The sequence below is a fragment of the Myripristis murdjan genome, chromosome 9 (assembly GCF_902150065.1).
Source record: "Myripristis murdjan chromosome 9, fMyrMur1.1, whole genome shotgun sequence".
Taxonomy (NCBI): domain Eukaryota; kingdom Metazoa; phylum Chordata; class Actinopteri; order Holocentriformes; family Holocentridae; genus Myripristis; species Myripristis murdjan.
The window spans coordinates 1,204,242-1,348,420 of record NC_043988.1 but is presented as its reverse complement, the minus strand read 5'-3'; the positions used below and the strand labels follow the sequence as shown (position 1 = coordinate 1,348,420).

At 40.1% G+C, this 144,179-nt stretch overlaps 4 protein-coding genes, 1 long non-coding RNA gene and 1 pseudogene across 11 annotated transcripts; 4 read left to right on the top strand and 2 right to left on the bottom strand.

Moving 5' to 3' along the window:
• The first annotated feature begins 31,981 nt into the window (after nucleotides 1-31,981).
• On the top strand, nucleotides 31,982-40,889 carry fgf17 (fibroblast growth factor 17). Its single transcript, XM_030060405.1, has 5 exons — nucleotides 31,982-32,013; nucleotides 32,146-32,182; nucleotides 33,282-33,459; nucleotides 36,850-36,956; nucleotides 40,599-40,889. The coding sequence occupies exons 1-5, from the start codon at nucleotides 31,982-31,984 to the stop codon at nucleotides 40,887-40,889; spliced, it is 645 nt and encodes a 214-aa protein (XP_029916265.1).
• A 9,919-nt stretch (nucleotides 40,890-50,808) lies between these two features.
• Nucleotides 50,809-63,119, top strand: dph7 (diphthamide biosynthesis 7). Of its 2 annotated transcripts, none has more exons than XM_030059382.1 (10): nucleotides 50,809-50,887; nucleotides 51,159-51,340; nucleotides 52,756-52,889; nucleotides 54,268-54,355; nucleotides 55,394-55,488; nucleotides 57,006-57,160; nucleotides 58,136-58,208; nucleotides 58,305-58,370; nucleotides 59,844-60,016; nucleotides 61,086-63,119. In XM_030059382.1, exons 2-10 carry the CDS (start codon nucleotides 51,200-51,202, stop codon nucleotides 61,523-61,525), a joined length of 1,365 nt encoding a protein of 454 aa, XP_029915242.1. In that variant the 5' UTR covers nucleotides 50,809-50,887; nucleotides 51,159-51,199; the 3' UTR covers nucleotides 61,526-63,119. The 2 variants fall into 2 exon arrangements, with proteins under 2 accessions (XP_029915242.1, XP_029915241.1); XM_030059381.1 differs by having other exon boundaries at nucleotides 57,003-57,160.
• Nucleotides 63,120-63,712: 593 nt separating this feature from the next.
• Nucleotides 63,713-66,574, top strand: LOC115365876 (sodium/potassium-transporting ATPase subunit alpha-2 pseudogene; annotated as a pseudogene).
• Nucleotides 66,575-68,501: 1,927 nt separating this feature from the next.
• Nucleotides 68,502-70,402, bottom strand: mrpl41 (mitochondrial ribosomal protein L41). The gene is made up of 2 exons (XM_030059383.1): nucleotides 70,248-70,402; nucleotides 68,502-69,153 (listed from the first exon to the last, which is right to left on the bottom strand). Exon 2 carries the CDS (start codon nucleotides 69,113-69,115, stop codon nucleotides 68,708-68,710), a length of 408 nt encoding a protein of 135 aa, XP_029915243.1. The 5' UTR covers nucleotides 69,116-69,153; nucleotides 70,248-70,402; the 3' UTR covers nucleotides 68,502-68,707.
• A 19-nt stretch (nucleotides 70,403-70,421) lies between these two features.
• pnpla7b (patatin-like phospholipase domain containing 7b) lies at nucleotides 70,422-119,739 on the top strand. Of its 5 annotated transcripts, none has more exons than XM_030059377.1 (35): nucleotides 70,422-70,499; nucleotides 73,455-73,539; nucleotides 74,775-74,849; nucleotides 75,363-75,450; nucleotides 77,324-77,403; nucleotides 79,831-79,925; nucleotides 80,060-80,200; nucleotides 81,254-81,413; nucleotides 81,634-81,714; nucleotides 82,036-82,164; nucleotides 82,964-83,044; nucleotides 86,972-87,092; nucleotides 88,188-88,271; nucleotides 88,764-88,849; nucleotides 91,355-91,507; nucleotides 92,232-92,309; nucleotides 93,305-93,510; nucleotides 94,373-94,504; nucleotides 95,609-95,732; nucleotides 99,054-99,243; nucleotides 100,760-100,909; nucleotides 101,599-101,662; nucleotides 102,112-102,280; nucleotides 105,956-106,138; nucleotides 107,624-107,742; nucleotides 112,044-112,200; nucleotides 112,961-113,077; nucleotides 113,593-113,662; nucleotides 114,566-114,682; nucleotides 115,293-115,441; nucleotides 115,981-116,133; nucleotides 116,225-116,341; nucleotides 118,334-118,418; nucleotides 119,319-119,440; nucleotides 119,609-119,739. In XM_030059377.1, the coding sequence occupies exons 2-35, from the start codon at nucleotides 73,498-73,500 to the stop codon at nucleotides 119,657-119,659; spliced, it is 3,969 nt and encodes a 1,322-aa protein (XP_029915237.1). In that variant the 5' UTR covers nucleotides 70,422-70,499; nucleotides 73,455-73,497; the 3' UTR covers nucleotides 119,660-119,739. The 5 variants fall into 5 exon arrangements, with proteins under 5 accessions (XP_029915237.1, XP_029915236.1, XP_029915235.1 ...); XM_030059376.1 differs by lacking the exon at nucleotides 70,422-70,499 and adding an exon at nucleotides 71,253-71,352; XM_030059375.1 differs by lacking the exon at nucleotides 70,422-70,499 and adding an exon at nucleotides 71,900-72,097.
• On the bottom strand, nucleotides 107,725-119,723 carry LOC115364791 (uncharacterized). Of its 2 annotated transcripts, none has more exons than XR_003928712.1 (3): nucleotides 119,596-119,723; nucleotides 108,108-108,253; nucleotides 107,725-108,010 (listed from the first exon to the last, which is right to left on the bottom strand). It is a non-coding gene; the product is annotated as an uncharacterized LOC115364791 (long non-coding RNA). The 2 variants fall into 2 exon arrangements; XR_003928711.1 differs by lacking the exon at nucleotides 119,596-119,723 and adding an exon at nucleotides 109,811-110,134.
• Nucleotides 119,740-144,179: the final 24,440 nt, after the last annotated feature.

The window sequence follows — 144,179 nt, the reverse complement described above, 5'->3', positions numbered from 1 at the left end:
AACACAGCAACTGGTTGATTTTTACAACATTTTCAAATAAGCCAGTCAAGCTAGTTAGCAAGGGAGCCATCAAAAGGAAGTGTGGCACAAAAAAAGTTCAACCAACTGTTTAATTCCACATTCCAGAATAAGGTCGATACTGCAATAATGTGGTAATAATAATATCTATAAATAATAACCACCTAATAACCTGATATTATAAGTTATCAATGTATATATGTATGCATTTATTTATTTATGACACGTTTCTGTGGTCCGCTCAATCAAGTAGACATCCACTTTTGGACCATGGCCCACCATTTGAGACCACTGCAGTAAGGGCATGTCTCTCCATGTTTTGTCCCACAGTGTGTGTGTGTGTGTGTGTGTGTGTGGGTATGTGTGTGTATGTGAGTGTCACATAAGGAAAGACTGAGTTTGCACCGAACTGTAGATGACACTGCAGCTTGAAGTTGGTGGGGTGGGGGGTCACTGTGCTTGGCTATGTGTGGAGGAGTTTGATTGCCCCAACAGAACTGGGGGGGCGACACAAATGGCAGCAAGGTGAAGAGGTCGACAACATAATTCCAAAATGCACAGATAAATGAGAAGTGTCCGGGCCCAGCAGTCCAACCAGCCACCTGATGTTTCTTTTCCAAACAACCCCCCCTCCCCTCCCAAGAGCTGCTGCACTGTAAAAATATCACCTCAGCAGAGGAACTTTTTTTTTCTCTGACTAAACCAAGTGCTAAAACCTGCCCAGGGCTTAAAGAATTTCATTAAACCAAGCAGCAATAGGTTGAAATGAGGTGGATGGTTGAACTTGTTTCAAAGCTATATGTCTCTTCAGGAAAATTCTTGAAACAACCTGGAATCAAGATCAAAATAAATAATCAAATATAAATGATCAAATATAAATTTTAGGATGAAACACCAGCCTTATAATATTTTGCATGAACAATGGAGCTGATGATTGACTATGTAAAGGAAATATTTCCCCAGGGACTATTTTCCAGCAAAGAGACGTTTCACTTTGCCAAATTTCATGTCATCAGAACACAACAGTGCTGCTGCTTTTAAGAAAACTGATGTGGACGACTTCATTATGGTGATGGAACACTGGTGTGAAGAAAGTCTGGTGAAAGTTCATTTTCACATTGTAGTGGAATGAATCGAAACAAATGGCTGGATACAATGTTTTCAGCTGAGTACATTCTGAAGATGTTCTGCTAAACATGAAGAATCACTGGTATGGTGCTTTAATAAAATTATTTCAGAGCTTATTGCGTGAACCTTATCAACGGGTGTAGCTGTCCAAATATTGTTTTTGAGATGTTTTTGTTGTCTTTCAAATAAAAGTTGCAGAGATGGAGGAAGTTTTGAATAATTGTAATCAGTTTCTCATCCATTTTGTACTTGTCAAGCAGAGCTGTTGTTTATGAAACTGCATAACCGAACACGGAATCTGATTGGCCATTTCAATCCAGAGGACATTTATTGGAGTATAGATCATGTAGACCAAAATCTGACCCTGGTGAATGTAATGTAAGTGAGATATTATGACTCAGTCACTTGTCAGAAAAGCCATTTTTTGCAGTGTAGAGCAGGCTGCTAAGGACTTCCACAGGCTGCTTTTGCCTGGTGGAGACATAGGGCACCCAGAGGGCATTCACACCTTGTTAAGTTTTACAACTGGTGCATTTGTCGGTCCCGGGCCTGTATTGCCCCTGTGACTCAGCCCCTGCTTTGAAGTGACCTTCTCTGTCGTCTGAAGTGATGGACAAATTTGGGGTGAAAAATTTCTCTGATGAATGTGAATACAGCGCACCTCGCAACGCATGTGGCCTGTCAGTAAACACCAAGTGTAAAGCTGGATGAAATTCCTCTTCCGCAATACTATCATATCATGACTTAATATCATGATAATATTGTATCGCCTCTGGTGATTCCCACCACTAATTTCTGGTGATCTTTTCTCAAAATCACATTTTAGAACTCCTTTATCATTTTTTATCCCTTTTACAGGCCACTGTTTCCATTTTTTTCCACTATGATATGAAAATGAACGTTGAGAGAACTTTTTTCACACCAGTATTCCATCACCGCGATAAAGTTGTCTGCATTAGACTCAACTCAACTCAACTCATCTTTATTTATATAGCACTTTAAAAACAACCACAGCTGAAACAAAGTGCTGTACATAAATGATAATAAAACAACAAAACAGTAAGAACGGTAGAAAGAATAAAAACAATCAAACAAATTAAAACAGAGCAACGTCTCATGCTGGAATTGAAAGTCAATGTACATAAATGATCATAAAACAACAAAACAGTAAGAGCAATTCAACAGTAAAAAGGATAGAAACAATCAAACAAATAAAACAGAGCGACGTCTCATGCTGGGTTAAAAGCCAATGAGTAAAAATGGGTTTTAAGACTGGTTTTAAAAATGGACGCTAAAAGCAGCAGTACGGTTGTACTTTAATGGCTTAAAATGACTTTTGCTGTACACGGTCAATGACCAGTTTCATGGTTTATGAACGGCAACGACATTGTTAGCAACCGAAGCAGAACATTATAATTTGGGTGTTTAAACCAAAAATTCTAATTTCAAAATGATGCATTTTGTTTAAATGCTGTGAATCTTTAGAACCCCCACATAATTTGCACAATGGTTTGCTGCAATGTAAAATACCAGTAAATTGTAGTAAATGGGACAAACATTCAAAATCACCGGTATGGTCCTTTAATTCAGTTCCAAGCGACTGATCGGCTTAGTGATTTGTAATGAGCCTGCACTTGGACTGTGAATTAATCTGAAATGCAGTAGGCGGCGCAGCTGCAGGTATTGTATGTCAAACTTCCAGAGCGGTGAACCAGTTCATGTCTTCGGTCTAATCCATCTGTTTCAGTGAAGTTTTCTTCCCTTGCATGTTCACAAGCTCTGAGGACGTGTCTGTAGTTGCGGCTTGCACGGATTGCTTCACTTTTGTTTGGAAAGAATTCTTTCCCTTTTACCTGTACACGACAGCCTGCTGTAAACTGCATGAAGGAATGCCAAGTGAGGTGATTAAAGGAGCAGAGAGCAGGTGATATTTAAGAGTAGGGGGGTATTTGGTATGTGAAGACGGACTTCTTGAAATGGAGAGAGGGGGAAAAGAGTGAAATCCCAGCCGTGTTAGGAGGTGAAAGTATGAGGCTCAAACCACCGTGGATGAGGCTCCTCTAATCCTGCAGCACAGTGCCATCCTTTTACCTAGCCTGCTGTTATTTGTGTCAGCCACTCATCACTCACACATACTGCAGTCAGGAATGGTATCCTGGTCAATTTGGCCTCAGTAAAAAGCAAGCCCTTTGAGAGGAGCGCCACTGAAGGATTCAGAGGTGATCCTGACAAGGATCAGGTTCCCTGTCTGCCTTGTTCTGGAAATGGAAGACAGAAAATTCCTGACGGGTAAAGGAAGAAAAAACTCTTAATATACTATAATTGTGGTAATTGTTTTTTCTTTTTTTTTTTTGGAGGAAAGAGGGGGAAAGGTGGCAAGAACAGGAGGTAGATGGGAGGCACCTGAAACAGTGTTGTACCCACCTTTTCAATGTGAATGACTTTTCTTGTCAGGTCTGAATGTGGGATTAAATCTTTTGAGCACACCCACTTTGTAGAAGCTGAATGAGAAATAAAAGCAGCTATTGTGTGGGCCCCCCCAAACCCCGGGGCCCTCACAGCTCTCTGGCCTTCCAACTACCTCACACACTCTCTCAACCCTGAACCGGCAATTAGACGGTCAAATCAAACCCCGGCACTCAGGACTAATTGTTTCTAAGAGCTCTTTGTAAAGGGCCATGTTGTGTCCCATTCAGGACAGTGCCCTGCCTCCTTGTGTGTCAGACAGGGAAGGGCATCATTCCAGCCGAGAGATAAGCCACAGGCTTTTTTATTGCCCCAAAGTAAACTTAATTTTCACCTTCCTTTCACGGTTCAGGTGCACTTGTGTATTGAGGTGGTCAGAATTTGCCATGGGTGGGTTGGCCTAGCGGATACAGTACCTCACAGGATGTCATTCATCGGCAGCTTCCTCCTTTGTTGGAATGTGTTCAAAAGGGTGTGTGTGTGTGTGTGTGTGTGTGTGTATTTCAGCACTGTCCTGCATTTTTCTTCCTCACTTTTTTTTGGGCTCACACATGACTTTTCTAAAGGATACATGTATGTCAGAAGTGTGTAATGATAGACCGGCAAACTTAACTGTGTTTTTTGTTGCATACTTTCATGTATTCTTCTGGTGAGACCAATATTGGTTTGGCAGTACAGTGGTCCCTCGTATATCGCGGGAGTTACGTTCTAAAAATAACCCGCAATAGGCGAAATCCGCGAAGTAGTCAGCTTTATTTTTTACAATTATTCTAGATGTTTTAAGGCTGTAAAACCCCTCACTACACACTTTATACACTTTTCTCAGACAGGCATTAACATTTTCTCACTTTTCTCTCTTGTTTAAACTCTCAAAGTTCAAACCTTCACAGAAAAAAAAAGTAAAAAAAAAAAAAAAAGCATGCAAAATTGCACTACAAAAAATCCACGAAACTGCGAGGCCGCGAAAGGTGAACCGCGTTATAGCGAGGGACAACTGTATATAATTTTAATTGGCCAACTGGAAAGAGTTAGTTGTCTTTAAAAACAATAGTTATTAATGCTTAGTCTCTGTTTAAATTGAGAGTTTTAGTGTCCCACGATGGTCTAAATGCCGTTTCAGAGGCAGTTCCACCCTGACAGGAGTACATTTTGGAAAATCCATATCAACTAAACCTTATTTTGTTAGCCAGCTGTTGAGAAAATACCTTGCTTGTTGGAAGTAGCGCTGCAACAATGTGATTGCAAACCTTTTCATAACTAACATTACAGTAGTGCTCACTTGCTAAAAATGCACATTTGAGAGTGTCCACACCTGACACCATTGACTACGTTTACATGCACACCATATTCCGGTTCGGGTCAATATTCCGGTTCGGGTAACTGCGCTGGCAAGATTGTTTTTTCCTAATGGCTTTTGATTTATGGAAAAAATAAGGTCCTCTGTTAACAAGGACCAATGTATCATTGGAATCAGAATGTAACGTTGTTGTAGCAGGAATATCTAAATCTTACCCGGATACAGCAATGCTGTTCGGTAGCTATATTCGTTTTATTTGATTAACTTCTGATTCCTCTAACTGTTCCACTGTTATAAAAAATAGCGGCGCAGCTCGGTGGGCGTTATCCTGGTAATTTCTCTGCTTAAGAAATACAAGGTGTGGCGTGTGGGCGTGTGAACGGTTTGAAATGCGTGTGTCTCACGCTCTCAATACGTGAGACTTGAGAGCTTTCTGTTAACAAATAACAATTTGATGTTTTGTTCTACAACATAAATGACACCTTTTAACATCTCAGCACAATTCCAGAATTTCCCTGGTTGGGATCAATAAAGTATATCTATCTATCTATCTAAATGTACACTTTTAAACTAATATGTGTTTTTAAAAACTAAGTTGCTAACAAGTTACAATACTGAAACTACAGTGGCTGTGGGAATAATTACACGTCATTACAGCAAGCAGGTTATGTCACATTCTGCTCTGCTCTGGAGCTGGATCTCTTGTTCCCTCACCGTCTATCAAACGTTTACCAGGACTGTCCATTGGTGTGACGGCCCATTATTCCAAAACCCCAGTAGTCTGAAAAATGTTCCATATTAACAAGATTTTTTTTTTTTTGGCATTTCTGCTTTATTTGTCAGTCACAGTGGAGATAGGCAGGAAAGGCAGGAGAGAGAGAGAGAGAGGGAATGACATGCAGCAAAAGACCTGAGGTCGGATTCAAACCCTGGTTGCTGCGATCGGGACTAAGCCCTGGTTCCTGGTACGTGGTACGTGCTCTTAACCGGTGAGCCACTGGGGTGCCCCTGTGTTCCATATTAACAAAAAGCCCATTAATCCATGACCTGTTACCCCGAAAATAAATGCCTGTTTTTCCGAAACCCCAATAATCCAGAAAATGTCCAAGCAGTTTAGTTAGGGGCTTCCTCGGGAAAACACTGGTGGATGCATTCCTCTGCAGGGATGCAATGTGTTGCGGTGGCCGTTTGTTTGTCTGTATACTTTCCTAAAATTTAACCTTATAAAGCCTGAACTATGAAAGAATTGGCAGAAAAGTCTTTATTTTTTGTTAATTGAACCCTTTATTTAGTCCTATAACAAAATATATATAAAAAAATCTTTTTTAAAAAAATATGTTATTACACAACCTTTCTGGTGTATGATATATGATATGTACTTGAAGTGTCAATGGTATGGTCCAGGGTGAACAGGGGAAGTGTTCAAAGGTATACAACAGTATTTTGGTCAAGTATTGAATAAACTGAAAACGAAAAACCGAATTGAAAATGTGTATCATATATGATACAAATGGCTTTATAGGGTTAAATACCCCAGGCCAGCTAGATTTGGTACATCACAAACATCAGAGCCAATCTCGTCAACTGATGGGGTGCTGCTTTCAATATCCTTAGCACATGCCCTGCTGGTCGCTTGGATGTTTCATTTTCAAAAAAAACAATAAGATTCACTTTCAAATGGCTGCTTCACATGAACAGTATTTGTGTAACTGAGAGATTTGCTGAAAAAAAAAATAACTTTTTACATGGATAGATTATCAAATACGATTCAAATTACAAGCAAGTAGCTGGGGGTCGGGCAGGAACTATTTCATAGATATAGATTATGGATTATAGATTCATAGATTTGTGAACACTTTATGAGTGTAATATGTAGAGTTACATCTATGCCTTCTTGAGACATGAAAGGATGCTTGGCATATTTTGAAAATTGCATAGCATTGGCAGAGTACGCACTCTACTGAGGGACATCTTTCTAGTTGTTTAGTCTTTGATTATTACCAGGATAAAAGCTACTGACCTATTTTGGAACATAACTCTCCCACCAACCCCAAACAACCATGCTGAACTGGATTTCTCGTGCATTTTCTTCTTCTTTTTTGGGATGGTGTGTGTGTGTGTGTGTGTGTGTGTGTGTGTGTGGAGGGAGAGACTGATGGAGGGTAGAATTGTGTAAAGACAATGTCAGTGATTCCTCGTATCTCCAAGCTGCTGTCTGCAGCCAGCCAGGGAGCAGAACGCCCCTCTGAGCTGCTTCTGTTTTAATTGGAGTGTGACCGGCCTCTACTGGGAGCTATGGGGGTGGGGGTGGTGGAGGGAGGGGGGCAGTGATGGACAGGCAGAGATCAGCTTCCCCCGCTCTGGACCCCTGTGTCTGCCACTCAGCCTGTCAGCCTGCGACAGAGAGGCAGGGGAAAGGCTTGGAGTGCTGAAGTGAGGTAGGCAGACATTTTCTCAGGAATGCTGGGAGCTCTCAGCCATATCTCTGTCACATCGCAGGCTTTATCTGTCGACTGCTCCTTCTGCTGAGACCTGCCTCCTGAACCCCAGTGCCTCACCACATACTTTCATCTCAGTATCGTGTTATTAACAAGAAATCATCCCAGTCCCATAATGCTTTTGGAATGAGTTGAAAAATGATTATTGTTGTTATGGTTATCAGGTTCAATGTAGACCTCAGAGCTACAGAGTACCATTTCCCAACAAAAAATTAAAAAAAAAAATCTTTTATCTATCTATCTATCTATCTATCTATCTATCTATCTACATATAGATAGAAATATAGGCACAGTGCCCACTTTATCAGGTCCACCTGTACAATCCAGTGCAGTTCAGGTCAACAGCTCTGCCATAAATTCTACCTTTTAAGACATTTTATAATGTTCAGTTTTTGTTGAAATTGTGGAAAATGTGTAAATTTACTTATATGTTTATTACTGAGGTTGTAGTTTGCAGAGGTCTTGTACTGGACTACATTATATTGAGAGGTGGGTTTTTTTTGTGATTTTTTTTGTCCTCCCTATTTAAATACATGAGGAGGACAGATTATGGGAAAAAGCTGTCAGTAAAATGCAGTCCACCTCTGTTACTGTGACAACAAGAAAAGCTGAGCATTACAGGCAGCAGGAAAGGAAACTTCATGGCACAACAGTTGGACTGGATTGGATTAGATTGTACAGGTAAAGTATATCTATCTATCTATCTATCTATCTATCTATCTATCTATATTATTTATATATTGTTTATTTATTAATTTATTTATTTATTTTACAAATTCAACCAGCACACACGTGGTCCCACCGGTTGAGCCTGTAAGCTACTCTCTTAGCCCAGCAGGTGACACCTTTATCATCAAAATCACCTTAACTCAATTACAGCGTAATTAAAAAGCACTGATCAAATTTGCCTTATAATGGTGTGTTAATGCCTCTTTGAAGCAGCCTGTTACTTTACACACTTGCAGCTCAACAGAAAGGGACAACAGCCTCACTCCTAATGCATTTTAGCCGTTACTGCTGTTTGCTTTCCACTTAAGCAAACAGGATCAAACACATCTCTCAGAGCACCCAGCCGGGCAGGTCGCTTGGCTGCTGGGATGTCACGCACTAATGCCCTATGAAGGGTGCAACTCACAAAAATCAAATGATAAAATTAAAGCTGATAAACAATGGAAAGAAGTGCAATTTAAATTATAATTTCTTTTACAAATCATATGCTGATTAGATGAAAACAGTGAGTGATTTGATTAAAAAAAAAAAAAAAACCCTGCTGTCTATCAAATTGAGCGGTCATTGTGCTTTTATCAAATCACGTGTTTTTTTCATGAAATCACTCAGAAATTGTGAGTGAAAAAAGTGTAATTGCTTTGATAAAATTATTCTTAAATCATAAGTTGTTTTGATAAAAAATAGACGTGATTTGATGAAAATCCATTTGATTTAACTGGATCAAAAGCAGTGCTTGTTCTGCTTTTTTCAAATCAAGCATGCATTCACCCAATCAGAGCTGTCAAAACCACTAGGCAAATAAGGCACCGTGCCTGGAGCCCTAGCTTCATCAATATGGGGTCCAGACAATCAGATTCTTTCAATTTCTTCCTAAATGACATATTTAACATATAGAAGAAGATATTCACTGAATTAACAGATTTCAAATTTCAGCGATCTTTCTCCAGAATCACTGACTCTGTTAAATGTCAGATCAGTGACGCTGTATCGACCTCAGATTTCTTGTGTTTAAAAGGCTGTTCCCACCTGGTATTAAAAACCGTCCTGAGAAGTCCGATCACAAGTGGACAGCTGTCAGTCCATCTGTACACACCTGGCATTAACATGAGGATGCACTGCTGCTGTTTACACCTGTACTTAGAGGTGTCAGCTTGTGTTCAGATTTCTCAGGAAGGATGTTAATACCAGGTGGGAACAGCCTCATTAACTTGATACCTTTCAAAATTGTAAAAAGAAAAAAAAAAATTAGCAAAGAAATAACCTGAAATGTGGCCAAAAATTAGTAAAAAGTTACAAGAAAATTAAATGAAAATTGAAATGAAAAATGAAAAAAAAAGAAAGGCAAAAAAGAGATCCTAAAAATTTGCAAAAATACCAGTAGAAAATTAGTAGACTATCAGAAAAAAATACCTGGAAATTATCAAAACTAATTAAGAATGCCATAAAACTATATTAATAATTATTATAATTATATATTCAAAATGGGTGGCATGGTGGTGCAGTGGTTAGCACCAGGCCCGGACTGTACATCGGGAGAACCGGGAGAATTCCGGAAGCGCCGGCCTGTCACTAGCCTGGTGGCCTGGTCACCGGCCAGGCCAATCAGCTGTCCGGTCCGGTCCGGTCCGGCTGGCCTCGCCAGTCTGACCTTTTATTTTTTTTTTTTAAGTCAGAGAGACAGGCCAGGCCAATCAGAGGCCAGCTGTGAAGAGATCAAAACATGATTGGTTTGTTTTGATTAACACCTGCCCCAACAGTCCGAGTCTGTTGTAAACACAGGCAGCCCCCCTCCCACCCCTCCACCACGACCTTTATGAGGATTAAGCGGTTTGGAAAATGAATGAATGGATGAATATATGTAAATTTATATTCTAAGAAAAAAAATGCCATAAAAGTACCATCATAAAATGTTTTGCCATAAAATGACAAAAAAAAAAGTTTTAAATAAGTAAATTAAATTAAAATAAATTATATCAAATTCAGTTCAATTCAATTCAATTAAATATAGGCATATCACCAAAAAGTTCCCCGCAAAAAAATGAAAAATAAAAAGAACAGAAGTTCATTTTGTTCACGGGGTGAAATAAAATCTCCAAGGTTGTTCATCTTTCAGTCCTGTATTGGTAAAGATCTTGGGCCCCCTCAAAAGATTTGCCCAGAGCCCTCTAATGTCTAAGGATGGCACTGCATCTAATCACTCCTTATATGAGTTCCACCGATCATCAGTAGTGTCCTGTTAGGCCTAACAGAGATAATTCAGTGATGATACGGGAAAGCCATGCTGTGTTCAGAGTCCTGTAGTGACTTGCTTCAGGTGAGCAGAAACAGGGCACGCTCTTGTCTTTTCTTTCTTTTCTTCTTTTTTAAGGAGTTGAAGTGCTGTCTTTGAAAGTCTCCTGTTACACTGCTCCCTCCATGACCATCTCAACAACCCCCACCCCCACCACACACACACACACATGCACACACACACACACACACACACACACACACACACACACTCACCTTGTCTTCTTCTCCCTCCCTCAGCGTAGCCACTTGGTCCCATTACTTTGTTCAGCATCATCCACAGGCTTGCTCTGTTCTCTGTTTCTGTTTATGCAATTCTGTGACACTGACTTTTGAAAACTAAATGCGGCTGTCATATGATTTATGTCTGTCATCAATGTGCGAGTACGATGCCTGCTTTGCAATAATAATGCTGTAAGATGTTAAACCATGGCACAGAGAAAAAAAATTCAACATTGTTGTGGCATTATGTTTAAAAATTCCAGGTGTCTAATAGGACTGATAATTTTACAGTGGAAACACCACACACAAACACACACATACACACATGCATACATACACTAGAGTGTGGATACGTCATGACTCACTGAGACCTGATGGGTCAGGTTTAATCAAGTTGGCATTATTTTAGTGAAACTCCAGTATATAATAAAAATGATGGACCTACTGTCTGTTCTGGATAACGTCCTGTATAATGCTGGAGTTAATGTGATGACGCTGAAGGCAACACGTAGGCTGTTTCAGGCGGTAAATGTAACCTAGTGGTGGAGGACAAAAAAAATCTCAGACTCGGGTCGGGTTCAGACACAAAAAAAGAATGCCTGTCAGGTTTGGGTCGAGCTCGGTTGCTTTGCTCCTGTTTCGGGTCAGGTTCAGACAAGAATATGCAGCCCAATCCGCACTCTCACACAAACACAGCCTCAGACCTCATAATGTGAAACAGTGACAGTCACAAACAGCGATTAATTCCCTGCCGTTAAAGCCATGATAAACTAAACTAAATTAACTAACTAAACTAGTGTTTTATTGTCACCAAAGGGCATAGAAATCATCATGAAACTGCTGTAGAAAATGCAGGCTTTAAAAAGTCTATTTTATCATCGTTAATGGTCTGAACTCTCACAATGAAGGTGGATGAAGGAGATGCTACTCAAGAATAATACTAAATAAATGTCCCTCTCTAGGCCAGTGCTTCCATTTCATTTAAATTCAGCAGAGCCTCTCCAACACCAGGACCCTGGCTCTGTTAGACCTAAATGGAAAAGAAGCTTTATTAATGTTAGAAGCAGTACTCGAGTTGAGGGGGGATGAGGGTGGGTGAGGGTGGATGGCATCCCCCCTGAAATAAAAATGGTCAAAATCATCCCCCCTGTAAAACTGCCATCCTCACTTTTCATCAACTGAAAAAAATTGACCATCCCCCATGAATTTTTTTTACAACTCGACTACTGGTTAGAAGTAATACCTGTGTTTATCTGCTATTTTATGTCAAAATGTCTGCTGTTAAAAGGGTCTATTGTCAAAAAGTGGCTTTTATGTCTGACAAAAGAAAAGCAAGACTTGTCGGAAGTAAATGTTCCTTGAATGATCCTTAAGAGAGAGATGATCATCAGTGCATGAGTCCCTGCCTTACTTCCAAGGGGTTCTCAGCAAAATAACAAGAAGCGAAAAGGTACACTATGCAAAATTATCAAGAGTGGGTCAGAAAGAGATACCCTATGACTCGCCTAACAAAAATGTGGAATTTGCTCCAAATTTGATGATTGAGTTTATATGGTTCTCAACACTGACCTGATTTAATCATATATTATGTGTATATTATGTCAGATGAATCTAATGGGTCCTCGCTTCAATCTACTCTTGGTTTTAAAAAATACACATTTAACATTTGACAGTAACTTAATTCACAGTTTAATACCGTACACAAATCAAAATATCTTTTTAGATCAAGATCCGTAAGGCAACCCTAAGTTCATTCATTCATTTTCCAAACTGCTTATCCATATGGGTCGCAGGGGGCTGCAGCCTATACCAGCACACACTGGGAGGAAGGCAGGGGAAAACCCTGGACAGGTTGCCAGTCAATCACAGGGCAGACAGACAAACAAGCACATTCACACCTAGGGCCAATTTAGTGTCTAAAATTCACCTTTCTTGCATGTCTTTGGACTGTGGGAAACCAGAGCTCCTGGCAGAAACCCACACAGACACAAGGAGAACATGTAAATTCTACAAAGAAAGGACCCTGGCTGGCTGGCCGGCAATCAAACCCAGGACCTTTTTGCTGTGAGACAACAGTGCACCACTGTGCTGCCCAAGTATATGTAGGAATTCATAGCCTTAATATACTTGCCCTGTGGTTGCCCTGCCCACTTGTTAAGGCTTGTTAAGGCTACTGCTGATTGTAGTGGCCTGGGTTTGAATCTGACCTCAGGCCATTTGCATGTCATCCCCTCTCATTCACTTGCCTATATATATAAGACTGCCCACTGGGCAGTCTTGTGTCTCCTTCAAGCTCAGGTCCTTTACCAGAGGCCTGGGAGCCTGAGGGCTCTGCACAGTATCTTAGCTGTTCCGAGGCCTGCACTCTTCTGGACAGAGATCTCAGATGTTGTTCCTGGAATCTGTTGGAGCCACTCACCAAGTTTGGGTTTCACAGCCCCAAGACCTCTGATTACCACCCCTTATGGAAAGAAAATATATTTACCAATATACTAAAAGAAATATATGATAATATATTAGAATGTATTACGTTTAATATATGGAATTACAATATATTAAAAAAAATTATATTTGAAAATGTCTTAGTAATACATGGAATAATATATTGGTGAAACATATATTAATGCAATATATTTATATATTGCATCAATAATTGTAATATATTTCAATGTATGGAATAATACATAAGTAACTGCATGTTTCGGAAATTGCAATATATTGCATATTAATAAATATATGTGTTTACCTCCCGTAATATATGTCATTTTATATTTATAAATATCATCCATAATATATTTAGATTTATATGTGATGAATACTGCGTACATATATTTAAACATACATGATCTATGACTTTCCAACTATATGGGAACATGTATTGGAAATATATGTACAGATATATGCCATGCATGGTCCATTCATATGTCATGGTTGTTTATTGGAAAATATGCAATGTTAAAAAACAGCCCAATTTATTTTTATATATGTTGCGATATATATACATGGTATATGCATATATTGCAGTATATTTGAACATATAAAGACAAACTATTACATGTAAAAATATAGTGCCATTTTTGGTCTGCAATTTTTTATATATATCAATATATAGACATGTATGGTCTATGCATATATTTCAATATATTGCAAAATATAAAGACTAGTTCCCATATATGGAAATAGATATGAAGAATAGAATAGATCACATGATATTTTCCAATATACTGCAATATATTTTGTTTCGTAACGGACCAGCGCCACTGTTGCCTTCACTCCCCACATCTTCTCTAGCTCCTCTCTCAGCCCTTGGTATTTTTCGAGCTTCTCTGTGTTGCTGTTGCTCGGGATAGCTACATCTACACTATATTACCAAAAGTATTCGCTCACCCATTCAAATGATCAGAATCAGGTGTCCTAATCACTTGGCCTGACCACAGGTGTATAAAATCAAGCACTCAGGCATGCAGACTGTGAAACAAGACATTTGTGAAAGAATGGGCCGCTCTCAGGAGCTCAGTGAATTCCAGCGTGGAACTGTCATAGGATGCCACCTGTGCAACAAATCCAGTCGTGAAATTTCCTCGCTCCTAAATATTCCACAGTCAACTGTCAGCTCTATTATAACAAAATGGAAGCGTTTGGGAACAACAGCAACTCAGCCACGAAGTGGTAGGCCACGTAAAGTGACGGAGAGGGGTCAGCGGATGCTGAAGCGCATAGTGCAAAGAGGTCGCCGACTTTCTGCACAGTCGATTGCTACAGAGCTACAAACTTCATGTGACCTTCAGATTAGCCCGAGTACAGTACGCAGAGAGCTTCATGGAATGGGTTTCCATGGCCGAGCAGCTGCAGCCAAGCCACACATCACCAAGTGCAATGCAAAGCGTCGGATGCAATGGTGTAAAGCACGCCGCCACTGGCCTCTAGAGCAGTGGAGACGCGTTCTCTGGAGTGATGAATCACGCTTTTCCATCTGGCAATCTGATGGACGAGTCTGGGTTTGGAGGTTGCCAGGAGAACGGTACATTTCAGACTGTATTGTGCCGACTGTGAAATTTGGTGGAGGAGGAATTATGGTGTGGGGTTGTTTTTCAGGAGCTGGGCTTGGCCCCTTAGTTCCAGTGAAAGGAACTTTGAATGCTTCAGGATACCAAAACATTTTGGACAATTCCATGCTCCCAACCTTGTGGGAACAGTTTGGAGCGGGCCCCTTCCTCTTCCAACATGACTGTGCACCAGTGCACAAAGCAAGGTCCATAAAGACATGGATGACAGAGTCTGGTGTGGATGAACTTGACTGGCCTGCACAGAGTCCTGACCTGAACCCGATAGAACACCTTTGGGATGAATTAGAGCGGAGACTGAGAGCCAGGCCTTCTCGACCAACATCAGTGTGTGACCTCACCAATGCGCTTTTGGAAGAATGGTCAAAAATTCCTATAAACACTCTCCTCAACCTTGTGGACAGTCTTCTCAGAAGAGTTGAAGCTGTAATAGCTGCAAAAGGTGGACCGACATCATATTGAACTCTATGGGTTAGGAATGGGATGGCACTTCAGTTCATAGTATGAGTAAAGGCAGGTGAGCGAATACTTTTGGTAATATAGTGTATCACTACTGCCTTCTTCTGCTATTTGTTGACCACCACGATGGTGGTGGTTGATACCATCAGTTCATCAGTCTGGAACTGGAAGTCCCACAGGATCTCAACCACCTTTGGAGGTGGCTTCCATTTTGACCCTGGTATTTCCAGCCCCAATTCAGTCCAGATGTTCCTGTACACTATGACTATACTTTGGTTATGGTTATGACGCTTTATGTATGCCATACCTTCCAGCATCTTGCACCCTGTTGTGATGTGCTGTACTGTTTCAGGGGCATCTTTGCACAGCACCTGGGGCCCTGCACTGTATGGTAGACCCTGGGTCTTGTCCTTAGTGCCTGTTCTTGTGCAGTCAGTGCCTCTGTGCTGTCTTTCACTCCAGGTATGTTTTCACGATATCAGCCACTTCTGCTATCTGTCAGGGGCATCTATCTGTCAACCAGTGGCTGGTGTTTGGCCCAGTAGGCACATGAGTAGGAATGTAGGCACATAGACATGTGGCACATAGGGAATGCCTGCTCATGTGCCTATTCTGGGAATGTACCTGCTCGTGTGCTTACTCGTCTTAGCTATTATGACGCTACGCTATGCCACGGTGCCTGGTTTTAGGCCAGATTGTTTTGCAGCCTTTGCTAGTTAGCGTCTTTAGCCCCATATCTGCTACTGGTTACTGGTTCTTGTTCTGGGAGATTGCTGTCTGCTCATATGCTTTTCTAGTATTGCAGTATTCAGTATCCAGTGGAGAACATCCTGTTTATTCACCTTCTACATCTTTCGTGTACCTTTTCAGGGTAGCCAGGGTGGCCAGCTGTGCCTTCATTTGGCAGCCTTTTTTCCTTATTCCTTTATTCACCACTACACCATTAGTTCTGCATATTAGGCATAGTAAGCATAGTTAGTATATCTTGCCCTTGGATCATTCCCTAGGGATATTTAGTGGTACTTTGTCTCTTAGCCTTGGCCTGGTACCCAGCCAAGACTAAGGCCTCCCCTTAGCCTCTCCTTGACCTCCTCTTCCCATTGCCGAAGCATATTTGTACCTTTGATGATGTACACTGTACCTCATCAATTTCAGGTTGTGATAGTTGCATCTGTTTGCAGATATTGGAACACTGAGCCATTAGTTGTTTCTTGGTGAGCCTAGATGTTGGGTTTCAAAGAATCCATGTATCCCCTCTCACTAGAATTGCTTGTATAGTAACATTACAGCAGTTTTATGTTCTCTAGTCCATGCATGTCTTGTTCCAGAACCCACTGGTTGATGACTTTATTAAGGTGATGGGATACTAGGGAAAAGAAAGTTTTATTTTTAATATCATAGTGGAATGAATAGAAACCAAAGTCTGGATAAAAGGTAGGAAAAATAATGGCAGAGTTCTAAAATACGATTAAAAGATTCACAGAACTATATAGATTTTGTAGATATCACTCTACACATGCAAAGTGTAGCAACTGGTATGTTCATTTAAATTATTGTTAAGTACTAATTTTTTATTAATATCACTGTGTTAAAATCACAAAATGTGCATGATCATATCATAATGTCAAAATGGACACGGTCAATGTTCTTGACCATGGCAGCACAAATTTCATTTTATGAGTATGCAACGGACCTCATTGTGTTTTCTCTGTCCATGTTTGTTCTGGTCCAACCAACCCACTTCTGAGCTGTCTCGCGGATACGCGGATACAAGGATACAAGGAAGTTTATTGGTCATTATACAACAGGTTGTATAATGAAATTAAAATGTGGTTCCCTCTTGGTTGATTAATTGATTGTATAAAAAATTAAATGATTAAACATGGAGGAGTGCCGATGGTGCATTTATGCCCCTTTTCCACTAGTACCTACTTGGCTCGTCTCGGCTCGACTCTACTCGCCTCGACACGGTTTCGGTGGTTTTCCATTACAACCGAGTCCCACCTCACCGTGGGTGGAGTCGTCATAGCAAGGCGGTGCACCGTCCAGCTCCCTCTGGATTCTTTGGGCCGCCACCAAGCTCAGAAAAGTCTCCACCTCTTCATTTGACCATGGTACCGGTTTGCTTGTCCATTTCCGACTTTGCCAACTTCAGCAATGATCAATGCGCATGGCCGCTGTTGCCATTTTTTTTTTTTTTTTTAAATGCCGGGTTTGGTTTTCGTGCAGGAGTCGCTCTCATGTGCCATCGCTCCCCGTCCAATCAGTGGCCTGCATGGCATTTATGTCACATTTCGGCTCAACTCAGCTTGACTCAGCTCGCTTGGAACCCCGGCTGAGTAGGTCCTAAAATAGTATCTGCTACCAGGTACTACCACCTAATGGAAAAGCTCTCAAACCGAGTAGAGTCGAGCCGAGTCGAGCCGAGTAGGTACTAGTGGAAAAGGGCCATTAGTAGTCTCACAGCCTGAGGGAAGAAGCTGCTCTGTAGTCTGGTGGTACGGCAGCAGATACTTCTGTATCTTTTGCCTGATGGCAGCAGGGTGAACAGGCTGTGGCTGGGGTGGGTGTTGTCTTTTAGGATCCTTTTGGCTCTGCACAGGCACCTCACCTCCCCGATATCACTTTGGCTTGGTAGATGGATACCAATGATGCCTCTGCATCCTGTGGCAGCCAGAAACACACTTGAGGTGCATTTGTAAATTCACAGCAGTGGTGGAAACTCAGAATGCACCGCAGCTTGGTTTCCATCCAAAAGCACAAAAACTCAATAAAATAACATGCAAATTAATGTAGATTTTCAGAACCTATGTTATGTGAATTGTCATGCTGATTGCCCCCTGTCACAGAACGCCTCCCACTTCAAGCTCAGGTTTATTTAGAGCCCTGAATCACTCCCTCCCTCACTGCTGCACAGTGCATACAGTCAAATAATATTAGTAAAGATCAGTGGTCCATATTACCAGAGCAATTACTGTGGCTCTTTGGCTAGTGCTTACTGATGGAAGGCAGGTGTTCTCTGTCATGTGATGCATGACACCACACCTGCTCACAGCAGTTCACTGCTTAATATTTCACAGAGCAGTGTTGTGTCTCCTCAGCCTAACAGAGGAGGAAGAGCTCCCCGGCTCTCTGCTACATCACCGTTATATGAATAAAGTGTTTCAGTCTCCCATATAGCACATTAACTCTTTTCTGAAAGAGGCAAAACCGCCTCAGAGCTCCAGCTGAAGGGACAGTTTGTCCGAGCATCACAATATTCCCTTTTGCAACATTTGCATGACAGGTGACAAGCATACCAAACACTCAAAGTTTCCCATCAAGTGTCGCTTGAAGCCACTGACTATGTATGACTATGTACTAAGTATGACTATGTGTGTATACAGCATGTGCACACTACATGACCATTAACTGCAATAGTTAAAATGTATGTTTCGAAAACAGGTTCATCTTAGTGTGGGGAAGAAGTCTGACAGCAAGAATCAGTTTTTCTTCCATTCTCAGCAGTGGGTAATGGAACTTTGGAGAGAGAGCGGAGCAGAGGATGAACAACACAACTGACTAGCTGATGTTTGTCCATGTCGTTGTCCATGTCGTTTAGGTGCCAAAAAAAGTTGAAGCCAGCTCAGCTTTCCTTTTGTAGCTCATCATGCAGTAAATCCACAGTGTCAGATGTGCGTTTGTAGCTTCATGTCACAAGCTTCCAAAATGACTGGTCACCTGATGTTCTGTTGCCTATTGTGTGAATGTAACTTTACAACAGAGTAGGAAAGTATGTCTTTATTGCACTGCCTTGTAGCACCTCTGTCCTTTGGACCAGAACCAGAGCTTTATGGTACTTGATGTCATTGTTCTCTCCTGATTAGATGGATGGACTTTGGATAAAAGCATCTGCCAAATGTGACATGTAACCGTACTTCAATGTAGTAAGCACTTAGAAGGAATTGAAAATTTTTTACATAGTCATAATTCCATTTAGTGTGTGTGTTATGGAGGAGGACCACATGATGTTTGGGCCCAGGGGCGGACTGGGACAAAAAAAAAATTGGCCCGGGCATTTTGGAGCAGACCGGCCCACCACATTCGATAACACACACCTTTCCAGTCTTTTTGCTCTCTTAAATGTGTATACCAACTGTGCAACTCTTTAAAACCATAATGCCATGCAATTAGTTAATGGGAATCAGTGAGAGTGGACACATTAAATACTTCCAAAAAAGTTATTTATTAAGACTACAAAACACTACAAAAAATACTCCACCACTCCATCACAGTTTTGAATCTTAAAGCAGCATCCTATTGGGTGTGCCTATGTGTTTCAGGAAGGAAGAAAAGAGAAAGAATAGCAATGAGAAATGATGGACTAGATACTAACTCTGACTCTGAGAGTAGTAGTGGTGGCTTACTGCCTATTTACAAATACCCCAAGAATTATTGGACTCTCTTGTAAAGAGGCGTACAGTTGCATTTGCTGATACTGACTTAGCCTACTGTTATTGCTGGTGTGGTGAATGGTGGGGAAAAGGTGTTATCACATTCAAGACTATTTAGTTCAGGATGAAGACATAAGTAGGCAAATAAGTTACCAAGACACATTTTCTCATCCAATCAGTGTAGCCCAGCTAGTCCACACAATCAATGTCTTATAAATAGCCGCTAGTGGTAGCTCCAGTCGGCCATAGAACATAATCCAAAAATATTTTATTGACGTTTTATTATTTTATATGATTTACCGAAGTTGGGTTGCCTTAGTTAGCCTACTCAAATTATATAGCCGAGACGAGTGTTCTGAAAGCAGTCCAGCTTACCGCAGGTTCTACATGTTCCTGGACACTGCTAGAACTGCTGCTGGCACCACTGTCATCAGCCACGGGAAATGATGATGGCCCTGCCGTGGCAAACATGTCTGTAATTTTTGCACATTTGGCAGCATTTGCTTGAAGAGCAAGTTTCTTTTTTTCTCGCAGTTTCTCTGCGCCACCTTTGCGTTTTCTCTCCATCTCAGTAGATCCTATGAGATAACGTTCGTTGCACCAGCGCGCCGAGCCAAAGGCTCGTGATATGATTGGGCCAGCCCTGTGTCAGTGAAGAAAAATAACCAATGGGCCGCAGAGCAGCGTGTCTCGAGGGCCGGCCCGGTGGTTAGTAAACAAACTCTTGCAATGACTTTATTTGCCAAAATCATTATGCAGGCAGGACCAAACTACACAAAAGGGGTTGTTTAGCAATGTGATTGGGCCAGCCCAGTGTCAATCGGGCTGCTGATCTACTGGTTGTATGGGCAGGCCAGCTATTTAAATAATAATAAAAAATAGTGTTAGGTGGACTGGCCATCGGCCCCGGTGGGCCGATGGCCAGTCCACCCCTGTTTGGGCCCCATGGCCCTGTAATGCAGCCCTGCACTTTGTGCTGTAAAGCTATCCCGCAGACCATATCCATATCCAGGGCTATATCCATCCCAGTGGAACTTGATGTAAAAATCAATGCATAGGCAAGTAGTTATCATATTAATGTCTTATTATAGTTGTGATTCATTGATGTTGAAGTGTTGCACATATCAGGCAGCCTCCCACTGGTGTCTCCCCACTCATCATTTTCACCAGATGCAGTATCTGAAACAATGAGTCCATCATCCAGCTGAACATGGGCAGGCTCTGCCACCCTTCACCTCCTCCCTCCACAGTGACACAGTCCCAGGAGCCAGACTGAAATACCAGGCGTGTTGTTGTGTCACCGCTGGTTTGGGTGTTGGCGTCGCCGGGCCAGCCACCAAGTTGTAGGGCAGGCAGCACTTGTCTTTTTGCCGCTGGTGGGAGGGGGTGAAGGGTGTGGGCAGCGCTGCAAGGGCCCGAGGGTGACAGAAAATAGAAAATGGAAAATTCCTGTGTGAAGTGCAGTCGTTGGTGATCAGGTGTGAACTGCAGAGCGGAGATCAGAGCGGGGGCGGGGGGCGGAGCAGACAGCTGCTGTAGCCCCACATCCAGCCCTCCAGGTCTAGCACACCAGCTGGGACTGAGGGCTGAGGCCCAGCACTCACTCCTCACCCTGGCCCAGGCAGCTGATTGGTGGGGGGTGGACTGTGTGTGTGTGTGTGTGTGTGTTTGTCTGTGTGTGTGTGGTGGGAGGTAGTAAAGCGAGCAGCCACACATCGCATTCACTGCCTCTTGCAAGCATCTATGGTGTTTTAGCTTTTTCTTTTTGGAGTCCCTTTTAATGTAATCCAAAGTAACTTGTAGTTTGTGCATTTTTTTTTCCCTATTGTACGTCTGCACTGCTACACGGCGAAAAATACTGCTTCTAAAATGGCTCTTTAAAAGACTGGCTCCATGAAGAGCCATCATCAAACCACGACTAAAGAACCACTTTATTTAATGGATGGTTTCCTACCAACCAACCAACAAACAACCAACCAATCAATACATAAATGAATGAATGAATGAATGAATGAATAAATAAATAAACAAATAAACAGAATTAGAATTACAGTCACAATTTTAGTCAGAATTAGAATTAGAATAAAATTTAAAAAGTGTTTATCGTGGAACCAATTGGGTCCACGAAGAATTACTTTGAAAAAGGGTCTTTAGAGAACTTTTTTGGTAAACCATTTCTATTTCCTCAAAGAACTTTTTTTAGTCTTTGAAGCACATTTGGGAATGTTATACATACATACATATCAAAGAACCGTTTAAAAATGTGGTCTGAAAGGTTCTTTGTGAAACCAGAAAAGGTTCTCCTAGCACCATATATAGAACTATCATGGTTGCAGCCAACACCAGGGGTGCGAGGGCACTGTCCCTCTTCCAACTCTAACTGTGAAGTACATACTTTACTTAAAAAATTGGTTTTCTAAATTTCATTTGTTACTCTCACATAAATCATACATTATTACAGAAAAGTGCAATGCCTAATAAAAAAGCTTTGCTTACAATCTTTTTCTGTGTGCCAATGGGCAAACGTTTTTTGGCCCCTGGTTGGTTGACACTGCAGGCTGGGTGATTGGGCAAGATATACCCCTTTTCCTAATGCTGCAGCCACTGCATTGTATGAGTGTGCAGTTTGATGTGTGTTGAAGTGATGAAGCTGCCGTGACAATGTAATTTCCTGCAACGGATTAATAAAGTATCATTCATTCATTCATTCATGATGGTTATTGTGATTCTGAGCGAGTGTCTCGCGCACCCACATCATCACGTTTTCCGAAGACGTCATGACGTGGCTCTGACTTGGCTCCACTTGGCTCTTGGCCGGTGGAAAAGCAAACCGGTTCTTCATTGGCACCAGTTAAGCACCGAACTAGCACCAGGTTCTTTCTGGTGGAAAAGGGGCAATAGAGAGAGAGGGGGGATAGAGAGAGAGAGACAGAGAGAGTTTAACTAAAGTTTGGTTTGATTTAATTTATTTGTAATATATTTGTAAATATATATGGCATAGACAGGATGTGGTCATATATTTTCCAGTATATTACCAGATATTTTTCTTGTGTAAAGGATTATAAAAAGCCCTGTAAAACATTATGGACAATGGGAGAATGTGAGATAGCATTTTTACAACCGTTGAATTGGATGTGAAATCAAAATTCCAAAGAGGCTTTGCAGTCTGTTGCACCTGAAAACTAACCAGTCCTGTGGTCTAGTAGAATTATTGCTGGAAACGTAGCCAGTTAGTTTGTGTTTGCAGTTTAGCACCATCTGATCTGGCTTAACTCCAACATTTTGTATGCAGCTGTGACAAGTTGACTGACAGTCTGGTGAATCTGCATCCAGCCGTGGAGCATTCAGCACTCTGCCTCATGTCTGGCTGGATGGAAGAAAGCAACCAGCTCAACAACAGGCATGTGGAAAACAGAAGAGGAATACATTTTCTGTTTTATCATGTTCATACTTCATAACAACTGCACATTTTGACTTTTATTGTCACTTTGCTCAACATGAGCACAGTTTCTGGTCTCTGTTCAGCTCAGAGCAGTCTATAGGCTATAGAGCTGACACACAGCTACATTTCTGGTCAACTAAAGTATTTGGTTATTTCTCAATAAGCGGGCTAATTTAGCTACTTGCTTGTTATATATTGCTTATATATGTTTGTTATATATTGTAGTAAAATGCACATATGTTTATATATTTCTTATTTTCCTTATAATTTCACTTGCACTTACAAGTTTTGTTGTTGTTGTTGTTTTTCCCTAGAGTGTGAGCAACTGTAACTTGACTCAGTTTCCACTTGGGGATCAATCAAGAATTTCTGATTCTCATGAATCTTGGAAACCTTTTAAATTGTAATTTCTTTGCTTTTACTAGTGACATTGGTATGGGGGCCGCTCTACAAGCTAATAAGTGGGATCCCGTCTGAAGCAGCCTGATATTGAAAAATAATGAAATCCACTATAGTTATTCAAAATAGGATCTGGTCCAGTCAGCGTCTTCCACCTGTGATATGACGTTTATAATTAATTCCATTATATATTGTAGAATTGACCACAAAAGACCACACTGGCTGTCTATGGGAAACCCCTATTCTGCATTAATTCAAAGGCAACATTTTGGTCAGGTTCCACACGAACATATTTATGGAGATGATCACTGGTATTTATTTTATTAGATTTTGATAGATTATTTATTTGATTGGATTTTAGCCAAGTAGATTCATTAGAGGTCTGAAATTGTAGTTATCTTTTATCCATGCATAATAGGAAAGGAGAACAGAAAGAAACATTCTCCTCATTTCCACTTCTTTTATTGGATGTTTTTGCCGTCTTGACAAACTGAGGTGGCACTGACGTTTAGGTCCCCATTTTTTTTTTTTTTTTTTTTTTTATGTAATATTCTTTTCTCAAGGTGGTTAGATTTATAAAATTTAAATATATGTTAACATGACGTTAAATGTAAAAATAATAAATAAGAATCAACTCGTGTTAGACAAACTCTCTATATACTTTATTTCTATACTTCAAGATAGGGTGAAGAATATCCCTGTTCCCTTTTCCTGCCTTCAGCTACACTGCAGCGTGATTATCTGATGCTGATGCTGCTGACTAGTGCCAGTCACTTCTTCAAAAGTGGGGAGAGAATGCTGTTTTCCCAGCTCCAGTCACAGAGCTACTTTTCTATTTTTAAAGGATTTCTCTGAAGAATTCCTCAGGGTCTGAGCATATTTTGACTGCGAGGCCCAGTGACATCAGTAACATATGTCTGTGGTCTTGCCGTCAACTGATGATAGAATAAATCTTGAAAATGGCTATCAATGAGTCCTTGAAATCCCAAACCAGTCAAACATAATGGCCTGATGTGTCCTCTGGGAGCAAGAGGTCACATGTTTTTGGATCCATAACTAATTTCTAATAAATGGCCATTTTCCCAATGCCAGTGTCCAGAGGTCAAATTGTTTGCATGCTTTTTTCTCCTGCAGCACACTCTCCCAAGACGATTTCTGGCTCCTGTGAGGACGCTGAGTAAATAAATTGCAGTCAATGTATTGTAATCAACAATGAAAAAGACATGTTGAATGAGACTTGAGGTTGTATACACTTCAGTCTTTTACCTCACGCCACAAGGTGGCTTCCCTGCTTATAAGTTGCAGCGTGAGAGCATGAAAGCAAGTAGGCAACCCTGAAAAACATCTGGAAGATCGCCTTCAGCAATTCTTTGTTATCATTTCCATAAGATGACAGGCCATGGCCATAGCTAGCATGCTAGCTGAGGCTATGCTAAAGCACACAAGGTTTCGTTTATATGGACAGAGCTGGAGGTTCAGCTCCTCCTAAAAGTCACAAATGAAACAACATGATCTCTCAGATGTACGTGAACATACTTTCTTAACAGTGCATTACATGGTGGTGCCAGAGAAGGGGTTCAAATTACGTGCCTGCCCCACGGAATTGATGCCAGTGCAAAGTCAATCAGAAAAAATGACATGCCACCAACATGGTTTAAAATGATGTGCCACCACCACACTAAAGTATGTACATATGCACAAATGCTAACATTCGTTTTATGCAGGAATTTGGTCAGGTTTAGGCTCCAAAACTATGTGGTTAAAGCTAAGGAAAGGTCATGGTTGAATTCAGCAAGGTAATGTTGGCAATCTAAAACAAGAAACCTACACTAGTCTTGCCTCAAACTGGATTTGAACTGAGGTTGACTGAGTGAAAGTTGCGTTGATTGACCCATCCACCGTCCCAATCTCCCTCCTTTTGCAGGCTTTTGCACTCTTTAGGCTATACTTTATTTATTCATTAATTCTTGTGTCCAGCACAATTAAGGACCCTAATTGACTTTGCATTGTTTCCATGGTGCCAGCACATAATTTCGACTTGCCACATAATGTGTTGTTGAGAAAGTCATGGTCATTTTTTCAAGTATTTCTGTGAGACCAGCCTGAAATGAAAAAAAAAAGTTGCTGAAACTGCATGATCAAAGTGCCTGTCAGCATATGCAAAGAAGCAAAGTTGCGCTTGTGACAGGGATTTCAAAATGTTTCATTTCCACAAACCCTCCAGCAAAAGGAAAATGGCATTTTCAGAAAGACAAAACAAAGAAAAAGTTGTGTCCTCAAAAAAAATTCTATGACATAGTGACTATGGTGAGGAGCAACAGACATTGCATTAAATGACTGTTGAGTGAATCTGTGAAGTGGATCAATTTATTGGTGGGAAAGCATGTTCACAGAGAGCAGTTCACGTGGGACCAAGAGCCTGAACACATTCCAGCAGGATCAACTAAATGATAATAAAACATTTCTTATGAACCTCCATGTGGCCCTCCAAGCATTTGAAAGTGTGTGTCGCCCACATTTACAACAGCGTCCCTCCTCTGAAAGCGATCCGGCTCGGGCGTGACCTTGCATCTAACCCTGTTACACATGTGCTGTGAGCATGTTCATTGCTTGGTGACATTTTGCTCCTTAAAAATAACACAGATGCTCGGTCCTGTCTGTCTCTCTAGCCTCGGTGTAGCTGGACAGTGGCCGACTATTTTCACTACCGCCCCCGCCCCCCTCCCCTTTCTCTCTGTCTCTGTCTCTGAGAATGGCTGTTGTGTGACTCACTTTATTAGTTTTGAAGTCTGACATGTTCCCTGCTTCTTGGCCCCTGGATGAAGCAGTCAGAGTCTGTCTGTGAAACCCGTGGGTGTTAATCGCGGATCAGCAACTCTGCTTTCACCTGTTGGACATCCCAGTGCTCAGGGACTCGGGGATTTGCACAGTCTGACAATGCTGTCTGTCACCTATTAACTCTAATATAGCTTCCTGAGATCTTCACCCACATCGCTCCCACCTAGGATATTACATTTCCAGACAACAGTTACATGTTTTCCCACTTAACATTACGTCAGATTTTGTTGATTGCATGTATCATCGCATCATGCAGCTATATCTAGTGATTATCACATTCAGTTTGTTCTTGTGTGTGTGTGTGTGGATGTGTGTCTGTGTCTGTGTGTGGGCATGTGTGTTCAAAGCGTTGCAGGCCAGTGCTCATTATGGATAAAGGGGGTGGGGAAACTAGTTCAAATTTATTGCCTGTGTCAGCTGTGTCAAATTTGGCAAGCTCAAATGGTTGGCTTGCAAATGGCAGGGCGATACCTAAGGGTCAGCAGCCTTTGTAATAAGTACAGATTTGTCCATTTTGACCACTCAAGCTGTAACAGGGAATCTTCATGAAAGAGTGCTCAGCAGCATTCAGCGATGACTGTCACATTCACATTTTGAGCACAACATTCCCAGGCTGTTGAATCAGTCAACTGATGGAGAGCGGTGCTGAGTGACCTAATTGGGGGTCGGGTGGCACGGAGGACGGCAGTAGTCCCACTGCTGCTGATGATGAGCAGGGTGCTTGTCCAAGCGAATCCTCTTGAACAATCCCAGCATTTTTTTTTTTCTTTTTGATCATTCATAAAGGGGACCACCCACTTTCTGAACCCTTGCCTCTATTTTTGCAGGGTCAGAAAAGAGTGGCCAGTTGCTCTTTATGGCAGAGATTTTTACGATGTGGTCAGAGCTGTTCGGAGACCACCAGTTCTCCTTTCACTTCACTGGAGGTACAGTAGCCCCAAGGAAGGCTGCAGATGTATGGGAAATGAATTTGATGGTTTTCTGCTCTCAGAACGTTTGGCAACTGCTCAAGACGTCTGTAAAAGTGGGTGGGAAACCGGTGCTCTGTCCCCATGTACACAGGATTACACAGTTTATGTCGTTGTAGGCCCTTTCTCATATTGCCAGAGCTGTTGTAAAGAATAATGTGCAAATATAGAGTACCATTGCTGACATACTATTGGCATGCAGCATAATAGGTGATGTAATGATAAATCAAAAGGAGGGTAAACTATGTGTCCTCTAGTCAGTTATCACAAGGCAACTAACCACCAAAATAAACAAAAAATGAATCACATTTCAACAGATTTATGTTTTTTGTCCTTTTAAAGATTCTCATTATACTTCACTTTCATATATATCAGTTTGCTACTTAATATGATGATACTATAAATTTCTTAAATCTTAAAGGAGCACTATGAATAATTGAGGACTGATTGATGCAAGAACGATTCAGATTCAGCTGACAAGAAAAAAACGTTTATTTCCAAGCACATAGTTCATCAGTCAGACATGTCGATACAACAATTATATGTTGCACTTATTCCATGTGTTTTTGTCAGATGAGTCTCAAGGGTTCTCAGTGTTGATTCAGTGATGAGAACCATGTAGATTCATTGTTGGCTGGAGAATGAAACCTGTCAGTTTTGGTGACTGCATGATCTTCCCTGCAGCACCACTAGCAGGTCAGATTGTCAGTATTGCAGTGGAATGTCTCCAAATTGATTTGGCAAATCGCAATGGAATTTAGTGACAAAATTCATGGTGCCTGGAGAATGAAATCTGTCAAATTTGGTCACCCCAAGAGTTTTCATCTAGCACCACCAGCAAAAAATATATATATTTTGAATCTTGCACACTAATGCCTCAAAAACGACTTAATATTGCCATGGAATTTGTTTACCACGATCATGTGGCCTTGAGCAGTGATTTTCAAACACAGGTCCCGACACACGGGTGGGTCCTGACACACGGCTGGGTCCCAGCGTGGAGATAGGTGGGTTGTGTGAAGGCTGCATCAATGCATTATTTTCTCATTAGTATTGAACATTACCACAAATGACTGGTTATGATGAATTATGTCCATAGGTCCCTCAATTAATTAAATAATTAATTGTTTTTTATATTTAACTTTTTTGCACTGTTTGCACCGTGGATAAGGTCAGAGTGAAATGTTTTTTCGATTCTCTGTATGTCTGGCACATAACTGCAGAACTGACAATAAAGCATCTTGAATCTTAAATCTTAAGTGTCATTTATTTACAAAACCAGATAAATGCCATTCCTGAAAAAAGAACTTACTGCTGTCTGTAAAGCTTCTCATTCTTTCTGAATCCAAAATCCAAAACTTTGTTGTAAAAGCCAATATTTACCATGCATTAGCCTGCTAGTATGATTTTTTGATTTATATTATACAAAAAATACTGAAGCATCATTAAGATTCAGCCTGATGATGGATATAAGTGCACTAAAAGCTTCATTTTTTTGACAACTCAAAATATTTGCTTCATAAATTATTTGGTGCATCTGAGGACACATAGGACCTCCACCTGTGGGTCCTAGCATGAAAAACTTTCGTAATCCCCAGTCAAGAGGACGATACCTGTCAACTTGGGTGACCTCATGACCTTTCCTGGTATCCTGGTAGGTAAAAATGTTGTAACCGTGGCAGCGTTGTAGTGATGGTTGTAAGAGTTGAAATTTTGTGACAACGTTCGTGTTGGCTAGAGGACGAAACCTGCCAATTTGAGTCACTCCACGACCTTCCTTCTAGCGCCACCAGCAGGTCAGTCCTCACTTTGGTGAAATTTTATGTAATGCATAAAGATGAGTTTGAAAAAGTAGGTAAACTGTGTTCATGTGTGTTTGCCCACCAATATATTTCTGATCATGATGACCATGATCCTTTCTGAAGCCTTGAAAAGTATGGAACTATCAAATGGAAATCAAACATAAGTAGGAAAATGTGTAGGAAGCCCATAAGAGATAAAAAATTCTTCAGTGGAGTCGAATGGTCATTGCTCTGTTTGCTGGTGTCACTTGGCTGGTACAGGATAAAATGGCGATTATCAGCTCAGTACCATGGCAGTTTGTGATATAGTCACAAAAATTGAATCTATAGATTCATGTTATCAGGGATAATCACAACTTTCACTCAGGTGACCCAGGATCAAGTCTGAGGCAAGACCAGTGTTCATCTGCAACGACCGAGACAGTGTCCAGTGTCCAGGTTTGTTGCATAACCATAACCTCACATTTCCCTAACTTTAACCACGTGGTTTTGTTGCCTAAACCTAGCCTTTACCTTAGCCCTTCTGGAAGTGGTTTTAGCCACTTTCCACCAGTAAAGGAAAAAGTGTGTTCATGTACACAAATTAAATTTTTGTTCATATAGATGAAAAGGCAAATTTGTATTCAGTCTCACAAATTTAATTTGTGTCCATATACATGAAAAAAAAACAACAACCTGACAGTTCGTGTCCATGGACGCAAATCTGTAGAATAAATTGTGTCTCTCACTCAGCCTGAGAGCAGAAATTACTTAAAGAATTCTGTTTGTCTTGCTGTGTAACCCGAGGTTAGTATAGCATTAGCAAGATTGTGCCACTCATATTAGCTTCTCTAATCAGAGTCTGCACACTTAGCAAACCGAGCTGGTCTTCAAACATTCAAACACTTTCTTCAAAGCAGATGTTTTACTGAATATAACCTCTGAAATGCTGCAAACTGTAGTGCAGACAACAAGTGCTTGTTAGCTTTAAACAGCGAACAGATACAGGTGGAAAGGATAGATGTCCTGTTACCATGGTAACAGTCCACATAAAGTTGGCTGCTGCTCTGGCCATCATGTCATGTTAACTTCAGTGGGAAAGATTGTACTACTACATTTCACTTCTGTGGATTTGCCAATTAGTTAATTTGCCTTCCAGAAATATTTATACTTTGGCTCCGCCCACTGATTTTTAATTCAACCAATGACATTATTCCTGCCTCCCAGGCAGCACAAGAAGTGTAGAAGTATAAAACTAAAACTCCAGCCTGCACAAATATGTATTACAATTGGAAAAGATGCTGCGCTCAAGTGGGAGGACTTTCTGTGGTGTCTCAGGCAAAAAGCTCTCAGAACATATTTTAACTGTTCAGGCAGACGACAGTGAAATCAGCAGGCTTAACACATTCTTTTGGTAGAAAATAGGTTTTCCAGGTGATATGGAGTCTCAAAACAGCATGTACAGAGATGGGGCTATTTTAATCCTGCTATGTGGACATTTCCCAGACTTATGCAAATAAACACACACACACACACACACACACACACACACACACACACACAAAGTGCTGGACTGTGTGTCATGCTATAAAATCATCAGCTGACTGTCTCCATACACATCAGTCTTATTCTTTGTTTTGGCTCCTCACTAAAACAATAATGTTTGTTGTCAGATTATGTCAGAGCATCACTAATTGATGGATGGATGGACTGACGATGTTACAAGAAGTGACATTAACAAGTGGAATCAGCCACTGCTATGTGTGCTGTGACAGTTGCTACAAGCTCTTGTCACTCAGTCAAAAGCAGGTCAACATGTCAGAGATGCTTAACTGCTGGGTTTTACAACTTTACTGCCCCTCCACAGGGGTGGGAGGGGGTGGGGGGGCAAGAGAATGTGATTGGGGCAAGATGGGGCACTTGAGGCTTCACGTTACACTGTTGTGCATGGATGCAAACTATATGCTTCATCTGCTTTCTGCAGCTATCAGAATGCAGATAAATTACCATATTGTTGGCCATGTCCATTCTATGCTATTCTATTCTATTCTTATAATCAAGTATTTTCAAACCAAATCCAATTAAAGCCTGGAAATGACTGGCTTTCAAATACTAAGCCGTTCATCTTGGGATGCTGATTGTTTATTATCTAAAGATGAAACGAGCCTTTTGTCTAAATGATTTGTTTTGAGGTGCATTACATGAAGTGGAAGTGTGACCTGTTATCTTCTAAAAGGTGGGGAGGGGTGGGGTGTCAATGGTGTCTTTAACACCTAATTGCCATACACATAAGGTGCCATTAGGCTACTCACTTTTAAATACAATGCTGCAATAATGGTTTAAATACATTAGAGAGAGAGGTGAGGACAGTGTAGATCACACAGGCCGGTCTCTCCTGAAGCTTCATTTGGACATTTGGACATTAACTTTTGTTCCTGCATTTTGCAGATTGTTAGTTAATTTACCTTCATTTCTGCCTCGCCCTATTAAATCATCGTAGGGGTCCTGTTGCTCTGCCCACCCACAATACAAAAATTTCAGGGAGGGTCTTTGCCTTTCAACATTTAACCAGTGAGCGGCCTCATCCTGGTGAGACAGAGGGCTTTTCAAAACCTGGAATTAACCCAGCAGACGTGCATTGACCCGGGATCCCTCACATTTTACGCAAATGATGTAGAATGATGAAGAAATAGAATGGAAGTCGGCGGCTCTCCCTGTAATAAACGACACGGAGTTTTTCAAAAGGGCTTCCCAACAGCTGGTCAGCTGGATCAGATTTTTGTTCAGTGTGAGGGCGAAAAAGTGTGAGAGGAGCTTGGATCAGAGACTTTGGTGTGGATGGACAGGTCAAGTGTGCATATGAAAAACCCTGGGAGCTACGGTGGATTTGCCGCATCTTTCTGGGATTTATCTGCCTCATGAAACCATTTCTTGATCGGAAATAAGGAGAATGTATGGAATAAATCAGCGCTGTATTTACATGTAAGACGACTGAGGTAGTGGGGGGAGACGTTGCTACAAGACTGATTTTTTTTTTTTTTTTTACAGATAAGATAGATAATGATTATGGAATGCCACATAATAATAATAATCCTTTCTTTGTTACTTCTGCAGATCATTTAATTTTTTCGTGCTGTGGTGTCATGCTCAGGTAAGACCACTGGAAAGTTATTTACTCGATTTTCTGCTGATTTTTTTTTTTTTTTTTTTTTTTTTAGTTAATACCTTTTGTATAAATGTTTATATTGGTTGAAAAGTATTAGCCAATAAAAGCATCCGATGCCGTAATTCATTTTAGAGGGATATTTCAAACGTCCCTGCAAAATACAGGCTATGATTCGTCAAAAGAATATCTTAGAAATTTATAGGCTAGTGATGTCATAACAGATAATAATAATATGAAGATGGATAAAATCACTTTAGAGTCATTATTGAGTTTCTAGAAGTTGCTAAAGGAATAATGTAGTGATACAGTAGAGGTAATGACAAAACACACACACACACACACACACACACACACACACACACACACACACTGAGTGTTATGGTTAGGCTATAATAAACAGTTTAGTTCTACAGACACGCAAAAAGCGGCTATCTGTAGACATATTACAGGAATATTACGAGCGAGTGATATAATAGGAGATAAAAAATAGTATGCAGTGTGATAAAGTCACTATCGAGGTCAACAGAACCTCCCAAGTTTCTAAAGGAATATTATCGCTTTATTGGGCTATAGTGTTACCATGAGAATTTAAAAAAATATATAGATATCGTAGAGAGTGAACGGTTATTATAAACCATTTAGTTGCACAGGTTTGCAAAAAGTAAGGACTTCTCGAGATATTATAGAAATATTATTGAAACACTATAATGCTGGGCACTATAAAGTTCAGTGTTGAGAACTGCTGATAGACCGTGGGAATAATTTAAAGTTTACTATATTCCTGTATACGGATAGGCTGTAGTAAACCATAGCAGATGAAAAAATTCGTAAATTAAGATAAGGTCAACATGAAATCACTACAGACAAATAGCCTACATAAAGAACAAGGATCTATAGGAATTTTATTTATTTATTTGCATGTTTGTTTGTTTGTTTGTTTCCCCATACGGTAGGCATACGCTTCTTATCAAGACCAGATGTAGGCTACTTCCTGTTGGCTATTTGGTTTATAGCCTACATTATCTTTTTATCCCAGGTTAGATGGAAAAGATATGTGATTTTATTTTTCCCTTTGCATAAAAAGGGGGAGAATCACCCGTCTCCTAATTTTAACCAGTATGTGAGGACGCAGGGCGCAGTGACGGACCAGCTCAGCCGCAGGCAGGTCAGGGTTTACCAGCTCTACAGCCGCACCAGCGGGAAACACGTCCAGATTCAGGGCAAAAGGGTCACTGCCACAGCTGAGGATGGAAATATTTACGGTAAGAGCTGACCTGGTGCCTGCTTTTAAATGAACCTTGTACAACAATTTGCTTCAATCAGTTCGTGATTCCGCATGCCAGCGGAGTTCTGCAGGGAGCCTACAGGGGTCTCCTGCAGCTGAGGAATATGTGTGAACAGCTGATTTGTTTGGAGGTTTCACTGCATCCTTTCCCCCTAAACTCAAACATGGTCCTAGGATTTTTCATTTTATTTAATTTTATTTAATTTTATTTTATTGGTATCCTGCAACTCCAACATGATTAAGTGTCCCTTGATAGGTGAGGGCTCTCAGCATTTACACGAATAAAATTATGGGAGATCCTTGTTTAAAATTCAATTAGCACAAAATTTTAAATGAATGAATGAATGAATAAAAACAAGAAAAAAATGAAATAAACAGCTAAACATTACAATAAAACAAAAATTTGAACAGAACCAGACCCATGACCAGAACACTATATTTATAATTATTATCGATGCATATTGAAATGAAATGACAGGAAAATTACCATAGCATTACAATAAAATACCCCCAAAATTTGAAAAAAAAAAAAAAAAAAAAAAAAAAAGAATTACAAGTAGAGTGAAATTGGAAAAATAAAAAATACAACAAATTAAAAAAAAAAACAGGAAATTCTCCAAAATGAGAAAAAAAATGCAAGAAAATTAGCAGAAGAAATTTGTTTATGTATATGTGCGCGCACTCATACACAAACACACACACACACATACGTACATATATATATATATATATATATATATATATATATGTGTGTGTGTGTGTGTGTGTGTGTGTGTGTACAGTGGTGGAAAAAAGTTTTCGGACACCCTTAAAATTTTACACAATCTGACAGTCTCAAATATTATCATGAAATGTTTGTGGAAAAATCTTTTTTGTGTTTCAAAAGGTGTGGCTGCATTAGACAGATACAAACAAATACAAATTATATTTTTTGTTTATTGTTTACAAGAAAAACTAACCAAACTAAATTCTTGACAGTGTAATCTTTATCTTCAGGTGTTAGGGCGTTAGGTTCCTTGTTTTAGCCATTTTTGTGTCTGAAGAACTTTCAGATGTGCTGCTTTATATAGACATGAAGCTTGGCAACAAAAAATGTGTCTTTTAATAAAAAGAACGACCTTCATCACTGGGACCAAAATGACCCAATACTCAAAATTTCTTATGTATTTTTATGGAACCAATCAATTTAAAGTTTTTAATGGCTTTTTAAGGATTTGTTTAGTATTTTGGCTGTGACTGTACTAAAAGAAATTGCACTTGAAGACCTAAGAGTGATTTGTTAATGCAAAAAAACTTTTTTCCACCACTGTATCAATATCTATATCTATATCTATAGATAGATAGATAGATAGATAGATAGATAGATATAGTTTCTGAGGAATTCAAGATTCAGAGGGGGGTTGCTGCTCCATCTGGGGATCCCTTCCAAGAATACATTTTGTGATGCTGCTTCAGGGGCCCTACTGGGGGCTGTTAGGGTCCAAGCAGGAGTCTCACCCTCTGTTCCACCCTCTGTGAGGTGTTTTTAGGCCTATATGTTAATTCAGCCTCCCCGCTGTATCCAAACTGTTGTCTGGCAAATTAGCGGCTGATTAGGCCAAGGCTTTTGTTTCCATGGCCCAATACACATTGCTGTTGTAATGCCCAATGGCCATAATTAACTGAGATGGCAATCAGGACAAATTCACTGGAGATTGTGTATTCCAAGGCTGTTAAAGCTCTTCAATGCTGCATGATAACATTTAGTTATTCAAAGCAATGGTTGTGGTGCATTTCAGGAGCCCCACCTGAAACCAGGAGAAGTTCCTCATGTCCACTCCCAGTAGAAACCGTCAGTATGTAATTTGACTTCACCCAAGATAGCCTTTTAAATGAACCTTGTAGAACAATTTGCTCCAATCAGTGTGAGCTTCTGTGCACAAGCGGAGTTCTGCAGGGAGTCTAGAGGGGTCCTCTGCAGCAGTTTGACAAAAGAATATGTGTAAATATGGTTGATTGGTTTTGAGGTTTGACTGCATCCTTTCCTCCTAAACACTGATTTGATCCTGGCTTTTTTTTTTTTTGTATTTATTTTATTTCATTTTATTTTGTTTGGTATCCTCCAACTCCGATATGATAAAGTGTTACTTGAAAGGTATAAAGGACTTTCTGCTTTTACAGGAAGTAAAAGGTATGTAGTATGACCATTTGAAAATTATGCAGATGTAGTTTCACTTCATACAGCCACCCTTGAAAAACATTTATTACCTCATAACATGGTTAGTACTACAAATTTACACCAAATTGTGATACTTTTAACCCTTTCAGTCCAAGGTAGCCCATGGACGGGCCCTCATTTTGAAAGGTTTTATTTCACCTCCTTTCACCTTAAAAACACTCTTTTTATTTATTTATTAGCAATTTCTTGTAATATTTCATACTTTTTCCTAATTTTATTATATTTTTTGCCTTTTTGATGTAGTTTTAGAGTAATTTTACAATAAATTGCAACATTTTAATGTATTTTTTATCCTATTTTTGTTTGTTTTGAATGGTAAGTTCCTTGCATTGTTTAAAACAAAAGTACTTGTTAATTTTGTGATAATTTTATAGTAATGTTCTTTTGATATTTTACACAATTCTTACATAGTTCTACAGTTTTGATCATTTTATTGTCCTCATACTGTTGTATTTTTTCAAAGATGTGGGTTATTTTATGGCAATTTTCTGAAAATTTTATTGTAATATTTTTCACATTTTTGGTCAAGGGTTAAAAATAAGTAACACAAAACAACTTTACAGACAGGAGATACTGTTGCCTGAGGAGATAGAAAGATGAGCTTAAGTTAATCTGATTAGCCAGAAACTCACCCACTCCCTCACAGTGCATACTTTACTGATAATTTCCAGTCTCTAAATGGACTCATGACATGGTAGCCAATTTCTGGGATGCTATGTGTTTTAGAGAGTTTGTGCATTTTGTCAGTGAGGCAATAAAAATACTGTAGTTATTCTCATTTATGCATCAGCATCACTGGAAAGAGGCAAAAATGTGACCACAGCCAGTAATATCCCTGCTGCAGCTTGTGTCTGCTTTGGAGTAGATTTGAATCAAAGCTGATGCACACTTTGAGCTATATTTACTTATGATTGGTCTTTTATATATTATTTATAAAAGACCAAAAGTGCAGACTACAGCTGGTGTCACTGTCTACATGTTTGTCTTTACTGTCTTGTTCTGTAACTGCAGGGTGTTTTGTGGTTATTTTTGGTTATTTTGCAGCTCTTAAACTTCTTTCTTCTCTCTCTCTCTCTCTCTCTCTCTCTCTCTCTCTCTCTCTCTCTCTCTCTCTCTCTCTCTCGCTCTCTCTGTCTCTCTTTTTAACAGCTCGTCTCTTTGTAGAAACGGATACGTTTGGCAGTCGAGTGAGGATAAGAGGAGCAGAAAGTGGCCGTTACCTCTGCATGAACCGGAAGGGGAAGCTTGTCGGAAAAGTATGTCATAAATCAAAGCAAACTAATGCATATTTGGTACAATCAAATGCAATTTGATTTACACATAAACAGAAGAGAACATTAAAGAGAGAAAGAAGAAGAAAAAAGCAACAACCTCTACAACCTAACTACAATCTATCAAGAACAGTGATTGTATTTAAGCATAGGAACAACCATCTACAATAATCCTCATACCTACACAGCTCCTCTATAGTACAGTATAGACATGATAGTGCCTTCAAGTGCTCATCAGTAACATACGACAGTGTATTAGGGCCATTGTGTGCGTGGATGAGGTGATGTTCTGAGAGAAAAAAACTCATACGCTGTAAATTTATGAGAAAAAACTTGCATATTCATGAGAAAAAAAACCTTGAAAATTCTGAGATTATAAAGTCACAAATTTACAAGAAAAAAAAGTACAACTTTAATCTCAGAGTTTCTGATTTGTTCTTGTAAATTTAAGACTTTAATCTTGAGAATTCTGAATTTTCTTCTTGGAATATTACTCCTCTTTCACATCCATGATTTTTTCCCCCCATCCAATGGCCCTAATATGCTATCATAGGAACATTATATTCACAGTATTTATGAGTTTACAAGCACATGAACGCCACTTCAAACTTGTAACTACCATTACTGGGTGAGTTTGCAAGTCATGATTTGTTAAGGTGTGTAATGGCTTCCATTTTGTCAGGTTGCTATGGTTACCCAATATTTCTGACCAAAAAACTAGAACACCGGTCATGGTGTACGCATGAGTGCCAACGTCCAAAATGCAAGCTTCTGACACTGCACTGGAAGAGAGGGGCAAAATTTTAGAAATAAATGAAAGAAAAAGGCTAAAATGAAAATAAACAAAAACAATAATGAAATTAGATTAAATTAAAGGAGCACTATGCAAAATTGCACCAAAGTGAGGACCCTCTAGATTTAACTGACAAAAAATTTGGAGTCAGGACATAACATTCAGTTCAGTAAACTTTATCATCCCAGATGGGAAAGGTGGTGGTTGAGCCTATATCTCACCATCAGCCTGAAAAAAATAAATAAATAATGTCCTTATTCCATGTGTTTTGTCAGTTGAGTCTTAAGGTTCTCACTGTAACCAACATGCAATTTTGTATAATGCAGCTTTAAATAATAAAAAGAAGCACTGTGGAAAAGCTATGTTGAACGGGAATGTCTCTGGATTCTTGGATTTGGCTCTATGACTAGATAAACAACCTCAATACACTTCAACACAATCAGCACTTAGCACTGGAAACTTTGCTGTGTACAAACTCAAATCCAGTTAAGTGCAGCCAGTTTCCACTGGTGCTCCTTCAGTAGGCTTGCAGTCTTTGCCTGGGCTTCACCTTTTGAGATCTCACATCCGCCAAAATAGGCAGCTCATACTCAAGCTTCAGTCAGGCTCCATTGTCATTGTAGTCTCATGGCTTGTCATTCATCCCGGGGCATGATGTGCTGGAAAAAAGGAATCCTCTCAGGAGTCGGTGATAGATGCCCACTCTTCCCTGTGAGAGTGGCCCACAGCTGACCGCCCCCCCCCCCCCTCCCTCCACTTCCTTCATGGAAATGGAAAAGATGTATTCACATGGTTGGCTGTTATGAGAGGCCATTAATCCATTTTCACAATCTTTTAGAAGTAGTGAAGTGAGACCTTGGTAACATCTGCTGATAATGAGCTGATCATGGCTTATATAAACTTCAGACACATGAGCCAAGAGGATCAAGCTATACTTTTTGTCATACACACAATGTCTACTTTATGAGTTCCACCTGTACAGTCTAATGCAGTCCAATGCAACAGCTCTGCAATACATTTTACCTTTTAAGAAAAATTAAAACGTTCAGTTTTTGTTGAAATTATGGAAAATGTGTAAATTTACTTATATGTTTATTATTGAGGTTGTAGTTTGCGGAGGTCTTGTACTGGACTGCATTATATTAAGAGGTGTTTCAATTTTTTTTTGTCCTCCCTATTTATATACATGAGGGGGGACAGAATATTGGAAACAGCTCTCAATAAAAAGCAGTCCCGTCCAACAGCAGCACTAAATATGAGCTCAATGCCAAACATAGAAGTGACTGTGACAAGAAAACAACCTGAACATTGAAGGCATCAGAAAAGGAAACTTTATGGCAAAGCAGTTGTATTGGATTGCATTAGACTGTTCATGTTGACCATTGAGTGTATATTGTCTTGAGAAGTGTTCTGAGATGTGATGAAAGTAACATTCTCTTGAAGAGGATATTTTGGTTATTATCCCGTTTAAGCATAGGGGAGTGGGTGTCGTTATCACTTTCCCTTTGTAAACATTTTATTTTGATATTTTACATGTTAATGACATGCCAAGGAAGGAAATTAGGGTTCAACCAGTCTACAAAGAACATATTCCATATACAAAAATATATGGTTCTACCTCCAGGGAGCAACACAGAGCGCTAAAACTGGGCTAAACGGAGTTAAATGAGCAGTGGTCAATGGGATTTTTCAATAAAATCTGCTTTGACTGAAAACCTTTTTTACTGTGAGTTGGTGAAAATGAGCAGACGCAGGTTAAGAAGATTTCTGTGTGCTTAGATGAACGAAATTTCGAACAATGTAGGAGTGATGCTGACTGGTTGCTTTTATGCAACCAGTCAACATCACATAGCCTCAATGCCAGTAGAAATCTTCTGCCATCATTTTACAGCCATCAATTTCACATCAGCTTATTATATGTTTATTGGATACATATATTTATTAGTCCAGTTACCGCCAAATATTTGGTATCTAGTGATCATTTTATAGCATCTAGCGCCATTGACCTCCATATATTCTACTCTGTTAAGCAAGTGCTCAGCACTGCCCCCAATGGACACAAGACTGTACTGCACTCTTTTGTCTGTCTCACAGCAGTCTCGAGCACCTCTGTATGTTGGCTTTGGTTGTACCGTGGCAGTTGGCTGCCACAACTGTAAATACATTCTAGATCCATATGACTTAACTGAAAGAAGGAAATGTGGCCACAAATGTGTCGTCATGGCACTAAACCTCTAAGTTATATGGCTCTGAAACTTAAAAGGCCTTCAACTGGTAAGAGCTAAGATATTTCAGACACCTATGTGCATCATTCATCCTCTGCTTTTTGAGTTTGTGTGACTTAGCTGTAGGACATAGATGTGGTTTGTGACCCAGATGTGATAAAACACCACTAGCCTGAAAATTCCAATTGCTATTGGTATTTGATTCCTGAGTACCATCATCTGACCGTTTGACATTTTGTTAAATGTGTATATACTAAAACTCATCATCTCATCTCATCGTCAGTGTTAACGTCTGAAAAAATTCTGCTAGTAGGATGAGTCCCATTTGCTCCAATGCAAATCAACTATTTTCCTGAATTTTCTTGAATCAGGTGTCATCCTCTTGATTCTACTGGGCTTACTCTGCCTTGTTTCAATATGAAGCTGCATTGCCACAAATGGGATCATCTCATCTCACTGACATTTTCTTTAAACCTTGTTTTAAGAAAAATCAATTTAAAAAAAAAAATGAATATGATGCTAAATGACTGGTGAAGATGGAGATTTTGTGCAGTGTACCTGTCTTTTGCTGTGAGTTAGCTCTAACTCAAGGCACCTTTTCTGTTCCAGCCCAATGGCCGGAGCCGGGATTGTATCTTCACAGAGATTGTGCTGGAGAACAATTACACTGCCTTCCAGAATGCCAAGTATGAGGGCTGGTATGTGGCTTTCACCAGGAAAGGGAGGCCCATTAAAGCCTCCAGGACAAGGGAGAACCAGAGAGAGGTTCATTTCATAAAGAGGCTGCACAAAGGCCCGCCCCCCTTCCCCAACACGGACCAAACCAAACACTTTGAGTTCATCCGATTTACGGCCACCCGTCGAGCAAAGCGGAACAGGAAATCACAAGCCTCTTCCTAATGAAAAAAGGACTTACGTTACTGTGAAACAGGAAGAAACAGATGTGATTTTATTTTTGTATATTTTTGATAGGTAAAAACATGGTTAAAATGCCAAAAATTTAAAGTAATATTTTGTAAAATGATCATATGTACATACTGAAACAAAGTAAAGCAGATGGATTATATTTAATAGTCCTGTGTTGTGTGTATGTGTTGACCGTTGGGGAAGGATGGCAATAAAGATGTTGTGCTTGGTTAGTGCTGTGTTTTACCTTCAGATCCTGGCTCAGTGTAAGAAGCAGGGCCGGGTCGTAGGAGCATGGAGCCATGGGACACAGACTTCATGGGCTCTCCCCTCCACCACTCTCACACTGAAAGAAATGTTGAATATGTATTCAAACAAAATGAGGCAGGCTCTGTACATTTGTCAATGACTCACAAAACTTCCTGCAAAGAAATGAAAATTTCTGACCTCTACCTACCAAGCATGGAAATAGAACTAGCAACTAGCAACTTGTAATGGAGTTTTACTTGGTTAAAAGCATAAATTTCCTCCTAACTGGTTACTATATTTCCTTTATGCAAATATTTGATATTGTTTAGGGGATAAATGAGTCCTCTCTTGTTGGGAGCATGGGCCCTTGGTGAACCTTTTCATGCAGTTTCCAAATGCCTAAAACTTCAACATCAATCCAGCTTGCACTGATCTGACTTTTAAATATATAATTTCAGTTATTATAATATAGTTATAGTTCACATTTTTTTACCAATGTTCCAGTAAGTTTTTTGCTATTTTTCTCTTTTTTTTTTTTTTTTTTTTTTTTTTTTTTGATATTTTGGGGAGAAAATATATAAAAATGTGTGAACATTAGTACAAAAAATGACAAGAAAATGACATGAAAATTTGCATACACACATACACACGCACAAACATACACACACACGTCAAAAAGACAAGAAAACAAATAGAAAATCAGCAAAAATCTGTAAGAAATTACAAGAAAATTATTATCAGAGTAGCCAAAAAATTACTCGAAAATTACCAGCCTATTAGCAAAAAATCCAATGAATGATTAGAATGATTAAAACTAATAAAACACATAAAAACTATATTCATAATTAATTTTAGTTTTATATTTAAAATTATATCACAGGAAAAGTGCCAACGTGAATTTCGTTCAGAGAGTGAAATAAAACCTTTCAGGTTGTTCATCTTTTGGACCTATTCCTATTCTTTTGGATCTATTCATAGTAAAATGTAGCGGTCCCCAAATGATATTTACCAAAGGCCCCTGAATGTCCAGGAACGGCACTGGATAGGATGCTCACACTACGAAGTGTATATCGTCATCTGCTGGGGAAAAAATGTACTGCAACTTACATGACAAGCATGTTTCATGAGGTTATTTGTGAGACTTAATAGGCCTGTGGGTTATATGGACTGTTGAATTTTATTTGTGAGCTGCATTACAGTCCTATGTGTTAGGGTATCTTCATTTTTGATTTTAAAGAGAGATTGACTAAAATTTAACAATACGGGTAGAATAAACAGTATGAGGCAGGAAAAAAATCAAGTTTGGTAAAGTGGAGTAAGCTCCTCCATGGAGGCGTCTTTCCTCAGGTGGGCAGCTTCTTTCTCCAGATGATTAAGTGAGAAGCTGCGTTACCAAACTTCAAACATATTGAAACAAAACAGCAAGAATAATGATGATAGAATTATACTGGGAGTAAGTTTACATTAACAGCATTCTTCCGTACAGTATTTGTAATTTGACAGAAAACAGGCATAGCTCTTAAGGGGGACATTTTATAGCTGGCTTTCCTTCTTAGCAGCTGAAATGGAACCTCAAAAAGTTAGACACTAGGCAAACACAGACACTCAGAATGCCTTTAAACTACCACCAGTGTCAGAAGAAATGGGAGAAATGTCACTAAGAATTAGGAGAGTTAGTTCACACCCTGTAAAAGTCATCCTAAAAGATTGCTGAGAACATAAGGAATGAAGCTGATTGGTTAGGAGAGGGCAAATGAACAAGCAGACAAGGGGCAGGGCTGATGAGGCTACAGCAGGGCAGGTGTGCAGGGGAAAAACAAGTGTGGCTTCCAGGAGCACAGGAGGGACACGCAGAACCAAACCAAAAACAAAGGGAAGCAAAAGCCAAACATGATGCACAGGACTGCGACACAATCAACTAGAGTTCCATAAAGAAAAGTGCAGCAAACTACAGTGAATAGGAAGTTTCCTTTATTTCCTTCAAAAAAGAAAAAAAAATTGCGACTTTTATCACTGAAGGTACAATTTTTGTTTGTCAGAAACCATAGACTCTTATTTGTCTAAAAATGGGCATAAGCTTTCCAATGCTGCATAAATTTCTTTTTTATGATATATTTATGGGGCGACATGGCTCAGGAGGTAGAGCAGTTGTCCGGTAACTGGAGGGTTCCTGGTTCAATACCCAGCTCCTCCAGAGTGTGTCGAAGTATCCTTGAGCAAGACACTGAACCCCTCACCGCCCCTGATGGACAGCCAGGCGCCTTGCATGGCAGCCTCTGCCATCAGTGTGTGAATGTGAGGCAAATATTGTAAAGCGCTTTGAGTGGTCAGTAGACTAGAAAAGCACTATAAAAATGCAGTCCATTTATATATTTCATAGTTTAAGGTAACTCTTTAATTTTCTAGTTTTATTTTTTATTTTTTCTATTTTTAATTTTCTTATCTAGTTTTTTAGGATTATTATTACTTCATGTATACTTCTTCTAACTTTTGTGCTGTAGAAGAGTAATTTTAATTTTTTTTATAATTTGACTGATCATGGCTTTGAGAAAATGAATTACGCAGTGCAGAGTTGATCAGTTCTGACAAGATAGGTGTGTCTTCATTTTTTACAGCTTTAACTCATTGTATAGGTTGCAAAACAGAGGATTAAAACCCATGTAGGTGTGGACAGGGATGGAAATGTAAACACACTAGCTCCGCAATCACTGAAGAGCACTGGTGAGCTCAGAGGTGTTAAACAGCACAATAAACATGCACATTATTACTCATTAAAAAGCATAACTGGTAGATGTGATGTATGTGGTGAGAAAGAAACAAGTATATAATGTGACTAATAATTAAAGTGAATATCATCAGAAAAGACATGTTGAGGATGAGCCTGCAGAAAATAGGAGAACTTGATATTAAGAACATTTTGAAGATGATAAATGTATCAAATATTTACTGCAGAATGTAAGATCACATGGCACAAAAACAGAATGAGAGTTTGGTTTTGTTTTTCTAATGCATGCCAGACTACTGGCATGCCTTAGAAATTCATACTCTAGATTGTTGGCAGGTTGGTGGCAGTAACGCACCCTTTTCTTGTTTGCACATCACCGTTACACAACAAGACAGAAGATGAAGAAGTAGAAGTTGAAGTAGAAGGTGAAGTAGAGGTAAAAGTAGAAGTTGTTATAGAAATAGCTTCATTGGAGCAGAAATTCTGAATTGGTGGTTTTGGGCATAATCTGGATTGTGACTGGATCAGAATGGAAATTAGCAGTGGTGGATTTTCAGGGGATGAGGATATGGAACTTGAATGGTCAAGAGTTGTGGGTAATATGAAAGGAGGAGGGAAGAAAAGAAAGAACAATAACACACTAAGGCTGTCAGGTGAGGAAAGACGCAGTATATGTAAACAACTAATGATGGAAGAGTTTAAGATCATTCTTAATGTTAAAGCAGGACATGAAATGCAGTCTGTAAGCTTGATTATATTAAATGGATTGAGGAAAGCTCTATGAGAAACTGAAAAGGCTAAGGTCTTGAGAGATGGCAGTCTGCTAGTGAAGTGCAGGAATGCTGAACAGAAAAACAAGGCGCTTAAACTTTAAGCAGTATGCAAGAAAGAAAGAGCAGAAAGAGGAGCAGTTGGTGAGAGAAAGAGAATTAGGAGAGTGAGATTGAGAATTCCCCTGGGAGAAAATGTGGGAGAACTGAAAGAAATGTTCAAAGGAGGAGGAGTGACAGCAGGCATCAGAAGGCTGCATGCATTCAGGAATGGTGAAAAAGTTGACAGCTCATCAGTGTTGCTAGAATTCAGTGATGAAGTTGGTCCTGATAAAGGGGAGGAGAGCGTGCCTATGGGGAATGAGGGAGCAACAGTCCAGTGAAATGTTGCAACTGTGGTGGAAATCACACAGCAGCATATTGAAGTTCAACAAGTAAGAATGGAACAGAGAGTAACTTATGCAGAGGCAGTTAGGATTGTGGGTAATGGAAAAAGAAATGGAAACATGACTCAAAGTAAGGAAGTAAATACAGGCATGGCATTATACAAGGATAGAAGGATACAAGGAAGTTTATTGGTCATTATACAACAGGTTGTATAATGAAATTAAAGTGTGGTTCCCTCTTGATTGATCAACTGATTGTATAAAAAATAAAATTATTAAACATGGAGGAGTGTAGATGGTGCATTTAGTAGTCTCACAGCCTGAGGGAAGAAGCTGCTCTGTAGTCTGGTGGTACGGCAGCGGATACTTCTGTATCTTTTGCCTGACGGCAGCAGGGTGAACAGGCTGTGGCTGGGGTGGGTGTTGTCTTTTAGGATCCTTTTGGCTCTGCGCAGGCACCTCACCTCCCCGATGTCACTGAGGCTTGGTAGATGGGTGCCAATGATGTTTTGGGCAGTTTTAATCACTCGTTGCAGAGTCTTCCTGTCCTGGGCCGTGCACATCCCATGCCAGTTTGTGATGTTTCCAGTCAAGATGCTTTCAATCGCTCCTTTGTAGAAGCTGACAAGAACTTGGCGTGGGAATTTTGCTTTCTTAAGTTTCCTTAAGAAATACAGCCGTTTCTGGGCTTTTTTAACCAGGGCAGAGATATGTGAAGTCCATGACAGGTTCTCTGTTATGTTGATTCCCATGAACATGAAACTGCTCACTTGCTCCACCTCAGCTCCATTGATGTAGACAGGGTTGTGTGTCTTTGCCTCCTTTTTTCTAAAATCAACTATCAGCTCTTTGGTTTTGCTGACGTTGAGCAGAAGGTTGTTTTCTGTGCACCATTCTGCAAGATGGTTGATTTCCTTCCGATATGAAAACTCATCATTGTTGGAAATCCGGCCGATGATGGCGGTGTCATCTGCGAACTTCACAATAGAGTTCTCTCCATGTTGGGGGTTGCAGTCGTGGGTGTACAGCGTGAACAGGAGGGGGCTGAGCACACAGCCCTGGGGCGCTCCGGTGTTGAGCACTAGAGAGGAAGAGGAGAGACTGCCAATCCAAACTGACTGGGGTCTGTTTGTGAGGAAGTCCAGTATCCAGTTGCAGAGGGTGGTACTGATGCCCAGAGTGTTCAGTTTTCCAATCAGCTTCATGGGGGAGATTGTGTTGAAAGCTGAGCTGAAATCAACAAACAGCATTCTGGTGTAGGTGCTGCTTTTCTCCAGGTGAGTGAAGACTGAGTGGAGAGCAGTGGATATGGCATCCTCTGTGGATCTGTTGGTTCTGAATGCAAACTGCTGAGGGTCCAGACTGGCAGGGATGTTGTTCTTTATGTGCTGGAGAACCAGTTTCTCAAAGCACTTCATCAGGATGGGGGTGAGTGCCACAGGGTGGTAGTCATTTAGATCAGACACTGCAGACTTTTTAGGCACAGGGATGGTAGGGAGACTGGGGTAAGTTGAGCCAAAGGGTAAGTTGAGCCACCCCCTGTTGCTAGGAAACGGTAAAAAATATTGATCGTGTGACCAAATATTTAGGAGGAAGGCATCATTTCATGGAGTCTGTGAAGGTAAGAACCACATGGGTAAAGTGGTTGGACATTTATTTCCAAAAAAACATTTTTTACTCTTGAAAGTGAATTTAGTCTATCATCAGTTTCATGAGAATTGTGTTAAGACCAAAATAGATCATTTTAAATTTGTTTTATACATCAGTTGTGGTATCTATGAGCTACAACATGAGGTCATAAACCTAGCATAAAAGTGCACCGTTTTAGCTGTGGGGACTAAAAAAGTCAAAATGGTAGCTCTGGGGTAAGTTGAGTCATTTGGCCAGGGGTAAGTTGAGCCGAAGCCCCATACACTTAATAAGTGTATTTTGGCTGTAGCCTAAATGTGTTAAATATTAAGTAAATATGAAATATTAGATAGATAGATAGATAGATAGATAGATAGATAGATAGATAGATAGATAAATAGATAGATAGATAAATATTAATTGCTTATTAAGTGTATGGGGTAAGTGTATTTTGGTTCAATGTTCAAATGTGTTACGTTCATATGTTCATAACTGACCTTACTGTCAGCAAGGACACCAAGAAACTAGTGTTCTAGTGTTTTCTTTCCAAAAACACAGCTGTTAATGTTCTCTTCCAAAGCGCACTTTAAGGCATGTTAAAACAGCTGTTTATTGTACCTGTTGAATTGTGTTTAATACATAAAAATACACATGAATGTAAAGAAGTGACTGTTATTTAGGGAGGGAGAAGGTGAGGGAGGGGTGGGATGGAGGTGGGGAGGAAGGTGGGGGGCGAGTAGGGATACGGCTCAACTTACCCCGCTCCTATGCTCAACTTACCCCATACACGGGGTAAGTTGTGCCACGAGACCACTTTTTTTGGACATGCTATATTATAGAAACAGTTATGTTTACACTCATTCTGTTTGTTTGAAGAGATGCACAACATCCTGAAATATCTGCAGATATATTAGTTAGTGACAAAACTATGATTGCCTTGATGTAGTGATCCTAAATATGAAAAATGGCTCATCTTACCCCAGTCTCCCCTATCACATAACTGTCATTCAGGAATCACAATGGACAGATTAGTCCTGGTTCTAGTATATGTTATCAACTGCTCAGAACAAGCAAAGACTAAAAGAGAAAATATCAAAATTATAGTGAAGGCAGCAACAAAGTTCTTGAACAGGAAATACCTGTCATGGGAAAAGCATATGCAGATTTTAGTAAAGGAGAAGGGACTTCAGAGGCAAGTTGTCAAATCACATCATAATGTTTATACTTCAGTGGAACGCTAGAAGTTTGATAGCAAACAAGCAAGAGTTTAAATGGTACATCAGCACATTCAAAAATTATCCAGATGTTATATGCATCTAGATTTTATTATTCAGTGGTATTCTAGTATACACAAGGACAGAATACGTGGATTATTGAAGTATGGCCCAATGAAATAAGTATGAAAATAATAAATTCCCATAATCCATGTAAGAAATTAGATATTTAGAGTCAGTTCTAGAGCAGTGGAGAGGAAAGGCAATCTGCTATGGAAATGTCAATGCACATAGTACAATATGGAGGAGCCAAGATGATTCTACTGGAGAAATTACAGAAGAGATAATGGATGAAAAGGAGCTGGTGTGTTTAAGTGATGGTTCAGGCACAAGAGGGAATTTGGTGAGGGGCACAGCATCAGCAGCTGATCTCACTTTGGCATCACATTCCTCGGCAGGGTTAAGTAGATGGAAGGTTTTGAGTGGAAGTATGATAGGTAGCATCCACTATCCAATGAACATAGGAATAGAAAGTGATGGAGAACAGGATGGACAAGAGGGGAGAGGGAAATTTGGGGAAGCAGACCAGAACAAGTTCAGAGTTTTGAGTGAGGAGAAACTGAAAGATGTAAATATAAATCAGCCAGGGAATGAAAGGATTGAATACTGAAATTAGTAGAATGATATTAGGAGCAGCAAGGGAAGCTATCCCAAAAAGAAGCGGTAATAATAGGAAAAGGTTAGTCCCATGGTGGACACAAGAGTGCACTAAAGCAATACAAAATCGAAGTAAAGCTTTCAAAAAAAATTTTTTTTTAAGTTGTGTTTTCAAAATTTGATTGAATACAAAAGAAAACATGCAATAGTGAGGAATGTAATAAAGAGAGCTAAAAGGAAAGGAAATAATCAGAGTCTATAAATAGGAAAACACCATTAGAGAGAATATGGGTTGCAATCAAAAGAATGTCTGGGAATAGGAAGGAATATGGATATCCAATAATGAAAGATGATGGTAATGTAATAACAGATAATAAGAACAAGGCAGAATTGCTGGCATTGACCTTTAATAAAGTACACAGTATAGAAAACTTGGATTATGGAATTACAATTAATATGATGTTTCCATTGGCAGAGTGGAATAATGTGTTGAGGAAAGCTGGAAAGACAACTCCAGGGAAAGACCAAATAACCCACTGTATGTCAAATAATCTTAGTAAAAGGGGTAAAGAAGTGCTATTAAAATTGTATAATAAAATATGGGAAACGGGATTATTGGCCAGTCAGTGGAAAGAATCTGTAATAGCACCTATATGTAAACCAGCTAAAGATTCAGGCTTGGCAGAACGTTCTAGACCCATAGCTCTTACATGTAATATAGAGAAAACTATGGAAAAAAGGATAAATTAAAGTTTTCTTTATTATTTAGAAATAATAGGAGAAAGGAATAAGGAGCACCATAGATCCTGCTCTGTGTTTAGAACATGAAATTAGGAAAGCACAAGTAAATAAAGAGAATGGAGTGACTGTATTTTTGGTTTTAGACTGTCTGTTTCAAAGACAAAAGTTTTTTTTACGACAAAGAAACTCAAAGAAAGCTCACTTCCAAAAAGTTAGTTTTTGAATATGGTTGCATAATAAGACATTATTTAAAAAGTTCTGAGACTGTGCTGTGGGGCGATAAAGACTACGCCAGTTGCAGCTTTGCAGGTAGAAATGGCTGAAGCACCTTTGAAAATAAGAAGAACACAACTAGCATTAACTTACTGGGCATAATGAGAACCATCTGGCTCAATTTATTAAAATCATGTCAAGAGAAAGAAAAAGAGACAAATAAATAAAGAGTTTTGGCTGGACAATAGTTAACAAAATAGGAATAGCAGACAAAATGTTTTGCCCAGCTGTGCCATTCTCTGTTATCCCTCTGTGGACTCCAGAAGAAGCAAGGGTCTGTTAAACCTGTTACAGAAAGGAAAGGGGGAACATGCAAGCAAAATGAAGTCAGTAAGTATATTGAAAGAAATTACTCAGAATATGTTAAAATTCATAAGATACATCTAAAACACTGGGCAGTACACAAGTAGGGATACCATTTCTAATAACAGAGTTAAGCATAATGCTAAATGAAAGGGCTTGTGCTAACTTGGCAGTGTATACTGGGGAATTGCTAGCTATCCTGATTGCTCTAAGCTGGATAGAGTCAAAGTGCTAACAGGTTCTGATTCCAGTTATGCACTAACAAGTATTAAATATATGCAGTCAAATACAAGACACAATATAATATTGGATGTAGCTCATACAATATTTAGAATAAAGAAGGCAGGGATAGAAATAAAATTTGTGTGGATTCTAGCACACATTGGTAGGGAAGATATTAAACACGATAGATAAAGCAAAGTAGTATTTAAGTAGTATTTACTGTAGTATTTAAAGGAAAGTAGGAGAGTTGCGAGGATACCATAGAAATCAAAAGGAGGACATTATATCAAGGATGAGCTTTGACCATAGAGGCTTGAATAGTACATCAGGAATAAAGAATCAACATGCTACGGGTAGGTGTGAACATGGCAGGCTGTGGGACACAGTAGAGCATGAATTTTTATATTGTCCTAAATATCAGCAAGAGAGGCAGGTACTGAAACAGTCACTCTAGAGAAACAGTGCATCACTAGCTCTTAGAGAAATATTACATAGGAGTTCAGGGGATAGAGAATATACGGCTATTTTTGGAAGGTATGAGGATTAGTAGAAGAATATAATATCATATAAATTAATTATAAATGATTTATACTTAAATATATATAAATATAATATAAAATCATGTAGTAACCGTTCTGTTATACACTCCTATCCAGAAGGTGTCGGTAATGCGCCTTATAGCTGTTTGCCAACCGCTATAAAACAAGAAGGAGGAGGAGAAGAAGAATCCGTAGCAGAAGAAGAAGAAGAATCCGTAGCAGAAGAAGAAGAAGAATCCGTAGCAGAAGAAGAAGAAGAAGAAGAGGGAGAGGGTGGTGTACATGTGAGTTTTATTGATTATCGCTTGACCTGATACTAACTAATAAACAGTTATTGACGTGGACTTTTGGCTGTTCATTCACCCGCACAGTATCTGGTTTAAACTCAGAAGTGTCGAGCTGTTGTCACTTTGCGGCGGCTGAGAGTAGCTAGCCACCAAACAGATTATGTCGCTGAGTTAGCTTACTGGAAATGAGCTAGCTAGGTATTTTCTTCACTCATTCGTACTTTACTGACTCGCATGCGTCGTTGCGGCGTATGACTTTGTATTGCAGCGTCTGCTCCAGCACCGTAACGTTATGCCGAACAGGTGGCGATGGCTGGGAAGTCGAAGACTCGCAGTCTACAGGTGTTCGACACGGAGCTGAGCGCCGACACGGTGGAGTGGTGTCCTGTTCCGCCGAGCCACCACATCCTGGCATGCGGGACCTACCAGCTCCACAAAGGTCCAGACAGGGTGAGAGTGCACACCGGCAGCCACGGCACTCCTCACACCCTGTAGCTCCAGTGTAGAGAGCACGTCATGCTCAGAAACCGTGCCTAATGTTCCTTTGCTTACCGGTAAACAGAAGTGGTGAGGCTGCAGGACACAGCAGTGCTCGCTGTGAGTTTCGGCACACGTTCCAGACTAGATAAGTCATCAAGAGGGACAGTACTTGGTGTCAATATAAGCTGATCTATTGAATTGGTAAATACACTCACTACTGCCCTGCAGGGTACACTGTAGAAGATTGTGGCAATCTGTTGTATTACAGCTTAGAGCTGCAGAATATGGACAGAATTTCATACCTCTATAACAAATATCTGTATAGTGATCTGATATACGATATGATTGTAGGTCAGCACTTATCTGAAATCATAAGTGAAAAATATTAAGTGAAAAAGCAACATTAATAATTAAGTATTCTTTAAAAAAAAAAAAAAAACAGATTAACAATACCACCTGGATGTAGAAAATGCAGTTACTTCAAAGAATATTTTATTGATCAGAACAGACCAATCAGTGTCTTATGTTAACCCTAAATTTGACATTGTCCATGTTGTTGCCTTTTGAGATATTAATGTCACGCATGTTCATATCTAGATAACCATATGATAATGATTATTTTTATTTTTTTTCTTAATTGTTATATAGACTACGTGTCTGAAATAAAGAAGTTATTATTATTATCATTAATGATATATCTTTAAACCCTATTACCGCTAGTCATTTAAATGCTACCAAGGGTGCAAAGGCAAACTGGAGAGTAGATCTTAACAATTTGTAAACTGCCTTAACTCTACTGCAAACATTTAATTTTTTTTTTTTTTCATGGAGATATTATTCAGTATTTTTATTTATTTATTTTTCATGTTTGGGACCCCTGAAAATGTATCAACATTTAATCACCATAGAATCAAAATCAGTTTTCAACTTTGAATTTTTGGATGAAATACTCACCTTATAATGTTCTGCTTCTGTGGCTAACAAAATCCTTGCCATTCATAAACCACAGAACTGATAATTGGCTGTGGAAAGCAAACGTTTGATGTTAATTTTCACATTGTAGTCGAATGAATGGAAGTAGTATATACATTTAGTAGATATTATGCTAAATATGCAAAATCTCAGGTATCGTCCTGTATTGCCCTAAAAGTGCCATAAAAATGATTTGATAAATATGTAGATAATTATTTATACAGACTATGATCAATTTCATTGAGGTAACATTTTTGTCTGTATTAACATACTTTCATATGAAATCTTATCCATACAAGACAAGCCAGGTCTTATTAGCGCTGCAGCCATAAATGACTTGTGAATGCTTCTGTTAATGTGTGATTGTGCCTGACTGTTCCCTGAGTCCTGACCTGTGTGCCCTCACACCGCAGGCAGGGGATGAGGATGCCACGCCCAGCCGAACTGGTCGTTTGTACCTGTTTGAATTTGGCCAGAAGGGACACATGAGTCCACCTCTCACTGAGCTCCAGCGCTTAGACACCCCAGCAATTCTGGATCTGAAATGGTAAGAATTAGGATTTGACCTACATGGGTTTTTGAAGGCTGAATTTGCCAAGAGACAGTCTTTTCTTCTGATATGAATTGGGCCTCATGCAAAAACATTTTCATTATTTTAATCTCACCTTTGCCTTAGTTTTTTCATGAGGTGGGCCAGAGTCTGCCATATCAGACTCAGCAAACACCCATGAAACTCTCCTAGATGACCATTGTAAATATTCTGAATCCCACATGCACCGACATGAGTGTGTTTTCATGTGATTTATGAGTTGGCCATGAAGGTGGAAGTTTCACTCACAACTGGAAAGATTACACTCAGTAGAGTGCAAACCTCCACCAGTGATCTGCCATTTCCATGTCACATACTTGACCAAATTAAACTTTTGGCAATTCTTACTTTTCATTCTTTTTAATTGAAGGTAATGCATTTTGTTTTATAAATTCAAATATTAACAGGTATTTGTGTGTGGTTGGTTTAGGGAGTAATTCTGTTGCTGGAGTTATCTTGCTTTTTGTGAAAGGCCACACACACACACACACACACACACACACACCACCACCACCACCACCACATTCCCTTCTGGCCAGTTGACCTGAAGGGTTAATCACCTCTTCCTTGGCCATGACTAAACTTTACACAAAAATTAGGGCAAATCCATTCACAAGTTTTTGAGATATCCTGCTAACAAATGATCAGACAGATAGAATGGGGCAAAAACATAACCCATATCCAACTTCGTTGGTAGAGGTCAAGGTATTCCAAGAGAATCAAATCATGTTGCACATGTCACAGCTGCCTGGTCCTTGTGTAGACAGTCTACAAAGTCATTTATCAGTCACAGTCATTTATCAGATTGAGGTGTTGATAGTAATATGTCAGTATCAATTATTGTTGACTTTATGACTCATTGAAGGGAAGGACATCTTATTTTTCCAAAACATCCTAACGTTTCCCAGCAACCTTTCCTTGACCTGTCAGATGTTTGCAAGAGGGGTGTAGGAATAGTGAAAAGGAAGGGAAAAAAGTTTGTTATTTGGAGAATTTGGATGCATACAACTCTTAGGACACATGATTTGTGAATTCCTTTGTGTTGTAATGCACCACCTGGGCATTGTTTGGTAAATCCTTGGATAAGTTAGGCATTTGAATGATTAATTATTTTACTACTTATTCAATGAGAAAGACTAACTTTGTTCATCATTTCAGAGATGGATGCCTTGACTGGCTGAGGTCTAATTTTCTGTAAAAGTAAAATGTCCGCCTAATATTTTGAACTAAGCCTTTTCTGAGAAAAAGCACCGCTGTGCTTTCTCTGTGCTTCCAGAGAAAGAGTGCTATTGGCAGTTTTTGCTCCCGTCTTGTTGAAAATTTTGCATCTTTTCAGGTGCCACGTTCCTTTGTCAGAGAAGCCTGTGCTGGGAATGGCAGCAGCCAGTGGAGAGCTGCAGCTTTACACACTGTCAGTCAATCAGGTGAGAAACACCCCTGCACCAGCAATGGTGCTATCGTGCTCTCATCATTACTAAGTGCTGGATACTGGCTCGATGCTCCAAATAAATAACTGAAAGTGTGAGCTCAGGCTGAGTGACTAAAACTGGGAAGATGGCTCTCACCTCTCTCTGTTTGGATTCTAACAATCTTAGTGTGTATCATTTCTGAGATCATCTGTATTTATTGATCCTAAGGATCTTCTGTCATGACCAAAAAGAGCTTTAAGTACATATATAGCTCAGGATTTTTACTTAATTACATTGTGGAAATGAACTGTTGTCGAGTGCTGCCACCGGCTTGCTACAACTTCGACAACAGCTTCTGTCTATTACTCTCACCCCGAGCTGCTCTGTCTGGTCACCTGTAACCTGTGGAACATGCCCAGAGCTCACTGTTTAAGGATGAAAAACCTTCAGTGCCAGTTCAAGCCAAGTTACACACACACAAGTCTCATCCTGCCTGTAGAAGTGTAAAAGTGTCCCATTACCCCACAGAATTGGCGCGACTCAACACAGCCCTCTGCTTACTCAGGCTGAGCTCCACTATTGCAACGCCTCATATAATTGGCAACTCAGTTGTGAGTCAGTAAAGTAATTTTCTTTCTTATTTTTATTTTTGTAAATCCTTTAATCTGGAAAGCACTTTGTGCTCATGCTTGAAAAGTACTACATAAATAGAAATTATTATTGTTATTGTTAGAAATGCTAAAAATTTGCCTTCTGCCATCGAGGTGGACTTCTTCCTGGCTAACATTCGTAACAATGTATCAGCTACATTGAAACTGATAAAATTTCAGTTTTATTATTCTGAGCTGTCTGATCACGTCTATGAAACTACACAAGATAGAAGAAGCTAAAATGCTAGAGTTAACACAACTAACATCACATATAATATCATATAATCACTTATAATGCTCAGCACAGCCTCTTAATCCGTGTTTATAGGCCAGGGCTTGACATGACTTACAGATTTCCATGTTGCAGTGTGGCTTTGCTCTTATGGATCTGTCTGTCCAGTAGGAACGCCACTACAGTCTGCAGGCTCTTAGCAGCCTGGAGGTGGGAGTAGACCGACTGGCGCTGTCATTAGACTGGTCCACGGGAAGAGGGGACAGGTAAGGCCATAGCAAAGCCTATAGAGCAGCAGTGTCAAACTGGTGCCATGGAGGGCCAAGAGGCTGCAGGTTTTCATTCCAACCAAAAGCTCCACCAGGTGATTTCACTGATCACCTCAACTTCAGGCAGAGAGGAGGGACTGATTAGTGACATCACCTGGTGGTGTTTTTGGATGGAATGAAAACCTGCACCCTCTTGACCCTCCATGACACGTGGCTCAACATATGTGCTATAGAAAGAGAAAGCCGACCGACGGGCATTGACTGATGTGAGACAGAGAAAAAGAACAGTGCAGTACAGTCTTTTGGTCATCAGGGGCAGTGGCGAGCACTTGCTAAACAAAGTGGAATATGTGGTGGTCCATGGAGCCAAATGGTATAAAATAAGCATCAGATTTGATTCCAAATATCTATCAGTAACTGCACTATTACTGTTATTGTTACTCAGTCCAACATTTATAATGAAGACATCATGATAAGCTGATGTGGAATTGTTAAATGAAGTCACTTTCAGAAGAGTTGCACCAGCATTAAGGCTATGTGATGTTGCCTGGTTGCAAAAACATATTTCCCCTAAATAGTTACAGATTTTATTCAACTAAGCTTATAGAAATGTGTATCTTCTTAACAAGCATCTGCTCATTTTGACCAATGCACAGCAAACTAGAAAGATTACACTGAGTGGAGTGCCCTCTGCCCTCTGCTGGAGGTATGCACCTTTTTGTGATAGGCCACACCTACTGTAATGCCCCATTTTGGGCAGTTGTCATGAAAAGCTGTTCTCTTGTGGTGTTATGTGAATCTATTCGGAAACTGTATGCCCCCCTATGATCGGCCATGACTAACCTTACCACAGAATTTGGTGCCTATGAGAGAGAGAAAGAGAGAGAAAGATGATTCAAGCAGTAAAGGGCAAAACTGGTAACACAACAGCAAACTATGCTTTTAATGTGCACCCCAGTGTTATCTTTTTGTCAGCAAAAAAATATTTGTGTTGGAAAGCAGTAGCAAAATTTGTTAGATCTAAATGCATTTAAAGGTGCACAATGCAAAATTTAGGGTTGATTGCTGTAGACTCAACTGACAAAAAAAAGCATACTCCATAATCTATACTCCATGTTTTGATTCTAAAGAGTCCTATGCAGTTGTACGTTGTGCACCTTTAAGAGAGCAATGTGTACGTTTTAAAAAGTTTTAAACACCAGCTCAAAGCGAAATGGACCTTTGGCCACATGGTGGTGAATTATCCTCATCAGTTGCTCTATTCTCCCTTTGGGCTGATAATCCTGACAGTACTGCATTTCAGTCTCTCCAGTCTCTCACTTTCATAGCAAAACCCAAAATGACACTTTTAACACATAAATGGATATAAGCCAGTTTGTTTCATCAAATTTCAAGCAAGAAATTGATGGAATCCCTGCTTAAGATGGAGTTGTTTAAATTGATTTGGTTGGTGGGGCTCCTTCTCCTTCTCATTATCCTTTCCATCTATCCTTTCCCCCACCTGGCTGCAGCAGCGATGTGCGGGTGGTGTGCAGCGACTCGGCAGGCTGCATTAGTGCTCTGTGCCTGGCTGAAGGTGCTCTGATGCCTCTATCCCAGTGGAAGGCCCATGACTTTGAGGCCTGGATCTCAGCCTTCTCTTACTGGGACACACAGCTGCTGTACTCTGGTAACACTCCACTTCCAACAAGTCCACCCCCCCACTCTTCATTTCCTGTTCTGAATGCCTGCTGTTGGGGAGCTGAATTTAAAGGACCATACCAGTGATTCTGCATCTTTAGCCTATTATCAACTAAATATATATATTTTATATTTCTGCTAATGTTTTCCCAAACCAAACAGTCGTATTTTAGAACTCTGATCTATTTTTTCCTCCCTTTTTATCCACCCATTGATTTCCATTATTTCCATTACAATATGAAAATGAACTTTCAGAGACTTCAAACTTTACACAACTATTCAATCACTGTGACAATCGGTGATCGTCCACATTATTTTTGCTAAAAGCAGCAGCACTGTTGTGTTTTAATGACTTGAAATTGGGTGGAGTGAAACGCCCTTTGTTTGCTTTCCACAGACAATTATCAGTTCTGTGGTTTATGAATGGTGAGGACTTTGTTAGCCACAGAAGCAGGTTGAAACACCCAGGGTGGGTGTTTCAACCAAAAAATCATAGTTGTTTCATTTTTTAAATATGTTGTGAAATCGTTAGTACCCCCTCATGATTTGCAAAATGTTTTCTCTCAATGTAAAATGTCGTTAGATTGGAGTAAATGGGCCAAACATTCAAAATCACTTGGATGGTCCTTTAAACAGCCAGGATTTGTGAACAAGCAAGCTTGTATTCAGCACTGTAATTTGAGGGAATGTCGTTGAATTGTAGTGTGTAAAAGAAAATGACTTGGAAAGCAAATTTTGTCTCGCTGGCCTACAAATAGTATTTCCCAGATGTAAGACAACATGTTTGCTACAGACCCCAGCAACAATCGCATTATTGTCATTTTAATGTTTTTCTGTGAAAATGAAAATGATGCTAAAAAAAAAAATCCTGCAATATGCTTAAAATTAATTGTAGTATTTTTTTAACCATGTTTCTCAGCCCTATTGTAGATGAATTTAAACTTTGCCTACCTCTCTGCACCAGGTGGGGATGACTGCAAACTGAAGGGTTGGGATCTGAGAATGGGCCCCTCCTCCCCCACTTTCACCAGTAAGAGGTGAGAAGAGAGCCGTGAGTGTGCCCAAACTACAGTCACATTATTCATCTTGGAAAAGTACAGTAGCAATCATATGTTGCTTTGTTTCTCTTGAAGACACTCAATGGGCGTGTGCAGTATTCACAGTAACCCACATCAGGAGCACATCCTGGCTACAGGAAGGTAAATATCTTCATGAGCTAACATATGACAGGATATTAATGATTAATTGATAATTGATTCATCGCATTTAAGAATAATAACTGATCAACCAGTGGTTGATTCCAAATATCTGTCAGTAACTGCATTATTACTGTTATTGTTACTCAGTCCAACATTTATAATGAAGACATCATGATAAGCTGATGTGGAATTGTAAAATGAAGTCATTTTTCAGTAATACAAGGTTGTTTCATTGATTGATGACAGTTTAGGTTACAGCAGACAAGCATAGTTTGGCATGCTGCCTGTCTCTCACTACTAAAAGTTTTGGGACTGGAGACTTCATGTCACAGAGCTGTTTTCATAAGTCTGCTCTGTATCTTAAAGCAAAACTGAACTTATATTTATTTCTATGTGATGTATTCTCTCTATCTCCATTCACTTCATATTAAAACAGCCCCCAAAATAACACTATTAGAGCATAATAGATTTATTTTTATTTATTTATTTGCATTTCTGCTTTATTTGATAGTCACAGTAGAGAAAGACAGAAAAGGCAGGGGGGAGAGAGGAGATGACATGCAGCAAATAGTCTGAGGTCAGATTCAAACTGAGGACCATGCGATTAGGACTTAGCCTTAATGGGTGGTACACGCTCTTATCCAGTGAGTTACCAGGACGCCCCATTATTTTCTTGTCTGAACTGGAAAGTAGATCCAGCAGGTAGAATCTGTGGGAAACTTGCTCCAGGAAGAAACAACGTGATATAACTTTCACAAATATTGGTAATTACATAAAAAATAGGTGCCAGGACTTGTTTTTTTTTTATATTGGCATAATCTGTTTTGTTCATATTTGTTTATATGTTGAAAATGTTATTTGGGACTGGTTTTGTCATGCTATGGAAGAGACTGGAAAAACATAAATCCAGTATTGTGGATTAGCAGCCCAGGACACAGAGCAACTAATGAAAATATTTCACCATTATGTGAAGTCAGGCCATGTCACTATACAGCCCAGCACTGTACCAAAGTTTAGTTTTGCTGTAAATGTCCATGCATATCTCAAATGTTAAATATAAAGCTTTTATTTTCATATTTGTAAGCAAAATCATACATTTTTAATAGATCAGTTAATTGGTCATAATTACTAATGAATTAATGAAACTTCCAAAATCTGCAGCTTTACTATAAGTTGGCACCTGTAACAATGACCTGTGTAAGAAAAACACTTTCTTAATCATATTGTGTTAATGAAAAATGGGCTGGTTTCCATACTGATGTAATGCAGTAACTGACTTTGTCAGCAAACAGGACTGTTATATCCTTTGAGACGACAAATTGCCTCTCATTTGTATGAGGAAAAATGATGCATAATGCATTTAGCATTGTGCAGCAGCGTTCAGAAGATTTGCTGCTTATCACTTAGTGGTTTATGGGACTCCCTGTGAAACATTGAGGCTGACCACAGGCTGACCGGGCTTCTTCCTCCCAGCTATGATGAGCAGGTTCTGCTGTGGGATGGCAGGAACATGCAGCAGCCTCTCAGCCAGACCAGCTTGGGTGGTGGAGTGTGGAGGCTGAAGTGGCACCCGACCCATCCACACCTGCTGCTGGCTGCCTGCATGCACAACGACTTCCACATCCTTCACTGCCAGCAAGCCCAGGGTGAGTCTGAGGGACAGCTAAAGTCTGCTTTCTCTTAAAGGAATGCTAATTAAAATGTGCAGGTGTTCATTGAAGTGTTTTTTTTTTTTAAATTGTTATCATTGGGTAAAGAAATTATTTCGAAACTGTGAGAATCAGATGTCCTTTTTATGCAGAGAGAAGACTAGTTGATTGCTGGCAGAGTGTTGTAATACTGTCACTAACAAGTGAGATATTTTCACAGCAGTTGCTTGGTCTCAAAAGTATTGGCCCACCAACCCATTCTAAATCCATAGGCTTTAATATGGAATTGGTCCCCTCTTTGCAACTACAGCACACACACTTCTGAAAAGGCTTTCTACAAGATGTTGGAGTGTGTCTGTGGGAATTTTTGCCCGTTCATCCAGAAGAGCATTTGTGAGGTCAGAACTACTGTAAAATACAAAATATGTTTACAAATTAAAAACTACTTTTGCTTATGAAATTGGTGATGAAAAAAGTCAGTTTATGCAGTGTTTGATTGCTAATGCTCTTTTAGATGAGACTGACAAAAAAAGGTGCAGCTTCATCGGGCAAGGCATTTTTAAAATATTTTTGAATGAAATGAATTTCATTTAGCTTTCAGAGCGTTAACATTATATTACAGTAAAGAATGGATGACTACACTTTTCATTTTGCAAAATTAAATTGAATGGCTCTTAAATTCACCCATGTGTGGAGTGTATTACTGTAGAAAATGCAGACCCTGAAAGTCGATTATTGACTTTCAAGAATGCTCAAATCTTGATGCATTATGAGGATAGAATAATAATATAAAGAAATATTTGCATATTATTTCATCTTTCATTTTGCAATTACATAACTTTGTTTATTTTGAATCAATCAAAGATGACTTTCTGTGAGCAACAGGTACATAATTATTGAATATGTCCTTGAAAAATCCTAGAATACAAGAGTGGGATCCCTGCAACTGTTTGAGTTTTGAAAATAATTTCAAGTTATGAAATTCCCTGGAGGATGCTATGAAAATGAAATATCTTAGCTTTCAAAATGTCCCCGAATGCATTGTTATTTTCCTGTCTCCCTCCAGAGGGCAGTGGAGGAGCGTGTCCCATCCTTGCCTCCTACATCCTCCATAACTCCCTGGCTTACGGAGCCGACTGGTCCCACCTGCCCCTGGACGAGCCCGCTCCCTGCTCCCCCACCACTGCAGAACCAAAGAAAAGCTTCATGGAGGATGGAGGACACCTGAGGATTCAGTATGAATCTCCCACTGCCAGCTTTGACACCTCGTTAGAGGACGATGCGGGACGATACATACCAGAGGGTGCAACATCGCCACCCACCAGCTCTGCGTCAGGACAAGCCCTCAGCCCAGACGGCGATTCCCCTTTGCTGTCCTTTCTGCTCGCCAGCTGCTCTTTCTATGACCACATGCTGCACGTGTGGCGCTGGGACTGGACTCCTGACGAGTGTACAGGCCAGGGCCTCGCTGAGCAGGCTGCAGCAGGGGACAAGCTTACACCATAGAATATCTTACATCAAACCATACAGTCTGCAGAATGTACAGCCCAAACATAACATGGGCACAATATGTTTCATCTGTAGTGTTAGATCTGAAGACGATGCTTTTTCTCTGTTGTAAAGTTTACAGACAAGAGGCGATGAAGCACTGTGATCAGGGCCCTGAATTTTGGAACAGTCCACCAGAGATAATGCAATAAGTAAGCTCTGTATTTTCTTCAGAAAAACAGAAAACTCATCTCTGAGTCAGTTGCATTGAAGTGACTCCTGCTATCATTGTGCTGTATTGCCCATTTTTTGGCTGGCAGTCTAGTGCAGGTAAAGCAAAATTGAACTTTGGTAGAGTGTTGAGTTTTATAGTTACCTGGTTATGGGTCCACATGTTGGTGAAATATCCTTATTAGTTGCTCCCTGCTCCCCTTAGCCGCTAATCCACAATACTGTGTGTTTCTGTCTCTCAGTTCTCTTCCATATTGTGGCAAAACTGGTCCAAAAATGACACTTTTAGCACATAAACCAATGCAATGGGCTATGTCAGTATGAAAAAAAAACAAGTGAATGTAGACAGAAATCCAGTATTGTGGATTAGCAGCCCAGGGGAGCACGGAGCAACTAACAAGGATATTTCACCATCATTCAGACTCGTATCACAGCCAGGGAACCAGACACCTTGGCAACACTAAAGTTTTGCTTTAAGGCTGGCATCTGCTGAGTACACCTCAACAAGATCCAGACAACGCGTCTTCCCTTTATTGTAGTACATTTTTATTTGCCTATAGCACTGTGTACCTTTTTGTTAAGAGCTATATAGTTATGAAAGGAAAAAGCAGCCAACCAACACACATTTTAACATCTGCATACTTCATAGTCATGTATGAATGAAATAGAAAATGGCAAGACTGTTCACTCTGCTACATTTTTTTTAACCTCATGGCAGATATATATGTATTTTTTAAAATGAAAAGACATCCACACACTTCACTGTGCCAAAATCTTTTATTAGCTGCCAGTGCTCTGCCAGACTTTCAAGAGAGTGTGATGGAGTCTGTGGAAGTGGAACAAGTCATTTGATTACTGCGATGCAAACCACCTTTTGTCGCAGTATGTGACCATGAGACCTGTAGTCCCAAGGGAACCTCAAAAACTGAAGTTATGTAACAGGGAGTGCTGAATATATGAAATACAAAATATTTACATTGTCAGTGAATATACTGTAATTAATGGAGATTATTCTTTTGTATACACATCAAACATGAGTCATGAAAAAGAACATGCATTCCATTTCCAAATTCCACTTGCTTTTTGTTAACTGTCTCTGTAGTCTCAGCTTCCTGTGGGATTGCCAAGAAAGCTTTCACTCTGGAAAAAATCCAAGGGGTTTTGACATACTGATCACTGTCCAGGATTTCTACAGTCATGGAAAACCTGGAAAAGTCATGGAATTTGAAGATGATGTTTTGAGGCCAGGACATGTCTTGGAAAATGATGAAATATCCTGAATGTTTTGGAAAAATCATGGACATTTTGAATAATGAACTTAACCTTGACAAGTTGAGCTGGAACTTTAGAAAGGAGAACAATAAAGATGTTTTCCTGGAAATCAGCTGTCCTATCATGTTAGGAAACCAGGCAGTCATGGCAGTTGTTTTGAGTCATATAGTACATTTAGAAAGTATTCAGACCCCCTTCACTTTTTTCACTTTTGTTATGTTGCAGTCTGATGCTACAATCTTATAAATTCGTTTTTCTCTCATTATCTACACTTAATACCCTATAATGACAAAGTGAATACAGAATTAATTTTTTTTTTTGCAAAATTATAAAAAAGGAAAAACTGAAATATCACATTGACATAAGTATTCAGACCCTTTGCAACCACACTGGACATTTAGCTCAGGTGCCTCCCATTTCTCTTGATCATTGCTGAGATGTTTCTATACCTTGATTAGAGTCCACCAGTGGTAAATTAAATTGATTGGACATGATTTGGAAAGGCTCACAGCTCTCTATAGAAGGTCACAGCTGACAATGCATATCAGAGCAAAAACCAAGCCATGAGGTCAGAGGAGCTGCCTGCAGAGCCTCTCTCTTTCTCTCCCTCCCTCTCTCTCTTTTATCTCCCCCTACTTCCCATTCAAAAGAAGACACCAGACACATCTAACACACAATCACACAAACACTTAACTTAGTAACATGGGATGTACGTGGCATTCGAACTCAGACTAAAAGAACTTAAATAATCAATCAACTCATAAAATTAAAGGCTGATATATGCTTCATACAAGAAACACACTTAACAAACTCTGAACTACAACATTTCAAATTTAAACAATTTGATAAAAAGTTTTCATCTACATACAACAGTAAACAAAGAGGTGTCTCAATTTTGATAAATAAAAAGATTCCATTTACCCATAACGCATCTATCATTGACCCAGACGGAAGGTTCATCATTGTCACTGCATCCATACATAACCATACATATACATTCGCAAACATATATGGCCCTAACAATGATGATTCATCCTTTTTCCACAACTTTTTCTCCCTTCTGCATAATACGACAAACATCATATTAGCCGGCGACTTCAATACTGCTCTCAATCCCACAATTGACCGCTCAAGTACCGCTGGCAACTCAAGAAACTGGCACTCCTCCGATATAATAAAACAATACATGGAAGACTGCGGACTTGGCGATAGCTGGAGAATGAGAAACCCATCTCTAAAACAATACTCATATCAGTCTTCTGTCCATCACTCTTTGTCAAGAATCGACTTTTTTGTCATCAGTAATTCCTTCAACTAGCATATTAGAGAAAACACAATTCACCCAATCATGATCAGTGACCACGCTTATACATAACTGTTATGTATAAGTTAATATCGATATCAATCAATTGAATGTAGTTATTGTAACTGTTATTATTATTGTTATATCTGACTACTTTCTATCATGAATGTTTGGGACATTGATATATCAGTATTTTCACCATATTATATACGATATTGCCCCACATATGGTGTAAATTACATACTCATATGCAACGTCATATTTGTCACTAATAATACTGCTATTATCAGCACATATTACCACTATTGTTATTAACCACAATTGTTATTAATATTATTATTATTGTTATTATTATTCTTTCTCCTTCTTCTTATATTATGGTTATTACTGTGAGCATTATAAACATCATAACAAAGGTTTCTTATTCTCATTTCCTAAAAATCCCAAAAATGCTGAATGAAGACACCATTCACGGGTTTAGGATCAAGCAAAAGGCTTCAATAAAAGTTTCATCCAACAGTCTCACAGCGCTGCACCTTGGATGAGGGCTTGACCAATGCCAGGGCTAAGGAGGTGCTTGCCAGGGATGGACCCAGCGGCCTGACCCGCCTCCCGCCACCCCGGAATGGGTCAAGTTCTGCCGTCAGCTGTTCGGTGACTTTTCCATCCTGCTCTGGATCGGCGCCATCCTCTGTTTCCTGGCCTACAGCATCCAGGTGGCGACTGAGGACGAGCCAGCCAATGACAACTTGTATCTGGGCGTGGTGCTCTCAGTGGTGGTGATCATCACTGGCTGCTTCTCATACTACCAAGAGGCCAAGAGCTCCCGAATTATGGACTCTTTCAAAAACATGGTGCCACAGCAAGCGATGGTGATCCGGGAGGGGGAGAAGATGCAGATCAATGCTGAGCTTGTGGTGCAGGGAGATCTGGTGGAGATCAAAGGGGGAGACCGCATCCCAGCTGACCTTCGAGTGATCTCTTCCAGCGGATGCAAGGTGGACAACTCCTCTCTGACGGGGGAGTCGGAGCCTTAGACTCGCTCGCCAGAGTTCACCCATGAGAATACCCTGGAGACCCGCAACATCTGCTTCTTCCCCACAAACTGTGTTGAGGGGACTGCCCACGGCATCATGATCTCCATGGGCAACCGAACGGTGATGGGTCGTATTGCCACCCTGGCCTCCGGGCTGGAGGTCAGCCAGATGCCCAACAACATGGAGATCGAACACTTCATTCACCTTATCACGGGCATGGCCGTCTTCCTGGGCGTGTCCTTCTTCATTGTGTCACTCATCCTCGGCTACATCTGGCTAGAGGCCGTCATCTTCCTCATCGGCATCATCGTGGCAAACGTGCCCAAGGGGCTGCTGGCCACAGTCACTGTGTGTCTAACTCTCGCTGCCAAGCAAATGGCCAAGAAGAACTGCCGGGTGAAGAATCTGGAGGCCGCGGAGACGCCTCCACCATCTGCTCCGACAAGACGGGCACCCTGGCCCAGAACCGCATGAATGTGGCCCACATGTGGTTCGACAACCAGATCCACGAGGCTGACACCACCGAGGACCAGTCTGGTTCGAGTTTTGACAAGAGCTCTGTTACTTGGGCTGCTCTGTCTCACGTGTCTGGACTGGGCTGATTTCAAAGCTGGACAGGAGCACCTTCCCATCCTGACGAGGGATACAGCGGGGAACGCATCAGAGTCGGCTCTGTTGAAATGCATTGAGCTGTGCTGTGGGAGTGTTCGTGACATGAGAGTCAGAAACCCCAAAGTGGCAGAAATCCCCTTCAACTCCGCCAACAAGTACCAACTCTCCATCCACGAGTTGGAGGAGAGCGCCTCTGGTCATCTCCTGGTCATGAAGGGCGCTCCGGAGAGGATTTTGGACAGGTGCAGCACCATTATGATCCATGGCCAGGAGCTTCCACTGGATGACAACTGGAAAGACGCTTTCCAAAATGCCTACATGGAGCTGGGAGAACTGGGAGAGAGAGTGCTCGGCTTCTGCCACTTGAACCTTTCCACGTCCCAGTTTCCTCGAGGATTCACCTTCGACTGGGACAACATGAATTTCACCACTGAGCAGCTCTGCTTCCTGGGTCTCATCTCCATGATCAATCCGCCACACGCTGCTGTGCCTGACGCAGTGGGTAAATGCCTCTCTGCTGGCATCAAGGTGATCATGATAACCGGGGACCACTCAGTCACCGCCAAGGCCATCGCTAAGGGCGTGGGCATCATCTCTGCAGTGTTAATTTAGTTGACGAAGACTATGACGAAAAATATTCATCAATGAACCATTTTCATGAACGAAAACTAAATAAAAACTAAATAAAAAGTCAGATATGATGATGAAGACTGACGAAATATAACTGACACTTTAGTCAACAAATAAAAATGAGAGGAAAATGTTAGGGCGGGACAAACATAGAAGGGATCCAGTCAGAACTCCCCTTTTTGTTGGACAAGTTCGGAAGAAATCCAATCAGCGAATCTTTTGTGAGTGTGTAAGTGTTACGCCTGTGTCTGTCTGTCAGTTGTAAAATTGCATGGATCAGTTCACAAATCTGATTATCATGGAAACTACTGCTGAAAATAGGCTCTTGATTGTGCTTTCAGATTTTTCTTTTCTTTTTTTTTTTCAGCAGACATCTCCTGCAGTAGAATGGCATTGTGCACCTATGTGCCTAACATAAAATGTACCAAAAATGTATCACAGCCTATTAGGCTTTCAAAGGATACTAGCTACTGTTTGCCAAATGAAATGTACCAAATAAAATGTATTCCAAAATAAAAAAATAATAATAATAAATGATCTCTGTCTTGCTATTGAGAGAGAGAGAGAGAAAAGAAAGGTTACCAAGAAACCCAATGGTCACTCTGACTGAGCTCCAGAGATCCTGTGTGGAGGTGGGACAAAGTTCCAGAAGCCCTTACTTGAACCCTATCCAACATCTCTGGAGAGACCTGAAAATGGCTGTCCACCGATGGGTCCATCCAACCTGACCAAGCTTGAGAGGATTTGTAAAGAAGAATGGCAAAAAATCCCCCAATCCAGGTGTGCAAAGCTTCTTGTGTCATACCCAAAGACTCCAGGCTGTAATTGCTGCCAAAAGTGCTTCAATTAAGTACTGAGTCTGAATACTTATGTCAATGTGATATTTCAGTTTTTTTTTTTTTTAATTAAATGAATTAGCAAAAAATTCTACAATTCTGTTTTCACTTTGTCATTATGGGGTACTGAGTGTAGATTGAGGGGAAAAATTTAAAAGATTGTTGCATCAGGCTGCAACATAAAAGTGAAAAACGTGAAGGCGGTCTGAATACTTCTGAATGCACAGTATATTATTTGTCTTGGGATTTCACCCACAAATTGTAAAGCTTGCTGGATTCATTACACTGCAGAAATATAGTCATGGAAATTTTGTATCTGGTTATGGAAAAGTAGTGGGAAAGTTTCATTATTTAATTGGCAGATAAACATAGAAATACAGGTATGGAATCGGCAGATCAGAGAGCATGCAGTGGTTTGCCCAAGTAACAAAGCTATTGCTTTCAATTTGGACATCTCTGGAAAATATGGGAGTACAAGAAAATCTGAGTTGTATCACAGAGTTGCTTAAGAGTTGGTGAAGGCTGGGTTCATTATAACCCAGGACCAAATTGTCAACAGTTAAATAACTAATGAGTAGAGACTCCAAAAAGACCAGCAAAAAGTGTAGCTGGATGGGTTAACGCTGTGGCTGAATTCAGCCACATCAGTGCTGGAGTCGGTGGCCAGTTACCAACATGCAGTGGTTCATGTCCAAACTGGTACAATCTCAGGCTGGTTCACTAGGTAGCACCTTGGTTCCCAGAATTCTGAACCTAACCAGATCAAGAACCAGAACTGTGGTTGAAAAGAGATAAAGGTAGGGCCCACTGGTCCTTGAGGAGTGCCTAGTAAAATTAGAACTAATTCACTTTCACTGATCAAATAATGTATGAGTGACAATTTTAGGCCTATGGTACATTCACTACCATTATTTCCATGTATTTTGCAGACAGTAATAGTTTAATCAAAATCATTCATATGGAACAAAATCAGATGAATGCAAATAAGTGCTGACACTTTGTAATTGTCTTATCAGCTCAAACAACACTTCAGTTACACTATGATTGTAAGAGGAATTAATGAGTCAGCATCATGAACTGTAGACACCAAAAACAGCAACTTTTATTCAGCAAAAAGTCATACACCCACTGGTCATTGAGTTTTGCAACATTTTTCATTGTCAGAGTCCCACAAGTCACTGCTTGTCTGCAGGAGTCCAGTGAAGTGGTCTGCATGCGTCTGCATGCTGACCTTTAAGTTCATGTTCTATGCCCATAGCCTTGATTGTAAATCCATGTTTTACCGCACAAAGTTCTTGGGGTATAACTTGAACAGCTTTCCCTCCTGTGTGGGCTCAAACCCGTATTTCTTCAGCTGATCCTTGTTGAAATTTCCTTCTTCAAAGTCCTTCTGTATCTGAGGGGCTGCCACTGTGTTGAACAGACTCTCTGCTGTAAGAGGAGGCTCAGTTCCTCTGGGCGTGCGGTATGAAACATAGGGTTTGAGTTTGAATCCCTCCAAGTTTGGAACCACGAACTCTGGAATCATGGCCCGTATGGACACAAATTTCCTGCTGGAGAGCCTCAGTCCGGTCAGCCTGGCTTCTCTGTCTTTATTGTGAGTTCTTGAGCCACGCTTGCTGGTGAATTCAGCCATGCGGTCTGCTCCTCTCACCAGGCCCCTTGCCAGCCTTGATAACACACCCATGTTGTCCAGGCCGTGTCTCCTTGCAGAGCAGGGAAGACCTACAGAGAGGACACATGCTTTAGACATTTCTGTGAACAAATTCACTATTTGAATCCCTGCCTGTGGGCTGTAGGGTTTTATGTTTTGCTTTTTGAGGTAATTTTTTGCTTATTGTTGTATTATTTATTTATTTTGGGGGGTGTCTTTTTTTGGGAAACTGTTTTGGAAATTTTTGGAAAATTTTCTGGTCCTCGTAACTTTGCTAGTGGTGCTTCAAAAGTGCAAGACGGATCCCCAGTTTACAGACTTTAGGCCCAATCTAGCTAAATTTAACATAAATGTTTTTGCAATACTGCAATTTTGCAATATTACTGGAACCAATTCAGACTTTCAGAAAACGCCTCCTACTGTTTGTAATGGCAACAGTAGAACAACAGAATGTAAGTGTGTATTAACCCTGGGCGGACGACTAGACAGCATAAAATGTGATTGGCCAGTTTGTAATAAGACTAGACCCATCTGAATCTCTTGACACAATTATTGCTGCAGGGCAACGATCGTATTCTAGTTGCACGTCGGTGATTTTAAAACAAACTGGACAGAATACAGCCAACATACAACTTTATTTGTCACACAAGTGATTAAGGGGATGTATTATGTCTGGCAGATTCTGAAACATGTCTGCTGAGTGAAGTATCTGTCAGAAAACCACAAATGTCCCTGGATTTTCCTCAGCCTAAAAAGGTTAGAAACTTATTTTAGGCAACTTTACCCTCCAGCACATCCCTGACTATAACAATGTCACGTTAACCGTAACAATGACACGTTAACGCTGGCCTAACCCTGACTGTACCAGTCACGTTAACCGTAATAGTGTCACGTAAACGCTGGCCAAACCCTGACTGTAACAGTGCCTCGTTATCGTAAAACTAACCAGTGGAAACATCGAGTGCACAATACTTCTCTAGCGATAGCTATGCTAACTATTAGCTAACTGACAGCTGATGTGGCTTAGCTATTAGATATTTTGGCAGTTTTATTTGTTTACACTAAACGGATACTGATTGTAATATCTCAGCAATACATTTTTGACGTTGTGAAACCAATTTAATGTTGTTAATTAACAACTATAATGCAAACCTATTCCACTCACCTTGAGCACAAGTTGCTGTCGCCTAACGAGTGCAGTGTCTGACTAGCCAGTCAAATGTTTGGTGATTTGTCTAAAGGCGCCGCTGTCGACCAATTGAAACTCGAGATACTAAGAGCGAGCGGCTGCGTCGAGCTAGCATGCAAAATACTAGGAACCTGCGGTGTTGCTTTCAAAATTAAAGCATCTTTGTCTCCTTGCAAAAACCCAACCGTATCTGATTTCTCACGGAAACCGCGAAACGTCAAACTTCAGGTGAAACAACAGCAAGAGCTTTGTCCGTGTTGTTGCTCAAAACGTCGCGTTAACCTGTATGTTGCCTTTATGGCGTATTATTTTAGCAGGTACAACGCATGTAATGTAAACAATGCTTCTAAAGTGGTTCCAGCATATTTAAATAATTATAACATGTTATATAACATATAACTATATTATATGGGGAAAGGTAAGCTGTGACTAGCAGTGTTTGGTATATGTACCTGATAACTTATCTCAGTGATTAAGCACTTATCAAAATGAAAACCCCTTTAGCTTGTTAAAACCCAGACGCCCGTGGGCATGCTTTGGCTTTAATTTTGGTAATTTTATGGAAGTGTTCTTGTAACTTCATTTTATGTGTATATTATAAAAACAGTTTTCATATATATTTACGAATTTGGCAGTCTTCACTCTCGTTTTTTAGTCATTTTCTTTTATTTTTTTACTTTCGCCATTTTCGTGTTATTTCTGATTTTATTTTCTATGTTTTAATCTTCTTGTATGCCCTTTTTCTTGCAATTTCTTATTTCTTTTCTTTTATCCAGTTTGTGGGAACTTTTGTGGTAATTTTGTGATGATTTTCTAGTAATTTAATTTTGCACATAAATTACTTTTGAAGGCAATCCAGTGAAGGTGCTCAGGCTCTCTGCTAATGGACTAACTGATGAGTGGACTTGCCGTCTTCTCACTCGTGCTTTGTATTAGAGCATCAGCCAAAAGTTTGACCGGAAGTGACCGGAAGTGAAGGTTGTTTATCTCTAGCAAACTGGACAGTCGTGACGACAATGCATGGACAACGTGCACATAAACTTTGACACAGTAAGGGTCGGTGAGAGAAGCAGCAGCTAAAGTAAGTGGCAGCATGTTGTGTGTTCCGCGGTGTGGCTCTGCACTGACTGGCTTGTGCAGCGGAGCGCCGACACGGACTCGGCAGCTTTGATTCACTGGAGTTTTTTTCTGCCAGCTTCTGGGGAGTAGAATCACGTGCCAAAGTATTTGTTTGATAAAGTATAGGATCGTGCATTGTTTGACTGTATCCAGGCCTTTATTAGATGTAATTCTGTGGTCGGCGAAAACACAAATCTTTTAGTTATTATGCCTTCTCACTCACCAGCAAACTTCAGCACCTCGCACAAGGTGCCAATATCATTTACCTGTTCCTACATTCTTCAATTCGGCATACATTTCACTTACCAGTCAATAGTCTTTAACATGTTTTTTTTTTTTTTTAATTGGTTGTCCGGTTATTGGCACTGCTTTCTTGCAGCGCCTGGCGGGGGGCGGGACCCGCTGCAGTACACATTTGTTGATATGTTTTCCAAAAGCCCCGCTTGGTGGAGCGTTTCCAGGCCTAATATACGAGCCCGCAGTGATACGTCTGACACGTGAAACCCTGCTCTGCCATGCCTTTTCGTTTCCCAGTAAACAAGACATTATTCAAGTAGCAGATTTTGGACTGGGCCACCTGGGCTGAGTAAAGTCCACTGTGAACGGGAGCAGTTTAGCCTGGAGCTCCGTCCCTCGTTGCTCCTGAATGAGCTGTCCTCCAGCTGGATGGCCGTGTGTTTGCTCCGTGCTGCTGGGACAGAGTATTTGTGGGTTTGAGCGCACCACGAGTGTCTGGTTACAAACACTGAGCCTGTGACCTCGTTCTGTGTAGAGCCGTGCAGGGGATCTTTAACCCAGATTTTCCGCCAACAGTTTGCTCTGTGGGCCAGTGAAGGTCAGCAAGGCACAGCAAGAAAATAAATAAATAAATGAGTGAATAAAGTAACATATACTAATATTAAATGGAGAAAGGGAAGCTGTAACAAGTAGGTGTTTGGTGTATTTGCTGGATCAATTATTAAAATGAATCAATTATCAAAATTGAAACCACATTTACTTGTTGAAACCCAGAAGCCTGTTGATAAGCTTTGGCTTTGAGTTTGGTTTTAGTTCACCATCTGAACAAAATTTCACTTTATTTCTTTTTCTTTTATTTTACTTCATTTTTGTGCATGGGGTTGTTTTTGTTATCTTCTTGACATTCTTTTACCATTTTTTTGTGGTAATTTCATGAGAGTGTTCTCATATCTTCATTGTAAGTATATAATTATTATAAATCAATGGTGGAAGGAGTGCTACAAATAGCTACTCAGGTAGACGTGCTGTTCCTCTGCTGGTATTTGACTGCAGTAGAAGTAGAGGTACTGCTGGAGATGACTACTTGAGGAAAAATTTAAAAAAAAAAAAAGTTCATTGATACTTTTCTCCTTTTTTCCACACTTATACCACATTTTGCCAGTTGGATCTGAATGGTCCTCTCTTCCATTGATCATTTGCTCTCTGTAATGGAGCTGGTTTAAAATGTAGTGAAGTACAAAACTCAAGCAGAAATGTACTTAAGTACAAGTAAAATTTCTGACTTTTTACTCTAAATTACAGTAATGTGAGTAAATGCAATTAGTTACTACCACCTCTGTTATAAAAATAGTTTTTTTATTTTTTTCACACATTTTTGGCAATCTTTATTGCCATTTTTTGAGAATTTCTTTCTTTTTTTTTTTTTACTTTTGCCAATTTGCTGTTATTTCTTTGATTTGATTTTGTTTGTGGTAATTTTCATGTATTTCTTTTTTTTCTTGCAATTTCCAATTTTTGGGTACATTTGTAATTTAAGGGTACTTTTCTTGTAATTTAATTTTATACACACAATGTAATGCTTTTGAAGGCAATCCAGTGAATTTGCTTGGGTCTCCAAGGGTTAGCTCTCTGCTGATGGACTAACTGATTAATGGATAATTGTCTTCCCACTAGTTCTTTATATTAAAGCATCAGCCAAACGACATTACACAGTTATCACATTTTTTACTTCTTATCTCATGTGGCCTAGTTTGCCAATTTGACATTGTGTCTTTGTTCGATTATCACATGCTCACTTGTTCTCTTGTTGTTCTTGTTTTCTATCAGTCATTCCCTCTGTAGAGCTGGCCTGACGGTGGCGTTCTCAGACATGGAGGACAAGGATGATGAGGAGAGCTGCAGTATATACCCGGTATGTTGTTGCTCACTGCTCCGACTCCAGACCGTTCAACATTGTTGTCAAATTGTTTAAACCTGTTATTTAAGGGGGTCAGCATCACTTTATAAGTGTTGCTTTCTGAGACAAAAATGCACATCTGATTACTGAGTGCACAAGGCTGATAGTTTTGCTCAAATTACTGTTGTAAGCTGTTTTTTCCCCCCCGGAAAGATCCGGTAACTCCTGCACTGCCTGTATCACTCCACCAGAGGAGCAGTAGCTACCAAAGACACAGAAGTAGATTGCTTGAGTTTCCTATTGTTTGAGTGTGCGATCCTTTCTTTTCTCCATTGAATACATGTCCACATGTTGGGGAACAAAAATATCATCTATCTATCCAGAGTACTAAAAGATAGCTGGCAAGTAATATTGTGGCTAGTTTCTTCTTTTCTCCTTTTCCTTTTCCGCTCCCCTCTATTTCACATATGCACAAGGAAATACTTTTCTTTTCATTTTTTTTTTTTTTAAACTGCCAATATTTTTATGCCATTTCAGGCTGGACAAATCCTGCTATATATCATAAGGCTCAAACTTTGTTTTTTAAGCAATTCGAGCAGATTAGGGTAGTTATTTTTCAGACTCTTAGCTGGGGGGAAGTCCACCTCAGAGACTGAGAGGAAGATAGCTCCACTACTGTCCTACAGAGCAGCTAGAGGGGGGAGTGATGTAATATGAAGACACAGAATATGTTGTTAGTACAACTTTCATGACCACTTGTTAACCTTTTACTTGTTTGGCGTGTCATCACTATTTTCCTCATTACTAAACTCTAGCCAAGTGATGGACTACCTTACTATCTATTATTCTGGAAACAAATGTCCTCTTTTTTTATTTGTTCTTCATATTTATTATGATGGATGAAAGGAACAGTGGGAGCAGAGAGATAAAGACTAATTTAAGCAAAAGCCTGTCGAGAAAGAGAGCAGAGCCACAGCCACTGACTGCTGTGATGGAAGAAAGAGTGCAATACTGTCTGTTGGCTATTGAGGGCAGTGTTGAGCACTTGCTGAACAGAGTACAACATATGGTGGTTAATGCAGCTAAATGCACTGAAATGATCCCTGCATTTGATTCCAAATACTTATGAGTCACTAACTGATGCTTGCAGGTTTTGGGACTAAACACCGCTCGTTGCTCTGCTCACTCTGCTCTTATATCTGGACACAGGCAGTGCTCCACTTCCCTCTGAGCTGTTTCTGTTGTTTCAGAGCCTGGTTCCTCTTGGTAGTGAGATCAAGGCCAGGATGCAGCAGTTTGTGGAGGAGAGGACACAAACCACCATGGTAACACTAGCAGCCTGTCTCTGCTTTTAATGCTCTCTGCCTGCTTCTACTCAATTTTTGTCCAGCTTTTTTTTTAAAGTACAATGTGAACGAGAGTGCGAGTGTTCTTTTTAGGCGTAGAACAATATGTTTTTTGATACCATATCCTGAATTCTCTCAGCCAGAACAAGAATGAAGTAGGAATGCAGATGTAAAACAGGTTCAACTTTTGAGGCCATTCTTAAGAACAAAAGATTAGTCTGTTGCTGATTTTACAGTTTTATTAAGTGACACACTCCTAGACAAAGAGCTCACAGAAGTGCAAGTTTCTCAGATAAATAGCGACAGTAAAAATAATATTGGACCGATACAGATATTGCTTTTTTTTTCCACAGTTGATATCGGCTGATACCAATATATCAGTCCATTTCTAGTTCCCCTCTGAGACTTAGGTCCTCCTTACATCAGAATGCTTCAAAAGACATTTGTTTTGGTGAGAGCACATGAAAATGTTTTGTGCTTTTTTCCCTCCAGTGGGCTGGTCTGCTGCTCGGAGCAGTGGGAGTGGTTTCTCTCATTGGCATCATCGTGTTTCATCTTTACAGAAGACACAAGCTGTCTCGTCAGTACACCGCGCACTCTACACTATGTTCTGTTCCAAACAATGTTTCCACTGACAGTTTTCCAGTGTGCAAAAATATGCACAACACACACACACACACACACACACACACACACACACACACACACACACAAACACTGTACACAAACTGAAAGAAAGTTTAGAAAAGCTTATTGTTCAACACATTTTGACAGGTCAGAAAGATTTTTCAGGTCCAGTAAATGTATCAGTCCTTTCTTTTTGCAACAGTGGTGCAGAGGCAACAGAGCACAGTACATTCTGCTATGAGATCAGGTTAGACTGAGACGGCTTTTTGACGGTCGATGCCAGTGCGAACATATTTAGATAGATAGATATAGTCCTCATAGTCCCGCAGGAAATTTGTTTTCACAGCCTGTACAACACAGAAACATCCAGATAACCAAACTGCAACATACAGATATACATACAGACAACCTCCACCCCCCCAGTGTCCCAATATGTACACATGTATAACACTCAGAGATAAGCCTGGGTCTATACGGGATCAGCGAGGCAGTTTGTTTAGTGCTGCTGTGGCAAAAGGGACAAAACCCTGCCAAAGCGAGCTCTTCTCTGTTTCAAAGTCCTGGATCTGCGGCCTGACGGCAGCAGGGTGAAATGTGGGTTTAGGGGACTGGGGTCTTTGACTGTTGTGGTTGCAAGGCATGTGGTAGCTCTGTCATTCATGTCCAAGATATTGGGTGTGGGGGAGTTTGGAGGCAGCATGTTTGATCCTGTTGAGTTTGTTTGTGTTGGAGATGGTCAGCATGGTGCACAAACAGGAGGAACAGTACAGCAGGATGAGTTGGATGATGCTTTCTGGTCTGAGGTTGCAAAATTTGGGCAATTTATAAAACCAGGGGCTTCAAGCCCACAACCTGCTCGAAAATACTGAAAATATTTGTGGCCCACATCCACTCAAAAGTAACACAGAGATAGGCACATTCTCAGAATTGATTTTAATGTCCAATAGAGCAGCATACAACACACACAGGCTGCAACAAATGCAGGCTGCAAAGGAGACCATTTATTCACATTTGTAAAAAAAAAACAAATGCAAAATCTTTGCAAAACCACACTCAGCCATGCAGTCAGCCAACAACATGCAGGCCACGATACAATCATGATCTCCAGTGAAACCTGGGATACATAAACTATATTCATGTGTATTTTTGTTAAATTCAATCAAAACATTGTGTTGGAGTCAATTTATGTTTAGGGCTTCCCATAGAAATCAATCTCACTTTGATCACTTCAGCAATGAAAATCTAATCAGTGAAACCTGCTTGTATCGGAGATGGACAACATTATTTTGAAAGGCTCTGTTTAACTCTTTGAACAACATTCACTTTATTTCTTTTTCTGTAAAGTTTTGTTTGTTCATTTTCATGTAATGTTTTACTTTTTTGTGGGTGAAGGGGAAGTTTGTGGTTACTTTTTTGAAAACTATGTATATTTATGGTCATTTTCTTGTAATTTAATTTTAAATACATAATAAATATATATTTATAATAATAAATCTTCTGATAATTATTTTTGTAATTTTTTGGTAATATTTGGCTAATTTTCAGGCCATTTTCATGTTTCTTGTATTATTTTTTTTTTGCTAATTATAGGTCATTTTCTTTTTATAACCTTTTTACAATTATTTTTCTTATTTTTTTTTTTTAACTGGTCTCTTGCTTAGTTTGGGTCATTTCTTGCTAAATTGCCCTTGTTTTTGAGAGAAATTGTGTTATTTTGTGCAGTTTGCAAAGTGTAAGTACTTAGGCCAATATTGGCTAATATTGGCACTATTGGCAGTTCAGTGCAAACAGCTGATGTGTGACAGATGATGTGTGGTGTGTTTCAGAGGAGGAGGCCGGCGTTCCTCACTATCGCTTCAGGAAGAGAGACAAGGTGATGTTCTACGGCAGGAAGATCATGAGAAAGGTAGATCAGTCTTGTACTCACACCCTCTAACACTGAAACAGGACCAACAACACTGAAATCAGTTCACCCAGCAGATGCAGCCTTTCTACCCATGCTGTGTTTTTTGTTATTTTAATTAATGTATCAGTCTTCAGTTAAAATATCTGCCTGTGTTGTCATGGGTTAGATCGATTTATTGGTTTGCTGATATATTGGGCCAAAAGCTGTCTTTGTTGAATATTGGTGTCCATGACTCCCCCCTCTACTTAAAAGGGGATTTTTAATATTGTTTGCCACTATTTCCTGTCTTTTGATTTGTCTTTTGTTCATTTTGCCTTAAAACAAACACATAGATACTGAATATTGCCACAACAGCAGCTTAAGGTAAAAAGTACTGGAATCACTATCAATCTTAAAGGGATAGTTCATCACTTGTGGAAAATTTGATACTATTTCTCTTTCCCATGAGCCCATGTAGGACCACTACTGTCCTACATATCAGCTAGGAGGCAAATAAAATAATATCACATTTTTCAACATAGGTGAAGTAGCGCTGTTCACCTCTGATATGATCAATATGGATATGATGCAGTTTGAATGATTAGGTGCACATTTATTGTAGAATAAATCAACAGTGTTATCTGTGGGAAGACCTCATTTGTATTACTATTATTACTAGAGGTAGCAGAAGTAGTACTAGTAGTATTAGCAGAATCATCCTGGTTTTTCACATCCCATGATGGTCTAAATCAGGGGTGTCAGACTGGTACTGTGGAGGGCCAAGAGGCTGACCAAAAACTCCACCAGGTGATTCCACTGATTAGTCCTGTCCCTTGTTGGCTGGAATGAAAACCTGCAGCCTCCTGGCCCTCCATGGCACATGGTTGGACACGTGGTCTAAATCCTCATTTGTCAAACGGGGGTATGTGGTGTGTGATATGTGGAGGTACTACAGGGGGTAAATGAGAGAAATCTGAAAATAAGGACAAATCAGGAACATATTACAGGACTGTGAAAATGTATTTTTAGATAATAATAGTAAAAGTTTGAAGTAAGTATGAAATAGAACTATACCAGAAGAACCAGTTCAAAAAAGAAAAAAAAAGCCTGAATCTTTGACTTACTAAAACATAGAGGCCACAGTGTTCGAATAAATCCACTCAGGAAGCACTAATTGCAACTGTTTCACTCAATTTATTTGTGTTAGATTTTGTTAGATTAATATTAGATTCTTCAAAAGGCTGGTTATTGTTCATTCATTACATGACCTCTATGGTTTTCTGTTGCAATTTTCGAAGCAAAATGTTGAAGAAATCAGGGAAAGGGGGAACTGAAGACAAAAAAGTTTGAGAACCACAGGTCTAAATGATCTTTCAGAGACGTCCACTCTGAGTGAATAAAGTTCTGTATGAAACACTGACTATCAATAAAGGCCAGTTCACACCAAGTCTGAACACCTGGCACAAAAACATGTCCAACAAAATTTTTCAAATGAAGCAATGCGTCTCTGTGAGCTTCCTCACACTAAGTCTGAAATAATGCGTTGCGAAGAGCTGTCATTTCCTCACAAGGCTTTGGGGTTGGAGGCCTAGAAAGTGGCATGTCACTCACTAACTTACTGACTGCCTTTTTTCAGAAATAAGATGGTGGAGCCTCCTAGTGGCAACCTTAAACATTGCAAGGGATGGTGCAGAACTAAGCTGCTGGTGCCTAAACATTGCTATGGGTGAGCACTGGTAGCAGTTCTGGCTGTATTTTTTTAGGATGCCAGGCTGAATGTTTTTGTAGGAGCTTGAAAGAAAACTGACCGACCAATCAGATTTGCTTTTGGTGCTCATGTGTCTGGATTCCAGATGGAAATGGAGCTTGCTTTCTGAGAATAGAGAACTATATGATAAAAGCCATAACAGCTTCAAAGAAGCGAAACAAAAAGAACTGATATGGCAGTCTGCTGATGAAAAGGGAACTCCACGGTGAACTTCCATCGAAAACTGTCAGCTTGTGTAGTTTCTGTAGCATTACCTTGGCTGGTGATGACAGCATTGCTCGCAAGCAAACATCTCCCCATCACTGTCGTGTAGTGGAGGACAAACCTGAGAGAGACAGATACCAGAAGCTTTGACTCAGTGTTAACATTCTGCTTCTATGCTTTCATTTAGATTTCCAAACTTTTCCTGAGAATGACAAACAAATTATTAGAATAATTTTGTGTTGCTAATTTGCATCGGACTTGGTGTGAATGAAGATAATACAGAATGCCAGCGTGGTTTCAATCCAAAAGATTATTTTTTCCCCTCAGAACATCATACTGAACCGGTCCAACCCTGACATAGCTGTCATCAGAATTATTATTATCACAAAGTGTTTGGTTGCCTGAAGGATCTTACCACTTGAAAGCAGAGCTGTTGTCCTAACATTAACATGTTTTTCTACATTCTGCTGCTGTAGGTGCAGACTCTCTCCTCAGCCTCCACTTCCAACACAAACTCTTCCTCCCGACCGCGAGCCAGGAAGAGAGCCAAGGTCCTGACTATAGCACGCAAGTGAGTCAAGAGAGAAACTATTTTGTCATGTTACTGTAAGAGTCATATGACTGAGCGAAGCAAAGTCAGACTGCCACTCTGTGCTGGCAATAAAAAAGATTAGGTTGAAGTGTGTGTGTGTGCGTGTGTGTTAGGATCCTGCGTATCCGGAGGGAGCCCACAGCCCTGCAGCCCAAGGAGCCACCTCCCTGCCTGCTGGAGGCAGACCTGACCGAGTTTGACGTGCAGAACTCCCACCTGCCGTCTGAGGTGCTGTACATGCTGAAGAACGTCAGGTAAAGACACTTTAGCCTTCCCCACAGTACACTTTAGACCTGGGCTAAGACCCCTAGCACCCCAGGGCTAACTGTGTATTTCACACTTGCTACTTAAAATTTAGGATATCCCCATCTGTTGCCCAGGGCTAATTAAACCTCACACCAAACAGGTTGTCCCTGATTTTCTGGGGTTATCCTCAAGACGTCAGGGCTATGCCTGTATTTGAATCAAGGATAGAGTCAAGATTAGAACAAAAACAATGGAATAAACTTTAACCTGGAGTAATTGTTGTTTGACTTTTTGCAAGTATGTATGAACACGTGATGTTTGTCAGTAGTTTGTTCGTATTAGGACTTTTATTATCATCCTGTTTTTTAATGTTTAGCCCAAATGTTGTTTCAGAGGCTTTTCCAGGGGCAAATTCAGGGGGAAACACTGAAAACCTGCATTTTACATAAATATGCAAATGTACAAATAAAAATGTGTTAGTATCGGTGTTGACTTTAAAAGAACACCAAGTCATTTTATGATGTTTCAGTGCCATCTAGTGGCCATTGCTGTCCACTTCCATATACAGACTCTGTTACAAGCATAGTAGTATTTCATTTATCATTAAGTTTGCACATTAAGTCACAGGTACTTGAAAGAGCTACAAGAAGAATCAAGTCAAGCTACAGCCACATGAAACATGTCAAACATATATTTTAGGCTATAAACTGTGTATGCAATAAGTCATAATGGTCAGGCTGGTTGAGAGTGACAGTGAAAGTAGTAGCAATGTCTTGCTAATCACTATGGCTAACTTAGCTACACACAGTGCATGTTGCTTATCTGAATTCCAAATGTAAACACTGATCATTAGTTTCATGGATGCAGTTATGATATGATAATGATATTGCAAACTGACTGAACAGCTGCCTGCTAAAACTGTATTCTGTAAAGTGGCACTGCCCCATAAAGGTCATTTACACCTTTTGCAAGCTAAATATTACACATTGTACCTTTAAGCCATATCATACTATTTTGCAGCAGCTTCCCCCCTGACACAGTGTCCTGTGTGTTATACGCAGGGTGCTTGGCCACTTTGAGAAGCCTTTGTTCCTGGAGTTGTGTCGTCACATGGTGCTGATGCAGCTCCACCAAGGGGAGGGGCTTTTCCGCCCAGGGGACATCGACGACAGCATCTACGTGGTTCAAGATGGCCGCCTGGAGCTGTGCATCCATGAGAGTGTAAGATTTCTTCACAGTGTCACAGAGGGCACCTCATCTCACCATCAGATTGATTTAGTCCTTTCCTTCAATGTTCCTCAGATAAAAATGCTGTCAGTGTCCTCAGATAAGGGGAGTACACATTTTTAAATGGAACCTGTGTAGGAAGCCTCAGCACTGCTCTTGTACACGTTGATGGTTGTTTCACACACAGATTTATTGGCTCTCTTTCTTGTCGCAGGACGGTACAGACGCTGTGTTGAAGGAGGTGTTACCGGGTGACAGTGTCCACAGTTTGCTCAGTATCCTGGATATTATCACTGTACGTCTACACTGCATAGACCTCCACTGGACACCACATACCACATACACATACCACATATTGTGATAGTTTTTCTAATAGTATGTTTATTAAAACATACTATGTAAAGTTCAAAGTGAAGATAAAAGAAATAAGATCAATCAGTCAATAAAACTATAGGTGTGGTAGGTGTGTATACAATGATATATCTATCTCTCTAGCCATATCTAGTTTTTTTCTATTTATTACATTGTGTTTTGTATTTTGCATTTGTCCTTTTGTATTTTCTCATTTTGAATTCTTATTTTTTTTATGCATAGCCTTACATTCACTGTATTTCAGGGCTATCCAGCACCTTACAAGACGGTGTCTGCCAGGGCTGCAGTTCCCTCCGCTGTCCTGCGTCTTCCCGCTGCAGCCTTCCAGTCCGTCTTCGAGAAATATCCTGAAACTCTGGTCCGCGTCATCCAGGTAAAGCCATTACCCCCTTTTCCCCAGTAGGATATTCGCAAATATAATAACACATGAATCAAAATATTAAACAAAAAATGATTGCTTTGAAACCATATTGGAACAAGTTCAAACAGCAGGTGTTTGCATTAATAGAGTCCTTATGTCCAGTTTTATCTCTCCCAGATGTTGATCTCCCAGGTGAATTTCTCTTTCTGGAGTCTCAAAGAGGAAGTCAAGTGTCTCTCATTATTCCAGTCCAGTCACCCATGGCTGACACCTCTGTTTTCAACCTAGCATATATGTGCATCATGCATTGTAGGGGTGTGTGTGTGTGTGTGTGTGTGTGTGCGCGCGCATTAGTCTATCTATGGAAAACATCAGTTGTAATGGTGTAATCTGTTGATATCTGAAAGAAAACAAAGTCATTCATTCCAACCTTTCCAACTTAATGAATCAAGTTCAAAGGAAGTTGGGCTGTTGGTCCTATTCCATATCAACTTTGACAGAAGCATGAAGAATTCATGTGTGAACAGAGAGTGTGTGTGAGAGAGAGTGAGAGAGAGTGAGTGAGAGAGAGAGAGAGAGAGAGAGAGAGAGAAAGCATCCTTCCCACATACAATGTCAAATCACATCACACAGGTCTCTGGAAGAATGAAAAGTTTATATTCAGGGTTTGGTCTGCTGTAATGGCCACCAGCATTATGTTAAAAAGACATTTCTCTTTTTTTGCTGTAGGTTCTTCAAAAACCTTTGCCTAAGGCTAGATAATACATCAAACAGTGTTTGTTTCATGCTCTTTCCCTCTTGTTCTCTGTAGATAATCATGGTGCGTCTGCAGAGAGTGACCTTCCTGGCCTTACACAACTACCTGGGCCTGACCACTGAGCTCTTCAACCCGGTACAGCCACACTGGGCCTTCTGAAACCACAGACACATACTTTTTCACTGAAGCTGGCTACAGCTGATGATCTTCATTATCCTTCAGTTTGACAATTTTCATCCCCAAACTTGAGTTATTCTGTTGTTACTGCTGTAATTTGATTCTCAACAGGGTGGAAAAGACTGAAACAGTATTTATGTCATCATAGGACACTAAAACTGTTCATTGCAAAGCCGGACTGATTAAATTGCTTTAGTTGGATTGGCAGCTCATTTAGGCTGAGTTTAGTTTAGTTTATTTACAAATCATTTATAATACAAATACAATTTACAATCAAGATACGTTTTGTAAAATGGGACTCTCCAGAAGCTATCTGTAACTTATGAACAGAGGCCCAAACATTAAATAATAACCATACATTACAAAACAGTTCCTTATTTCTACCTAATTTAACCTAACCTAAACACTAAGACCTCCTTAGATTCCCTAGGTGCAGAGATATTCACACACAACCAGCACATCAGTTATTGGTACATGAGAAATACATACATTCATACATACATACATACATTCAAGAGAGCAGTTCATCATTTAAATCCTCAGCTGTTTTTAGCAGTTTCATAATAAATAAAGTTAGACATAATTTAATAGCAATTTTTGTTTTAACCTCTTTGTGAAAATAGACAGAGATGCAGACTCTTTTATAGTGCTGTCAATCTCATTCCAAAGTTTTGGACCTTTACAGGTCATACTAAAACTTGTACATTTCAGTTTCCTTTTCTTTCCCTTTAAAAGTTGTTTTCCCCTTGTGTTGTGTTCATTAGTGGGAAAATAAATTGGAATGAGATGACAGAGTCTGTCATTGAGTCTAAATATTACATTATACATTACACAGGCATTATGAAAAATGTTACACTCAGTAAGCTTCAGAAGTTTGTAACCATAAAAAAGAGGATCAGAGGGAGCATTAAATTTGCTCCATGATATAACTCGTATTACTTTCTTTTGTAAGATCAGTAATTTCTCAACATAACTTATTATATAATTTCTCAACATAACTTATTATATAGTGTGAATTTCCTTCGGGATGAATAAAGTAGCTATCTATCTATCTATCTATCTTATTACAGTTTCTATTTGAGCAGAATACGATGTAATTAGTTTTAGCGATATTTAGAGCTAATATGTTACAGTTAAACCAGGAGTCCACCTTGGACAATTCTTCATTTATAAGATTTTGGAAATATTCCATGTTTTTATGAGAAAAAAATAAATTTGTGTCATCTGCAAAAATGACTTTATGCAGGATGTTAGAGGAATTCTCAAAATCATTTATATATAAGTTGAAAAGAAGCGGTCCTAATATCGAACCTTGTGGGACCCCATGTTTGATAATCTTACATTGTGATTTACTATTATTTACATTAACATATTGCTCCCTTTCATATATATAACTTCTGAACCAGCTGAGTGCGGTTCCTCTGACACTATAATGCTGCTGTTTGCCTAAAAGAATTTTAAAATCAGTGGTATCAAATGCTTTTGATAAATCGAGAAAAACTCCAATCCCACACTCACCTTTATCAATAGCGTCATTTATTCTTCCAGCAAGATCTAAAATTGCCATACTGGTTGGTATAAAAGGTAGAGTCACGTGATCTCAAGAGGAGTGAAAAACTCACTGCGCCGTTTTACTGTTCCATGAAGATGGTTTTGGTAACCTAGATGCTTCCATCCTGAGATCGTCTCTACAGGACAATAATAATCCAAGTTTTAGTGGAAACGCAGCTTCTTAGCATCAGACAGTTCGTTTATCACATACCGCTGATTAGAGTTTGTGAGTAGGTGGAGGCGTCCGTCCTGAGTCCAGCTAGCTGTGAGCTTGTCTTTAAGTTTTTTACGCAGGTCCTCCAGCAGTTTCACCCTCTTTGCAGATAGGCTCTCCAGAATGTGCATCTTTGGCGTTGATCCCTTGAACCGTTTTTTCGCTTTATAGATCTTGTCTCTGGTATTATACTGGGCAAACTTAACGATGATTCCCCTTGGTTTGTCCTTTTTGTTGGATTTAGGTCCAAGGTGATGGCTCCTGTCGATTTCTCCAGGCTGTACTTGGATGTTGAGTTTGTTTTTAGTTAGGCCCATTATAACTTCATCAGTATTTTCATGGTCATTTTCTGGAACACCAAAACCGACAAGACAGTTTCGTCTTGAATACTGCTCTTGTTCGTCCAAAGTGTCCTCCATGTCATCATATTTTTGTTGTAGGTCATCAAGTTTATTGACCGTATTTTGTAACTCATACTTCAGGGAGTCCTTTACGGACTGCGTAATGGAGTCCGTAATAGCCCTCTTGATGGGCTCAGTCAGAGAGTCCACCAGTATCTTACTGATTTTGCAGATGAACTCACAGTCCTGAAATAACGTCTCTATTTGTTTGCTTACTGTGTCTTTGATAGCATCTCCGGGTATTGTTTGTTGTTCCACTTCCCCCGATAAATCCTTGGCAGTGCCTGTGTCCCGCGTCATGCTGATTTGTTTGTTTGTCGGTGGCGTCGGGGTGAAAGTCAAACTTGCTGCTAAGTTGGTATTCCGTCACACAGAACAGCAGCCAAGTTAAGTTAAGAGAATGTTCAGACACCTTCAGTTACACAGGAGAGGCAAACATAGGTAGAGAATCACATTAAATTCATTATGTTTGTTGGTCGATGATCTGAGCTGAGTTTAGCAGCACCCGGCTCGTCTTGATGACATCACAGATTCCTTCAACTGGGCTGGGTGACCCATGCACCTATTCAGTGGTAGGGAAATACCTATATACACAGAGCCCAAATTCAAGTTTCAAGCACTCGGCATATCACTCTTACATTGCACCAACTTGAGTCACAGCATTTCATACTTGAAAAAAACACGCTCACTGGCTAGTTTCCTGTATCTACTTTTCTCTTGTTAAAGGCACAGTTTGAGAATCAGTGGTGATAACTAAGGTTAGCCAGGTGAGCTACAGCTAGTCATCTCTTACCCTTTTTCCACCAAACCGGTTCCAGGGCTGGTTCGGAGCCGGTGCCTGACTTAGCACCAGTTTTTTGGTTTTCCACCGCCCAAGCACCGGCCAAACTGGTTCCAAATCGGTTCCAAGCAAGAACCAACGGTGAGCAGGGGCTAAACAGGAGCCAGAGAAAGAACCGATGACGCGGCCCACCGCATCATTGGTGGGCGGGCTTACAGACTCAAACGGGAACAGTGAACACTATAAACGTAAAGCTAAACATACTCACCGTTTGTTCCGACCACGAATACGACGGGCAGCCGGCAATAATTGCGTTTTTCGCCTCTGGACCGCAATGTAGGCTTGTAAACACACGAGCAATATTTGCATCACTACGGTGGGTCGTCCATGTTTGTTATTGTGATTCCGAGCAAGCATCTCGCACACCCATGTGATCACGTTTTACGATGACGTCATGACGTGGCTCTGACTTGGCTCCGCTTGGCTCTTGGCCTGTGGAAAAGCAAACCGGTTCTTTGTTGGAACCAGTTAAGCACTGGCTCTAGCACCAGCACCGAACTAGCACCAGGCGTTTTTTGGTGGAAAAGGGGCATGTTGGTGCTAGGTCTGTTCATCAAGTAAAAGACACTGCTCTTAATCTATACCATTGTAAGTAAAGATGACAGAGAATGCTAGATTGAAGTTAAAAGTGTTTTCAAATACAGATCCAGTGTTGTCCACCATTTTGTTGTGACAGCATACATGATTATTTGGGCACATTTGGAGCTTTGAGATCTCTGCAATTCAATTTAGTGTTCCAACTTAATTGTTTCTCTGCACTTCTCCATGTAGAAAGTTTGATTTATCCTAACTCTGGGTTAAGTTCATTCAAAAAGGATTTCCATGTCAGTGGCTGTTAGTCATTGATTTCTCTCTGTGTGTGTATGTGTGTGTCACAGGAGAGCCAGGCCATCCCCTTGGTGTCAGTGGCCCATGTCCTCAGTGAAGCCCATCCACACAGAACCCTCCGCAGGCAGCCTTCCCACCCTGACGATCTGGGCTCAGAGAAAACTGACCCAGGTGATGACCAACAGTTGATCTTTAAACTCCTTAGTGGCTAGATGCCAACGTCAACCATCTCTTTACACAAGCTGCATGCCAGTAGTAAGACTATCCTAGTGACTTAATTAGCAAAAACTGGGTTGAAAAGTTAAATTCCATGTTGGCTGCACAGACCAAAAATGTGAATTGTTTTTTCATATTTGATAAAACCATCTATTAAGAAAGCCAGCATGGTGGATGCATGTTTGCATGCATTTTTTCAAATTATTTGATAGGATTTCGGCATAAAATATCAATGACAGTTGAACAATTTGAAAAATTATGCTGTTTGAAACTTGCTTTGGTTACATAATTAGAAAAAATAAATATTCAAAAGTTGCTAGTTATTTCAGCAGCGGAATGAAGAAAAACCTCAAGAAGGCTCAACAGTGTTGCCCAGCATCCTGGAAACACCCCCCATTTTAATACTGATATTGATATTGATTGAGCCTAGGCAAACCAGGGCATCCACTTCAACATTACCAAATCACACACTGCATCTAATGCCTATACCTACCCAGTTTTTCTTCCTTTTATCCAGCCAGTGCTTTCCATTCATTCCACTATGATATGAGAAGGAACTTTCAGAGGCTTCAGATTTTCTTCACATTAGTATTCTGTCACTGTGATAAAGTCATCTCTATTAGTTGTCCTTCAAGCAGCAGCACTGTTGCATTTTGATGACTTGAAATGGTTCCTCTGCTGGAAATAGACCCTGGGGAAATCATCAGTTGTGTGACTTTTGAATGTTGACGACTTTGTTAGCCACAGAAGCAGAGCATTATAAGTGTTTCAACTAAAAATTATATCTTAAAATCAAGCAATTTTGATTATATGTTGTGAAATCTTAAGTACCCCCGCATGATTTGCAAAATGGTTTGTTGTAAAATGTAAAATGTTGGTAATCCGGCCAAACATCCAAAGTCACTGGTATGGTCCTTTAAGCCTTAAACCTAAGCATTACAAAATAAAAGTAACTACTTTGTTTACAGTTGTAAGGGATTACCATAATGTATGTGTAACTATGAACAGTTAGTACCTGACATCACCTGCTTTATCAATGCACTACAACAGAGAGTGGAAAGTCCAGCCTCTCAGAAACTGCCATGATGAAATGCAGGAAGTCTCGCTCCCTCTCCACCCCACTGGCTGTTACAGGTAAAACACAAACCAAACACAAACCAGTACCTACTGCCTTAGAATACCTTACCTTTGCACATGTTAGACTTTAGCTGACACATGGAGGGCTCCAGTGTCTGACAGACACAAATTTGAACACAGCAGGTTGCTGTTACCAGCCATTTTGGCAGCTTGTTGGGATCAAAGGTGTGACTACTTTTTGATAATATGACTCTAAAGGAAATTGAATCGGGTCAACTGGGCTGAGTTATATGTCTAGAAGACGTTTGGCCCCTTATCCAAGTAGTGTCATCAGTTCATGCTGTTCACTAGACTAGACTGGTAGTCTCAATAGACTACCAATAGAGTACCGATAGACCACCTCAATAGATTGGTAGCTTTAGTGGGGGGCACGTGAGCATATGGAGAGGTTGGCCCTTCTGGTTATCATTAACATTGGTGTGGTTCTTGAGGGTGTTGTTTTTGATTCCCACCCTGTCAAAATGTTGACCTTCTGGTGTCATCTTGCAGGTGAAATGTCAGCTGACCTCAACAGGGTTTACGAACGAGCCAGAGTTTCGAAAGATGTGCTGCCTCCAAGTCCTGTTGTCCACAAGGTGTGTGAAGATGACAAGTGATTGAGTGTTAAATGTACCGTAGTCCAGGGATTGGCATGTGCCACTGCGGGGTCACTGGTTTGAATCCAGGCTGGAAAAAGTTGGATTTTCTCATCCAGGCAAAGGCAAACTAAGCATGGATGACCTTTTTCAGCACCATCCTGCCCTGCATTTTGGGAGCTGCCTGGTCCAACACAGGTCCTCTTATTGAACTGGCAACCCTCCAGCCTTGCAGTGATTTGGTTTATTCATATGATTCTCCACATTCATATCAATATGCCATTTGGACAGGTTATTTTTAGCTGATACGTCCATCCACAAAAACATATAAACATGAATTGATTGCTTTAAAAATAAATCACTTGTATTACATTTATGAAAGTGGTTCTCAACAGGTGGGTTGACTGCAGGTTGATTCTAAGTAGATCTTGGCAGTTCAGTTTTTGTTTTGAACTGCTATTTGCCAGGGCAGACTCCAATCTAAAAAAAAAAAATTAAATGTGAAATGAAATATAAAAGATAAAATCTAAATTTTAAAGCTGTTCTGTAGGACAGTAGTGGTGCTCTCTTCCTCTCATTGTTACTGAGTGCTGGATACTGGCTGGATGCTCCAAATGCTAACTGTTAGCCTTCTGCCAATGAGGTGGACTTCCCCCCAGCTAACATCCTTAAAAATAGCCGACCTAATCCTCTCAAAGAAGCTTTAACATCACCTCAGGTGTTGCTTTCTTAGACTAAAATGCACATACAATTACTGTGTGCACACCGATGATAGTTTTCCTCAAATTACAGTTTAAAACTGTATTTTTCCTGTCATCAACATCTGGAAATTGGAAAGATCCACTAACTTCTGCACTTCCTGTATTACTCCGCCCCAGGGGAGCAGCAGCTGCCACAAAGATGGAAGTTGATTGCTTGAGTTTGCTATCATTTGTTTTCTTCACTGAACATGTTCAGTTGTTAGAGAACGAAAATAACAACTTTTTTATGCGTTCTAAAATTTAGCTAGCAAGTAATGTTGTGGCTGGCTTCTTCTTTTCTGCCACTCTCCTCTGTCAAGCATTTCATGAACCTTTCAGGCACCTGCCAGTCACTGTTGTAACTGCACAGAGAGCTGAGACCACACAAGAAGATAGTTGATATGACCTGCCAGTTGACTGGATGTATGGTTGTGGAAATAATCAAGCCACAGACACACACACACACACACACACACACACACACACACACAGATTTCTCTATTTATAGTTAGATGGCTGAACTATCCCTTTAACTCTTAACATTTTACTATTTATGATGCTGTATGGTTCATTAGTATGCTGTGAGCACTTATACAAGTTGTGCAAACGTGTGCTAATATATTGCAGCAAGAAGCATTATTAGGGCCCTATAAAATCCGTTTTAATTTTTCCCAAATTCCGTTTTTTCTGTTTTAATTTTTGGAAATTCTGTTTTTTCCATTTTAATTTTTGGGAATTCCGTTTTTTACCTTTTACTCTTATTTTACTGCCAAAAAAGAGTGTGTTTTTAATGTTAATGACACAAATGAAATAGAAATTACCTCAACATCAACCTGAGGGTTGATGTTGGGTCAATGCCTGCACACATTTAACTTAAGAGATTGTTAACTCAGTGTTGATCATTGTACGTACAGGCTATTCACATTAACTTACAAATGACGATGTTTAGGATGCTGCAGTCTCTTGCATCAGTGGTCTCATCCACAACAACAGAGTACTTGTTACCATGGATCCTTTGAGGAGATATGTTGCTCAAACACTCGGTATGTAGTGTTAGTGTATGTTTATGAGTTGTAGAACATAATAAATTATCTTGAAGGAGTAGATGTTTACCAGTAAGCTTGATTCCAATAATTTAACAATATGTTCAATTATTATTTGTTTTAAAAATGTAAATTACTTATGAAACAGACCTAACAATTCAACTACCAATGAATGAGCAGGAGTATGCATGTGATAACATAGATTGAAAAATAAGCCGAAGTGATACCTCTTCTCTGAATAGACAAGCTAAGCCAGTGTGCTGCTGTTAGCCAGTGAAAATAGCGCAGAGTGGCAACTCTTCGCTTTGTTCCACAATCTATGTCAGTGCGCTGCTGTAGCTGGAAAGTTTCTTTGCCTTTTGGACTCGTACGGTGTCGGTGCAGGTGTTGTAATGTTTTTTCTTGGTCATGCAGGTGCAGGTGAAACCACTGGAGGGGTTGTGCCACCCAGATTTGCTTCCCTCCATGTAATTTTCCCCAGATATACGTTCATATTCCACACAAAAACAGCATTTCATTCAAATTACGTCAAATTCCGCGATATTCTGTGTTAAAAATAGATTCCATTTTATTTCGTTAATTCCGTGATTCCGTCTGCGATTCCGTGATCGCGGAAATTATAGGGCCCTACATTGTGTACATGACTTACAGTTTGTGACATAGTGACTGAACAGTTTGAGGTCCAATGTCTCACTCCACTGTGCCCTTCTCTCTTCCTTCAGTCTATTCTGAAGAAGAGTGTGACGATGCTGCACACGCCGTCTGCAGTTTACCACTACAGTGATGCTGGAGGAGGAGCACATGTCCACCATAACAAAGTGAATGCTATTTTTCAAGCTGCCAAAAAAGACCTGCTGCAGGTCATCCAGCTCCAGGTACTGACTGCACTATCTCTAAACCATGGAGACATGCTCTGCCTTTATCCTCTGTGTGCTGAAGCTGCCATTTTTTCTGAAAGCAAAAATAAATGTTATGATAGCTATGGGCAGTATTAAAGGCTGTAGAGCCAGAGCCTCATTCATCACAAATTCCTTGTTTTTTAATAACTTATTGTTGGTCATAATAGTGCTAATTAGAGACTATTAAAGAAAAGAGCCATGATGAATGACAGCTTCAGCAGGACATCTAATAAAGTCATTGTGGTTAGTTTTCCAAAAAGCAGCAGCACTGTTGTGTTTTGATGACTTCAAATTGGGAAATTCAGAAAATAGTTCCCATGGAAGCATTTGCTTCACACAGAGAATTATCACTTCCATAGTTTAAGAATGGCATTGACTTAGCTGCAGAAACAGAACGTTGCAAGGTGGGTGTTTCAACCAAACATTCCAGTTTGGATATCAAGAAATTTTGATTAAAAGTTGTGAAATCTTTAGTGCCCCTGCATGATTTTCAAATTATTTGTTTTAAAGGTTCAAAATCACTGGCATGGTCCTCTGCATCAAATCAAATACATTTGTCAAACCCTAGAGCCTGGTTTTTATCATAGTCTTATCAAAAATATATTCTGGTGTTACACCAGTCTTGTAATTGTGACTTCACAGTCATTATGTCCTGTATGGGCTGGATCCTTGTCTTTTACCTTTCATTTCATTTCATCAGGACCCCAGTCTGCTGGAGGGGAGGGTGACTCTTCGCCAGGTCAAAGCAGGCTCTGTTGTGGCCAACCAAGGAGACCAGGTCAGTCTTTGGTGACCTTTTTCCACTGTAAGAACTGAGCAAGGCAAGCCTTTGTGGATTTTTATGTTTTATTAATCTATTTAATTCTGCTTTTAAAAATTGTCTCCCAACAGATGGTATAACTGGTAGGTATTGTTGGGCTACTCCTGCCAGTTAAATCATCGAGAGCATTAGTTGTGCTAAAGGAGCACTTGATAATAAATAAATAATCAAATAGCGCCTATGATATCTGATAGTGATCAAACTGCTTGTAAAAATGTACCTGTCTGTTATGAATTGCATTTATTATTATGTATTAATGTATCAGAGGACCTCTGAGTTTGCAGAGTATTGTGATACATGATACATATTGCGATACATATTGTTCAAGTTCATTCAAAGTCATCGTTTATAGTCTCAAAGGGCCTCACAGGCCCACAAGTTTACAACAAGCAAAACAGGATAACACTCCCTGGCTTAACGCTTAAAGCAAGCAAGAAAAAATGCAGGTGTGCAACAGGTGCCAATCCAGTGGGCCAGTGATCAAGAACTGTGTTGTATGAGGTCCTTGCCAATAACCCAGTCCTATGAATAAATCAGTCAAAAGAATACCCCTTCTGCCGCTTTCTGAGTAACAGTAACTTAACTTCTATACAGGGAAGAGAAACATTGAGTATCTTTAAATTGAAAAAGTCCTCACTGAATTGATACCGCTTCTGTATTCTGTATTATATACTGTACAATACAGAATACAATCATGCATAATTATGTGGAAACCATAATTCAGGAAGTTACATTCAAAATATAAAACATTATGCATTATTTGTTACTCCTCATTAGAAGTAGTGTAATTACATCACATTATTACTTTCTGTACATAAGCACTTGTTCTATTACTTGTTGTATTACTTTCACTAATAGAGTTCCTTTTGGTGTAGAAGCGACTGATGCAGCAGTTAATAATGGGACCTAACGCTTGTCCACCCAACTTATACGTCTCTCTCGTGGTTTTTCAGGATGTGAGCGTGGCATTCGTTGTCTCCGGGTTCCTCCACGTTTATCAGCGCATGATCGACCGTGAGGAGGACAGCCTGCTGTTCGTGGCCCACCCAGGGGAGATGGTGGGTCACCTGGCCGTTCTCACTGGGGAGCCCCTCATCTTCGGCGTCCGAGCTCAGCGAGACTGCACCTTCCTCTCCATCTCCAAGGCCCACTTCTATGAGTAGGACATCACACAGACATACTCACATTACATTTTCACAGTTTTGTCTTGAAGTAACACACATGTACAAGTTGTCACAATGTAACAACAAGTTCCTGCAAGTAGGTGAGTCATTGCAATATCAGATTTTATTACATTACAATTTAATACCATTACAATAGACAGAAATTATCACATTATCAGGGGTGGTAGTTGGTATTATATAAATTATTACATTACATACAGCACATTTAAATACAATTTATTGAAGTTTATTGTTGAATCCTGTTTTATTATTGCAACAAATTTTTATAATCCCTTTGGTACTTTTATGTATTATTCTTTCTTTCATTCGTTCTTTTGTTCCTTCATTCTTTCGTTTTTTCTTTCTTTCTAACACTGTGCTTTATTCCCATGCCAAAGAACACTACACTACAGTGTGGGACAAACGCTCCTGATGGTGGTGCTAAAGCAGTGGCCTAGACTTTAAAATACATAATCAAAAAAAAAAAAAAAAACAATACATGCAACATACAACAATACAGGCCCTCTTATTCTTTGGTACAGCACCACAGTCAAATGTGACGGTATGTAAATTAGAAAATGCTGTTCATTCTAAACATGAATGTGGCATCCAGGCCGACTCAGGTGTTGTTTGTTGTTTTGTTCTGATGTCATATCTAGCCCTCCATTATATTGTAACCGCACACCTACAAATGACCCACATACTGATAGAATACCACAAATTGTGCCTGGCCCTGGATATTGTTTGATGAGTTGATGAGTTGATTCTGCGTTTGAGATTTAAACATAACCACAAAATAACCAGACAATGAACGGCCAGATGCTCTGGTGATTGGTGACTGTGTTTGAATCCCTGCAGGATTATGCGGGAAGACCCCAGGGTGGTGCTGAATGTAGCTCACACTGTGGTGAGAAGGGTGTCACCCTTCGTCAGACAGATCGACTTTGCCCTCGACTGGATTGCTGTGGAGGCTGGCCGTGCCATATACAGGTACCTACTGTAACACATCCAGACATGAGCTTCTTACTCAAACATAAGACATTACCTGTTTCACAAGTCAGGATATTACTTTAAATAACTGGTCGCACTACTCTTTCTACTTGTCCAAAGTCCAAAAGTCAAAAGTCAGTTTTTGGAAGCATCCAGAGTACAATTGTACTGATCAATTGATTGATTGATTGATTGATTGATTGATTGATTTTATTTGACTAATTACATGAGCAGTACACACATGAGCATACAATACAGTAAAATTATTCAGCATAACACAGTAAAGTTGCAAGACTTATTTCCATTGCGGTCCTAGAAATTCGTGGCAGGGAGGCAGGCAAGAATAGGTACTGGAATAAAGTAAAGGAAAAACAGCACATATAGAATATGTATGTGAAGATGATCAATCTCCAGGTCAATAGCATTACAAAAAGTAGTGAAGTTGTAGTCAAAGGCGACTGAACGTGTAGTTTGTCTTTTCATCAGTCATCCAAGAGGCTTCATCAGTTCTAATGAGTGGCTCCAGGCATTCAAGGCCATGTCCATGCTAAGCTGGCTACATTTGAAAACACATCTTTTTTTTCTCCATTTTAGCCCTCCATTCACACTCCGTTTTCATGGGTGCATAACCTGCCATAGATTATGCACCCATGAAAACAAAGCTTATTTATTATAATTATTACGATTATTATAATTATTATTTATTGTTTACTAGCCAATGTTTTGTCAGAACATATGTATTATCTATGCCTATATGAATACAAATCTGAAACTATGTGAATGTTGTAATATAGCATATGTAGGCACAATAACAGCATATATAACATTTAATATTTAAAATAATATTTAAAACGTAAAATTATATGCACACATAACACATAGGATGTGCCAGTTTGCATTATGTTGACAGTGATGTATCTACAACAGGTTATATGTGTTCAGAAAGTGCCTAGACATTCAGACATTCAGTGGAAAAAGACATCAAGACGAGTAGAAGAATGATACATGAACAACAATCTACCTAAATGGGGAATCAGGGAAATAAAGCCCATTTTTCAAAAGCACTAATGGAAATAAGGTTCATGATTGGCGTGTTGCTTCCAGACAGGGAGACAAGTCAGACAGCACCTTCATTGTGCTCAGTGGCCGACTGCGCTCTGTCATTGCAAAGGATGATGGGAAGAAGGAACTGGCAGGGGAATATGGCCGTGGGGATCTGATCGGTGTGGTGAGTGGTCCGACAGTGGTCAGGGGACCAATGTGATTGTGATGTGTATGTGTGTGAGCAAGGTATTACATTATTGGCTGTTTATTACATTATTGGCCAGGTAAAGAAAAAAATAAAACATAAATAATGTAGTAAGTGGAGCCGATAATGTAATAATATACCTCTATCATTTTATTTAAGTTGTGCATGCACACACACACACACACACTTCTACTCTCTCTCTCTCTAGGAATTATGACTATTTATAATTTTGTGCTACTTGATGATTAGGCTCTCCAGCCCTGCTTTGTACTCATTAACCATCAGAGTGCAAAATGAAGTGTGGGCACATGTTTGCAAACACAGTCACTCTTATGTCGTCTAATATGAAATCTATGCCTCTTTGAAGATGCTTTGTCCTCGAATACAAACACCACCACTTCTTTTCATGAAAAAAATGTAATTTTTCATTTAAGTTATTTAAATCATTTTCTCAAGCAAACTATTTAAACCACACTCCTACAGCTACTCAGCGCTCCCTCTCCCCATGTGGGTACACCAACCCTGACTCCTGAAAAGAAGGTTTGCAGACAAAGGAAGAGAGCCTAATGTCACATGACTGGATAACTTGTCAACCAATCATCTGCTGGTCAGTTATGGAGACTGCCAAAGGCTTTTTTTAGACTCATAGCCGAGAATGTCATGACTGTATTCAAAGAGCCACAGATGTAAATAAGGCAAGATTTCTGATTCGGTGTTGGCAAACGTGTGCCCACACTTCATTTGGTGCTCAGATGGTCAAGGTGTAGAGGGCAGAGCTGGGGAGAAGGCTAACCATCAAGTAGCAAAAACAAACAAATAGTAATAATTCCTAGACAGAGAGAGTGGAGGTGTGTGTGTGTGTGTGGGGTCAGGTTTTTGAGCAGCTATTTGAAAGAGGTAAGAGTAAGGGTAAGTGTCATGGAGGTGTGGAACTTTATAGCCAATAAATACAACTTAAGTAAAGTGATATAGGTATATTATAGGTATATTATATATAGGTATACCTGGGTGTACAGCTGGATAATAAGCTGGACTGGTCCAGCCACATGGAGGCAACCTACAAAAAGGGTCAGAGCAGGCTGTGCTTTTTAAGAAGGTTGGGTTCTTTTATTATCTGCAAACCTCTGCTGTGCTCCTTTTCCAAGACTGTGGTGGCCAGCGCTCTGTTCTTTGCTGTGGTGTGCTCCATCAGACAGGAACACACTCAACCACCACTGGTATCCCTCAGGACTGTGTTGAGCAGGTGGCTGAAGTGAGGATGCTTAGAAGAATGAACACTATTAGAAACAATGCCATGCACCCACTTGATGCCCTGGAGGGGTTTGGGCAGAGCAGCTTCAGTGGCAGGCTGATTCCACCAGGATGCAAGACTACATGCTACAGGAAGTCTTTCCTGCCAGCCGCCATCAGACTTTTTAATGTGCAATAACTGGTACCCCTGCACTCTGCCACTCCGTCACTTTTAGCATCTCAGCACTTTAGTGTAGTTTTATTTGAACAATTTGTATTTTTATTGATATTTTGTATAAGTCTGTGATAGATCTGTTTTTATTCTTGTTGTTACGTGAGGGTGAGAAATGAATGAATGCACTGCAATTTCCTGTGAAGAATCATTAAAGTATCTATCTATCTATCTATCCAGTCTTGTATAAAGTATTTGAAAGCGATACTTGAGTAAAAGTACAAGTATCTCACCAGAAAATGACTTTGGTAGAAGTTAAAGTCACCTTTTAGAATATTACTTGAGTAAAAGTCTTAAAGTACCTGACATTTATTGTACTTAAGTATCAAAAGTAATTTTCTGATATTTTCTGTACTTAAGTATTAGAAGTAAAAGTAAAAGTATTTAAACAAAGTGAGCGGTTAGAATTTTGATAATGAATTTATTGTGGCTTCCTTACAGTAAAAGCAACCCGGGTACAGGAGAAAAAAGCTTCAACTTTTTAACATTACCGTTAAACTTCTGTCACCATCAACAGCTCTCTCTGTCTCTCAGCCTCCCTGTTTGGACAAACTGAACTTGGCAACTGGCAACAACTGTCACGAGCGAGAGTTATTATTTGAAATTATAAAACGGGTGCTTCCCATCCTTAAATGTGATTGGCTGAGCCGCGTTCCATGCCGTTGTAAAATCAGTGTAACCCACTGGCAGACCGCAGCACAAAATATCCCTGCGCCAGTGTAAACGGACATAGTGTTGCCTAGCAACCAACTACTCTGCGCTCAACTTCCTCGTTAGGTCACATTTGTTTCAAGACTTTTGTAAACAAAATGTCAGACTTTGTGGTGAATTTTGATTTGCTGGGCGGCCTGAGCCTGGATGAGTGGTTGGAGGAGGTGCTTGGTGTCTGTTAAAAGACGCTGAATTCACCACCAGCAGCAAGGTTTTCACCGGTGTGGTAAAGAAACTCCGCCGAGAAGGAAGTGACAGATCTTCCCACCACCAAGCCATAACCGAGGCAGACTGCCAGAAGATGAAGCCCTTTCAGGCACCAAGTTCAAACACACCTTGGGGGCTTGTCTGTAAAGTCTGGTTTGACGTGCAGCTTCATATGGGACGCAGGGGGAACGAGGGCAACCGCAAATTAAAGACCGACTCCTTCAGCACTCACGAACGAATGCACAAAAAATCACAAAGATGCTGCCGAAAAAACATAGAAAGCCTGCGGCGATTCATATATGGGCAGCCGGTTACCCACTGTGTCCGGTGGCGGAGCTTCTTCTTCGCACTTGGCGGCCGCGGTTGAAACGATAACAAACAGGAATTACGCCACCAACTCAACTTTTATTTTGAAGTAACAAGTAACGAAGGTGGTTAAGAGAAATGTATCGGAGTAAAAGTACACATTTTATTTCGGAAATGTAGTGGAGTAAAAGTAAAAGTTGTCAGAAATATAAATAACGAAGTAAAGTACAGATATGTGAAAATTCTACTTAAGTACAGTAACGAAGTATTTGTACTTCGTTACATTACAACACTGTATCTATCTACCTATTATATCATATCATCAGCTCCACTTATTACATTATTTATGTTATTTTTCTTTACCCGGGCCAATAATGTAAAAACCAGCCAATGATGTAACACTTTATTACGTTATTGGCAAAAAGTTATTGGTTATTGGTTCAGAAACTTTATTACATTAATCGTAAGTTATTACATTACTGACTTTTATTACATTAAGAATGGAAAAAATTATTACATTATTGGCAGTTATTACATTATTGGCAGCTACACACACGGCTGGGAGGAAACAATTGGCAACAAATGTTGGTACTGCTGTCTCTGTGGCTGAGCAGGTGGAGGCCCTGACCCATCTGAACCGGGCCACCACGGTCCACGCTGTCCGGGACTCTGAGCTGGCCAAGCTGCCTGAGGGAGCTCTGAACTCCATCAAGAGGAGGTTTCCTCAGGTCGTCACCAGGCTCATCCACCTGCTGGGACAGAAGATCCTGGGCAACATGCAGCAGGTCGACGCCCCGCTAGCCGGTAATCTATAAACACCCCTGTGTATTTGTGTGTGTGTGTCTGTGTCTGTGTGTGATGATCTCACGATTTACTTTACCAGACACTTTGCCCATCAAAAAATCTGGGGCTGTATTCACAAAACATCTCAAGGTTAAAAGTAGCTGCTAACTCGCTGATTTAAGAGCTAAATATTATGGGCATGTCAGTTTTAACTTTGGAACCCCTCCCTCTTTGGGATAAGAGTACCTCACAAAACATCTTAGCACAAAAACCAGCTCTTGAATCTATGAAAAGTCAGAAGTCTCTAAGGCCACAAGTAATTCTGCTGCTGCAGGCAATACCGCTCATAATCAGGTCAGCACTCTCGAAACGTTCATTGACAGTTAGCTGATTAAATGGTGTCACGTTAATCAGACTAGATATTAGTAGCAAGCTTGATCATGAAACACAACATCATCCACAGAAATGAGGTCAAACCCAGTCAGTTTCTCTTAGAGTTTGCCCAGGTCCTTAGTGAAAACAGCAGCTTTGTGAACTGGCTTTAGCAGGGAACTCTTGGGAATTGTTAGTGATACTTGGGAGGACTCTGTGCTAAGATAGAAAGCTTTGTGATTACAGCCCCTTGTTTGCTTGTTAAATGTCATAAGAGGCTGGTGAATACTGAGATGACTGTGGTTGGTAAGTATGTTCTGACGTTCACATACTGTGTATAAAACAAGACTCCTTCAGTTTACAGTGCAAAAATATGAAGCACTCGAGGTGGCGGTTGTGTAGATGCACAACTTTGACTCTTACAACAGATCATACAAGTAGAGGGCAAGAGCTTAGCGATTAGTGAGCTTAGAGATTGGTGAACTCTCCTTTTAAACATAACACTACTGACTATTAGACCACTGGAATGTGTTAAGTAAAATCTAAATAAATGCATTCTATGACAGGTGATGGTTCATGTACTGGATATTGTGTGTGAAAGTCCCTGTGGGAAAACTTAAAAATAGTAATAAGACACTAAAAAAAAATAAAAAAATAAAAAAAGTACGAATACAAAACAACACTAATTGTAATATGAAAAGCATTTCTTCTTTTTATGGACTTTATTTGACAGAAAGAAAGAAAGAAAGAAAGAAAGAAAGGTATTTTATCTTTAAGATCAATCACAAACCATCAAAACATTAAAAAGTGAATAAAAAAGTGTATTAACCATAAAACTATAAAATGTAGTCTAATTGTTGAGAACCACTGGATTACAGCATTAAGACAGTGGGCCCTAACTTATGCCAAGTGTAACCTGAAACTTGTTGACAGTTGTCATTTTCCCAGCCAGTGCCCATGTTGTGCAAACAGCAAGCTTATCTGTGTCCATGTGAGCACCCATGGGTGTGCTGGTCTCAACATGAGATATGGGCAGGTACACGGTCTGTGCATTGCTATCAGTCTACTGACAATATACCAAAACATGAAACATTTTCAATATGACAAGAATTATACCATATTAGGAAAAAAAAGTGACCCCCCACCCCCACCCTCTGTCCTGCAGGTCGGGGTCTTGGCCTCCAGACCCATACCAGTAAGTGGGATTCTGGGAACCCTGCCTCCAACCTGTCCACTGTCACCATCCTACCTGTCTCTGAGGAGGTTCCCCTCACAGCCTTCACTCTGGAGCTGCAGCATGCACTCAACAGCATTGGTACACACACACACACACACGCACACACACACACATAAACATCCACTTCTGTAGGGTGTCTTTCTGCAAAGAATGAAACATTTTTTGTGTCAAATAACAAAATGTATACTTCAGCACTACTGCTGCCACTGTTATGGTTGGAATTTTTTGGAAGTTTACTTTAAATGCTTGAGAGGGCCGTCTTTTATTTTTCTTTCAGTTTATTTTACATTTTCTGTATTTCACCCTCAGAACAAAATGTATTTTATTTCTTTTGTTTGTTTGTTTTTGGGAGAATATTTTGGTAATTTTTTTGTCATTTTCTTGTTTCTTGTCATTTAATTTTATAATATGTAACTGTAAAATTATAATTAGTCTTCTTATACTTTTTTCAGTAATTCTTGCTAATTTTGGGGTAATTTTCTGCTAGTTTGCTAGTCACCTTTTTCTCATGCTGTTGGGAGAAATCAGGAGAATGTGTGCAGGTTCCATCCAAGGGTCAGTGATTAAGTTGTAGATTAATCAATTAATCTACTAAAAATGCATACCATTTGCTCATGAATATAAAGACTAAATGTGTTTTTTTTGTCAGTATCTGTGTTGGTTTTGAAAAAAGCTGTATCAGTCAAACTTAAGTTGTGGAACTGTGTATGTTGAGGAATGTCATCCAGGCAGTCACACACTATCTCTTTGATTCCTTGATTCAATAGGCCCCACTTTACTGCTGACTAGTGACATCATCAAGCAGCGACTGGGCTCTACTGCACTGGACAGGTAGAAAACTGGCTGCATGGTGGAACCTGTGATGGGCTGCATGATGCATGATTTCTGCATTCTTGGTGATGCTGTTAGGTCTCAGTGAATATCCAAAGAGGAATGTGTGAGTTTGATAAAATTCACATCTAAGGTGTGTCATTATTTGATGAATTTTTTTTTGTACAAATACAACTTGTTCCTCCTGTAATTGATCTGATACTGCTCAATAACAAAACAGCCGTGAAACCAACCCAGAATCACTCAGAATCAACAATTGACTTCCAACAGTGAATCAACATCTTTTTTGCCAGTTTCACTTTGACAGAACACTGTAAATGAAAATAAACAAAAATCAGTAGCATTTTAATTAAAATACACTCCTCTTTTTTTTTTTGGCTAGCACTGAAATCTAAAACTGAATCAGTAACATTATGTTGTGAAAAAATGATGTTTGCACATCTCTACAGTGTCCATGAGTATCGTTTGTCCAGCTGGCTGGGCCAGCAGGAGGACATCCATCGCATCGTCCTCTACCAGTCTGACTCCAGCCTCACGCCTTGGACCCAGCGCTGCATCCGGCAGGCTGATTGCATCATCATCGTAGGACTGGGTGAGCAGGAACCCACTGTGGGTGAGGTGAGGCAGGAGTCTAAATGCACTAACACTAGGGGTGTGACAATTCACTAATTCATGTTGATGTACCGTACTTAATGTTTAAGATGCAGCTATATTGATTCAGATGGCTGGTATCGGTAAAAAGGTGGAAGCAAATCCATCCATTCATTTATTCTTTATTTGGAGCGGACATCGCACAGTTCTAAAAGATTTTATTATTACACACAGCTGTGTAATAATGCAGTGCTCAGTGTATAAGCACATCCAAATATGGCAAGGATGTGTTTTAATTTTAGGATCAGCTAATAGCTGTTGTTGTTACTTTGATTTTGCATGCATTTCTCTCCTGTTTACTCTCCCTTTGTATCAGGCTCTGTCACTGTGAGGGCCAAGGGTCAAAAATAAATTCAAAAATTAGATCCTTTAAAAACTCCAAAGTGGGAGAAAACGCGAGGACGCAAAAAGGTTGCACATGGGAAGTGGAAGAAAAGTGGCTGATGAAGAAGAGAAAGACGAGGCACAAAAACAGCAGGGTTCCAGCTGCTTGGACCCCTAACAGGGTTAATGGTGTGGAGAAGTCAGAATATACTAACACGCAGGAAGAAACAGCCCCAGTGCCTCAGGTGTGCCGGTGGCTTATTCCATTTAATGTAGCAATCTGCAGAAAGCTGGCTTACAGAAACAAATCTAATGAGTTTGTATGGATTACGTAGCTCTAAATGACTTAGTAATTAGGTTAATTGGTATAAGAGCCTGTGCACATTAAAGCAAACCTACTGTACAGGCGGTTATTAAGTTGAGGAACAACATTGCTCCAGTTTCACTGACATCAAAGTACCGAGGAATAAATCCCATTCTGTTCTCGTGGACGCACTGCACACAGTGCAAACACAAATATGGTGCTTCAGTTATTTGTCTAGCTGCTAGGGATGGCGAAAATGGAAAATTTTCTTGGTCGACCAAATAATCGGCTTATTTCGGTTACCCGAGAATATTATTTGACTGTCTGTAAACCATAAAAGAATAACCGCAACAAATAGAAGCTAGCAGCCCTAGCACCGGCGCCATTGTTCTGCCTCAGACGCATACCACTACGACCGCGACCGTGTCCTTCTGTACCACGGATGTCCCCTCAGCAGGCATCCCAAAACTAATTCAGACATAAGATAATGTGGAACATAAGATAATGTGGAACACCATTCATTCCGAAGTCAAATATTGTACATAGCCTACATGATATTCGACAAACATTACGTAATTTCCGCATGTTGCTTACCATGGTGTAGAAGAAAACTTTCTCCTCGGGAAAAATATTGTCTCCATATTCCTTGATGAGTCTGCTTGGTGGTTTTATGACTCTTGCAGACTTGCATGACATACTTTGTTCAAAACTATACGTGATCACCATGAGCTTGGCTCGTTTCACCGGTCTGTCTCTACCGAGCTGAGCTCTGTGCGTAATGACGTAATCGAAGCCCGTCAGAGTGTCCCGTCGCCATGTTGACCGTATTAAACCACATGTGGGCGCAAGAGCAACTTCTCCGCGCTCAGGAACAGTTGGAATTTTTTCGATCGGTCAAACTTTACGGTAGTTACGGTATTTACAATCTGACATGCGCATTTGTGTCGGCGACGACCGACAACATTATTCGGTTAAAGTTCAAACGGTCAACAACCGGTCAAACGGCCACCAGTTAGCATCCCTACTAGCTGCAGTATTATTCTGTCAGGTTCAGTGGAAATCCATATCTTGTGTCATTCGGTAATAGATGTTTTTAAGGAGTGAGCAGCCCACTCCCTTTAGTATAGTTTTGGTCTTTATTTAGACATTAAGGAAGTTGACAGTTGTGGCAGGATTTGATGCCCGGTCAGTGGGAATAATTAGATACACAATTTTAAAGACAGGGGTATTCAATCCACAGACTAATATCAGCACCATACCCAACCAAGTTCTAAATGGGTTAGAAATGTCAAATATATGAGGGGGAAGTGAATGAAACATACTTGATTTCTTTAAAAACTAAATCATTCAAAACAACAAAAACAAACTTAAAAAATGGGCCACCTCCTGGTGTATTAATGTGGGTATTAATGTCCACTATGGAGCTTTTTTTTTTTTTTTACAGCAGCCATTTTGATGTGAAAAAGCAGGGTAAACACAGACATTAATTACAGTTCTGTCCCATTTAAGCTTAGCAAATTCTCTCTTATGCAGCAGAATGCACAATCCTGGACCCTGTCTCTGTTAGACCTCAATGGAACGGAACCTGAATTAATGTCATTAGTAGGGATGGGGGGGGGGGGAAGATTCACTGAAGTATCACAATTCTTTTTTTAAAAACAATTTTTAAATCTTTTTTTTTATTACTGAATTGATTTAAGATAAAGTTATTGGTATCATGAAACTAGATGATCTAAGGAATCCGTTGGTACTGAGAATGCCCACCTTCTGCTAATCCCATGCAGTTTGGGCCCCAAAGCCTGCAGTCCACATGTGTTCTTGTGGCCTGTTGTAACATGGTGTGTGTGTGCAGACTGGGGCCTAAACAGTCTTGGAGCTGCATCAGTTGGCTTTGACTGGAAAGCTGAGACTCTTGTGGATTCAATGAGCCACATTTGATTCCTGTGTGATGATGTTGGCCCCCATAGCAGCCATTTCACTGCAGGCAGAGCATTACTTGAGATGTCACTGTATAAAATGACCCAATGTGACCTCTAGGATAATCACAGCCTCATCAAACTTTACAACCACAAACTAGAGGAGAATCCAAAAAACAAAACTGACAATACATCGTAATATCAAATTGCTGGAATACTTATAGACTCACAATACATATCGAATTGGAACCCAAGTATCATGATAGTATCGAATCGGGAAATAAGCAGATCAGACCCAGTAGCCTAATGGTTTCACCGTGGAATAATTTATGCAAAATTTTTATAGTGTAGCAGTATGTTGTGGCTTCTGTATCTCTGTTTCTTGTCCAATCCTGTGCGTTATTTACATCACTCAGCCATCTCAGCCAATCAAAGCAATAGCAGGAAGTTTTCAGTGAAAGAGAGAGAAGCAAATGTAGGCGACAAAGAAAAATGCAATACATGTTGTTCAAAATAATATGTTTTTTGTCCAGTGAAACTGCTGTGTTTGCCTGATGTTATTCAGTTTTGCAACAGGCACTGTATGTTACTGGTAGAGTATAGATAAGCACAACTAATATTATCATGTTTTTGAAAGATCAACTGAGAATCAACTGAATTTGTGATTTCCAGTGGTTAAATTGTTTAGATGTCACACTTGAACGCTGACAAGTCATGATGAGATAAAATGTTTAAATTTTCAGCATTGTACCAATTACAAGTCATTTAAATTACAGTGAAATGAATATATACCTTATTTTGCTGAGGACTCCGTGGAAGACACTCAAGGACCCCTGGGGGTCCCCGGACCACACTTTGAAAACCGCTACCCTATGTGCAGCATTAGTTATCTGCCTTATGTGATTCATGTGCGTTGAGTTCCACTCTCCAACAGTCTTGGCACGTCCCTTGTCCTTGCCTAGTTGTTACTGATGTAGACATTATAGCCAGTTGTCCCGTCGACCTCCGTGATGATGCCAGCTGTGGTGATGCAGCTGTGAAGCCCCTGTAGACACGAGTGGACACTCTCTGCTTCTTCCCCCTCTTCTCCTCCTCTAGCTAGAGCGAATGTTGGAGAGCAGTGCCGTTCGGGCCCAGAAGCAGCTGGTGCTGCTGCACAGGGAGGACGGGCTGCCACCCAGAGGGACGGCTGAATGGCTCAATATGCGAAGCTGGATCTCCAGACACCATCACCTCTCCTGCCCCCGCAGGGTCTTCTCCAAGAGGAGCTTACCCAAACTGGTACTGCAGTACATGCAGGCACCCAAGCATGCATGTACACATACATGTTCATACAAGTGCACACACAGACATCTTAAATTGATGCAGGTCCACAGCAGAACCTGCATGAACTGGTTCTAATAGCAAGGAGGCAAATACATATTTATTTAAAACATTCAACATTTGAGGCTTCCCCTGTGCTCCCTGCCCTTTAATAGATTAGTGGTAATGCAAAATTAGGGCTGAATAATTAATCGATGTTGTTGAAATTGCAGCATGGCCAGCATTTTTTGATAAACAGTGTAAATAAAGTATTATGGTGCTACAGAGATGTCCTGGCCTACAAATTATATTTTCCAGATGTAAGAAATCATGTTGTTTGGTACACACCCTAACAAAAATCACATGATCATATTTGATTAGCTTTTTCAATGAAAATGAAAATTGTAATGCAAAAAATGATCATTCCTACTAAAATCATGAATATTTTTTCATTTTTTTCTTTTATTTATTTAGAAGCTTTAAAACTGCTCAAAGCTTCAGAGTACAAAGGAGGAAAAAAGCATAAGTTAAAACAGCTTAAAACATTTAAAACACAAATAAGTGGACCATAAAAGCAAATGTATCAATAAAAGGTAAATAAATACATAGAATTAAGTAGTAAAGGCAAGCCTAAAAAAGGGATTTTTAAGAAGGGATTTAAAGATTGAGACTGACTTTGCCCTCCTGATATCCTCTGGCAAGCTGTTCCAGTATTGCAAAAATTATAGTTTAAACATATCACAATTTTTAACCACATTGTTCAGCCCTATAACAAATATAGTACCACATCAAAGTACTGATTAATTTGAAATACTCCACCCGTAAATGATAAACTTGGCAAGACTGGTTTATGGTGCAGTCTACTTTGTAAATGGAACAGACTACAAATTCTGTTTCTAATTACGAGCTCTGTGTGCCTCTGTCTGTTGCTGACTGTGTGACTGAATTGTGTATTTCTTTGTCATTTCATGAATGTTTATTTCGTCTCATGTCTCTCCTGAAAAACAGAGCTCTGTCTCAGTGAAACTGCGGCTTTTCCAAGAGCATGTCAAAGGTCAAAGGTTTTTTGTTGGTCATTTCTTAGTACTGAGTACAAAAGAAACAAAGTAGTGTACTCCTATGTTAAAAGCAGTGCAAAATCAGGTCATAAAATATAAAAAGATAAGAAATCACATATAATAATAATAAATAGATAAAAACAGTGGCAGCAACGTTGGGTGAGCAAATGTGCAAATATCTATGATGGCACACAGAAATCCATTCTCCAGTTGTCACAGTCACTGCTTTGATGCGAGGATGTTGTTGAGCTTACAGTGCTGTCAGCTAGTCTCTGGGACATTTGCTGCTTCGCTGCATGCCCTTTGCAACACTCACCAACTTCAGCCTTTTGAGGGCTGCTTTGGTCTAATTGGCAGTGCTTCACCTGTGTGTTGGTGTGTGTGGTGTTTGTGTGTGTACTTTCAGAGAGAGATGTACCAACGTGTGTTTGAGAAGCCAGCAGATCGGCATTCTGACTTCTCCCGTCTGGCCCGGGTCCTCACAGGCAACAGTATCGCCCTTGTGCTGGGTGGAGGAGGTGCCAGGTACAACTGCTCCTATATACAATATGTACTTCACACATGACCCTTGGAAATTATGGACTAACAAAATCAATAAAGCCATAAAAGTTTTTGAAAATGATGGCCTTGAAAGCACTTGAAATTTCCCCTGCAGTGCAGGTGGGACCTAACACCTTGTTCAGATATAATATGCAAAGTCAGTTTTTGAGCGTCAAGCCTCCACTGCTGTTCACGTGATCCATCATCATCATGGCATGTATCACAACAAACAACAGTGAAAACATCCAACCACCTGTAAATTACAATATAAACAAAAGAAGACCTGAAATGAGGCTAGCAAGATACTTTAAATAACGCACACAAGCAATCGGCAACACAATAAAACTTACCTGCTAGATGCATCATGGTGGCCATCTTCCTCCAAACATCCTTCTTCTTTAGTCTGTAAAATACTGACTTGAATGGTCCTATAGGGTTGGATTCGTCTTTACTTCGATGGTCAATCTTTCCTCATCTGTTGTTTTGTCTTTACACCCTATTTCCAAACAGGAGAAAGTGAGGCACTGCAGTGTCCATTCCCATAAACTCTGCACTTAGCATCAGAAAATAGGTCAAGTGCGTGCATCAACGCCAGAGTGGCAGAAACAGAGACTTAAACTGCACTGAATTGACTCTCAAAAATACAGAATACCTTGTATGTGAGTTCAATACAGAACTCATGGAACTTAATGTACTCTTACATTTTTCTGCCCCCATGTCTTTAGAGCAAATGACTGGACCTCAGCAGTGTACTCTGTAATCGCTCTTGCCAATATGCATGACGGCATCTGAATATCTAGGCGGAGCATTGTCTGTGATCACAACTCCTCAGACTGGTTCATGCACCATGTTACACCAGGGGTTTTCAGCTGCTTGTGACCCAGGGACCACCTAAGAGGCAACTTGGGGACCACTGTTTTTACAGGGGATTACAGCTCGTTAAGTTAACCTTCATAATTCCCTGTCAGGACATTTATTCCCTCGCGTATGACCCATTGTTAAGTATTAGGAGCAGTGAGCAGCCATTGTACAGTGCCTACGGACCAACTCCAATTCTGAGCCAACTCCAGTGGCTTGATCAAGGGCACTGACAGGAGAATTAACCGAACATATGACTGTGTAGGTTCTGAATCGAGGTCACCTAGACTTGTTTGTACATTCTTGAAGACATTTCACTTCTCATCCAAGAAGCTTCTTCAGTTCTGACAGAGTGGTGAGAAGTCCCAGGTGTTTAACCTGTGTGGAGATGTTATCCAGGTCACTGATGTCAGTGATCATGCTGCCCGAGACCAGCTTAGCAGTTGCCCACTCCAAATTTAAGTTTGCTCATCAGATAGTTTCACTTACTTTTACTTTTCACTGAAGCTTGCAAAAAGGTCTTTTCATTGATATAATCAAGCAGTTATTTTTAAATGGTAGTCAGAAGGCAATAGTTTTGGGTGCATCCACGCATGTGTATATGTACAGGCAAGTCAGGAACACATGGGACCTTAAAGACGACATCCAACATTAACAGAGGCTACCAAGGACTGCATGGGTGCTATTTGTAATCGTCACCCAGAGAAGACACCTTGACTTTCTAAACTTTTATATATTTGAATAAATTTTACTGTTCACAAACAAACAAGACCATCACCAATTCACAGACCCAGTGGCAGTGTGAGACAAAACACAGACAACAATTTCATGACTCAGTTGCTGGCTTTCCCCTGTTGTGCCACTGCGAGCTAGGGCTATATTTGAGTCATACTGGCCTCAAACTGCACACATAAAAAACATTCACGTTTTCACTGTCGTGCTGAAAGCCCTTCAGTCTTGCCCATCACATGCCACTCTGATGGGAATATCACACATCTCACCCATTCACACAAGTGGGAATAACAATAAGAATGCATAATATACTGCAGATTACCTAACCAGACTTGTAAGACTCCAGTTAAATAGCTCTAATCAAAACCCTCAGGCAGTATGTAACACAAGCAGGCTAAGATATATTCAGTTGATGTACTTTCATTGTTTTTCTAGTAAAATAAATGAATGCCAAAGGACTCACCATCTGAATCTGCCTCTGGCAACACAGCCACACTGTCCTGGGCGCTCTCTCCGCTGACTGCAAGGCCATGGCCCAGGACACTGTCCATCACGTTGTACTGTAATTTTTTTTCCTTTTGACGCCACGTTGTGCTTTAACTGCCCTGTACTGAGACCTCAGTTTTTTTCAGTTTTTGACAGGCAACTGGCCTTGGCATTAGCATGCCCATGTTTGGCCCAACAGTGGAAAGCCGGCTAGTGAGTCAGACATTCACGATTGTAGGGCTGGCCCCTCTGTTGCAGTCCAGCCAAAAATACAAGTAAAGAAATTTGAGTGACTTCTGTGTGGAAATAGGTTTGTTTCAGCAGCTGTAATAGAACACAACAAAGAAAAACAAAATATAAATGAGTACATAACAACTGGGGGTGTGGGAACTAGGAAACTGAAAAATAATGTATATGAAAGATATGAGTAAATTAATACAATGAAATGTCTGTACTTGATGTGAAAATGTGTGTATTCACATCAGCAGGACTAATCAGGTGGCATATAAATATTCACTCATTAAATAAAAAACAAAGCTACATTCAGTACAATGGAAGACGTGAGTTCTGGGCATGATGGAGGAGATGTAATTTGTCTGTGTTTGTCGATGCGCTCATTCTGACATCCTCTCTGTCTGTTTACCTGTTTCTTTCTCTTTATTGCTTGGCTTGTCCTGGAGCTCTGGCAAGAAAGGTACTACTGCCCTATACACTGAGGCCTGGCAGAACATGGCTACTTAGAGAATGCATTTCCATATGCTTGGTCCTCATGAAGCCTTACTTGCAGATTTTGTCTAATAATCAGTTGTGTAACTGGATTTAGGTCAGGACCACCTACACCAAAAATCTGTGCATTTATGTTTGTTGTAAAGCACTACACTGCAAAAATATTCATCCTAACAAGTAGTTTTCATCAAGAATAAAGTAAGTGCAAAAATCTTACAATTCTAATTTCACTTATTTCTTGTTTCAACAATGTTCTTTAATCAGGTGATATTTTCTCACCAGAATGAGCTGCATTATAGGCTTCAGAAGTCACTGATTTAGCGTTTTGGAGACTTCCACATCAAAAAACTGAGACAGTGTATTAGTGCCATTTAAGGGGAAAAAATTACAGAGCCAGGGGAGGGGGTTAGTATTCCGAGAAAAACACTCAAAATTTACATGATTAAAGTTGTAAATTCATGAGAAAAACTCACAAATTTATGAGACAAAACCTTGAAAATTCTGAGATTATGAAGTCACAAATTTACAAGAACAAGGACCTTTTAGTTAAGGAACCACCATGGCTTGACTTTGTGAGCTTGAATGAGCCTCACACTGCAGACGCTGCTGCTGGCCGTGTCTCAGGCCTGCAGCTGATGACCTCATCAAATTCTACTCTGACATGGGATTTAGGAACAAGGAAATCCTGCTGATTTGAGCCCAGAATCAGCAGATTGTTTTCTTCTGAATCAGCCCAAGTTACAGCAACGTCTCTTCAGAGTCCAGATGCTGAGGAGGAGATTGTGATTCTGGGCTCAAACCACCAGGATTTCCTTCTGACTGAATCCCACAGCAGAAGGAAAACTAGTTTTCTGAGTTTTTTCTTGTAAATTTGCGATTTCTAATCCCAGAATTGTCGAGGTTTTTTTTTTTTCAGAAATTTGAGTTTTTTCTCATAAATGTACCACTTGTATCTCTCTATTTTTTTTTTCTTGTAATTTCACAGCTTTAATCTTGGAGTTTTTTTCTCAGAATATTAGAAGTGAATTGGGTTTTCTTAATTCCTTTAAAATAATTTTGGATGTTTGCTTCTTACACACTTGCAGAGTTAGGGTTAGGGTGATTCTTCTCCTCTTAATACTTTGGTTGTCATCCTTTATCAAAGATGCCATCAGCCAGAGAAATGGACTTGGTAGCTAGTTGACCAGGTATTTCTTGCTTTTTTGTGCAAAGGTTTGTAGTTTGATTTTTGAAGCCTGTTCTGCCTCATCATTCCAAGACATTGCTGGATGTTTTTAAGAATTCCCTCAAATAGTTGAAAATACCCTAGACAATACAGAATTATCTCACCACCTCTCAGCTTAAGTAAGGTTTTATGACTAAATATGTGACTAAAGGTCTCATATTGCTAAGATGGATATTTTTTGGCTATGTTTGAGTAAAAACATCCAACAAAATATCATATGTGATGTTGTTTGATGGAGATCTGACTCCTTCCTTTTCAGGGGCTGCTCTCAGGTGGGCATCCTGCGAGCGCTGAACGAGGCAGGGATCCCTGTCGACATGGTGGGGGGCACCTCCATCGGCTCCTTAATGGGAGCGCTGTACGCCGAGGAGAAGAACAACAGTCGGATGAGGATCAGGGCTCGCGAGTGGGCCATGGTGGGTGAATATCATACTGGAGTAAAATCTAGCTCATGGTTAGGAAAGGGTTTGCAGTAACCTTGGAAAAAAATATTTATTTTTTATTTTTTTCTATTTTTAGATTTGTTTTGTCATTATGAGAAAAGGGCTTATGAGATCTCATAATCTAAAAATAATGTCTTTGGCTTTTGGGAAACAGGGCCTGTACATCACCATCAGTCAGTCTATTTGGTGGATGGCCATGGCATTGGGTGACAGCATTCATCATTCATGTTACCTTGAGGATAAAATCTTTCCATTTTGTTGACCCTGTGACCTTTCCTCTAGCACCACCAACAGTCAGATTGTGAATATTGCACTCTAATATCTCAAAAAGTTTTTGCATTGCCATGAAATTTTGTGACAGCATTCATGTTGGCTAGAGGATGAAACCTGGCAATTTGGGTGCCTCCATGATTTTCCTTCTAGCGCCACCAGCAGGCCCAGCGGTGCATCTGCATTAACTAGTGCTATTGTTTTTTCTTGTTACCATGAGACCTATGCTTGATATTATCAAGTATAGCTCATATCTTTTCTTGTCGCAGCATTTGTAAGGTAGATTCATATTAACATGTAAATGTTTAGCAATTGGGAGAAAAGAAAAAAGTCTTTTAAAGATGAATGCAATATGATTTTGCTGATCTTGACACCTGACACCTCCCCCAGCATATCAATACAGTGAAGCGGTGCAGAGGTAGCCTGACAAGACAAGCTGACTCATACGTTTTTCTGTCCTCAGGATATGACCTCTATCTTCAAGAAGCTCCTGGATCTGACCTACCCAGCCACTTCTATGTTTTCTGGAGCCTCCTTCAACTCCAGCATCAGCTCTGTCTTCAAAGGCAAACAGATCGAGGTATTGACTCTGCAAAGCATTTTACATTTTATGCATTTTACTGAATCTTTGGTTAAAAATGATTTTGATAAGCTAAGTGTGCCCTGTTTTCAATCTGCCAGTGCTGCTGTGCATGTTTATCCTGCATCATTTTCAATTCAGCCATCAGAATAGTAATTATGTATTTAAAATTAAATTACGCTAAAAACAAAAAGAGAAAAAAGACAGAAAATTACCTGCAAAAAATTAGAATAAAAAGAAACAGAATTTTGTTGGGAGGGTGAAATGCAGGCTTTTAAAATAAAAGCCCACCCATGGCGGCTAGGTTTCAGAGGATTAAGCCCCATCAAGCTGTTTCAGCAGCAAATATGTCAAATTAAGGAAATGAGATCCTCTCAAAATACTGTGCCATTGTGACTTTAAGTCACATTAATTCCCATTTACAGATGATGTATTTGCTACACAGCAACCTGTAGACACATGCTAATTTACATGTGTTTGATTTTAAACTAATTATAACCTCTCCTTGTTCTTAGGACCTGTGGATACCATACTTCAACATAACAACAGATATCACAGCTTCCTCCATGAGAATTCACACTTACGGTCTGTCTACCTCTGCTTTCCTTCCTTTGTTTCTTTAAATCCCTCGCTACATCTCACATCTTTGAATCTCCTCTGAGCTGGTGTTCAGGACTCTCCTAGCTGATCTCAAATCTTGACCCACAAAACCAAAAGTGTCTAGTGGTCAGTAGCAGTCAGAGACACTGTCAGGATCAGTGTCAGGAGAAGTCAATGGACCTGTTGTAAGAACATTTTCGTATTTTTTATCTTCATTTGTTGTACGTATTTTAGGAGGTGGGCTCGTACAAGACTGTCACCACAGATTCAGCAAAAATTCACTTCAGAAAATTATCCCAATTGACTCTCACATATATGATGAATTGTACCTGATCATAAATGAGACTTTTTGGACTTTTGGCTTTCAGTAGTCTTGTGAATTAGCATTATTTACATCCGGGGATGAAATAATATCACATTTTTCAAACTGGGTGAAACTTTAACAGCATTGTTACCTTATAAGTCAGCATTGATAAAGAAGTGTTGCAAATCTGCTCTGGATTTCAGTGCAGTCCCCTTGAAAAAAAATTAATTAATGAAAAAATAAAGGATTCTAGGCTCTGCTATTACCAACATGCGAGCAGTAGGCTAAACCTACATGGCGTCAAAGTGAGCTGCATACAGTATTGCTACAGCAAAACACAAAGCAGAACAATGTTTGATCAGTGCCGCGGCAGTGAGGCTGCCAGCTGGCCACCTGTGATACGCAGTGAGCTGACCTAAATAGAGTCATCTTACTCATTTGTTTTATCCTCATTGCTTGGAAAGTCCTTCATGCTGCTGTTTTGAAATCAGCTATATAATGAAGGCATGAATGACATGTATAATTAATGTTTTTCCTCTTTTTCTTTATCATACAGTTAACCAAGACTTGTCCATTCCTTACAGGTTCATTGTGGCGGTATGTCCGGGCCAGTATGTCCCTTTCTGGTTACCTACCACCCCTCTGTGACCCCAAAGACGGACATTTACTGATGGATGGAGGTTATATCAACAACTTACCTGGTTAGTGATGCAAATAGGGCAGTAGATGCTTTTCCTACTATCGCTAGAACCAGTTAACAAAAATTGTTCTGGTTCTTGAACCAGTTCTGTTCAGGTTTCTTAGAACCCAGGTGCTAACTAGCCCACCTGCCTGTGCTTGCACCAGTTTTGAGTGGAACCATTGTGGAAGCATTGCTGTGTCTGAATTCAGCCACAGTCTGCTGGTTTGCTGGTCTGTAACCCAGCTTGTTTCCAAGGAGTTCATAACACTTTCCCGTATTACCCCGTCCAACACCGCTTTTCACTAGATCCTTTTTGGAGCCTCTGTACTCCTGTTCAGAGCCCAGCCTTTGCCAAATCTTCAGCAATTCCGAGATACAGTTTACTTTTTTCTAGTATTCCTTCCATCTTTTCCTAAAATTCAGACAAATTGGTAGCAGTAGGTTTGTTTCTTTGGCAGACCACCACATACTCACAATTTCTCTGTCATCTCCATCTTTCCCTGTAGAATAATACATGCCTTCTCTGGTTGTTCTCATGGTTCCCACTTCAAGTCCTACTAACCAGTTCCTTGTTGTCCAAAATGGCAAATCAGTATTATCTCAGTCTCTTTTGCCTTTTTGTTTTTTAGCTGATGTGGCTCGCTCTATGGGGGCCAAGGTTGTGATCGCCATTGATGTTGGCAGCCAGGATGAAACCAACCTGACCAATTATGGTGATTCCCTGAACGGTTGGTGGCTGCTATGGAAACGCTGCAACCCGCTGGCTGAGAAAGTCAAGGTGATCTTTAATATGGATGCAAAATGTACTTGGTAATTAAAGTTTGGATCTCACATTAAATTTTAAGTGCGAGTAATCCAGCAGATTAAAGTTTTTCTTGGTTTGGTGGGCTTCCTTGCTAATTTGCTCATCATCGTTGCCCCTATCTTTTATAAAGAAGTCAAGCAAATTTGTTTAACAGTTTAATTTGAAGCTAGAGCCCAGAATTGTGTGGAATTAGAAAAAAAAACAGTAGATGGTGCTTTGTGTCTTCTCTAACAAACAGCAGTAATCAGCAGGCATCTGAAGTCAAACTGCAGCATTTGATGTTTAATCTAATCCTTTAATTACTTCAGGACTAATGCTAAACTTTGACCTTGAGATCATTTAAATCTACATTGATATAAATCTGCAAATATTTCAATCCATGACCCAGAGAGTTAATTTGAGTTAATCCAGTTTAAAAGGGCCTTTTTCTGCGCCTAGGCTTACTCAAAATTCTTAATACTTGTAATATTTGACATTTTGGATGTAACAACGTCACACCACCTTGTCACCAGGTCCTGAACATGGCTGAGATCCAAACCCGGCTGGCCTACGTCTGCTGTGTCCGGCAGCTGGAGCTGGTCAAAAACAGCGAATACTGCGAGTATATCCGACCACCTATTGACCGCTACGGCACATTGGAGTTTGGCAAGTTTGATGAGATCGCTGTGAGTTGCCCCTCTGCTCTTCCTTGCTGTTCCCCATGGCTTAGCCATCTGCTTTGAGTCTCACCGTAATCCTCTTTCACTGTTGTTCCAGGATGTGGGATACCACCACGGAAAGACGCTGTTCGATGTGTGGCAGCGCAGTGGGGTGGTGGACAGCATGCTCAGGGACAGACATCAGGAGGAGTTCCACAAGACCAAAACTGGCCATGTGAGTTACAGAAAGTCTACTGATACTAAGTTGAGTATTTACTTAGGATCAACTGATATTGATTTTTCAAGGCTGATACCAATACCAATTATCATCAATCAGGGACAGGATAACCAATGTGTAGGGCCAATATTCATATTTAGAAAATCTGAAAATTGAAGTGTCAAAATTTCCAGTATTAGAATGCTAACACATTTATCACATTTACAATATATGGGCTATTAGTGATTAAAAATAAATGAGAATAAAATAGTATTTATTAACTACAAACGTTTACAGGCCGGGTTTGCGTCTGTGACAGACGCCATTGAACAGCACATGCGTGGAACACGGCAGCACGCAGCAGTTTGTTTTGAGGCTGAGGCGCGTGATATGCTGCTACTATGTCTGCTGTGTGGTAATATTTCAAAGAGAACGACGAGAACAATAGTTAGTTTGTTTCATAATGTTTTATCAGGGCTCTCAAGTCTCCCGCATTGGGCGTGAGACACACGCATTTCAACCCGTTCACACGCCACACCTTCTATTTCTCACTCAGAGAGATTTCCAGGATAACGCCCACCAAGTTGCGCCGCTATTTTTTTTAATAACAGTGGTAGGGCCCTGTAATTTCCGCGATCACGGAATCACGGACGGAATCGCGGAATTAGCCAAATAAAACAGAAACCGAGTCCAAAAGGCAAAGAAACTTTCCAGGCTACAGCAGCGCACTGACAGATTGTGTAACAAAGCGAAGAGTTGCCACTCTGCTCTATTTTCACTGGCTAACAGCAGCACACTGGCTTAGCTTGTCTATTCAGAGAAGAGGTATCACTTTGGCTTATTTTTCAGTCTATGTTGTCACATGCATACTACTGCTCATTCATTGGTAGCTGAATTGTTAGGTCTGTTTGATAAGTAATTTACATTGTTAAAACAAATAATAATTTAACATATTGTTACAGTAAAAAGTGCTCTGTCAACCCTCAGGTGAAATAATTACTGATACATCCTCTTGTCATTTTTGTTCAATCATTAATAACATATCATTTTCACCTTTTATTGCTATAACCACGTAATCATTAAATAAATAAATAAATAAAGTGTTGTTTGTTTGTTTGTTTGTTAACTCAATTAATTTAAGGTAATTTCTATTTCATTTGTGTGCATTCTAGTCATTAACATTTTAGTCATTAACATTAAAAACGCCACCGCCATAATCTCACTCTGAACTCAGTTCAAAACTTGAGAGCCCTGGTTTTATAGAAGTATCGGATTGGGACTCGGTATCGGCAGATACTCAAAATCAAATGACTCGGCCTCTGACTCGGGGGCAAAAAAACGTGATCGGGACATCCCAAATTAACACATTGTAAATTAACATGATCATAACTGCAAAAGAATTACAAAAAAATGAGCAGAAAATTAGCAGAAAAACAAAAACAGTTACAAGAAAACTACATTTATAATTGTTATAATTAGTTATTTAAATATTTTGGATATTTTATTGTGTTTAAATGCTTGTGAAACATAAAACTGAATAAATCCAGGAAAGGTAAAACAGAAATTTGTAACCCTTCTCTCCTTAAGGCCCATAAGCAAGGGCAATATGCTTCAACTTATCATTTTTGTCTTTGAAACTAAATTAAATACAAGTTCAGCGAAAAGGGAAATGAAAATTGTAACCATATAATCTGAAACATGACTCTGCCCACTTTTGTTCCATTGTCTCGCAGGCAGAGACGCAGAGTCTTGAATGGTTTTTGTATTGGTTTCATATGTAAATCAAAATTATTGATCGTCTTGGCTGAAACCGGTAATGGGTTGATCATTAGTATATACACTGGACAGGTTGATATGTAGTTAAGCATCAGCTGATAAAATTGTGAAACACAACTGATTGATGTTCATTTTAAACCCACAAGCAAAGGCAATGGAAATATGCCATTGAACTTGAAACTGATTCATATGACAACTCTTTCTTTTAATAACCAGTATGTGTGTGTCTTACAGGTGGTCACTTGTCCCAATGCCTCCTTCACTGACCTGGCAGAGATTGTGTCAAGAATTGAGCCAGTCAAGAATACCTTGATGGATGGTTAGTAATAAGTGAAAGATGTAACGCTGATCTTCAAAATGTTACATATCCATAGAATTAAACAAGTAGGAGAATTACACTTTCAGGCTGATGCTGAATGCTTAACCATCCAGGTTTAGGAAAGCTGTGAGTTGCGTTTATTTTGTGATTTTATTTTCCAGATACTCTGCAATTGATCTTCAAGCTTGAACTTAGAAATAAATACCTGAAATTCATCATGCAGTACCTTCAAAACATGGAGGATGAACTCCAGAATTTGTCAAACACAAATATTATGTAGCTGCTGCCATTTTAAACAGTACTTTTAACTTTGGACCATTGCTCATTGTTTCAGCGAATGTATCTATCCATCTATATACACTCCTGATCAAAATCTTAAGACCAGTTGAGAAATTGCAAGAATTTACATTTTGCACTGTTGGATCTTAAAAAGGTTCTAAGCAGAGCTTCAAAATGCATAAAGAAGAAATGGGAGTGAGACAAAAAAAAAAATTGAGTAAGCAATTTATTGCAAATAACCATTAAACTGAAATAGGCTGTTCATCAGCTGATCAAAAGTTTAAGACCACAGCCTTTAAAAGCCCAAATCTTGGCAAAAATGTGGATTCAGTGTCATTTTCTGTCAGGCATTAGAACCTTCTTAAGATCCAACAGTGCAAAATGTAAATTCTTGCAATGTTTCAACTGGTCTTAAGATTTTGATCAGGAGTGTATGTAGAATGTATCTGTAGATAGAATGTATCTATCTATCTATATCTACACACACACACACACACACACACACACATATATATATATATATATATATGTATACTTTAACTTTTTTTGTCAAATTGGTTATTTGAAAGCTCTGTTTGATAAGCATGTGTGCTGCTGCCTGTGTTGTGCCTCTGCCTCCAGAGGAACTGTCTGATGAATACCAGACAGATTATGACGAGGAAGCGGTGGAAAGTGCCCTGTCCGACTTTGAGATGTCCAACCCCAACAGTGAATACACGGAGGGAGAGGAGACAGCCGAAACGGTATATATGAAAACACAAAAACAACTGAGTCATTACACCAAAGGATCCAAATCAAAGCCTCCTCACTGCTTGTCTGTTTTTGATCTCAGAGACAGTCAATATGGTATCATCTGAAAGAAGATAGAGGACAGTGATCATCTAAATTCTGACCATACCTCTTTCTCTTAGGATGAGGAAATTCAGCTCCGTGTTCGATGCAAGCCACAGATTGCGTCATAGAGTTCTCATCCGTGACATCAATCAAAGCCATGGCTCTCCGTCCGGGCTATTGACTGGGATCCACACCGCCTGCTGGGACACTTATCAATGCAGTAATTCTGTTAACCTCTGAGTAACACACTGAGTTTCTTTGTTGGCACTGAATTTCAGGTATGCAGCTGATGCTTTAATCCAGTGAGCAAGCACATAGCAGGTTCAGCATCTTGCTCAAGGACACTTAAAACCTACCAGCCACCCTACTGGCAAAGGTATGCTAGCCTCTCATAGAACTGATCCCAGGTGTTACTGATGACATCATTAAGGTTGCCTTCCACTGAAGCACACCACAGCCAGTGAGCCAGCATATGCACAATACCAGGGCCCTGGCTCTGCTATTGTGCATACTGTGTCCTAATAGCAGACATTTTAAGTCCAAATTGACACCCCATCTTGATAAGTTGAAGTGAGTAAACCTGCACACTTATCCACATGGTAGGTAAATTATATTTATTATTAGAAATGTTTGGGCCACTCAGGCCTTTGTTGGGTCTACATACAGGTTTTAATAGGGAAAAATCATGGGCCTGTGTCTAACAATAGTGGGACAAAATTCACAGTGACCCCATATTGAAGGCAGAAAAAACATTAGTAGTGCGTACAATATATTCAGCATGTGTACCAAAACATATGTAAAAGTAACAATACAAAATCAGCTATTAAATACAAAAAAGTTAGGTGTTTCACATACCAGAGCTGTGAGCACACACCTTTACTTTTCTAAAGAGATCAAGTGTGAGTGATAACTACTTAAACAGCACAATGTATAGACAACATTAAATAAACCACATTCAAGATCAAGTAAATATGAAAAAAACAATACATATGTAAATACCTAAACATGTGAATACATAAACACAAAATGTACAAAATGACTAATAATGTTCTGTCTTCAGAAAGAAGTGGCACAGCCAACAGAAACAAACATTTTCTGACTAGTAGCAAACACTAAAGCTAATGCGAGCCTGTCATGACTCAGCTGATTGTGCCACACAACAGCTGCACAATTTCTCCCACATATGGAGGTATCAAATCCCATGTTATGGTTATAACAATATGGCATGAACACAGTATTATGGAGCATTGCACTGACTGTTGGTTGGTCCAGGTTCTGTGCTGGGGCTTCCCACCTCTGTGCTGAATGTGTGCCACTGCAACCGACCTGGGGGGAAAAAAAAAGTTAATTGTGACTGTGTTGTCGGCCATTTTGTTGTGACATTATATATGGGTGCTTTGGCAAGCAGGTTCAATGGAAAGCTCCATTGAACCTAAATGGAATGGGACCTGTCATCAGTAACACCTGTGTTTACCCTGCTGTGAAAAAGCTCTGTAACTGCTGGCTTGATGATTTAAGTTGCACTCAGGGTTCCCATTGGGCATTTATTTCCTTATATTAACTGTCATGGAATATAGAGAGGTGTATTCCAAACAGGGACTGTGAACAGTTTGATCAGCTCTTTGGGGAAGTCAGGGAATAGAACCGATGGATTTACAGCAGTAGAACAGTATATATTTCACAACTTGTTTCACACATTCATAGCACTCTTCTGAAAAACATTGACAAGAGGGCAGAGGAGCATTTTTAGAACATGGAAACCCTGTGACTGCTTGAGCCATGACTGGTGGAATCATGAACAGTGGAGTTTGAACTGTGGCATTTTAAGCACATCATATGGACATTATGAGTTAAATGCAATCATGACAACTGCATGGTTACACTATTCCAAGCCAGAGTCGTAATGTGATGTATTTCATGATGTTTTATAATCTGATACAATAATAATGTAAGACTTGTAAACACACATTTTACTTTTAGAAAGGTCGCACAGTGACCTTGAAGTAAAGTGTTCCTCTCATTTCTAATGGATTAGAAGGGATTTCCTGTTTTTCAGAGCAGAAGCATCTGCACACCACAGGTGTGATATGTATAATGTGAACTGTAATAAGCTTTGTCCTACACACAGAAAAATCAACCATGTGCATTTCATGAATGTATCTCTCACATGGATTCTGTCTGAGGGTCTCAGATTTGGAAGATGCAAAGTGTTACATTTTTCTCCTATATCAGGAATGGTTATTAAACCTAGCTAAAGGTGTGTAAGCTGACACTTTTCTTCTTTTTTATCAACAGTTACATGATAGTGGGAGAGGCCAAAGACGTTCTGGATTATTGAGCCAGTTGATCAGTTCCACTTTCTTGTATGCCATATCTAAAACATGACCTAGACGATTGGTAATACCTGAATCTCATTCAGTGTTAAGCCAAGTGTCATAACAAGAGATTGTTAGAGTCTCGCTATTACTAGGGATGAATCAACATGTTTTTGGTGGCCAGTACAGATTTCTCATGTCTTCCCACCAATAACAGCTGCCTGTTTCAAGTTTTTTGTAAGAATCAGAATACAAATGCAGGTAAAAACAGGTTCAGCTTTTACAGCTTTTTTAACAAAAGACCATGTCAGTTTTGTTGTGGCAAATTTAGTTTCAAAGTCTCACAATTAGAAAAACATCAACATTAAAAATAGTTTTCAGGCCAGTACTCATACTGCTTTTTAAAGTTGATATTCAGTGGCGCTCGTTACTCACACACAGCACTGGTTAACACCTTTCTATCACTACATGCCGTTCAATGCAGTTTTACGCTTTTTATAGCTGCAAACTGTCTCTGTGAATCATGGTGGCAGAAGATGCTGTTGACTCAGAGTAAATGAGTGTTTTTGTTATTGATTTTATGTTATTGGTTGATTCAAGGACACCTACCATAAAAGGGAATATGTATTGTCATTAAGTGAAATATTGACATAATCACAACATGTTTTTAGTATTAGCTGATGTCAATATTATGATGCGTTTATATCTCATAGTCATTGCTTTAAATTAATGTTAGAATATTTTCTGCTAGACTTCACCTTTAGGGGAAAAAAGTGAAAGCCTTACTGGTGTAACCTGTTAGAGAAAGCGATACTGTAGCAATTTGTATGAATACACTATTTGATAGAAATGATTTTGTCTTTAACCTGGGTCTTTCTGTTGTTGCCAAAGTAATGGAGACACTGAGTGGAGAATTCAGTGAGGTTAGTTATGCTGCTGTCAGCTAGCTTGTGTGCACTCACTCTGTCACCAGTGAAGCTGAAATTGAAATGAAATTGCTGCTGTTCTGCAATAAAAACTTTTATTACATAATCAGTTGTGTCAGAAGCTGAGTTTAATTTCAGAAGAGCTTTTAAAGAGAGGAGAGGTCATTCATTTTAAAATAGCTATCACTAATTTATTTTATTTTATCACTTCACCCCTGTCTGTTCGTGAAGGACAGTAGTGGTGCTACTTTCCATTCATCGTTACTGAGAGGTTTGAGTTTAATGATGAATGAATCATTTTAACAGCCACAAATGGTGTAAAAAAAAATACTGAACATTAAATATATATATATATATATATGTACACACACACACACACAATTATTTATTTATTTATTTATTTGATAGACATGGAGTGGAGGAAAAGAAGCTCACCTGGGGGTGTGGGGTGTGGATGTCAGTAAAGCCAGTGATGTAGGTGTGCATGAATGAGAAAACATGAATTAAATTGGCATCACCAAATGGCCAGGCGCCTGTGAGGAGGAACAAAGGGAGAGAGAGCAACAGGTTAGCAACAGGCAGGCATTTTTATCCTGGGAACAGCAGGGCCCTCAGGTGATCCCAGCTGAGCTGATGACCCACCTGTGGAACAAGGAAGTCAGATGAGCCATGCCATCCCCAAACTGACCAACAGGGGTCATCACACCTCATGTTGTTAATTCAGTGAACAAAAACAACATTTGGCCATTTTTTGGGGAAATTTTCTGGTCATGGAATCATATCCTCCTGAGACCCAAGGAAAAAAGGTGTCTTCCAATTTAACTTTTTTTGTGATTTCTTGTCTATTTAGAGTTAAAACAACAACTCACAATTTAGAATTTCACAAAAATATTTTTATTTTAGATTTTAGAGTACGTCCACTGTAGTGGACAAGAAGACAATTTTACTGTAAAAAAAAAAAAAAAAAAAGATACTTTCAAATTGAAATAAAAAAACCTATCAAATAACCACGTAATCAATTACAGACAATCAATTCCATTAACAAGAAAATATATAATTTTCATAAGTGAAAACCAATAGCTAAACAATATTTGACTTACCGTTTCTCTTTTCACAAGATGTGCGTTTTTCTACAGCTGCCATTTTGACTCAGTAGAAAGTGGGTGTTTCCCTCATCCCACCTTATCACATGAGATATCATTGGAAAGGCCTGGATGTCCTCTGTACACCAGGACTTGATAGGGTAGCCCAAATGAGTAAAAGGATTTAGACGATCAATTGATGTCCACTACAGAGGACATAATTGAATAGACTGGGTCTCAGGAGGCTAGACAGAAATTACTTTTAAAAGCCAAGAAAAACCAACCTGAGTATACAACGTCTGATACAGCAGGACATAGTAGACAGTCTGCAACACCACAGGCAGTGACACACACACAACACACACACACACACACAAGGAGTTAAACAACAGATTAATTCAACATTCTGACTGATTTCCTCATAACCAAAATTGATCACTTGGCACCTTTTCACATTCACTTTAGCGTCTGATTTGCACTATCTATAGTTTGCTTGCAGGGACGGTTTTTGCTATGGGCAATGTGGGCAACCGCCCAGGGCGCAATCTACTTGGGAGCACACGAGCACCCTCCAAAAAAAAAAAAAAATCACCAGTTTTCTAGACTGATATCGCTCATTTCCACGTCAAGTTGGTGCAGTGGGCGCTGAGGCGCCCCTACTATCACGTCAACTTGCTGCTGAGAGTCATGTATACAGGTGTGTGTGTCAAAGGAAAAGGCAAGGGGGATCAACTTGTGACTGCAGAGGCTGTGAGCAGGTTGTGAGTCTCAGCAGTAGCGGTTTTAGGCATGGGTGAAGCGGGCGGCCGCCCGGACGGCATGTTTTCATGTCACGTGGGGGGCGGCACGAGCGCAAAACATGGAAGGGCGCAAGCCAGTAATTTCGCCTAGGGCGGCAACAAAGGCAGAACCGCCACTGTTTGCTTGTAACTTAGTGTTGTATTGTTGTGTTTGTCCTGGACAAGCGTCTCTTGAGGATGTATAAATAAAGTTTAGTTTAAAAACAAAAAAAAAAAAGAAAAGTGAAGCAATACATGTATTCATTGAATCATTTGGTAGGAAGCTTTCACTTCGGTACGTATCACAAACTTAAATAATGTTGTAAATGCCACCATTTTTTTTGTTCTCTGTGTTCTGGCGGAGGCGTGGGGTGGCGGCGGGGGGGGGGCTGTGGCCACCTCACGCCGAATCCTGGCCATCCTATTGGCCACCCTGACCTGATCCCAACCCGATGCAACCACTGCATCACAGCTGTCACTACTTTCCGACATGCGGAACCTTTCCCACTGCGACGGCACTGCCGGACACTTTAGATGCGTGCACATCCTGTGTACACATCTGGAGCTGAGTTCTGATCCACAGTGTATTGCCTACTCCCTACTCCCTGCACAGGGAACATTGGCGAAGGGAACTTCACTTCACAAATTTACTCCAATCGGAACACCCTGCAACGTCACAGCTGTTTCCGGCCGAGTTTCCAAAACACACCCAGGTGAAATGTCTTGTGAAATGTTATTTCATTCATTCACATCACCGCTGTCATTTGTAAGATGTACGGTTGTCATTCCTAAATAACCGTCACGTCTCGTGCACCCCGTTGTTGTCAGCGTAATCAACTTAGCTTAACAAGCAAAAACTTAGAAATAAATGTGATTTCACTGCAAGATGTACAGTGTCATTCCTGAAGAGATTCGTATCACATCATTTCCAAATTGTGTGTCATATTATATGTTGATCACTGACAGACCTGGTTGCTGTTGCCATAAACAACGAGTTAACCGTTGGTTCGACTCGCCGGCGCGCAATGACTGATGGGTAATATCCGTTGGCGAACTGGGCGAAGTGAGGAACCGTTGTTCACTTATTCCCTTCAAACTGCTCCCTGTGGTTTGGAATCACACTGAACATGGCGGCACACCCTGTGTAGTCCACTGCGCAGGGAGCTACAGGGCGATCGGAATGCACCCCGTTTTTTTTTTTTAGGTGCGTCAAAGATAGCTTGGGCACGTCCAGAGTGCTGGAGACACGACCAGAGTCACATTCAGTCACGACTGAGTGCCGGCCCGGCGGGGCTGTCCAAATGCCACCGAACAACAGATAATAACAGGTAAGTTATGATATCAGCGGGGAGATTCGTGTTTCAACGCGTCCTCTAGTCCAGGGGTTCTCAAACTTTTTTCAGTGAAGTACCCCCCATGATTTATTTTTACAGCCAAAGTACAAAGTTCAGCAGTGACGGGTGGGGGCTGCATCTTGATTTCCCGAAACTGAGTAAATACCAAACATAGCAAAATAAAACTGCTCTGCTAGCTCAATCATGTTGTAACTAGAATATCCGCTGGAAAAATAAATATTTTTTTTTCATGGACTGATAGTTATATTTCTACTGACTTCTCAGTCATTTTTAACCGGCAGATGTTTTATGTGTCACTCCAATTTAACGTCAGCTCCGATTAATGTGGCTATGCAGCAAAAGTAAGGACAGTAAGCAGTAACATTAAGGCTGAACAGAGTTAATCACCTTTTCAGGCTGTTATCAATTTACCTCTGAAATAAAGACCACAGTTTTCACAGATGTGTTGATTTATTAAATGTTCATTTCAATGTACAGATGCAAACAAATTGACAAATTAATTAAATCTTTGGCCCAGGAAACTTATGAAGACTAAACAAATGAATAACGATTAATAGGCTAATCAATAACTGATGACAATATACAGCCGCACATCTCCATGGAAAATCTTACAGGTACTGTCCGTGGTGCTGACTCCACTGAGGCACTTTATTATAGAAATGAAAATTCACGGAGGATCTTGTTTAGCTCTTCTTTCCTTACAGCTGAGAAATCAGCTGTTTGCCCAGTGTTTGTCAGGTAGTCTTGTAGACATTTGACGGCCCAAGACGTTGACCGGGCCGTAACGGCTTCATTTCCTGACCTCTCCGGCTGATCCAGCTCTTCACTCGTCACTGTCGCGTATCTCGGCTTTATCTGTTCTGTCTCGTCTTCCTCGTTCAGCCATTTATCCAAACTTAGGTCGCCAAAGAAATCAAAATTGACAACAAAACGGTCCATTATGCAGGCGAACAAAGTTGACAGCGGCTTTTGATGCGGGTTTCGGTGAAACGTTTCGTGTTGCCAAGGAAACCACACAGACTCGGGCAAGAGGTGGAGTAATATTTTCAGTGATTGATTCAGTATTTTTTATTTGCACACGGCTAGCCATGCTGTCATGCTCATTTGAGCACATTCTAAATGTTTGATTGACCAATCAGATTGCTCAGTCGGATCTACGTGCTGCATAATTTTAAAAAATCTCAAGTACCCCCTGGAGTTCCTCCAAGTACCCCCAGGGGTATGCGTACCCCCATTTGAGAAACACTACTCTAGTCTATTGGATAAGTGCCGATGATTGCAACATAACTTCCAATGTATGCTGTTTGATTGACTGGTGTCTCTACCTACCAGAGAGTTAAAATGTGACTGAGCATTAACAGTAGGCTGAACTTTTGACTGAGGGATACTGTTGAGGTTCTTTTTCAGTGCCAGCTGAAATAGCCTGGTCAGAGGGTTTTGATACAGAGTTCAAATGTTTCTCAATGTAATTTTAAGTGGAGAACCAATAATTATTAGTTTTATTCTAACAGCATTCCAGACCATCAACAAAATGCAACAACATTCGACTGTTTTTGTACAGTAGCCCCTAAGCCTTGAATGCCTATGACTGGTATCAAATCTCAATTTGTTCCTTTGCTGGCCATTATTCATATGTGTGTGTATAGCTTGCACAGGCTATAATAAAATCAGCTGTTTTTCAAATTATGTCTGTGTATTCCTGATAGACCAAGAGAATGAGCTCATAGTGATCACTACAGGCTGAGCTGAACATCTCCCAACCCGAGTCCTCTCAACACAGTAAGCAGTACAGTCGTCTGTATATTGTGCTACATTTGTATAGTGTAAGCATCTTTGTTATTTTACTTACAGGAATAAGGAAAAAAGTTAGATACACTGAATATGATTTGATCTTTTCCACCATTACCTGCATTCCAAATATTGTGGAAGTGTGTGGTTTAGGTGCCCTAAATACCCCTATATTTTCCAGTTAGACACTGCCACCCCAAAATGATCACATAACCACCCTGGCCACCCCACAGAAAATTTCTTGGCTCCGCCACTATCTCTGTGCCACTCATGGATGTATATGGAGAACAGAGCCACTGTGCTCAACAAGGCAGCCAACATGCCGGAATAGGCAGCATGCTGACTGCCCCTCCCATCCCCAAAGAAAAACACTCCAGCAGCTCCGGTGAGGCATGTTGTGAGGCGCTAGGCTAAGCGAAGCTAGCTCGTTGCAATATGACTAATAATGCCTTTACCATAGCAGAGATAGAAGGTCCTCCAGTAACCAACAGGTCTTGCATTTGCAGCCGCTTTGGTCTCCCTGTGAATGAGGAGGTATGTTATGTTGTATCTGCAACACAACAGTAGGTTACACCAGTGGCAATATTTCAAACAGGACAAGTCATTTCCACTGATGACACCCCACTGTGTTAATTGGTGGAACTAGACAAAAACAAGGAATAACACATGCCAACAGTGATCCACACAGGGCAGAAGAAACCACCACGGTGATTGGTGCATTTATAGCTGCAGATATGACACCCCACTCTGTAGAGGAAAACACAGGCTTTCACAACATGCTTAGTGGATACACATTCAAACAATAACATAAAATAACCCACAGCCTAAAATCTATAACAGGGATTTTCAAATACCCAAACCTGGGGGCCACTTTAAAATGGCAAGGGGCCAGGGGCCAGTTGATAAAATGACAACATTAATGATACTTGATTACTTCTGTCTTTCATTTGTTTTATTTTCACAAAACGTATCAAAAGGTAAGTGCAATGATAGTAATGGCTTGGATTTTCATTTCTATTATGTCCATGACACAGTTTGTGATCAAATGAATTTGCCACATTTTTCCTCAATATTGAATAATTCTGAAAGTGCAATTTGCACATTCAACATCAACAACTTTTTACATGAACAACAAATGTACATGAATAGCTTTCTGTCCGTCTGTCTGCTGTCAGGTGGGTTAACACTGAAGATATGTGAGCACATTTCTTTCAACTGCTTCACAAATGCCCCTTTTCCACCAGAAAAAACCTGGTGCTAGTTTGGAGCTGGTGCTAGAGCCGGTGCTTAACTGGTGCCAACGAAGAACCGGTTTGCTTTTCCACTGGTCAAGAGCAAAGTGGAGCCAAGTCAGAGCCACGTCATGACGTCTTCGGAAAACGTGATGACGGGTGCGCGAGACGCTCGCTCAGAATCACAATAACCATCATGAATGAATGAATGAATGATACTTTATTAATCCTTTGCAGGAAATTACATTGTCATGGCAGCTTCATCACTTCAACACACATAAAACTGCACACTCATACAATCCAGCAGCTGCAGCGTCTCTGTCTCTGTCCGCCCGTCCTGTCCTGAAGCCGCTGAAACTGATCAGTGCGTCGGGGATGATGTTGGTGAACCGCGTCTCAGTCAAGCATATAACGCTGCTTTCCCCATACAGTTTCTGGCCCCGGGTGGAGCAGGATCTGGATTTATTAGCGATGCAAATACTGCTTGTATCTTTACAAGCCTACATTTCAATACAGAGGCGAAAAACACAATTATTGCCGGCTACCTGTTGGATTCGTGATCGGAACGAATGACAGCTATGTTTAGTTATAAAACGGGTGCTTCTCATCCTTAAATGTAATTTGCTGAGCCGCGTTCCATGCCGTTGTAAAATCAGTATAACCCGCGGCTTCTCGGGGATTATTGTTTATGTTTATAGCGTTCGCAGTTCCTGTTTTGTTTTGTAACCCCGCACACCAATGACGTGGTGGGTCGCGTCATCGGTTCTTTCTCTGGCTCCTGTTTAGCCCCTGCTCGGAGTCGGTGCTTGCCTAGCACCAGTTTGGAACCAGTTTGGCACCAGTTTGGCCCCTGCTTGGGCAGTGGAAAACCAAAAAACTGGTGCTAAGTCAGGCACCGGCTCCGAACCAGCCCTGGTGGAAAAGGGGTAAAAGAGTCATTTATGACTTGGCCCACATTCAACACAAATCTTTTCCATAAAAGTTATTTATGAAATAAGTAGGGGACACTGGGGACAGTTGCAACACTTTTTACATTACCCTCAGTTACTCAGAGACTATTTGGACTAGGCACACCAAATTTTTACATATTAAACCTACATCTGTCTGCTATATACCCATACCATTTAAAGATGGCTACATATAACATATCAATCACAATATTTATTTGAATAAAGGAATTCAAACGTTGCAACTGACCCCAAACCTGGGGACAGTTGCAACACGGATCAGGGACGGTTGCAACATATTAAAAAATCATTAAATTTCACCAATTATCTTCTGATTTTTGTCTGAATAAGCACATTATACAGTATTAAAGTATTTACTAAGTTTTGTTTTGTGTAAAACATAGGCCTACCCTGAGATAATGTGTAGATGTTACTGAAGCAATGTGTAGATGTTACTGAAGCTATAGAAACTCAATATGACTGTTTTCACAGGAAAATTTATTTAGTTTGTCCCTTAGCACAGCACATACAACAATATACAACAATAACTAATTGCTCATTTTTGCTCAACAAGTTATTTGGGGAATTACTTTGTTTATCATTAGCATTAGTTTCTCATTATGATTGCCTGTTCTGTTCATCATGAGCAATGAAATATATTAATTGTGCCTATTTTGAGCTAAAAATCTTCAAAAATACTGTTGTGTGGTCTGTTTTTATATTAGCATAGGGACAGTTGCAACTGTTGCAACCGTCCCTGTGGTATCAGTCATGACAAAACACCATGTGCTAACTAGCCACAGTGACATTGACACATGTAAACGGTGTCACTGAATAGTCAACAAAACAGTGATTCAAGCTAGGTAGGTTTGGATTAATTCATACAAAAGACCAGGACAGTATGACAAAAATACAGCTCATGAAAAAATCTACTTTCATACCTCCAAAACAGTTTTGCCTTGATAAAAGCTGGACCAGATGATCAATATGGCCATGGTTTGTGGGTAGAGGGTCTAACTGAGCATGTGCAGTGTGAGTGTCATCACTCTAGCATGTTTCTGATTGGAGAAATAAGGCTTGTTGCAACCGTCCCTTGTTGCAACTGTCCCCAGTCTCCCCTACTTGAGTGGCTAAATAAAATAAAATAAAACAAAACAGAATACAATACCTGACAATAGATTACCCAGCATTTTGTCTGTTTAGCTATCATTAACATTAATGATAGTTCAGAACGACTCTCGTTCATTTGCATAACAATGACATTAACGTCATTAACAACTTGGCTCACATTCAATACAAACGACTTTTTCTATAAAAGCAACTGGCTTAATAAAGTGGCCAAGGAAAAAATAAAATCTTCCTGAAAAATGGCCCAGTGTAGTCAGACGGGTGGCAAACACGCTCCATTGCAATGTTACTGAACACTGGCTTGTGTGAGCTCAGAGCAATATGCATGCACTGGCTGAGGTGTGCATCGGTCAGCATATTGCACAGCTGATTCTTAATCAGATTCATGGTTGAAAACCCTGACTCACAAATGTAGGTACACCCAAACATTGTCAAAAGGTAAATGGCAAGTTTTTTGCAGTTGTTGTACTGCTGTGCAGGATGAGTCCAGGACGCCCACAGTTCTTCCTCACTGAACTTGGCTTTCAGGAGATCGTCTGTCTGTAGCCAAGTCATTTCCAGCTGGAATGTGCCTTCGTCAATACCAGGCAGCAGAGCCTTGAATAATAAAAAATAATACATGCAATTTATATAGTGCTTTTCAATGTGCCCAGAGTTGTTGTATAAATCATAACAAATAAAACAACTTTATTAGTAAAGATAAAACTAGTTAAAAGAGCAAAACAAATAAACATACCATTGCTTCGGCAGGGCAGGTCCCCGTGGCAGCGATGCTGAATGGGTCCTGCAGGAATCGGAGCAGTTCACTTGGGATTTTGAAATTGTCTAAGCGAGACTTAAACTTATCTCTCATACTTACTCTTTAAGGTGTCCTCTGGAAATCCTTTCATTGTTGTTTGGTGTAATTGCTGCGCACACATCATCAAATTAATGAAGATGTTTATTTGCTCATGTTTTGTCTATTTGCATGTATTTTCTTAAGCAGTGTGTTAAGCTCTCAGTTCTACATGTTGAATATTCACAATAAGTTAATCACACGCACTGCCACGCCCACTTTTGCCAATTAGTGTGAAAGGTGAATCAGTTCTTCCATGGCCCATAACCAACCATTGTATGAGGTTTCATGCAAATCTGCTCATAACTTTTAGAGATATCCAGCAAATAAACAAACAGAAAGACAAATGGAATGGGTGATAACATAACCCCCATCCAACTCTGCTGGTGGAGGTAATAACTGAATGGTTTAACATCCTGGTATTCAAAGTCCCTGCTGAAGTCTGTCAAAGGTAGTTTGTGAAGATTGCCTGTATCACAAAATGCTTTTCCTCTCCCAGACACCTTCCAGCTGCCTAGTCATGAGGAGGAGTGCTCTCCATCAAACCCACCACTCCAACAAGAAGTCTCAGAAGAATGCCAAAGGATGCAGCCCAGACTGTGGGTATAATGCAAATTAATAAATAGCAGGATTACAGCTTATATCGGGATTTCACTTTGTTGACTACTCATTTGATTGCTGCTGATCGATTTGCTTTATGCCATATAGGACATTAGTTTTATTGATTTGAAGACTCAGTCTACTCTACTCCGACAATGATTTATTATGATCAGTGTGTCCCTGTAGACATTATTCTGAGCAAGGGCCAGTTAACAAAGATTGAGGGGAAAAACATATTTCATTCTTTTCATTCTCAACTGACTTTTATTGAAATATTCAGCAAATTCCAACTGTATGAATTATTAGGGACTTCAGATGATTCTATATGCCCCTACTCTAAAAACATATGGCAAGCAAGATGGCATCATGAGACGCATGGGAAGCTGCCTTGAGTACAGAGCTGCAGCTCCTGTGCTGAGCCACTGGGTGGAAGCATTGTGCAGCCCACTTTAAGAAAAGGGGCACACATGTTGAGTGCTAATGGTTTGAGAAGTAAGTTGGCCTAACTGAAGCATTATTGGTTTGAATCCCAGGCTGACTGGAATTTTTGGAGGGCTAGATAGAGATGATGAACTACCTTGAGCCAGGCATCTAAATCCCAGTCACTCTAGTGCAGCTGTTCAATGGCCCACAGCCAGCTGAACTGGTTTTACTGGGCAGTTCCCACATGTGATTGTCTTTAAACAGATGTAATGTAGGGTGTTGCTGGAAATGAGCACACTGTACTGAGTACTTAGCAAATCATCCCTGGGTAAATGAAGATCAGGAAACTGGCTGATGCAGGGTTAGATCATCTATCTATCAGGGAGCTGAGTGAACTGGTGGGGTGGACTGTTCATTTATGCGACGTTAAATGCCAACCACTTCCCCAGAGGATTATTGTATTGTAAACCATTGATTACAGATGCTTGAGTGGAAGTGGGTCATGGTGAGGGGGGATACAATGACTAGTGACTGAATAACCGGGAGCTGTCGATACAACACTGCAAAAAATGTCCATGTAAACATTTTTTATTTTATACACACACACACACACACACACACACACACACACACACACACACACACACACACACACACACACACATATATCTAGATAGATAGATAGATAGATAGATAGGTAGATATTATGCTGAGCCTGAAAGGCTTGTGAAAGGTGAAATACTGTGTCTGCATCAGGCTGCATTCAGATGCATTTATAAATCAGACATCAGTCCTGCATTACTGGCCTGATGTTTAAATACATTATCTTTTTTTTTTTTTTTTCCAGTTTTCTTGTATTTATCTATTTATTTGTTTGTTTGTTTGTTTTGCTAATTTGCAAGTTTCTGCTACTTTTTGTGATTTTTTGTGCATTTCTTTGCAAATTTTCAGGTAACTGTTTTTTATATGTTCAGATAAGATTTTGCCAGTCACCTTTTCCCCATGCCTATCAATGTATTGAGCATGTTGTAATTTGTTTGTTTATTGCTTCTGGAAAGTTTTTCCTTATTTGCTAAACACCTTTTTTCCCATGTTTTTAAAAGAAATCAAGTGACTTTTTCAGGTTTCAGGGTTAAGGCAGCACCTCATTGATTGAGCTTGTGGGTGAGAAACGTGCCTTGCCTCCACATGTCTCATGACTCAGTGGGCCAGTTGGCAGCATGACAACATGTTTAGTATGTAACCATGTGCCAAAGCCAGAGGGATTCACAGCTATAGCTGTGTATTGACCTACTTACCTGTATGACCTGCTTTGTTTTCCGTTAAAAATGGATGACACAGAGAGGCCGAAGACAGCTGGAGGACGGGGAAACAGCAGGAGGACAGGATGAGAAGGAAGAGGAGCAGGACAGTGCTGGGTTGACGATGAAAAACAGAGGAAAAAATATAAAGTATGATTTGAAAACAGAAGGAGGCAGGGCACTCAAACAGATTAAATCAATAATTCCCCAGGGAGATTTCTGGGATAACTGGCTTTTTTCTTAACTTAGAACCAGTAGTACAGCAGTAGAAGGCTATTATGGTATTGTGCAGTGTAGAACTGTGACTTTTCCTAAAAAAAAAAAATAAATAAAAATCTCATTCCACCAAAAGGACTCTGGGTTATTTCTGTTTCTGTATTTACTAATTGAGTCTTTCCCTCATGTCTGTTCATTGAACTGTAGGATATTATGGACTACGATCCCAGGACTTCTGCTAGTTGTACATCCCCTGTGTTTGCACAGAACAGGGTAAAAAAATGGAATTCATAACAGGGTGACTTGAAACTTGGTTAATTTGTCTCCATTTTAAAAGGACTCAGAATTTTAACTCTGTTGGTAAGTGTCTTTGTGTACAGTTTTCCTTAATAGGTTTGGAAATCCTTATGTCTCAAATTAAGTGCAGTTTAAATCAGTGTTTTGTACTGGAAGCAGACATCTTTGCAATTCTGGTTGTCTGTTGCCCTCTTTTTGCAGATCATGTCAGCAACTTTGATGTGCTCACGTTTTATGCTGCCCTCTTGGCCAGGTCTCTCTAGTAAAACAGATTTTAATCTCTAAAAATAATAATAATAATACTAAAAATTTCAATCTCTTTAATCTTGGGGCTCTACTTGATGAAGTAAAGGTTAAATAAAATCTCGTCTTACTGCAGCCCTTCCTCTGATAAGCAGAGGTGATGGTTTCTAACGCCTGCCTGGCCCTCAGTCTCTGTAGAGCATAAGCTACAACATGCCCTAGATCTCTCTCAGTGACATAGTTTCACACTGTAAAAAGTGTTCATCTTAGTAAATAACCTGACCCAGCCTTGAAAGCTTATGTTTCCTAAAAAATATGTCTGTGAATGACACAGCTTGTTTTAGGAACTCGCTTGAATCAAATCTCTTTAAACAAGTGGAGCGATCTGTATTGCATCAGGATAACCTTTGAAACCAGATGTCATATTTTTCAAACAGTATTTTTTTTTTTTATTTAATTGCCAGTAAAAAAAAAAAAAAAATAGCATCCATTAGATTTACTTTTATATTCTGTATTTTTTCTTTTGCTCCATATTATCTTTATTTTGCCAGACTCCTCCTCATCAACTTCAGTTCAGCCTTTAACACCATCCAACGGCACCAGATGATAAGGAAACTCTCTGACCTCAATGTCCCACCCCCCTCATCCACTGGATACACAGCTTCCTCAGTGACAGACCACAATCCACCAGAGTGGGCAGCACCATCTCTCCACCAGCCATCGCCAACACGGGAGCCCCACAAGGATGTGTCCTGAGCCCTTTCCTGTTCACCCTATACACCAATGACTGCACCAGCCCCTCACCCATCACCACCTACTTGAAATACTCAGATGACACTGCAGTACTTGCTCTGCTTAAAGACAATAACTCAGTAACGGACTATCACAACTCCATCTCATATCTCACACAGTGGTGCACAGACAATCACCTCCAACTAAATGTCTCCCAAACAAAAGAACTGGTTTTCAACTCCTCCAGCAGGTCAGCCCCTAACTCCACCCACAACCCTGTCAGCATAAACGGCGAAGCAGTTGAGATGGTGGAGAGCCACAAATATCTTGGACTCACCCTGGACAATAAACTCAGCTTTGACCAACACACCACTGACATCCATAAACGCTGCCAACGAAGACTCTGCCATCCGCACACTCCGAGCACTCTCAGTTGCCCCCCACCTCCTGTTGCTACTTTATAAAAGCATCATTCAGCCCATACTCCTCTACTGTTCCCCCTGCTTCTTCAACATGCTGTCGGCACCCAACAGAAACAAACTCACACAGAGCTGCCAAGATCATCGGGCTCCCCACCCCCAACCTCTCAGACCTCAACAGCACAGCCACTGCATGCAGAGCACACTCCATAGCTCTTGATCCCAGTCACCCACTTAATTCATATTTCACACTCCTTCCATCTGGCCAACGATACAGGTCGCTGGCTTGGAAGAAAATAAAATTCAATCAAAGCTTTATCCCATATGCCATAACTGAACTAAACAAGAAAATGGAAAGATTGTACCTGTGGTGAAATGTATATGTATGGTGGCGGGTATGCGTTTATGGTATTGGTTGGTGTTCGCTTTGTAATGTTGTTTGTGTAATCTTCATGGCTGAACGGAAAGTGAAAACAATTATCCTGAAAAAGGACAATAAAATCTGTCTATCTATCTATCTTATCATCCTCATGCTCGCTCACTCCAACACGTGCAATAACACCACCAGTCCTCCTGAGGACACAGGGCAGGAGCATAAGCCAGCAGATATTAGGTCAAATATAATGTTTGCACATTTATGAACATTAGCTCATGAGTTAATGGCAGCTTGTTAGCTAAGTGACTGTAGTTTGTGTTTGATCCATCCACCACTCCACCAACCTCTGTCGCTCCCTTGCTCTTCCACATGTTGCTGCTCCTTCATACAGCTGACACTGACATGTTTTCCTATGGCTGACCAGTGGGTCTATTACACTCTTTGGCTGCATACTGACTTGGCTCACTGTGACCTGTTTCTGTAACTCCAAGCTCTCTGATGGAGGATGTTTCTTAAGTTTTGTGTTTTGGGTGGGAAGATCTGTGAGAAGCTCAGACGTTTGTGCAGTAATGCAAATCAGCTTGGAGCTGTTACTTCATCTTTTAAAGGACAGGTAATCCTGAAGGATATGCATTGTGAAGCTTTGATTCCTGGATCAAATTCAATATTGCAGAAACAATTAATCAACTTGTTTTCTTATTTTAGAGAAGAAAAACAACTCCGTTTCTTGTTTGTCCCTTATGGAAAGTTTGTTTGCTTTACTGGGATGAAAAAAGGAAACAGGGATATACTTTGTTATCCTGTGTTTCCCTGAACAAACCCTAAAAAGCCAAAAAAACATTCAAAATCATTAAACTAAATTAATGAAACACATTATTACAGAATTATGTTTTTTAGTACTTGATTGAATTTTAACATTGACATCAGGATCAAACATGATCAATATTCAAAGTGTTTTTTTTTTTTGTTTGTTTGTTTGTTTTATGCTATTAAACCTGAGAGGGAGATTTCAAGACATATTCTTGTATCTGTGTCTTAATAGAAATTTGAGCAAAGTTCTCGTTTCTGTTGCTCTCTCTCCAGTACAGAAAACAAATAAACATTTAATAGCGGGAAAAAAAATAAAGCTGTGTTTTTGTTTTAAAATTACGAACAAGGAAACACAAAAATGGCCGTACTCTCATTTTTTTTATCTTGTTGGAAAAATGAGATACCAAGTCATATATTCGTTACTGCTTTTTTCATCGTAGCCTAATACAGAAAACAAATGACGGAGAAACAAAATACCATGTTGCATTACCACAAGGACAAATAGTTATTTTTTGTTACAGAAAACAAATAGATTTCTTGTTTCTGGCTGTGGCTAACACAAGGTAGACACTGCGGGTTAGCTACATGGCTGGGAGTCACAGCCGGGCAGCTGCTCACACAGTCTTGCATACTCCTCTATAGATATTCAGCAGAATGACAATTGATGTATAAGTTAAATATCAACAACAGTTCAGTAGAATATCAATAAGCTATATAGATTATATTTCAACAACATACTAGCGTACATTTTGACATTCTGTTGGATGTGTTTGCTGAATTTTAACCTAGCTGACATTTTTGGTGGTCACCCGCTGTGTTATTCTGAAAACAAGAGGTCAAGGACAGATCCACCTGCAGGGTTAAGGTTAGGGTTCTGATTGGGTGACAGTTAAAGTCAAGCCTGTTTAAGTGAATGACAAACAATTTTTATTGCCAGTCACAGCAGCGGTGGGTGTATCTTACCCAGAACTCTGGTGGGATCCATAATAAGATGTAGTGTTGTGATTCATGTCTTACTTGACATCCTGCAGTAATTCTGCAAACCTGTCTCCAGGCCAGGCATAATTCCAGTAAAAGCCAAGATATGACAGGGTGACATGACTGCATCAACATAACGGCCTGCAAACATTTGCCTCATACATTGATGTTTACGATCTGCATTACCATTCAGTCATGTGTAACTTTCAAGGATTGCATGTAAATATTTAATCTCTATTAGGACTATTCTGCAATATCACACTGAGGCACAATCTTGCTTTCTGAGTGATCTTGAAGATTCTTTTGCATGTTTTTCTGACAGTTGTAGCCATTATCTATGAAAACTTCATGTCTTTGTCTGTCCCCACCACCTGCTATGACAAATGATGTCTTAGGGCATCAACCCCTGTCTCATCAATCAGAGTATGCATGGCTGCATGCAAACAGGAATTTTAGGGCAATATTCATTTTCATTAGCCATGTATACAGATTACAAGGACACAAGGAAGTTTATTGGTCATTATACAACAGGTTGTATAATGAAATTAAAATGTGGTTCCCTCTTGATTGATTAATTGATTGTATAAAAAATAAAAATTATTAAACATGGAGGAGTTCAGGTGGTGCATTTAGTAGTCTCACAGCCTGAGGGAAGAAGCTGCTCTGTAGTCTGGTGGTACGGCAGCGGATACTTCTGTATCTTTTGCCTGACGGCAGCAGGGTGAACAGGCTGTGGCTGGGGTGGGTGTTGTCTTTTAGGATCCTTTTGGCTCTGTGCAGGCACCTCACCTCCCCAATATCACTGATGCTTGGTAGATGGGTGCCAATGATGTTTTGGGCAGATTTAATCACTCGTTGCAGAGTCTTCCTGTCCTGGGCCGTGCACATCCCATGCCAGTTTGTGATGTTTCCAGTCAGGATGCTTTCAATCGCTCCTTTGTAGAAGTTGACGAGAACTTGGCGTGGGAATTTTGCTTTCTTAAGTTTCCTTAAGAAATACAGCCGTTTCTGAGCTTTTTTAACCAGGGCAGAGATATGTGAAGTCCATGTTAGGTTCTCTGTTATGTTGATTCCCAGGAACTTAAAACTGCTCACTTGCTCCACCTCAGCTCCATTGATGTAGACAGATTAGTAGGAATGCTGCCTTTTTCAGAATAAGAGCACAAACCACAATATTTGGTGCATTAAACATAGTTACTGTCAGGTTGTGTCCCCGTTGTGCTTGCCTTTGTTCTGTTGGCCCTATGTTTCTTCTCACACAAATACTATATGGACAAAAATATTGGGCCACCTACATATTACACCTACAGGAGCCTTACTGACTTCCCATTCTAAATCCATAGGCATTAATATGGAGTTGGTCTCCCTTTGCAGCTAGAACAGCTTCCACGCCTCTGAAAAGGCTTTCTACCAGATTTTGGAGTTTGTCTGTGGGAATTTGTGCTTGTTCATCCAGAAGAGCATTTGTGAGGTCAGACACTGATGTTGGACCAGAGGGCCTGCCTCCCAATCTCCATTCTAGCTCATTCTAGGTCAGGGCTCTGTGTGGGCCAGTCAAGTTCTTCCACACCAAACTCACCCAACCATGCCTTTATGGAGCTGCTTTGTGCACCGGGGCTCAGTCATGCTGGAACAGAAAAGGGCCTTCCCCAAACTGGTCCCACAAGCTAAAGCAAGCTGAGGCATTAAGACTTCCCTTCACTGAAAGTGAGGGGCCGAGGCCAAGCCCGGAAAACCAGCCCATAGCGTTATCCCTCCTCCAGCAAACTGCACAGTCGGCACAGTGCAGTCAGGCAGGGAATGTTCTCCTGGTTTCACCAAACCCAGACTCGTTCATCAGACCAACACATAGAGAAGTGTGATTCATCTCTCCACAGAACACGTTTCCACCGCTCCAGAGTCCAGTGGCAGCCTGTGGCAATGGGACTGAATGAAACACCCAAATTCAATGATTAACAGGTATGTCCCAACACCTTTCTTCGTATACTATTTATATACTATTTGTGTACCATATTTCCCCACTCAGATACCTGCACATCAATTGCCTGTCTTCCCTCTTGTCACACCTCTTTGCCCCACTCCTCATCCAAGTCATCATGTTTGCTGCTGTTGCAGCAAACATGATGACTTCTCCATCTGAACTGTCTTGGCAATATTTAATATAACCAGATATCCTGTAGGGTTTATAATAAAAAAAGAAAAATGATATAAACACTACTCTGCCTCGTCCGTTTTCATAAATAAATTCCATTTAATTTAGCTAATTTAATTTAAATAAATTACAACCTACAGCTCAGAGGGCTACTATTGATATTATAATAATTACTACAACTCTGCCTTGTTCTCGTTTTTATGGGCTAATTTATCTGTTTTACAGTTATGAGTTCTTTCCTCCGGAGTTGCCGCCATCGCTGCTGGTTGGTGCAAAATGCATGCTGGGATACCTGGCTGTTCCAAGTCACCAACCGATGCATTCTCGCTAAAAGCGGCGAAGCAAGAACACATCTGGGAATTTGGACTGAACTTGGTTAGATGTGAACTTTGACCTGGAACCGGACTTGGGTCGTGACTGATGACGTTTTACGAGTCCGCAAGAACACAAGCACAGACAAGAATGTGAATTGAGAAACGCCCTTTGATTTTTGGCTTAATTATGACTGGATTCACACACTAGTCAATAACGTATTGTCCTTTCATTCTTTATATGTTCCTTGATGAAGGTGAAGCTAGCAGTCATAGAGCAGGGAAATTATCACAGCAACAACATTAGAAGAAAGCAGCAAGAAAGAAGCCATAGAGTGACCTCTTGACCAACAGGAAAACATGCATGAAGTTATAAACTCCTGAAGGATTTTTATGGATGTGTGTCTACAATAGAAGCCTCACTGATCAATACTCTAATTTGTGTGCAGTCATGTGTTGAATTTACAGCTCTGTGGGTGTACAACCATCATTACGCAGAAAACCATCCTGGGAGAAGCACCATGGCTACGGTGCAGTGCACATTCCTTTAAATCAAAACAGAATCTATCACAACAGCCTGCTTGAGGTCGTTCATCACACGTGGAGCCCTGGGCTAATCCAACCACTCTCTTTTTCAGGTCTTTTATCATTTAAGGTTTATGGTTTAATTCAGTCCGAATATTGAACATGTGAGCCGAAGTGTTTGGACTGCTGCAGGTGTGAAAACTGTGTGTATGTGTGGCGATGGTGGGCATGAGGGTGTTCACGTGTTCGCTGTGCTGTTTTTAGATGCCTGACGGGTGGCTGACGCACATCAAGAGACACTCCGCCGCCCCCCTCCGTTCCCCTCTCCCACCCCTACCCCTCCCCATCTCACCCTGTAAGCACTGCTGAACTAAAATAGACAGTTGGACTAGGATCTGTCAAGATGCTGTTATTTTAGCTGATAACTCTTTTTTTAAACATCCAAATGGATGAGGACTTCTCCTTCCTTTACAGAATTAACAGCAGAGCCAGAACAACAGGTGGCCAACCTGTACCTGCTGAGATGCTAAATATAGTACTTAGTATTGTCACACACACAAATATCAAAGATTAATACCGTTTTTTTTTTTTTCCAAAGATTTCTGATAAAAACAAAACAAAACAAAACAAAATAAAAACAGTATTATATGGAAGGAAATATGAGTCATTTGTATTTTGAACTTGTGAAATGAGGATCACAAGTAATTTTACAGCCTGGAGTTGTATATAACGTTTGCATTTGAAAAAAAAAAAAAAAAATGCAAGCATGTATCTCAATCTGTGAACTTCCAAAAAAAAAAAAGAGAGAGAAAGAGATTTTTGTGCAAACATGTAATTTGCACGTGTAAAAATTGTTTGTAGCAGGTGAAATATTTTGTGTACGTGTAATTAAAATTTGAGGTGAGGTTTCACAAGTCTGAGAGACAGACACACAAATTTCCCATCTTTGTCTGTAACAATGCTGTGACAAGCTACAAAATGCAAGCACAACTTTTGACCCTGTTTTTACATAGGAGGTGAGTAGCCGCCCACTGACTATCCTGACTATTCTGCAGGGCTTTTCTCAATCATCACATGTGCTCTTACAGCAATAGCTGTTCCTACATCCTTGACATGGTTGGGTGGAATTTATGTCACGATTTTTGTGCAAATAGCATCAATGGAAATGAAAGTAAGGGACTTTATGCTACTTTATGCTAAGGAGGAATCACTGGAGGATTTTAGAGTGCTCTGAAATAAAAAGCTGTGACCCTCCCTCGGACCCAAATACATTTTTCCCTGTCCACTCCCCAAGTGATTGGAAAAAAAAATAACTGACCCTCCCCTACCAAACATTTCACTATTTTCACTGGTGAAACAATGTCCAGTGTATGTAGGTATAGGTTTGATTAATTGTGGATATGTTTTATGAAAACAATACACTTGACAGCAGCCCTACAAATAATCTCAATAAACTCAGATAGTATTTCCTTATTATATCTCAATCATGCAGAGGCTATTTGATGCTTGGATTGAAGTTATACTCGCAGGTACCATGGATAATCCGTGAATCGTGTGGTTTGGGTCATAAATCTGAGGAATCAGCACTAGGGATATGAGGCTGAAAATTTGATCAGGTTGTTCATTCTTTCTTTATTTAAAACCTCAGAAAACACATGAGGGAGAACTCCTGTTTTCAATTGTGCTGAGGTAAATATAAAAATTGCAGATACAACTAAAATCCAAAAGCAATAAAAAAAGAATACATGGCTATATTAATTACAAATATGCTAATGCTAAGATTTGTAATTGTAATTTAAAGCTTTATAGATAAAGAAGAAATGCTGATCCCTTCTCACTAACAGAGCAGGCAAGCCAGTTTTTTGATATAGCAGGCGTGTGTCCCATAACTGTCTCCAGTGATGAATCTTAACGTGGAGTGATCTACTGCATCTAAATGTCTGAGAGTGGAAGTGCCCTCCTGGCCATAAATAACATCCCTGTAATCTAATACAGAGAAGAAAAAGTGCCTCTACAACTCTTTTTCTCATAACTAATGAAAGCAAGATTTGTTTCTAAAAAGAAAGCCCAGTGTCAGTCTCAGTTTGATAACAACATGTCAGTATGGATTTTCAACCCAAATACCTAAGTATTTACAATACTGCAACCTCTATTGTGGTGTTCTCAACAGAATGAATTTCAGAGATATCATAGTCAATATTTTTGGCATTTGAAAACAACATTCATTTTGTCTTTCCATAATTTAAGACCAGTTTCAAATTACAAAGGTGCCTTTGAGGAAGGTTAAATGATAGCTGTAGATTTAGAATGGCGACATGAATAGAATCTGCACAGGAATAAAGGAGCGTGCCATCTGTGGAAAGATGGAAGCTACAATTTTAGGTATTTGAGGTAATATTGTTTATATAAATACTGAATAAGACTGATCCAAGGACAGAATTGTGGGGAACTCCCTTTGGAATAGAGAGAAAAAAGGACTGAATATTACCAATCTTGACACACTGTGACCTATCAGCGAGGTCATTCTGAAACCACTGGCAGTTACCATTGTCAAAACCAAGAGAAGAAAGCTGTTGTAAAAGCAGAGAGTGGTCAACTGTGTCAAAGGCCTTCATTAAATCAATAAAGAGACTAGCATTTTGTTTAACTTAATCAAAAGCGGAGACTATGGTATTAATAAGTAATAATAAGTAACAAATTGTTCTATGCATGGGCCCAGTCATGTTTCTACACGTACCTGATGCATTAAAATCCAAAAGAACACAGTAAACCCACCATCGATGTCTCCAGGATGCATCCCTATTTTTACCCTGATAATGCTGCACCATACTTCTCCTTCACTGAATGGGATTGGATAATTCAGGTCCTGGGTTTGACT

Excerpts from the sequence above, each read along its gene's own strand:
- fgf17 (XM_030060405.1), top strand. The coding sequence starts at position 31,982 with ATGTATGGAATAAATCAGCGCTGTATTTACAT. Across the intron at positions 32,014-32,145 it reads AATCAGCGCTGTATTTACAT|ATCATTTAATTTTTTCGTGC; the intron begins GTAAGACGACTG and ends TTACTTCTGCAG. Across the intron at positions 36,957-40,598 it reads AGGGGAAGCTTGTCGGAAAA|CCCAATGGCCGGAGCCGGGA; the intron begins GTATGTCATAAA and ends TTTCTGTTCCAG.
- dph7 (XM_030059381.1), top strand. The coding sequence starts at position 51,200 with ATGGCTGGGAAGTCGAAGACTCGCAGTCTACAGGTGTTCGACACGGAG. Across the intron at positions 51,341-52,755 it reads TCCACAAAGGTCCAGACAGG|GCAGGGGATGAGGATGCCAC; the intron begins GTGAGAGTGCAC and ends CTCACACCGCAG. Across the intron at positions 57,161-58,135 it reads CACACAGCTGCTGTACTCTG|GTGGGGATGACTGCAAACTG; the intron begins GTAACACTCCAC and ends TCTCTGCACCAG.
- mrpl41 (XM_030059383.1), bottom strand. The coding sequence starts at position 69,115 with ATGGGTGTGTTATCAAGGCTGGCAAGGGGCCTGGTGAGAGGAGCAGAC.
- pnpla7b (XM_030059375.1), top strand. The coding sequence starts at position 72,057 with ATGGCCGTGTGTTTGCTCCGTGCTGCTGGGACAGAGTATTT. Across the intron at positions 91,508-92,231 it reads TGCAGGTCATCCAGCTCCAG|GACCCCAGTCTGCTGGAGGG; the intron begins GTACTGACTGCA and ends TCATTTCATCAG. Across the intron at positions 116,134-116,224 it reads GCAAGTTTGATGAGATCGCT|GATGTGGGATACCACCACGG; the intron begins GTGAGTTGCCCC and ends CTGTTGTTCCAG.